General features: G+C 39.3%; 12 protein-coding genes and 1 long non-coding RNA gene across 20 annotated transcripts; 10 read left to right on the plus strand and 3 right to left on the minus strand.

The window, feature by feature from the left end:
- Nucleotides 1-30789: 30789 nt before the first annotated feature.
- On the minus strand, nucleotides 30790-32657 carry LOC128265330 (protein amalgam). Of its 3 annotated transcripts, none has more exons than XM_053001263.1 (2): nucleotides 32497-32657; nucleotides 30790-32066 (listed from the first exon to the last, which is right to left on the minus strand). In XM_053001263.1, the coding sequence occupies exon 2, from the start codon at nucleotides 32057-32059 to the stop codon at nucleotides 31058-31060; it is 1002 nt and encodes a 333-aa protein (XP_052857223.1). In that variant the 5' UTR covers nucleotides 32060-32066; nucleotides 32497-32657; the 3' UTR covers nucleotides 30790-31057. The 3 variants fall into 3 exon arrangements, with proteins under 3 accessions (XP_052857223.1, XP_052857238.1, XP_052857232.1); XM_053001278.1 differs by having other exon boundaries at nucleotides 30790-32061; nucleotides 32497-32646; XM_053001272.1 differs by having other exon boundaries at nucleotides 32469-32618.
- Nucleotides 32658-37835: 5178 nt separating this feature from the next.
- Nucleotides 37836-41777, plus strand: LOC128265309 (homeotic protein bicoid). Of its 4 annotated transcripts, XM_053001246.1 has the most exons (5): nucleotides 37836-38185; nucleotides 38730-38805; nucleotides 38846-39411; nucleotides 39511-39837; nucleotides 40684-41777. In XM_053001246.1, the coding sequence occupies exons 1-5, from the start codon at nucleotides 38033-38035 to the stop codon at nucleotides 40969-40971; spliced, it is 1410 nt and encodes a 469-aa protein (XP_052857206.1). In that variant the 5' UTR covers nucleotides 37836-38032; the 3' UTR covers nucleotides 40972-41777. The 4 variants fall into 4 exon arrangements, with proteins under 4 accessions (XP_052857206.1, XP_052857191.1, XP_052857199.1 ...); XM_053001231.1 differs by having other exon boundaries at nucleotides 38846-39837; XM_053001239.1 differs by having other exon boundaries at nucleotides 38861-39837.
- A 1817-nt stretch (nucleotides 41778-43594) lies between these two features.
- LOC128258452 (protein zerknuellt 1) lies at nucleotides 43595-44931 on the plus strand. The gene is made up of 2 exons (XM_052990079.1): nucleotides 43595-43681; nucleotides 43742-44931. Exons 1-2 carry the CDS (start codon nucleotides 43595-43597, stop codon nucleotides 44732-44734), a joined length of 1080 nt encoding a protein of 359 aa, XP_052846039.1. The 3' UTR covers nucleotides 44735-44931.
- Nucleotides 44932-50360: 5429 nt separating this feature from the next.
- On the plus strand, nucleotides 50361-51310 carry LOC128265728 (tetratricopeptide repeat protein 12). 2 transcript variants are annotated; one of them, XM_053001931.1, is made up of 4 exons: nucleotides 50361-50535; nucleotides 50585-50857; nucleotides 50913-51035; nucleotides 51103-51310. In XM_053001931.1, exons 1-4 carry the CDS (start codon nucleotides 50432-50434, stop codon nucleotides 51308-51310), a joined length of 708 nt encoding a protein of 235 aa, XP_052857891.1. In that variant the 5' UTR covers nucleotides 50361-50431. The 2 variants fall into 2 exon arrangements, with proteins under 2 accessions (XP_052857891.1, XP_052857897.1); XM_053001937.1 differs by lacking the exon at nucleotides 51103-51310 and having other exon boundaries at nucleotides 50918-51008.
- A 3514-nt stretch (nucleotides 51311-54824) lies between these two features.
- On the plus strand, nucleotides 54825-55770 carry LOC128259722 (protein zerknuellt 2). The gene is made up of 2 exons (XM_052992272.1): nucleotides 54825-54937; nucleotides 55012-55770. Exons 1-2 carry the CDS (start codon nucleotides 54878-54880, stop codon nucleotides 55723-55725), a joined length of 774 nt encoding a protein of 257 aa, XP_052848232.1. The 5' UTR covers nucleotides 54825-54877; the 3' UTR covers nucleotides 55726-55770.
- A 1534-nt stretch (nucleotides 55771-57304) lies between these two features.
- LOC128266610 (homeotic protein proboscipedia) lies at nucleotides 57305-96713 on the plus strand. Of its 2 annotated transcripts, XM_053003257.1 has the most exons (10): nucleotides 57305-57404; nucleotides 57925-58213; nucleotides 60153-60771; nucleotides 74048-74062; nucleotides 91341-91498; nucleotides 91673-91787; nucleotides 92773-92904; nucleotides 92971-93143; nucleotides 93990-94744; nucleotides 95577-96713. In XM_053003257.1, exons 3-10 carry the CDS (start codon nucleotides 60231-60233, stop codon nucleotides 96028-96030), a joined length of 2343 nt encoding a protein of 780 aa, XP_052859217.1. In that variant the 5' UTR covers nucleotides 57305-57404; nucleotides 57925-58213; nucleotides 60153-60230; the 3' UTR covers nucleotides 96031-96713. The 2 variants fall into 2 exon arrangements, with proteins under 2 accessions (XP_052859217.1, XP_052859224.1); XM_053003264.1 differs by having other exon boundaries at nucleotides 57305-58213; nucleotides 91356-91498.
- Nucleotides 96714-100845: 4132 nt separating this feature from the next.
- On the plus strand, nucleotides 100846-101835 carry LOC128266627 (larval cuticle protein A3A). Its single transcript, XM_053003276.1, has 2 exons — nucleotides 100846-100934; nucleotides 101007-101835. Exons 1-2 carry the CDS (start codon nucleotides 100923-100925, stop codon nucleotides 101715-101717), a joined length of 723 nt encoding a protein of 240 aa, XP_052859236.1. The 5' UTR covers nucleotides 100846-100922; the 3' UTR covers nucleotides 101718-101835.
- A 951-nt stretch (nucleotides 101836-102786) lies between these two features.
- On the plus strand, nucleotides 102787-103645 carry LOC128266650 (uncharacterized). The gene is made up of 2 exons (XR_008269071.1): nucleotides 102787-103047; nucleotides 103273-103645. It is a non-coding gene; the product is annotated as an uncharacterized LOC128266650 (long non-coding RNA).
- Nucleotides 103646-107653: 4008 nt separating this feature from the next.
- On the plus strand, nucleotides 107654-108554 carry LOC128266636 (cuticle protein 18.6). The gene is made up of 2 exons (XM_053003289.1): nucleotides 107654-107665; nucleotides 107732-108554. Exons 1-2 carry the CDS (start codon nucleotides 107654-107656, stop codon nucleotides 108401-108403), a joined length of 684 nt encoding a protein of 227 aa, XP_052859249.1. The 3' UTR covers nucleotides 108404-108554.
- Nucleotides 108555-112397: 3843 nt separating this feature from the next.
- LOC128266643 (larval cuticle protein A2B) lies at nucleotides 112398-113264 on the plus strand. The gene is made up of 2 exons (XM_053003301.1): nucleotides 112398-112462; nucleotides 112588-113264. Exons 1-2 carry the CDS (start codon nucleotides 112451-112453, stop codon nucleotides 113185-113187), a joined length of 612 nt encoding a protein of 203 aa, XP_052859261.1. The 5' UTR covers nucleotides 112398-112450; the 3' UTR covers nucleotides 113188-113264.
- A 1457-nt stretch (nucleotides 113265-114721) lies between these two features.
- LOC128266336 (larval cuticle protein A2B) lies at nucleotides 114722-115391 on the plus strand. The gene is made up of 2 exons (XM_053002793.1): nucleotides 114722-114793; nucleotides 114858-115391. The coding sequence occupies exons 1-2, from the start codon at nucleotides 114782-114784 to the stop codon at nucleotides 115311-115313; spliced, it is 468 nt and encodes a 155-aa protein (XP_052858753.1). The 5' UTR covers nucleotides 114722-114781; the 3' UTR covers nucleotides 115314-115391.
- A 2292-nt stretch (nucleotides 115392-117683) lies between these two features.
- Nucleotides 117684-118599, minus strand: LOC128266337 (larval cuticle protein A2B). The gene is made up of 2 exons (XM_053002794.1): nucleotides 118491-118599; nucleotides 117684-118340 (listed from the first exon to the last, which is right to left on the minus strand). Exons 1-2 carry the CDS (start codon nucleotides 118500-118502, stop codon nucleotides 117774-117776), a joined length of 579 nt encoding a protein of 192 aa, XP_052858754.1. The 5' UTR covers nucleotides 118503-118599; the 3' UTR covers nucleotides 117684-117773.
- Nucleotides 118600-119716: 1117 nt separating this feature from the next.
- On the minus strand, nucleotides 119717-120544 carry LOC128251948 (pupal cuticle protein Edg-84A). The gene is made up of 2 exons (XM_052979234.1): nucleotides 120398-120544; nucleotides 119717-120333 (listed from the first exon to the last, which is right to left on the minus strand). The coding sequence occupies exons 1-2, from the start codon at nucleotides 120407-120409 to the stop codon at nucleotides 119779-119781; spliced, it is 567 nt and encodes a 188-aa protein (XP_052835194.1). The 5' UTR covers nucleotides 120410-120544; the 3' UTR covers nucleotides 119717-119778.
- Nucleotides 120545-121896: the final 1352 nt, after the last annotated feature.

Genomic DNA, 121896 nt, shown 5'->3' on the forward strand with positions numbered 1-121896 from the left:
TTCTTGCATCCAATTTCCTATTACATTTTCGGAAAAACTTGGTTGGAAGAGAAAAAATTGTATTTTTATTGTCTTTTGCAAATCAAAAATTCGGAGACCTTACACATAAGAAATCAAATATTAATTCACATATTATTTTATAAATATTATAAAAGATCTGTATAATGTGAAAACTGTACTGTTTTTTTCTTAGTTTTTTACTAAGTATGTTAAATTTTTTCTTAAAGCATTTGCATTGTATCCTTAGCATGCTATTTTCCTCCTTGGTCGGTGCCCAAGAAACTTTTGAATTCAGTCGCATTAGTGGCTGCTACATTGAATTTGCTCAGCCCTGACACAGCCACAGCTCCTGAAATGGGTGAAATCTCGAGGTGGGTGGCGAGGGAAAGTTCCCAGATTCTGAGGGACGAGGGCTCGCTGAGAGCTTTGCGTCAGCAGGGAGGGAAGGATGGGATGCGGCACCGAAAGGATGGCGTAGATGGGGGAAGTGTGTGTTTGTTGCCGTAGCTTGCTCTTTGTCCGGGGCATTTGAGTCCGAAATCCCAATTCAGATCCAGCAATCAGTTGCGACTGTCAGGCGGCGGCAGAAGGAAGTTCACTTGCTGCACGAGGCAACACACTGAAACGTGATTAATGATGTCGCATCCACATCCACCGAGGCACATTACGACCACCAATGCGAATATATATAAGGAACCACCATGCCTTGAGCATGGGATTTCTTTGTTTTCAGCTCGCTTCTTTAAGCCAGCCATCAAAAGTTTGTAATATTAAATTAAGAAGACCCAGAGTGTGTGATCGAATAAAATTATTCAGAATGGGCGGAATCCACAGCAACTGATTAGTTGACTAATATTAGCAATTAGGAATATGCTAATCATGGGAAAGGGCATACATAAAAAATATATTTTCATGATATTCAAAATTATTTTATTAGGCTAGAATCCAATACGCTATAAAAAGGCTTTACAAAACCAATGTTTATGTAACCATACGCTGCGTTTACAATTTAAAAATCTATAGACTTGCTGTATGCAAAATGGTTAAAAAATCGACTTAAATCTAGAATATGTTAAAGTTGGTCCACGTTTTTTTGAGCTTTGTAAGAAATCTGAGTTACAATAATAAATTTGGTAATAAAATTGCTTATAATATTTTGTAAATTATATTTTAACTTAAAAACAAAAGAAAAAGAGTTATAGGCATTTTTAAACTTGTTGACAATTATAATTTTACCTTTCATGCTCTTATTTTAAAATCATACTTTTGGAATACAATATTTTTTCAAGAGCCGGGTATCTTTAACGGAATATAGTGCGTTCACTTTTATATATTATTTTTAAATAAAGATGGAACTATCGTTTTATATTAACAATGAAATTTATTTCCAAACTACTTTTCGAATACCGATGCGAAAATCAAAACAAAGTTTCTGACGTAGTGAATCTTCAAGTTCGATTTCTTTTACTCAAATGTCCTTAGTAAGATTAACTTGAAATCATGAAGCTTAAGTTTTAACTATATTTAAATGATAAGTAAACAAACCTTTAAGCTTTATTTTATTTTCAAACAGAGTAGAATCTGGAATCTGCCATTTTGCACTCCTCCCCGACCCACCAATTTCCATCTCATAGACAGCCTTCAGTTAGAGGCTGGAATTCCAATCAATCTGGTATGGAAATTGTGTTAACGACATGTTGACAAGTCGACGTAGATTCAGCCTAACCAGGGGAACTCTGGGAGTAAGGAATGGGACTGGGGGAGTCAGGGATGTTGATTAGCTTGAGACCCCAGCGAAAAGCTGGAGGTTCTTCCAGCGAAAACAACAGGACAATGAAGGCTGCCAGGAATCGTTTGCCAAATGATTGATTGAGTGATTAATGATTGACTGACTAGCCCACCGAACGCCTCTCGAGTGTGTCGCTCTCAGAATTAAAGCCAGTTTTGACTTTTATAGTCATTAAAGTCATATTTACAATACCAATTGAAAGTTTTGCATTTACCTTCTCTCTTCCCCAGAGACCTGAAACAATTAAATGTGGTTCAAAATATTTGTGGCCATTTATCACCGGTCTCAACTGTTTACCTGTCATATTATGCCCAAATCGGGCCTAGATGAACATGAACCAAAGTCCCGAGCGGAGATGAATGTTTAACGAAATTTACACTGCGGCTGTTTAAAATAATTACACGAATCACTTAAATGAGTCGAAGCCGATCGCTTTGGGGCTATACAAAAACAGCGAAGACGGAGACTGGAGCTGGACAGGCACCCATTACCATGACAGATTATCTCTGATTGATTTAATTTTGCTGCACAACTCGCCATAATGAAGCCTCCGTTGGGACTCGGAATATCGCGGCAATATCTGCTGCATGTGGATCCAGACTAAAGCTTCGGGCCAAAAGCAAACCATCGATCGCCTTTTGCCGCCAATTGGTTGGAAAAGACGAAACCCTAATTGCCTCGCATTAGCTCCAAAAACTTAAGAAATCTCCTCCAAATTATGCTTAATGATGCGAGCTGTTTACGTTTTCTTTGCTCGGTAAAACCATGTCTCTGAGTTCTTGCAAGAAAGTGAGAAGATCTCTGGGCTTTGAAAAGATGCCTTATCGAGCCCATCATTTAAGGTGTCATTAAAATATTCACATATCACTGGAAATTTGTCATTTCCAATGTCGTAATTAAGTCATCAAATTAGCAACAATAAAAGGATAATTGTTTTCAAGAACCTCATCTTTCATAAGCACACGGCAATTATCCATAATTTTGTAAATGACTGTAGTATAATTTCATCAGAACAAAAATGAAACTCATCTAATGATGAAATTGATTGACGAAATTTAATAAAAATTGACACAAACATTGTTTATTAATAGTTGTTAAATGATGTAAAGCCAAGTGGAGTGATTAAACAAGTAAACATAATATTTAAAAAGTCTGAAAATTTGCAAGTATTCTATACAACTACATTGCATAAATAGTTGACTACATAAACATTCGAATTTTTAATATACCTACAAGCAAATATAACAGCAAACCTTGTGGACTTAATAAACATTTTATGTCTACATATAATGTATATTATATATATATATATATATATATTTATATAAATACCTATATTTTTCCAAATAATTTGTCTAATGATTGAGCGAGCATAGATTTACCATTTAAAGGCCCAAATTATTTGTAATGTTTAAAAACGTTTCCTTCTCCTTGTTACAAAACTCTTATTTAAGATTAAGATTTTAGTAGTGTAAAAAACCCCTTAAGCTCTCCAATTTATCTAAATCCGAAAAGTTCAAGTTAATACCATGAATTTTCATTGATTGACCCAAATAGCATCGTCCAGGAAGTTAGAAAACTTTCTTTAAATATTTTTCACACCAACTTCGAGATATCCCCCAAAACTTGCGCTTATCCATCAAAGAAAGTTTTTCTTTTCGGCTAGTTTGAGCCAAAAACCTTTAATTTAGTGAAACTTTTTGAAGACTGCCGAAGTCGAAGCCGAAATGCCAGAAGTGGTTGAGATGGAAGCGGTAGGGCCGAAAAGCTTTGCTCAAATTTCCAATTACGACTGTGTCAATCATAATTAGTAACAACGGCGATTTTTCATTAAAGGGCCAGGGAAATATCGAACAGCAGCTCCGGAGAAGAGACCGGAGACCGGAGAATTCAGTTTCTCACACGTATCGGGAGCATCTAGTAAAATCTGAGGGAAAAAGGGGAGGAGCGTAAACATGGCTAAAAGCGAGGCTCGGTTTGTTGTAACATGTAATTTGGTACGGCTCGCTGGCTGGCGGTCTGTTATGAATGTGACTAATTAAATTTAAAGATATCCCAGGGATTATCAATCTTTGAAGCGCATCGAAGATGGTCAGCGAAGGGGAGGAGCTGGAGCGGGGGATGGGATTGGATTGTGGATGCGGGGCTGGCAGAACAGCAACAAAGTTTCACAAGATACAACACAACGGGAACAACAACAAGCATCAGCACCAAGCGAGCACATTTGTTTCATGATTGAAATAATGATTAATGAACGCACCGCCAAAATTCAATTCGAATTTACTATGTATTTGGCCCGGGAGGGATTGGAACCTGGGACTCGCCGAAAAACCGAGCCCACACTCGAAGAATAAGATCTAAGTCCTAGTTTATACGGTTGTATAAAGAGTACCTTATGTCTTTGGGGTGAAGAGATCCTGTATAAGTAGTAATTTATATTTTAGATTTAATTTTAGATAATAATTTCTTATATCCAGATCATATAAATAAAGTACAAGCTAGCCATTTTTCTAAGTGCACGGCGAACCAGACGGGACGCCGACCGAGTTCCATGCGTGAAATCCAGGCAGGAGTGGGACAGAGATACGCCCAGAAAGAGAGAGGGCGACTGCAAATGCATGTGGGCTCCATGCTGGTCGAAAACAACAACTGCACTCGCCGTCCTGGCCAAGACCATCAATTACCGCTTTTTTTCCGGGCGCAGAGACACTCTCGGTCGCAGTTGCTGGCCCCCGATGCCCGATGCCCAATGCCCCGATTACCGATCCCCCGAACAGCTCACGAACACCTTTTGAGAACGTTTTCATTTTCTGAAATGGCCAAATGGCTTTGTTAACAGCTTTTGTGCAGTGGCTCGGTTAATAAATGTTTATTTAATTGACTGCATATGTTCACGACGCGACTATCGCGGCGCTCCTCTCTAAAAATCCGATCAAGTTCGGGCCCGGCTCAAACGCTCGTAATTATCATTGCGCCTCGCAATTGAGCAATTCATTTGACTCGTCATAGCGATAAGTACTTGTCTGTAATGTGCAGATTAGAAGCTCGCAACTTGCAATTCAGAGCTGGCTGCCTTAATTAATGAACAAAGCCTAATTGTCTGATGCTCAGGTTGCACTTTTTCGATTCGCTTTTTCAAGTCACGCAGTTCGAATGTTTTTCACGGTTTCGAACCTTTCGAATAGAGATACTCACTGGAGAACTAAGGTGCTAGGAAATAATTTGGCAGAATTGTGAAATTGTAAACATCTTTATATAATCATTTAAGGCAAAAACAATTATCAATAAATAGTCCTTTTTTTTTATTAAAATAAACTTAACTATAATTTTTATTTTGTACTCCTGATAATTCCAGAAAGCGTCGGTAAAAGTTTTTTGATAATTTTAAAATTTTAAAACTTATGTTGTTGAAATAAATTTTGATTTTGGTTATTTATTTTGCTGTCAGAAAAGAACTAGATGTTTGTTTTTCAACGATTTTGTAAGTGCTTTCCTTGTAAGAAATGCCATTAACACATCTCAATTTACGAAAACTCTCTGAAGTGTCCTAATAAAGTCCTAGCACCAAATCCAATTGATCTCCCTCGGCCAAATGCACTCTATTTTTCCCATCTCGGGAGGAGTAACTTTTGTAAGTGCTTGTCCAAAGGTCCAGGCATGTGTCGCCAGGAAAACAAATGATCTCGACTCGCAAGAGGAACCCAAGCGGGTTAAATTCTTTTATTTTTGCTGGGAAGAAATCCACAGGAAGAACGGCCGAAGAACTTTTCAATACCAAAAAATGTCAGATAAATCGGCTCAGCGGCAAACACAGGCCCAGGGGCATAATTAATGATGTGCTCCATATTCACGCATTGGTGTAGGTCTCATGTCTCCCTGACTGCAACTTGGACCGCCTGCATGTCCGTCGTCTGTTTGATTTTAGATTTCACCATCTTTCTTTTTCTGTTCCTGGCAAACTGTCACTTTTCTCCATCCGTATCTTTTCTCCGCCGACAAACGTGGCGTGCGTACGTCGGAGACACGTGAGAGAAAGACTTTTCCCCGCACCCTGAAGATCAAGGTTCCGATTCCGTTTCCATTTCCATTTCCCAGATGCATCTGCTGGCGACTGCATCTGGGCAGATGCCCGGCATAGCTGGCGTATCTTTTATCTGTCTGGAAACTGGAAACTGGAGAAGCCCGCTCCCCAAACCATTACTCATCCGCCCAAAACTCTTCCATTCCTCCATCTGAAATGTAAGACACCAAGTTGACAGACAGGTGAAGCTTAACTTGGAGGTTTCCGTTTCGCTTTTTTACACTATTCAAGGGTTACCTTGAGATTGTGATAGATAAAATTCTTTACTAAGCTTACAAATACAAGTTACGCCTATTGAATGTAACCCAAAATAAATCCACAAACAATTATTTGTTAATCATACTTTTATTAAAAATTGAACGGATGCATAAAATTTAAGTTTAAATTTATTTTGAGCTACTAAGTATTTTTTAAAAATCGGCTGATAAGATTGATTAAGTATCAAATTATGTTATTAGAAATTAATAATGTTCCAATGTACCAAAAGGGAATAAAAGTTTCGTGAAAAGCTGCAGAGTGCTTTTAACCGAAATTCTAGTCCCTGCACAGTTGAATCAGTATAAGCATTCTATTCGATTTAAGGAAAAACGATATATTCAAGCCTACATATGAGACCGAACTATTGACAAAAACCTTTTTTTTAAATTTGTGTTATAAATATTGATTCGAACTTGGGAAATTTAGACGTTATAAAAAGAAAATCAAAATTATTAACTTAAAATTGAAATATTAAAGTCATTGTTTATTTAAAAATAAAAACTTAATAAAACAATAGGACAAAATAAGAAAAACAAAAATTTCAAATACAAATTTTCTGGATTCGTTTTAAACAAATAAAAAACTTATGCGCAATTATCTTATTCTCCCTACATTTATTTACTCCCTTTTTTTAAGGCGGTGTTTTTTATTTTACTAAATGTGTTATATTCTAGAGTAATTTTTCCCTTCGGTATAATTATTATTAAAACAGTTTTCAATTTTAAGATTTTACTTTTATCCGTACTTATCTGAAAGGGTAATATAAATTCGTGTAGTCGAAATCAAACCATCGTCCTTTGTCATTTTAATTTCATTCCTTATCTCTGCAGTGTGGCTGGGCCTAAAAGCATTGTGGCCGGTGGGCGGCATTTCATGGGGGACTTAGCCACCCGCACTCAGCTAATCAACGCGGCCTCAAAATGTAAATAAGCCCAAAGCCATCACCGAGGGCTCGGTTCTGGGCAAACATTGTCGCCATTTTCTTGATACTTTCTTTTTTCTGGTTGCCCTCCTACCCAACCCTGATCCTGTATATCCTGTTCATCCACTTGGACGTTGCTGCCTGCGTAGCTGTCAGTCAAACCCATGCAAAAAGATACTTTTCTTTTCTTTTCTTTTCTTTTTTTGTCTTTCTCTCTCTGGCTCGCTCTAATTTCGCTTTCTCTGCCGGTTTTCTTTCCCCCAGTTTTTTTTTGTAATTTTATTTCTTTCTCTCACTCGTGTTTTTTTTTTCTTTTTTTTGACACATAAAAGGACACGCACCGCGTCACATCATGAAAGGATTGATTAATGATTCGTTGATTTTCGCCCTTATTCTCTTTAGTTACACTTGGGCACATAATCCGCCTCGTCTTCATCGCATCCATTCTATTTTTGCGGCAGGCAGCAGGAGTTTTCGTTAGTCGGGGGTAAAGATGCGCTTCTAGTCCAATTTTGCGTAAAGTGAGTTTTCAAGAAGAAACATTGCTTCTTGGATGTAGTAGTGGAACCCACTACAAAGCCAAGTTGGAAAGTAGTGACATCTTTTTAAAACATAAACTATAAATACTTTTGAATGAGTTGACTAGATAAATGTTACAAAACATTTAAGCAAAAAAATAAAACATTGAATCTTTTTTAATATACATTTTATATTATTCAATAGTTAAAATTATACGTTCCTGTTGACATGTGAATATCAAATTGTTACAATTTTTCTCTTTGTGGGCCTCAGATCCCATTTTTTCTGTTTTGCCTGAAATTAAATATATTTTGAATGTTTTCGATAATTTTGAGGCCATAAGCACATTTCTTTAAATTACTCAAAACACAAGCAATAGCGATTAAAAGAAACCACTTTCCTTAAGTTTATTCTTTATTTTTATTTCTTATTTCCCGCGCACATTAGCAAGCCAAATTAAGGTCATTCAGCTGCTTAGCTTTGAGGTTTCCCGAAGGAAACCCCATTAAATGAAAGCAAATGCTTGTGGACTGAGTGCTGCTCATGAATAAAACAAGAGAAGAAAAGTAATTATCATCGGCCAATTCACACGTGTGATCCACCCTACCCACATCGAATCCTGTCGCTCAGTGTAGTGACAATTAAAAAAGGGAAGATAGAAATGGTCTGCTGGGAGGGTGTTGGCTAATGGTCGCCTCATACGAAATACCACCCACACACACACCACACACCACACGCACCTTAATGAATAAGACAGTTTGACAAAGTGTTGATATTCCAAGTAATTAAAAGGGACTTGAAAAGGACACCCGCTCTGACCAATTTCTGGCCACTGTCCATTCGTTATTAGCAGCTTAGGCAGCTGTTGAGAGCTTTTCAGAGGGGGATTTGAGATGTGGAAAGTTTAGGGATGGTTTCCGACGTGACACATGTCCTCCATGCCAGGGAGTTTAACTCAAGTAAATCTGTTCGGCATTCCACAAAACTTTTGCAGACAGTGGCCATTGCTCTGAAATTGACACAAACAGCCATTTTCACACTGAAAATAAATCTAAATCTAAGTGACACTTTCAGCCATTCTTAAACTGAAAACAAATCTTTCGAGCTTGCTATTGTTAAAATTACATAGGTTTAATATCTTCGTATTTACTTAGTGAATCTAAAAATAAAATGTTAATTTCAATTGCTTTTAATATACTTTTGAAAACTTTAATCTAAACACATTTTAAAAATTTTACCTAAGTTGTTCATTTTCAAAAACTAGAGTACGTTGTTTTAACTTAAATATAATGAATATCTTGCTTTAAAGGCATCAGTTTTTTTGTCAAGTATCTTTTACTTAATTTCAAATACAGACTGATTTTATTATTGTATATATAAAATAATTTTTTATCTTTAAACAAGCTGCCATTCAATTGTATTCCAGATCTGCATCAATGGAGTAAACACAGGCCAATAGTGCTAAATTAAAGATTTAGTTAAAAGATAAAATATAGGACAATTCTTCAGACTTTTAAAAGATATATATTAACAATAAAAAATTCAAATAATTGTAAAAAACTAAATAATTTGAGTTTCCTTTAAGATCCTTTTTTTGCATAACCATTTTCCATGTATTTAGGGGCGGAACTTGGTGTTTAAAGTGTCGAGTTTAGCGTCTTAAAACTAGAAAAATGACCAGACCCATTTCCCTACCTACCGGTAATTTTAAAATTCCTTTTTTTTCGGGTCCATGAAGCGCAGTAGGAAGGCCCAAAAGAGCGGACAGCGTGGGCAGCAATGGCAGCCAGCATAACGAAATAAGTCCAGAAGGGGAAGAACAGAAACATTTAAAAGGCGAGCTGCGTAGAAACCTTCATCAAATTTGACTGACAGGTTTTCAAGATGTTCGCACTACCCAACCAAATGGTTCCGATGCCAACTCCATTTAAGGATGAATAAGGGGGCGACTGTAGTTGACTTAAAATGGCCTTAAAAGAAAGCTGTCTTCATCATAGGCCAGAAGTATTTCAACTGTTAGAACCAACAACGAACTCTTTTAAGTATACAAACATCAAAGTTTAATGACTTTTAAATCATTGGCAAAAATACCTTTCCAAAGCTAAAAGTATATTGAATCCTTATACTTATTTTAACTATTAACATTGGGTGGATAAGAAGTTTTCATAAATTTAAACCCTTTTTTAAACGCCGACATTGGCGCTGTTCTGCCGGACCGATTACTTGAACTCTTAAACTGCGAGGAACCAAGCGTTTTTTGTATTGTTTCGACAAACATGGTACACGCTTTTAAACTTTAAGAAAAGCGAGGCTCATTCACTGATAGTGGTGCAATAAACGTGTCTGCCAAATTTTAGGATTCAATACAATTATTTTTGAGTTATCTTGGACGCAATTTCGAAAAACAACGATTATTGAACAATCTTGAAAATCTTTCTGGCCTTTTAAATTAATAAAAATGAGGTTTAAAAACGGGGCGCACCCAACTAATTTAAACTTAGTTTTTACTTTAATCTTTCATTTTAATTAAAAAATTGTTTCTTTATATAGTGCATCTGCGTTTAGCTAGTGTCCTTTACTTTACCTTATTTTACCTTACCTTACCTTACTTTACCTTACCTTACTTTACCTTACTTTATCTTACCTTACCATACATTACTTTACCTTACATGATTTAGATAATTTTTTGTGTTCGTATTATGTAGAATGAACGTTCTTGTCAAATGTAAATCGACTGCTTGCTTTGAAGCAGTAGAGTAGCGTCAACAAAGCACTGGTGCGAGTCTATGCTAGCATTTTTATTAACGATGTCTTTATTTGCAACAGTGTATTCTGTCAGGAAAAAGCGAAATCAAGTTCAATAAGGTTTGGGCAGGACAATAAAATTTAAAAAAAAATATTGTTTTTTTACAGCTAAATACTTGTGATCGTCATCAGAAATCACTTATTAAAAGAAATACCCTTTCAGAATAAAATGTCATTAATACTTCATTTAGATCAAGGATCAAAAAATAATATTTAATATTAAAAAATGAAGACTATAACTTATTTGACGAGTAAATTCCACGGTAAAAGCGTGTATTGAGATAATTTTATCCAAATAACGCCAAATAATAATTTTTGGTGAGTTAAAATGTCTCAAAAACCAAATAAGTATAAAAAAATTTTGTTTTTTAAGGATTCACGTAGCATTCCTTTAAAACTTAGACAGAAAATAAACGTTTGGAAGAAACATTTAACTTGAAATTTTTTTTTTATAATTATTCTCACCAAACTGGCGATGCATCTTTTCAGGAAGTAAATTCTTGACATGGCAGCGTTGACTGCTCTTTTCTAAAACGTTATTTCAGAAACAATATTTACAAAAAATTTATATTATATTATATATTTACGAATATTAGGCAGCGCTACTGCAGAGGGAAAGCATGGTAGAGATGGAAAAACATCGATGTTGCCCCGCCAAATACCGATAAAACCGATGACATTGATGTTTCTCTGTCTGTACTCTTCGCCGTCGAGTGAGCGTTTAGCAGCGGGACCCTCGGATCGCGATGTGGATGCGGATATCCCCGAACGTGGTGTTGTCTCCATGGCGCGGCCAATTAAGAATATGAAAATATTTCCTTGAACACGGTAATGCACGCCAATATACTTTTTGCCAGGAAGTGTTTAAACATTGGTTATTATCGAGTTACTCTACCATTCTTTCAACCATTTAAATAAAACGAGCGCAGCTCTTGCCCACTTCATCTTCTCGTGCTTATCCACATCCGGAACATACACATACACAAATTTTGAATTTTATTTCTAGGTCCCCGTTCGAAAAATGGAGATAGGTTCACCACATCGGAGAAGGTTTTTTTTAACTTTGTTTTTTTCCCATTTTTTTTATTTATGAAATCACAATTTTACATAAATAATACCAACTCAAACAAATTCTTTTTGCGCATTCGTAGAAAGCAAGTGCATTTTAATTTAATCGAGGCGATTGCTAACTTGGACGACAAGGTAGGCAGCTGATGGTGTTGATTGATAGGTTTGCAAAGGAGACCCATACAATTTATAAAACAAATTTGTAGACTTTTTTTCTGCCAGAGATCCAGCCTAAATGCATTGTGGTACTGCGCTCGCTTTTTTTTCAGTCAATTTACGTTAAATATATTTTATATTCAAAAGAAAGCCATTCTAAAAACAAGTTTTTATAGTGGAGTCGCTAACGAAATATCGTTAGATATCAGACTATCCGGTATTTTTCCTAAAAACCTATGGGGCGAAAGATTTTTAACCGAATTTATTTTCAATGCGGGTTTTAGCCTTTTGGGAAGCCCTGTGTAAATAAATGCGCATTAGGCCAAATGAGTTTAAATACGCCAATGGAATCACGCTATAAAACTTTTTGGGTTTTGGTTACTTGCCAAACTTTTTGGTTTTATACAGCTTCAACATTACATGGCCTTATTATAATTTTTACTTACCTGCGTAAAAAGTAAGCATTTATATTTATGAAATAAACCATTTTTTTTTCAAATCTGACCAACTTACGCGACAATGTTGAATAGAATTCAAGTTTTCTTTGCGGCCACAAAACGAATATTTTACAAATTTCAGTGAAAAGCAAAGCCAGTTTTTAAAACCCATTTTCCGACTTTCTGTGTAAATATTTCAAAATAAATATTAAAAAATATTAGTCAATCTACTTATCATTTTTTTATCGTGCTGGACCTTTCCCTGTTAAATCCCATATGTACATATATACATTTTTGCGGCCACAAAACGAATATTTTACAAATTTCAGTGAAAAGCAAAGCCAGTTTTTAAAACCCATTTTCCGACTTTCTGTGTAAATATTTCAAAATAAATATTAAAAAACATTAGTCAATCTACTTATCATTTTTTTATCGTGCTGGACCATTCCCTGTTAAATCCCATATGTACATATATACATTTTTGAATAATGTAAAGCTATGAATTATCCTAGGGCTTTCTAAACAAATGTGGTATTGAAATGGATCGGAAACATATTTTCGTCAAAATTGTACTGTTGCAGCGTTTTTTTTAGATATTTAAGAGTTTTCGTCTGTTAAAGATCCGAGAAATACTCTGCTCCGCCAACTCCAACTTAAAATATTACATTATTTATTCTGCTTTCTATGGCCTGACGAACATTCATCAACAGTTAATTTAAGACTTGTCAAGGCTTTGAAATTTTCAGGTATTTTTTTCTTCGATCTGAGTACCGGGGTGTAAAAAGACCCTGACGAAAAATGTTATATAGTTATTTCCTATCTGTCATAGCTGACGAACGGATTTCGTCTTTCTAAGTACTAGGCTTAAAGTTACAGTGCAATTTTCCGATTCATGTGATGCCGTATAGCAGCGATTTGTACTTTCAATCGCTTTATTAATGTCGAGGCAATCGACAAAGAGTATGCCATAATAATCTCACAAGACCGAGGAAATGGCCAGTCTTTTATTTAAAATCCAGGTTTAACCAACACCTACCAATAGACGGCAAAAGTATGTCCGATACCACATCAGCTCAAACTAAAATGGAGGACACATTAAAGCTTTTTCGAAGACATTTAAAGTAATTAATTAATAATTGACCGTTTGATTTATTTATTTTATTTCAAATTTTTGATATGTTAATTTCACATTTGTGCAGATTAATAATAACCATATGATTCCAAGTTCATTAGCTTGGGCTAAAATAATAAACACGGCCAATTGCCGCTTAACTGGAAACTGAAGTCACAGTCATAAATCCAGCCATTCAGTTTATGTTAATCCAATAAATATTTCCCAGCCCTGCTCATGATGTTGCGGGTAATCAATTTTATTTGCAAAACAATTTGTATTTATTTGACTGGCTATCGTCCTGGATGGTGGTCGTGGTCCTTCTCAGTCTCAGATCTCTCTCTCCCTTTTTTTGTTGCTGTAGCTGGTCCATCCCGGGACAAATTTAAAAGCTCAATTTGTCCATTTATGTCAACTTGTCACGCGAAGCAAAATAAAACGAATTAATAAAATAGACAGCACTGAAGCAGAGGAAGAAATAAAAGACGGACCGCCTCGAAGTGGAAGAGGATGCTGAATACACCGGAAAACAAACAATATAAGTTAAAAAGTCTTAAATCTGTAACAAAAAAATGTTATTATTAGTTTCGTGTGTAATTTTAAATTTACTTTATTTTCGAGGAAAAACATTTTGAAAAAAAGAATAAAACAAACATAAAGCACAGTTTTCATCTTAAATAAAGTTGCAGCAAAAAAATGTTTAAAAGTTATTTAAAATCAAACATTTTAAATTATTTCTAGTGCTTGAATAAAGAGAAACTATTAGGTGACCTTTTTAAAGTAGTCTTTGGAATAAACACAAATGTTTTTTTTTAATAAATAAAAAGTATTTTTTTGGTTGGTAACTTATTTGTTAATGTTCAGGTAACCATTGTAGGTTATCAATTATTAACGAGAAAAGTTCTTAGCAAAGAATTTAAATATAAAATTGAAATCATTGTTTTTTTCTGTGTTGAAAGCCGGGAGGAAACTAAACGCGTAAAATATATTCAGCAATTGTGTTTCGCGCTCCGCGCCAGATACAAAGATACTTCAGCGCCAAGATACGAATACACCATCATTCATCGCTTATGTTCGCTGCTCCGCCCCATTCCGTCCCCTTATTTTCCCAACTGAGTTTTCCCGACTGCCTCGGCAGTTGTCCTTCCCCTCCTGGCATGGCAAACAAATGGCAAAAACTGTCGCTCATTCGCATAAATCCTGACGAATGATTTCAACGCGCTGGTAAAATAGCTGTGGGTGGTGTGGTTCAGGGGCGCAGTAAGGGGGGTTCATGGCAACGTGAGGAGTGTCACAACAAAAGCAATTATATGTGCGAATCACTTTACGAGCCTCTCCCTTTCTCCACACACTTTTCCCCTTTTTCACCAAACGACAATGTGCTGAGAGCGGCAACAAAAAACTCAACACTCGACAAAGGCGAAAAAACAAAGGACATGGCAAAGCGGGTAAAACAACGAAAGACAACAAGCGTACAACAACAGTTCAAATGACAAAGAAATAGCCAACTCAATAAAAGCAACAAGAGCTGGAAAAAAACAGAAAACATCCGCGTTCTCCAACTCACCCACACCCCAGATCGTAAAAAGGAAAAACGCAGCGAAAATCAAACGATTGTCAATGCGAAAATAAATCGCATTCTTTCATTTTCGTTATTTTGCCAGCACTCGAGCACTGGCATCCCTATATCTCTCCCCAAGGACAACAGCTGCCATAAAACCAACATTCGTCCCTAGCATCCTTGATGAAACGTGAGGCAGTTTTATATCGCTTTGTCTCTGGCGTTTGGCCAACTTGATTCGACTTAGGTTCGAGGTTTAAAGCAACCCGAATGGAAACCATCAATAGATTTATGAAGCCACTGTGCAAATAAATACATAAAATTTAGCACTTTATTATGTCTTATCTGCCATCTGAAAAATCTAATGCCGTGAAAATTGCATTTAAATAAATCTATTGGGTTACACGCAGTTGACACAGGCAGTATAGTTGCCTGGAAAGCGATTTGTATGGATTATAATAAATCTATAAATATTTGATTTTAGTAATGTCAAGAAATGTCAATCGAAAGACCGACTTTCAATACCACCATCCGAATTAACCAGATTTAATTTTCAAACTGTCTTTCAATCGGAAGTCATGTCTTCTAAATCACAATCATACTAGCAGCTTGACTACAAGTCAAGAATTCTGGCAGCTATATTTGTTATGTTTTAGTAATTAGTCTTGTTGAAGATAGTAAGGTAATAGCCATTTAAAATCTGATACTCATAATTAACTGATTTTTTGTTATTAAGATATTTTTGTTTAACACGGAAAATTTTTAATAAATTGATTCTAGAACATTTAATTTAAACATTTATACTTTACTGCACGTGGTTCGCCATTAAGATTGTCATCTGATTATTTATTTATCGGCTTCTTTCTTTAGCTTTAAACATTTAAAAAAGCGGTTACAATTAAACATTTTTCTTGATGTCTTAGGTAGTAAAGAATTTGCAAAGACTAACTTAAGTTTATGTTCTGGATCTAAAATGCCATTATACGGATGTTCAATTTCTCAACCGTTCAAAGTGCAGACATAAGCAGCAAAAGGAAAAACTCATCGGATAGCTTTGAAATGTTTTTGTCCAACAAAGCGATGACAAATGATATTAAGCTGGCTGCCAAAAGTGGAAATATGGAGGACACGGAGGGCGGTAACAAAAACCAGATGAGTGGCAGGAATGCGGGGGGAAAGCAATAAGCTTTCAGCCAACTTGTCGCAGGTGACTTACCAACTACTTAGCACATAAAACATCAACTCAACTATGGCACAGAAAACGGGGCAGTAGGAAAACGCCTGCAAGTACCTGTGGCAATCGGAGAGGAAAATGCTGCTGGTGTCTGAGGACTGGCTCGGGTATTGGCGTTGCCTTTTAACGTTTATTAATAATTCAGGCCCACGTAAAAGTTGCGCTTCACTTAGCCAAACTTCCCCCTTGAAGTGCGAAGAAGTGCTGGAAAATCGTGGAAAATCAGAGGTGAAAATCACAACATGACACGCAGAGGAAAAGGAACAGGAAAATACACACCCACAGGCCATTGTCTGCAGATGTTGGCAGGAAAAGGGGAAAAATCCAAGTGAGCTGGTCCAGCTCGCCACGTTTTCCTACATAAATAATGATTTCGATGGGCCTGACGTTGTTATTTTTTTCCCATTTCCTTGGCCCCGTTGCTTGCTGGGTTATGATGACGTTTATAGGTGGGTCCTGGTTGTGGTTCTGCTTCTGATATTAAGTATACGCCGCATGGTGTTTGCTTGTTTATGTCTGGTATTTGCTTTGGGGTTTGATGAGTTTTCCTCTGCTTTTCTTTTCTTTTCCTTCTCTTCGGATCTTTATTCCTGCGGCATAAAAGGGAAGGCAGAAATGCTGAAAGCTAATTTTGAGCGTCTGCAAAAATTGGGAACAAGCTTTCTCCGGGAAAATAAAAACACATAAGTGTTAATGTGTGGTTTTATAGAAAACAAATGAATAATAAAAGTATATATATCTGTTTAGATTTGAGATTGGCACAACATAAAAATTTGCAGCCACTTTAAAAAAAAGCATATATATGTCGAACTTAAACAGCTTTTTTTTGAAACATTGGAGAATTTTAAGAAATTATTTTATTTAAAACTTTATTTGTAGTATTGGACATATAATTCGCTTTAAGAGTTTCATCATAAAATTTGTTAACATTTAATTTAAGTAAATCAAGGTTTATAGTCTCCAAAATACAACCACTAACCATACAACATACAACAAGCATGTTGTATGGTTAGTGATATAACGCTACTTTTCATCTTGTAGTGGCATAAGTGGGAGCTGCCTTTTAATTTGTTGAACATCTTCAAATTTGTTTGAGCATGAGCATTTATTATATAATAAGCAACAAATCTTTATAACATTTACAGTTAAAGAACGTTCCGTTTCAACACAAAAATAAGCTTTGTTAATTAATTTAATTTACAAACTTGTTTTTTATATGGCCGTAGCCATATTGCATTCATAAAAAAATATTTTGGTTTTTCCAACCAAAGTTTGATCAAGGACTTTCCAATTATACATTTACTTTTTTAGTTGTAGAAATTGTTTTTTTCAAAGAAATGATGAAATCCCTATACTCTTTAGGTTACTATATTCAGGTTCCTTGCTTTACTTATTTATCACAGATCTCAGACATTTTAACACTTCCTATATTAGATCACTTTGAGCGCTGTTTCTTTCTACCCTGTGAGATACCTGTAGAGACGAGCTTCTGATAATCGAGCCAGCAGTCCGACAATGCGTCGAACGCCAATAAAACAAAAGCCCGGAACTACAGGGTAGGTCACGGGAGCGTTACAATTGAAGATCCCATTCGGCGACTCGATAGCCGGAAGCAGCCGTTCCCCAGTAAACAGGGTGCAGGAAGAACTATAACTGCCATAAATATGGAGGAGAAAACTTTTGGCAGCATATCTGACTTCGGGGCGTTGAGAAATTTTGCAGAAAAAGTAAAATAACAATTTGGAAAAACACGACAAACTTCGCGCGCAGAATGGGCGGCCAACAAAGTGGTAGAGAGCCAAGTGTACTTGGGCGAAAGTTAGTCGTTGGCCGTTTTAGTTACTTCTGTACAGTTCTGGACGTGGACAGTCGAGCAGATGTCCTGTCGCCCTGAAAGGACACAAAACAAACCAACTTCCGCGCTCCGAGCACCGAGCATCTTCCACCCCAAATACTTACCTTTTGTCCACTGGTCGCTCGGCATTTAATATTTAAATTTGTTTGCATTCCTAAGCCAAGATAGGAAACGATGTAGCTGGAGGTTGGGGAAGTTGGGGCTCCTGAAACGAGTTAAGGTTTACATAAACTTTATACGCAGAAATCATAATTTCGTATTCGTATCTACGTCGCTCCAGCAATTTACAATTTCGTGTGCGCAAATGTGCAATTAAATGAAAATGAACTTGTTATTTATGTCTTCAGATCCAGAGCGGTCCAAAAGTTCCGCTTGTCTTTGGGGCGACCTGCCACGCCCATCCCCATGTTAGCTACCATTTTAATCTGTAATTTACAGCAAAATTGCGTTTATTTATGACGACGGATGAAATGTGCATAATGCGCTTTGGCCGCACACACCATAACAATAACAGAAGTATATATATTCCACTATCTGATGCATATGCCCCATAAAAACATATGTATTTGTGTTAATTATGTTCCTTTAGCCGCTGCATTAAAATCAGGCAGCAAAAACGCGGTTTGCTCACATGTTTCCGTCGCAACGCCATAAATTAATGGCTGAACAATGGTATGTCCTGGCAAAATTGTTTTCAGATTCGTAATTACAACATACACGATAGTTAGTTTCATTAATTGCAACCTCGGAGCATAAATCACAACCAGCTGAAAGGCACAAACTTTATGATATCTCTTGTGAGAATTTCATTTTGGGGCTTGTGTGCATTGCGTAATTCACCCAAACATTTTAATCAAAGTTCTTTTCGGGAGAAAAACTGTTTTCAGCTCAGAAATAGTTTTTTCATCCCAATGAGAAAAATGGAATAAATTATTTTTTTTTAATTTCAGTTTCTATTTGGACTGAAATAAAATATTTTAATCAACATATTTTTTACAAAACAAAACTTTTGTTCAAAATAAATATATTTCAATGTCTTTGCTTCCCGTTGGTTTTATGTATAAAGACATTTTCTTTTTTTACCTGAAGCTTTCTTATTTTATTAGTCCTGCTAAAATAAAATATTTTAATCAACATATTTTTTACAAAACAAAACTTGTGTTCAAAATAAATATATTTAAATGTCTTTGCTTCCCGTTGGTTTTATGTATAAAGACATTTTCTTTTTTTACCTGAAGCTTTCTTATTTTATTAGTCCTGCTCGAAGGAGGTACCTACATGAAATGTGTATTTTCCTTAATTGAATCTTTTTATCGGGCAATGTATCTGCCACTGCAGTGGTAGATGCTTCTGCAGCCAGGAAGTCAGGGACTTGCCCCGGAGCTGCAGTAAACTTTAATTAAATTAGTTCCCCGATTTATCATGGCTTGGCAATCGCTTAAAATGCCCAACGAGCTCGAAATCCTTAAGAGTCGCAGGACTCAGCCACTTTTTCGCCGGCCTCATATTTCTTTCCTTCGTTTCTCTGGTTTTTCGGTGGTGTTGCAGCCTTGTACAGGAATTAAAAGGTCTGCCAGTGCCCATCCTTTATACACATTCCTTTTCGGACCATCTCCCTCCTCATTTGTCCCCCTTCCCGGTCCTTTTTTCGACTGCACCAGAAGGTCATTCGCAGTGAGTTATGGGCCAAGCGGTTCGGGCCACGTACCTCTCTAATGGGCGCCTTTCGACTCGACCAAAAAACGGCATAATATGAACAAAGTCTACACTGGAACAGCGAAGAAATTATGCTTTTGGTGGCTACATTATTTCTAAAGCATTTATGCATTAATGTAGCCTGTTTAAATATAAATGAGTTAAACAAAAATTATTTTGAAATAAAGTGTTTCAAAGTTGGCTTAAATTAGGGTTAGTTTTATAGTTTTTGCTATCGATGGTGGCCACTATAAATATTATCGATGGTATCCAAAATTGTTCAACCTCAGAAAAAATAGAACAAAACATTAATAAAAACTAATCCATAGCTTAAATTTATTCTTTTTGAAGCTAAATAACAAGGTAAACTATAAGGAATTCGTATTTATGTAAACTTCAAAAATGGAAAGGATTCGCTTTATAAGCTCTAGATATCAAAACTTTTTTTAAAGTTTTGATTAATTTGTTTTATAATTTTAAACTAGTCTTAACAAGTTGAGCGAAAATGTTCTCAGCCCTGCTGTTTAAGTTACAATATAAGCCAGAGCGTGGAAACGTGCCAGAAAAAGTACTTAATGAAAACTCAGCCAAGAAAAGCCGTTTAAATTCGTACGAGTAATGTGGAGCGGCATAAAAAGCGCACGAAAACGAGGGAAAATAATTCTGTGCAGGCCTGCGCCATTTGTTTTCAATTTGTGCGCTGCACTGAACACTCGCATTTGATGGTTGCCCGCTTCCCAATTCCACTCTTCAACTCCAGCATCCCGCTGAGCTTCCGTTTGCTCACATTTTTACTTAGCCAGACGCCTCCGCCCGTCGTCCTTTTGCTCGGAAAATAAAGGGGGGCCAAGAGGAAAATGGCTTCATCGGAAGCCGACTGTAAAAATTCGCCATGAAACTCACGCTTTTGAGGTTTGCAAACGGACCTTGCGGGGCATTTCGCACCGAAATGCACCGGATGCAAAAGTAATTTCAGCAGCAGCGTGAGCTCAAGAGTTTTCTGAGTGGTGCTCCCCCCGAAAATCCCTCACAACCCCTCTAAAAGCTCACTTTCTTACTTTTATGCGAGTGAAATGTTTAAGGTCGCGCTGCATGTTGCAGGGCCAAAAGTTTCCGTGGCTGGTGCAAACTTGTAACGAGAGCTCTCGCATAAATTTGGTTAAAATTAAACAAGCATAATTGCATGCCCGATTTGATGGTGCCACTTGCAGTTGCACATTGTAAGTGGACATTTGGACATTTCGCGTGGCACTCGCACAGATAAAGATACATGGCGCAGATAGGCAGATACAGATACATGGCGCAGAGCCCCCATTTGCCAGCTGCGCCGTCTACATACTCAAATATGAATTAGCATAAATTCAAAAGGTAATTAAAATCTCCAACTCGCCAGCCACGCGACGCTTAACCCCAGCGTGCCCCTTCGGCCAGCAGCGACCCCATTAGCCATTATCCTGTGCGTATGTGTGCTGATATTATGCAAACGGCCATTTTGGAAAACGCACTGCAAAAACTCGAAACGAATGCATCGGATGGTGTGGAACATGAGCCGGAGTGCATTAAACAATTAATTAGTTGGGGGAATCGGGGAGTTTTAATTGGTGCACATAAAAGATACTGCAATTAAAAGGTTTACGGGTTGATAAGATTTCTCTTGTTAAGAACTAAAAGCGCCGTCTAAATAACATGGAAATTTATTGAAACTATTAAAGACGTATTCCACAAAAGTATTTTATAGTTATAACAAAAATCCTAAACGGCTTTTAAGTATTTTCAAGTTTTCAATGCAGTAACTTAGCGTTTTCCCATCTTGCTGTTTATTCTCTAGCTTAAATTATTTGTTCTTTTCCAAGGAAATTGTTTATTGAGCAAAATGTACACAGGTTCCCACCGTTACCATCTATCAGAAATATTTACAATGTTCCAGAAGACACACCTCCTCTGCGTTCCGCATGGATTTCAAAAACAAGCTGAGCACATAAAATAGAAATGCGCCAACAGCAAATAAAATAAAAACAACAAAAAGGATACAAAAAATTACTCAAATTATATGCAAATTTTATGCGACTAGCCTCGGGGTTAGACCAAAGTCAGACTAAGGCGGGGGATGGAAGAAAGCAGCAGAAGGGGGAGAAAGTGGCGCAGGAAAGCATCAAAAGTGGAAAGTCCAGACACACCTCTCGCCCTCAGCATCGGATCTTAGTACATAAATACGCAAATACAAAGACAGGGAAAAAATGGGCAATAAGTAGTAAAAAAGGCAGGGGAACCGATTTAATTTCAACAATAGAATAAAGACAAAGAAACAGTAGCAAGTATTTTGGACCTGTATTCCCATTTTCACTTTCTTTTATGTTTTAAATTTTGAATGTCGAAACCATTTGACCAAACTTAGTCAAATAATTTTTGAGCTGGATTCAACGAATCCCTAAAAGATTTAAATATTTATATAAAAGAATATTGCTTTTTAATTTATAAAATTCGAAGTGCAACTAGAATAAATTATCAGCCAAGAAAAGCAAATACAAATTAGTTTGTTTTAAATAAAAAATCATATTGTATGTAAAAATAAAATCTAGTTTCAGCTATACAAACCAATTAATATTTACAGTGTCATAAATATTGACCAATAGATTGGATACACAAGATATCTATTGAAAAGCTATTTTCTGAAAATGAATATTTAGTGCAAAAAAAGAAAGCAAAATATTTAACTGCAAATAGTTTCGAGTCTCGACTAATTTCCGGTGCACAGAGATACAGAGAAAAACCTGAACCAGATGCCAATTTGTGTTCGAAAACAGGCTGAGAGGAGCTACGGAGCCAGGTCCTGGCCGGGAATCCTGCAGACTAAAAGTTATGGGCGGCATCCACTGCAGAGCTAGAAGGAGCGGCTGGCTGGGCACAATTCAGGCGGTAGCCAGTAGACAGTCGACAGTAAATTCCGACCGCTCCGCCCCTGCTCACAAATACGCAATTGCAGATGCGACGATGATGCTGGCGATTGCGGCAGTTTATTTATACCCCCGGCAAAAGTCAGGGGAACAGAACAAGGACCATCAGCAGGAGATGCTGCCTGGATGGCAACATTTTAATGTAGCCCATGATGTTCGCCTTTGCCAACCCAAGCCATGAATCCCATCTCCGGGTGGGCGTGGCCGCTGGTGTAAGGGGCGTTGGGCGTTGGGCGGTGTGTGTGTGTGTGGGTGTGGGAGTGTCCTTGCCGCAGTGTGTGTTTTTTTGCCGATAGATATAGATACACGGGCTCCAGCAGCTCGATGTTGCCATGCGATAGCGATAAAGCCGAGCGCGGCGTGCGATGCTTGTTATAATGAAAACCCCTTAAACCAAATAATGTGCGCCACCCACAACTCGACTGGCGAAATCCCAAGGAGGGCTGAGGATGAGGATGAGTCGGGGGTGCAACCTATTTGAGACATTCATTACACAGCAGATTCTCCCAGATTCCGCGCAGATAAATTGCTCATCATTTCACATCGGATTTTGGCTTTCTGGCAAACAAACAGCCAGATTCCACCATCAAAAATGCGACAAAATCTCTCTTCAAGCTCTTGTGGCAAAATTTTTAAGAAACAAGTTGGCGGAAAATTCCAATGAATATGAATGGCATTCCATTCAAGGCAAACATGAATATATAATAATCATTACTGTAAAATTATGTGCAGTATTGCTTTTATTAAAACGATTGGAACATATAAATGGGAAATATTACAGGGCAATTGGGATGAAATATAAATTAAGCAAATACATTTTTAAGGAAACACGTTGGTTTTTCAGTTTTTGTAAATAATGAATTCGCTTAGTATTTTTGAGAAACTTTGTAAAACTACTTTCTAACTTTAAATGTACAAAAATTGCAAAGAAATAATGATAATACTTTGAATGAATTTGCATTGTATTTTAAAATTTAAACTAACAAAATAAAAGCCTTAGTAAACGAAATAATTTTGTACTGCGATGTAAAATTCATAAATTGGAACTAAAATTGTTAAATAGTGTTTTTTTGCGCTTTCGCATGTTAACACGAGGAATCACTGCCCAAACAAAGAGACCTCCAATATCTCATTTTGTCATCGAGCACTTAAGTGAGCTGCAGCGAAGACATAAATTGAATGTCAAAAACATAAATATTTTCGTAGCCACACAAACACACACACACACTGAGACCAAAAACCGCCTGCACCGTTTCCCCTTCCCGTTCCTGGCCAAAGGGCCCATCCTGTTGGCCCGCTTGGAATTTGTGCCCGAAATGACGGTGGCCCAGAACTTCCGCCAGCAACTGCCAAAAGAAAAGGAACCACCAAACCACGGAACACATCAGCAGTATCACTGGGTGGCCAAATAAAATGCCAGCAGTGCGAAAACTTTTAACATGCAAATGCGTTGCTGCCTTCATTGTTTTTCCTTTATTTTTCGCCGCCTGTCTCTTTTTATTTTAATTTTATTTCGGTTTTAATTTTCAACAAAAGAGGGGCGGCCAGAAGCGAACGTGATATCGAAGTTGGCTGAGATAAGTGCAGACAGTTATCTGCCGCACGACCACGCCCCCCGCCCTCCGCCCACGGCCGTTCCGGTCGTCAAGGAAAAGTTTTAATTTCAGTTTGGGCACAGAAATTTTTAACGGCCAGACGCGAACCGCCTGCATCTGTGCATCCGAGAGTTTCGCCCGTATCTGTGTCTGTATCTGCATTTTGCATTTTGCATTTTAATTGCAAATGGAAACAGTTATCTAAATTGGTCGATATATTAAAACGACGCATCGAGCGGCTTGCGTTTTTTTTTGCGAGTTTGGCTCCAAAAACGGATCTACCAGATGCGACCTCAACGTGGGACACAAAAAACATTCCGGCGAATGCGAAATGCGTTACACATTTTTGGCGCAAGGCCAGCATGCATATCCGTAAAAAAGGGGATCCATTTAAGCCCTTCTGCAGTGGAACGCCATGCTGGTCCCCGAAATCCTCACCTCATACCACTATATGTGCCCCAAACTTTTTGGGTGCTACACACAATTTGGTTAAGAGAAAGGTAAAACAGAGAATTATTGTTTAAAGGACAAATTTAAAATTTGCTTTTATGTATTTAGGAGCTTTTGTGTTCATTAAACCAATGTTGAACCAAGTTTAATAATTTAATTCTAGGATGGAAAAAAGGTCAAATTATTTAAATCAATAGTGGCAAAAGATAGCATCTAATCCCAACCCCTTTAGTCGATCAAAAAATGTATATTATAGACAAACAGTCTTTAAGCCAGATTTAAATTATTTTATTACATAAACTCAACTAAACAAAATAATATTCTCAATAATGACAAATGAAAAAATCTGAGCGAAACTCTTTTAGTCGATTAGAGGCAAAATTCTTGTTCCAATGAATCATTAAAAGTACACTCCATAATCCCCCTGGTTAAGCCGTTCGATAAACTCGACCAATCCATTTCCAACGCCCTGCTGCCTTTGACACTGACCACGCCTCCTCTTCGGAAGTTTCCGATCCAAGTTTTCCCAGCAGTTTTGCCAGAGATTAAAGGCTGCCAAAGTCGGAAAAGCGATGCAGACTCTTTGGCAATGCAAATAGTAATTTTGGTTCTCTCCTTTTGTGCGCTTGGCTTGCTTCGTTTGTCCAATCGCTCGGGCAATTAGTTAAATTTATTATTTGAGCACGCACCGCAACCGCAGCAGCAGGACCCCAGGGGGCGGGGCCAGGGGCAAGGGGCGGGGCGGGGAACATAGCAGTTTGCATTTGTCTCCACATGAAAGGATTAATGACAGGCAACAAACAAGCAAACCGAAATCCCACCAAGCCCCCTTCACAGCGACCGATGCATGCATGCAATCTTGTCACTCACATTCACTGCACAGAGAAAAATATCGCTCTAATTGGGTCATAAATTGGGTTTTCTATTTGGCGATGAGTTCAAACTGTTTTACGACACCCAATATTAAGTCTAAATTGGAAAACAGTTTTTATAGTATAGTCTCAAAAGGATCTAGTGATCAAAAATACCAAAGTGCACGGAACTTATCGATAAATAGATATGCATTTTTCCAATACCTATTTCTAAAAACAATAACAACTATAAATTAGCGAGAATTATTCGTCATATTATTAATATCCAGCCATTTCGGGCCACTAAGTTAACGAAGCATTATTGTTGGATGTTCATTAAATACCAATTAGTCAGTTTAATATAAAATTGTAATGTTGTTTAATGTTGATATTAAATATCTGAAATAACTTAAATTTCTGATCACAAGATATTACATATAATATTTTTATAGCTGAAAATGCAATCTCAAAAGAACACACATGTTTTATTCTCTGCGCACGCACACCCGCTGTCTGTCGCCATGGTAAATATTTGGCTTTAAGGCACCGCGAGGCTAATTCGTTTTTATGCCCGTCCCATGAAATATTTAAATTATTATTTATGGCTGAGTTTTCCCCATTTGCATTTGCCATTTTCCATTTTTCCACTCGTGCGTCTCTTTCGCTCGCCGCATGTTAACGGATATTGGGGAAAATGGTTATGCATTCGTCCATAAATTGCGCAGGACTCATAAATCAAGCGCGCGAGACTTCAATTAATGCCCCACTATTGCCAGCGATAATTCATTTACTAATTTATCTTTTGCAAACAGAGAGCGGCGTGCCAGCATTAATTACAATGCAATTACTTATGGCGAACATGCTCATAATTATCTGATTGGAGGCGTGGCACCCATTCATTTGCATCTACGCCAATAGAACTCCTTCAGAGAACCTGGGTAATTTTGACGACGTCTTAAGGCGACAAAAAGTTTAAGAATTTTTAAACAAGGCGGGCAGTTGCAACCAAGCAGTTTTCCTTGCAAGCAGTGTGTGGTGAATAAGTTTTGTAGCAACTGCTTGTCAAGGGATCTTTTGATCGGTTGGAGGGGAAATTTTAAGGGAATTGAAAGTGCAGAAATATATATAATATTTTTTTTACAGTGTTTTTCATGTGTACACAAAGGTACACATGTTAATTTTTATCAACAGGAAACATATAAAACCAATGGTAAAACACAACTACACAAAATCAATTGGAAAATTTCATATAATACTCAATTAGGTTTTTAAATATATATATTAGAAGCTTTTATAACAGCCAGGATGGAAAAAGTATATAAAAATTTAAGAGTACAATAAGAAATATTTAGAATATAAAATAATTTCAGGTCTTTAATGTTTTTTGTTTTACTCTTTCTTCTCATTATTTTTTTATTTATATATACATTTTATACATAGAACTTATACACATTTTTTCTACGTTTGGGTACACCTGTTAATTTTATTAAATTCTCTGCTGTGAATGTGTTTCAAAGCCTGTTTATTTAGTGGTATTTACTTTAAAATTAGTTAAGTGTATATATCGTTGAAGACCATAAAATTTTTATAATCCTTATAAAGATTCTATCTGTCAATAATTTTTTGCCTATTTAAAAATACACCTTCTGACCCCAATAATCACAAAAGTCTGATAAAACTCGTTTGCGAAATATGTTTTCACTGCATTGATTTATCTAGAAATCACATATTTCAACTATTTAAAGGTAATGATATTTAAAGGTAAGAATGATATTTGACTTATTTTATTTTAATTTAATTTTTATAACTCCTCTAACTATTCTAATTTTCCGCTAATTTTAATCAGAAAGGGTGTTTATGGAAGTGGTTCCTTCAAAACACCGTTATTTTTTTTTTAAATTAATTTAATTTAAATGCAAAAAGTTTATACCTTTATTCTTTCTTGGCAAAATATCAGATACATTTTGTGTTTACACTATTGGCCACAAGCCAAAAGACTAGTTGCCAAAAAGCAAAAACCTGAGCCCAACATAAAGTCAATATTGACTCAGAGAAAACTTTTTACAATTTAATTTTTTAAGAGTTTAAATAGTTTAAAAATATTTTTAAATAGCCCTCGCTGGGGTAAAAAATAAACTCTTCACAAATATAATTGACTTCTTACGTTACTTAATTGAATTAATGTAAATATTCACTCAGAGAAAGCTTTTTTATAATTAAGTTAATTGAGAGGTACCCTCCATAACATCTTTAGTTTTTAGATTGAATAGTTTAAATATATCTCAAAATAGTCCATGTTGAGGTCACCAATAAATTATTCACAAAAATTCTTTCTTTAACTTTAACTAACATTTCTATAATTACCAACAATTTTTTTAATTTTAAAATCACACCGAGTCACACTCACTCCACAAGCAAATTTAGAAGCCACCGAAATCTTATTTCACTTCAGAACACATTTTGGGGCTTTTGTCAAATCTTCAACGAAATACTCACCCAATCGAATTTCACGTGCCGCTGCCCGCGTTTTATTGTGATGACAGCTCCTTGGCAGCGCATATAGAGTCGCAGGTCTGGGCATCATCATCAGCCATCATCAACTCGTAAAACCAACACCACAGTCTTTGTTTACAACCGCGCTCGTCGTTAGGGATGTGGAAAATAGTGGGAAAATGGATGCTGGATCCGCGTATCTGGGCCACTGCATACTGGCCAAACGATCCCAGTCGAATGAGCGTCCGCCTGTGGAGGCGTTTTGTTTTGGAAGCCAGTGATTGTCGGCGTACTCGGTTTCCAGGTTCCAGCAACAGCATCCAACAAAAGTGCAAGTCGGAAGCAGTGCTGCGACTGATTTAGAGGAAAAATTGGTTAGCTAAAAATGTTTCAAGAGGCAGAAAAAAGGGAAACTTGACCAAAAAAACATTATTTGTAGAATTGTGCTCCAATTAATCTCTAATTAAAATAAGTCGATATCTAACACCTAAAATTAAATCTAAAAATAATACCTAAATTATTTTGAATAAGCTATATACAATTAAAAACAAATTAAAAGCAAATTGAATTAAAAATTTTATATATAATATTTAATTTAAATATTAAATCGTAATATTCAATACAATGCATATTGAATTGCATAAAGTATTTCAATTATTAAGGAAAATATTAGGTTTAAAATAGTTCCCATTTGATTTAAATGCATATTTTTATCCTTAAATCAATTCCGACAATAGTCAATTTCAAAAATGTAAGAATTTTAATATTTAAAATAACTTAAAACCGCAATGGATGTCAATCAAATGGAAAAATTGTTAAATTAAGTATCAGTGTTTTACCAGTGAAGTAAACGCAATGCTTTCCTTTCACCATTTATCACTTAAATAGAGGCAATTATGTTTAAGAATCGATTTAAATTAGGAATCGTGGTAGGTTTTAACCAAATAGATTTGCGGTTAAGGGTCAATCCTTAAGCAAAAGGTGTCCATTTCAAAAGCCTTTGAAGAAAGTTTCCTAAATGGCTTTACAAAAAACAGTATTCAAGCCCAAAGACACGTTTAAAATCACAATACTCGTTTGTAAAAGTCTGGCTTTTGAATTTTTCTGTTCTTAAAGTGTCTAGAACGTCATCACTGGTCATCTACCTCAGTAAACATTAAATAGAAATGCGCAGGCGTCAACTCTTGTCAGCCCCCATCCTTCTGGAAACGGCAAGCGGAGGAGGAACTGAAAGTGAGCTCTGCCTCAAGCCTTCTGGCGGGCTCCTTAGCCAGGCCTTACTGTTGCCATTTTCTGCGGCAGGGTGACCTGAGCAGCACGATTTCCAACCCCTAAGCCTCACGGAGCCGCTCAATCTCACAGCTTGCCTTCCAATCGACTTTTGCCGTCGCTCTCTCAGGGGAGGTTTCGGCCGGAAAATCAATAAAAGTCACGTCGACGTCCATGTTGGCCCGTCCTGCTGCTCCTGCCGCTAATGCTGCTGCGAACTCAACCTCCTGCGACGGCAGACAATGAAATGATGTTCCAGCAAAAGGACGACAGGATGGGGAGTTTCAGACGAGGACGCACGTGTTGTCCCTGGACTTCTGGCTCGAATGCGTGCGAGCGGCAGCAACAATACCAATTACAATAAAGACAGACATTTAGCCAGGATTCATTTGGAGCGGGTGGCCAACAGGACATGTGCACAACAAAAAATAAAGGAAACCAAGGATGAAACCGAGGATGAAAAATTTGGCAAATGTATTCCAGCAACGAGTTTCTAATGGAAACAATTAAGTCATTAGCAAGTGTTGATTTTAGTGAGCGATGAGCCGGGTTGGGGATTTAGCTAAACTAATGTGCTCGGGCCATAATGGAGTCCTTCGGGACTCCACACACACACTCACACACACACACATACACACTTGAATAGTTGCGTTGCCAATGCGGCAGACCCAACTCGTTGGGCCGCCTTACAAATGCCTCGCATTTTTCTCAATTACAATGAACAACTTACTTTCGGGTTCAGTTTTCGGCACAGACCTCCTTCTGCGCCTCCCCCCACTCGTTTTTGCCACACAACCATGTGGCCATGAGTGTGTACGTCAAGAGGTGAACTGACTGCCATTTTTTAACCATGATTGAAGAGTTAAATGTTGTGGCACTTTGAGCGGGCTCAGTTAACTTTTTGGCAAATGACTTTCGGCTGTATTAACTGTTGGGATACGGCGCTTGAATAGAGTTTACATGCTGTCACTTGGTGTCAAGGTGGGACTTTGGCGATTTAGAGCTTATCTTGGGAGATCTTTTACTCGGGCTTTAGTAGTTCATGTACTTTTTTAGATTGTTTTCTTAATGTAATTCATCAACTCAATATCAGTAAATATTCAGCCCTTTTCTCTTTGATATTAGGTTTTTTTTCATCATTTATAATCTATTTGTCGTACTTAATTGAAATCCAACAAAATGCAGTTAATTTGTATAAAAAATGTACCTTAGCATTTAAAAAAAAAAAAACATAGTTATTCTTAAATTTATCAGAACTTAAAATTATCATAATCAAAAATGGAATAGTAAAAATAAATATATTTTGAGAAAAACATTATACTCCTATTTGTTTTAAATGCATAGTTATAAAGTTTAATATGGTTAAAATTTTAATAACGTTTTTAGATATTTACTATATTCCGAAAATACCAAAATTAAATATTAGAAATTTAATATTTTAAATAAACAGATGCAGCAATGGATGAAATTCAAATCGAAATATATTGAGGTTGAAATTTTGTATTTACCAGTGTAGATAATTTTTTAAAGTTGCTAAGCTTGTAGTCTCAGATTTTGGGCTTCAAATATTATATATTTTATATATTTTTCCTCTTCTCAATGACTTAATCATTTAAATTGTACCCAAAGACCCCTGGCAAGGGTTATCTCACCCAACCCGACCATATAGGAAAAGACCGATTAAACTTTATCAGTGAAAGTCATTTACTTAAGCATAAAATGTGTTTTACATAAGCCGGCGACAGATGCAGAGCAGAATTCATAAGGCACAAACAGTCGCTCGATCTTGAGTGTGTCCGAAAATAATGTAGTCTGAATGGGAGCTAATTGAATGAATCATTAATAACACAAGCACAGGCCGCATCCGGACTGGCGAATTGCCGAAAATGCGCGACGAGAGGCTGAAGTTCCAGTCGAGTTCCAGTCTGGATGCGTGGGAAAGGAAATTCAGATGTTACGAGAGCGACGGCACCGGGATGACGGTCTGGAAGAGATGGAGTCGGGCGTCGGCGTGGCCCAGCTTGTTGGTGGCGTTGCAGTAGTAGTCCCCGAAGTCCTCCTCCGACACGCTCTCGATCCGCAGCACCGAGGTGGTGGTCTCCGACGAGGAGGCGGTGTTGGCCACCTCGTGCTGGCGACCCGACTGCAGTTGCACTCCGTTCCGGTGCCAGACCACAGTGGGTGCGGGATAGCCCTGGACGGTGCACTCCAGCTCAGCGCCGTGCGACACCATCTGGGCCACCTTGGGCCGCTGGACGGCAATCTGCGGGCGGAACTCCACCTCCACGCGCACCAGTCGCCGGTCGGGCTGACCCTCTCCGTTCTCGGCAATGCAGTAGTAGCCCCCGCGGTCCATCCGGTGCACCGAGCGAATCCGCAGAGTGGGTTCCGAGAGCAGGTGGCCGCCGGCCGGCATCACGGCATTGTGCTCGCGGGCCCACGAGATCGTGGGCTTGGGGAAGCCGTTGGCGTGGCAGGTCAGCTCCAGGTTCTGGCCCTCCGTCACCAGGGTGCTCTTCGGAGTGCTCTCCGCGATCACCGGCGGCATCTTGATCTGCAGGCTCAGCTTCCTGGTCACCTTCTCGGTGGCGGAGACCAGCACCTGGCACTCGTACGGACCCATGTCGCTGACCTCGATGTTCTGGATGCGGAACGTGTAGGTGGCAGTTCCGGACGCGGCTCCCTCGCTGACCGTCACACTGTACCGCTGGTCGGGCAGGCTGAGGATGTTGCGAATGGAGAGCACCACCGAGTTGGTGTCCGTGTCGCTGGGCCGCTTGGCCCAACTCACCGAGAGCTGGCCCACCTGCTCCACGGTGCAGTTGAACTCAACGTTGTCGCCCACTCTGGCCACCACGTCCTTGCTGATCTGGGTGATCACGGGGCCTCCATGGACGACCTCCAACGAGATCGCCAGGCCCAGGAAAAGACCGATGAAAAGCCGCGGATGAGCCATGGCTGTTCTGCAAGAAAACGTATTCAAAATTGTAATTCATTCTGTAACACTTTGACAAACATCAATTAAGATCAATGCCATTACTATATGGTGTAATTTAGTTTTAAAGATCTTGCTATTATTCAAAACCAAATTGTCAGCCATGTTAGTCAGATTCTTCTAAGATCCTAAGATCCAAACTCAAAAGTCAATTATAGATCACATGGAACACAAGCATGAATTTGCCATATCTTTCAAATGTAAAACTTCTATGTTTAAAATTATCATCACATATATTTTCTGAATGCCACATCAAGGATGTAGGAGCTTTGCAATTTTTAAAATATCTTTAACTTTCGTGATCACATAAATTAGATGTTCTTGTACAAGCACACTTGCAATTTAAAAATGTATTTAAATATTTAGTTACAGGGTCTTGTAAATTGTTGTTTAATTACAGGATGTTGCTGCTGAGTTTGTGTCTTCGATTATCTCGCTTCTTGTGGGTTCAATGCGCTTCACTTCGCGTTCGGGGCTCGACTGAAGCGGCGGCGGTGACTGAGCTCGGCTCAAAAGCCAGTATCTCGGCCGACGCTCTGCATCTCTGTATCCCTCTATCTCAGAATTTTGTATTGTTCCTGAGCGCTCGTTATCTCCTCAAAACCCAAGAAGAGCACCGAAAATTGTGCACCGCGAGAATGAGGCAGATAGACATCGTTATGATCGATTGCCGGGTCTAGAGTCTAGACTTGTGTTGCCTCCTAATGAGCACACTTACAAAAATTGGTATTGCATCTGATTTCGTAAATTTAATATATTTATGTGTACATGTTTTTCGTTCCCAAAACGTTTTTGCTATAAGTATAGCGATTTTCGTTTATTTTCATTAATTTTGTGTTGGTGATATTATATTATAATATATTTTTTATGTTGTATTTTCCTATTTAATGAGACCATGAGATTAATTAAAGTTTCAAATAAAGTTTTCTCATCTCTATAGTTAACGGACAGTAAATTTTGAGAAAAAAAATAAAATTGAGATATTCTTAGTTAAAAAAACAATTTATTTAGCTTTTTACGAGGACAAGGTGAGTTTAAAGTACATTTTTGTACTAATAATATGATAATTAAGTTTTTGAGAAACTGCAAGAAACTAATAAAAGGTAATTTTTAAAATAGTGTTTAAGTAATGTCATGAATAATGCTTTAATATTGTAAGCATAAGCAAATGGTTTTAATATAATGACTTTAATATTCTTTTACAAAACCATATCAATTTCTTTTTTTATTTAAAAATGTTGTATAAATAAGTCGCCAACTATTTTACTATGTCAGTAATAGTCTACACATAATTTCTCTCAATGCATTTGCCGAAGACGAAGTCATCGACGTTTTGGATCTTATCGCCCTTCGTTTTATTTACTTTGTCGCCTTGGCTGTATCTGTATCTGTGTTTGTTTCTTCTCCTGTATTTGTGTTTTGTATCTGTGTCTGCATTTCAGCGCTTATTCAAATTGTTTACTTGTGCGTGAGTTTGACTCCGTGCTCACTTATCAATGCACTCTCCTTCCCGTCTTGTCTTTAATTGATTTGTTTTGCTGGCGGTGGCAGTTGCTGTTGTTGTTGTTGTTTTTGTTGCCCACGCCCCTTCAGTCCCGCCCACTGGGCAGCCCCCGCCCCCCAAGATAAGCGGTCCGTTGCAAAAACAAAGCTGGGGCGAAAGTGTCCGCGGGCGAATTGAAAGGCGGCCTGCGAAATTCGAATTCACATTCAAATTTGTGCCGCCATTCGGCCGTAAACGTTTAGGGGTTCGTGGAAGAAAAGGTGGAATGCGAGCCATTTGTGATTTATGGCATGGCGCGCTACTTTCCGCCGCCGGCGAACAAAAGCAACAACCATGGCGAGCGGATTCTGGAATATCCTTGCCGCTCTGGAAATGCCGGCGATCCCAGCGCCGAGCAGAGCTGTCCCTTTCTGCGCAGGATCAGGGGCGCAGGCGCGAAAAGGCAAACAAAAGGGGGTGGAACGCGAGGCGGGTGGGATTTAACTCGAGTCCTGGCCCAGCCATGCTGGGAAATTCGGCAGGAAATTTAAAGAGCAGCATGCGGGAAATTTAAGCAACTTTAACTGTGCTGAGGGTACAACTTCTAAGATAGAGTTTAAATTCTTTTTAACTGGGAATTTTCAAATTGTGGTCATACTTCTTTAGATCGAACTAACCAATAGAGAATTAAAGCTCTTTTTTCTGTCGAAGTCTGCGTAACTCGAATTTTTGTTGGTAATAGATGGTGGTTAACGTATTGGATGTACCTGATTATAATTCAGCAATGTTTGGTAACACAGGAATAATAATTTAATAATTATAGTGGACCATTTTAAAATAAATAAATTGTTTGCTTTATTTAACTTGTATTCCTTCCTCAAAAATACAGAATACAAGCAAAGAAAATACTGTTTCAAAGTTTTTCAATCTACAACAGTTATAACATTTGTGTTTGTATGCAAACTTGATTTATTTCTCCAAATACTTAAGAAGCTATCAATAAAGTACATTTGAACTTAAATAAAAGCATTTCACTGGTTGTATAAACACGCAATGGTTTACTACCAAGCCGTGAAAACTTTCTGACCAATCGCATTTAATTTCCATATTTCTCAGCCCGACTTCGGATCAGGCGCTGTCCAAGTTTCCCCCCAAGAACCCGTCGAGGTTAACCCGGCTTAACTATGGGAAATGATTGATGACGACGCTGTCTGTCGGGCGAAGAAATCCCCCTTGAAGAGCGAGGAAAACTATAGCCACAGTTTTTGGGAAATTAAATCACATCTTAAATCGTTTCGGTGACTTCTGCTGAAATGAGGCTGGGGCAGAGGCCGTTCCCATGGGAGGGCAGCTGCATCTGTCGCCCGACTCGCCTCAACGCGACCCCCCATCTCCCGGCATTCCCGTCTCTGAGTGCACATTCGAATCAGATAATTGTAAATTGTGTAAAATAATAAATTTCCAGTTAACTATATGTGGACCGCATAGGGCGCTTCTATTCGAACCTCTTCGCCTTCCGTCTCCTCTGTGGGCTTATCCTTGGCCTGCGCTGAATCCCGGCAGCGTCATTATGACCACTGCGTCGATGCCTTTTTGGATGCAGGTCCAGGTCCTGGCAGGTCCTGGCAGGTCCTGGCTGCTTTATGCACTCGGACACAACGAAACGGTCGACTTGGCTCGACCCAACTGGACACACACCGAACGAAAGAGACGACCAGAGGCCGTGCGAAAGAGAGGGCTGCCGATGCCGCTGCCGCTCGCTCATTCGGGCGCAAGCGGATCCAAAACAGAAAATGTCAAATTTTGTAATTTATTACCCGAATCCTGTTTCTGTCAGTGACTCTTTGGGTGTTTCGCTTCGGCAGCGGCACACGGAGGGTATTCAGCAGCAGCAGCAGCAGCAGCAGGGCGGTCGAGCGGGGCGGGAAAAAGTCCTTTGTCACACACTGCGTGTGAATTTGTGGCCCAATTCCGCACAGTGGTACCTCGCACATCCTTTTCTTACAAACTCAAACGATTTACTCTCTATTGCTACCTATATCTATGGTAAAATCCCCTTCATTTCCTTTTTAAATTATAACATTTGGTAAACATTTACTATTGATTATGGTAAACTAAACAAGCGATTATAAATATCAATTTTTTTTAATTTAAATTTAAATTTTATATTTAAATATTTAAATATAATTATAATTATTGCACTGGTTTTTATTTGCTAAACTTAATTCATATTACTGCATACAACACCTTAGGCTTATTGACATTTTAACTACGAAATGCTGTTACGAAATTAATTTGAAAGCATGACATATCTTAATTTATCTTCACGCTAAAATACAAATTAAATTAATTTTCCATTCTTTAAATATATTTATATAATTTGAACGAACTTGAAAATAATATATAAATATAAGCTAATTTATCTCAGAATTCCGTAAAAGACGGTTTTGTTTTGTGAAGTGGCGAATATTCTGTTTTTCCGGGTTACTCTTATTTAAGATTAAAGATTTTCTACTCCCGGGTTACTCTTATTTAAGACTAAAGATTTTCTTAAACTTCAACTGTTTTAAGTTTTATCCAAGAGCCACCACTGTACTTCTGTGTGTATCCTTTGGCTTTGACTATGCGCGCTTATTTTGTTTGCTTTTCGGCTGCAGTCCGACTTCGCCGACGACAATTATTCGGTAAATGTCATCAAACAATATTCACTTAAGACCTATGACACTTGCTTAAAGGTCAACTGACTAACGGGATTTATTTGAAAAATGGTAGTCCTATTACCTTTGGAAAATCTTTGGCCTTAAATTTGGCTTCAAAGGTCAATAGTGTGCCTTAGATAATCTAACAACCCACTAAGTGGAAGCCAAATTTTTATAATATATTAATATGTATTTCGTCTTGATAATGGGCTATTACAGCAATAATCCTTAATTGAACTAAATTATATTTTCTCCAGTTATATCAAAGAGTAGAATTATTAACCGCCCTGGGTAGGGACTACAACTTTTTAAATGCCAAAACATTAAAGTTAAGAAAATACGTAAAACAATTTATAAATAACGTAATGACCTTCAGCCTTTGTCAGTGAGCTATTAGCTTATCTACATAGAGCTGGCGCCCTCTGCCAAGAACTCCATGTACTCACACTTTCTGCATCGTTGCCTGACTGTCATATTTATTTAAACGCAACGGCAGTTTCCAGCACTAACTAGAGCTGCCACCCCATTCGTTAGCTTGTGCACCCACCAGAATCAGCGTTGCCATAGTTTGATTTTGCTGAGCCGCCGAATTTTACTAGTGAGAAATTTAACCGAAATTTAAACATAACAAATAAAAATTTACCGAATGTCGGACTTTTAGCCTAGACGAAATCCGTACTGCAGCTATGAGAAAAAGCGAGAGGCAATAACCGGCGTACACCTTTTGTCAATGCTTTTTTCACACCAGGCCCCGTCTTAAAGAATAAAAAATTTAATTTTTTTAGGTTGGAATTAGCAGAGTATTTCGAAGCTTATTTGAGTATTTGGGAAAATGGAAATCGATCATTGGTATTGTCTCACCCACAATTCAGCACCTCTATCCGTCTCGCTCTTATATGAAGAAGCTCGTTATTTTTTAAAGTTTCCAAAGAACAATGTACTCGTTCAAGAATCTCAAAACTATACAGCCGGGCGGAATTCAGATCTCCTGCGTCTACTTTGAGGGCGACCTGGGAACAGTTTCCATTCCAAAAGCGCCGTCGACCCCAAAAAATTTGCGGTACCAGCTCGACACAAACACAAAGGTTCCTAAAGTCCCGGCGCCTCAGATTAACAACACTCAGGAGGCTGATTTTAGTATCAAGTGCGAGGGGGTTCATAACTGAAGTTCTGTAAATGCTGCTAACAGCTCTTTCGTTCTGTCTCCACATCCGCGATCACCGGCATAACAGCCGACGAGCAGCGGTAGAGCGGCCGCAGAGGACTGGATAACACAAACTCAAAGTTAAATAGCTAAGGTCTGGGCGTGGCTTTGTTTTTAAATGTATGAATTACTAAAATCTGCTGTCAAATCCCAAATCATCAGCTTTTCTAGTTGCCGTGATCTCGACGTCCATAATCTACGAGTAAAGGGTATGAGAACATTAAAAAGCCTTAATTTAAATACAAAAAAGCTAAACATAAAGCTTGCTAACATAAAAAGTCCAGATTTGACGGGACAATTTTAAACTGGAAACCCTAAGACATCGACTACCAGGGCTGCCGCTTATGTTTATTTCATCTTTTTCTCTTTTCGCTCATCCCTAAGTAACGGCACTTTACAGATGCAAAGCAACTCGATCGCAAAATCGCAAAATGTTGGTGAAATAAGCTCGCGAGCGTCTCGAACGTAACCGGTTACCCGAAACACACTATATTTTCCACCTTCTATTTGCATTTCGCTAAAATAACGCGGCGGAGTGTTTGGGGAAAATGGCGCAACCGCCGACAGATCAAAACTTTTACCATCACCCGCTGCCCCACTCGCACACACATCCGCACGCCCATCCGCATCCGCACTCGCACCCACATCATCAGCATCCGCAGCTTCAGTTGCCGCCACAATTCCGAAATCCCTTTGATCTGGTGAGTGGAATGGCCTTAACCCTCCGAAAATATTACGTTTGTGTCCTGCTGTTTAGACCGGTATAATTCAATTACAGTGAAGACTTCCTACAGTGATCCATTAAAATTCATGTGTGCTTGCCTCACAAATTTCTTTGAAAAGCAAATGCTGAAAAGTTACAATTCTGTCTAAGCTTTACCAATCTTTTAACTAATTAAAAAAAAAAATTATTTTAACTTTCCTTTCTGTTTTAAGAGATGAGCCTAATAAGTCTTCAGTATCACTTTTACATATATCCTTGAAAAGTAATTCAACACATCAATTTACAAAGATTTCTTATAATTCTTTTTTAATGTGCAGTTATTTAAGTTATTTTTTAAATTAAAAGTTTAGAAATTTACGGAGTAAAAATTACAGCTCTCATAGGATGTATAGAGTAAAAGAGTAAAGTGGTGAAGTATAAAAGTTCGACTGTAAATAAATAGATCCACAGCTTCGGTCCCCGAAGCGAACCATCTTTTCATGTTGTTATATGAAGACAGTGTATCTTTTGATTCCATAAAGCTTTTCGATGAGAGAACAGGTGCGATCAACTACAACTACATACGTCCGTATCTGCCCAACCAGATGCCCAAGCCAGGTGAGTTTGAGCCGCACATTGTCCACTACCGCCTTATCAGATATGTATCCCCCAGAGGAGCTGCCCGACTCCCTGGTGATGCGGCGACCACGTCGCACCCGCACCACCTTCACCAGCTCCCAGATCGCCGAGCTGGAGCAGCACTTTCTGCAAGGACGCTACCTCACGGCCCCCAGATTGGCGGATCTTTCGGCCAAGCTAGCCCTGGGCACCGCCCAGGTGAAGATCTGGTTCAAGAATCGTCGGCGCCGTCACAAGATTCAATCGGACCAGCACAAAGACCAGTCGTACGAGGGAATGCCCCTCTCGCCGGGTCTAAAACAGAACGATGGCGATCCTCCCAGCCTGCAGACCCTGAGTTTGGGCGGAGGAGCCACGCCCAATGCCTTGACCCCATCGCCCACGCCCTCGACGCCCACCGCGCACATGGTGGAGCACTACGGGGAGTCGTTCAACTCCTACTACAATTACAATGGAGGCCACAGCCATGCCCATGCCCCGGCCAATCGTCATGTGCATGTGCAGTACTCCGCGGGAGGAGGACCAGGATCTGGACCTGCTGCCAATGGCGGCCAGTTCTTCCAGCAGCAGCAGCAGCAGCAGCAGGTCCACCACCACCAACAGCAGCTGAACCACCAGACCAACCACGCGCCGCACCAGATGCAGCAGCAGCATCAGCAAATGCAGGCCCAGCAGCAGCAGCAGTACCACCACTTTGACTTCCAGCAAAAGCCAGCCAACGCCTGTCGCGTCCTGGTCAAGGACGAACCGGAGGCCGACTACAACTTCAGCAGCTCCTACTACATGCGCTCGGCGCTGTCTGGTGCCACCTCCGCCTCTGCCGTGGCCCGCGGCGCTGCCTCGCCCGGCTCCGAGGTCTACGAGCCATTAACACCCAAGAATGACGAGAGTCCCAGTCTGTGCGGCAACGGCAACGGCATCGGCCTCGGCGGACCCTGCGCCACCGCCGTTGGCGAGACGGAGGCTGCCGACGACATGGACGACGGAACGAGCAAGAAGACGACGCTTCAGGTCAGTCAACAGATCCCCTTGAAACTATGCATTTCCATTAAATTTAATACATACCGAATCTACAAATTTTGACAAATCCTTCCTACGAAAGCAATGTTCTTGGATTATGGTAAAAATTAATTGGTATTCAACAAACATAGCTGCTCTTATGAACACTTAGCATGATCGTTCCTACATTGGTAACCTCGAAATACTTAATTAATTAATCAAAAACTCAAGTTAATAACCTGAAGAAAATTTTGGCATCCATTTATTTTTGTTGACAAAACAGAATTAATTTTTTATGAAAAAAAAGTACTTCATAAAATGTTTTTATTTTTTAATGTTCAAAAGTTTTTTTTAATTTTGGAAATTGTTTCTTAATTGAACATAGTTTTAAAACGTTTTATTTTGTGAGTTAAAATCTAAAATGTTTCATTGCAGTAAAGCTCTTTAAAAATTATAATTAAAATTAATTTTAATTGTGAAAACTTTAATTACACATTTAAAATAATTTCCAATTTATAGGAGTCATGGGAGCTGTTGATTTACTGCCAAGAATTTAACGGCTAGTTCCTAACTTTAGAAATATTATCTGACAAATAAAAATACTTAAAATGATCAGATGGTTTTTGGTTTTGAATAGCTATAACATTTGTTAGTTGATTGAGCAAGTTTTGCATAGTATTGAAGCCTTTTGAAACAATAATCTTATTTGACAGAAATAATTAGAGATTACATAACATATTCCACAATAATATATTTTATTTCAAATACATTTACCTAATTTAATTTACTCCGCTTACTGAATTTCATTGCTTGTCAACTTCTATAACTTTTAATCCTTTGCTGTCCGTTTATCCATAGATCTTGGAGCCTTTGAAGGGTCTGGACAAGAGCTGCGACGAAGGCAGCAGCGACGACATGAGCACCGGACTGAGGGCTCTGTCGGGATCCGGAATTCGGGGCGGGGCGTTTGCCAAGTTTGGCAAGCTTTCGCCCCCGCAAGGTCCACAGCCGCCCCTCGGAATGGGAGTGGGCGTGGTCATGGAAGCATCGAACCAATATCAATGCACGATGGATACGATAATGCAAGCGTATAATCCCCATCGTAACGCCGCAGGCAACTCGCAGTTCGGCTACTGCTTCAATTAGCCTGGACAAGCGGCGTCCCAGAGAGTTTAAAAAGCTTTAGGTTAACCACTGTTGTTCCTGATTGTACAAATACCAAGTGATTGTAGATATCTACGCGTAGTAAGCTAGGATTAGTCTTAAGATGATTGTAAATTTGTTTTTAGAGATGTTTAATGTTCTAGCCTAGTCATCGGGCGACATTGTTTCAATGCCTCTTTTAGTGATACTCTATTTATGTCCAAAACTTTCCCCGCAATACGCTCGTTGCCTCGACTGCTTCTGGCAGGATGTTCCACAAAAGCCCAGGAATGTCCAGTTGGATCCATTTGGGGCCTTTTGGGCTTGAACGTATTCCGGGGAAAGTTACCCACCCGAACCCAAATTCCGCGCCAGCAAGAAAATCAGTTCTGAAACAATTTGGCATAGCTAAAAACTGTACTAATCGAAATGCAAAATGTTTCTCTTGGCGGTAATCAAAACCAACGATTACCTCTTAAAGATTGAACATTTAAAAAACAATATTCGATATGATATTTTCAATTTCTATGCTATGCCAAAGCGTCTGACATAATCAAACATTTGTACATTCTCTTTCAGAGAGAAACGTCAGCAAATTGTCTTATCATCAAATGCAGACCACTTGTTTTAGTTTCACTGATTTATTTGTTGCCTACGGAATTGGTATAAATTTAATATTTTTAAATCACTTCAAGTTACATTGAAATATGTTAAGCCTTAAATTTACGGTGCACCTTTGACGTTGTCTTTTTAAGTTTTATGTCGAAATATACTAGAACTACTCTAATCGAGTAAGCTGTGACTAACTATGTATATGTTAACAAATGGCGAAGGGCATGTAGTTTCTATTTCCGTCTCTTTTCAGGATGAACGAAAACAGTATCTGGTTTTCCCAAAAATCTTATGAATTTAAAAATGCATTTTATGGCTCTCGCTCACACATGCCTGTCATAAAATATGATTCGCGATTTTTCCGCGAACACCCGCGAGTCGTAAAACTTTTGCACCAGCTGCCTGTGTGTTTATTTGGCTACCTGATCCGCGACCTTCCCGACCCAGGATCTTCATCGTCCGGTCGCACTATTTAGGTAGGCACTGTACAGGCGCCGTCAGGCAACTTGTTGCCTCTATTTTCTTTGATATAAATTGTGGAAAATCCAGAAAACCAAAACGCGCTCTACATGAACGAACGTTGATCGGGTTTCTCCCAGTTTTGTAATTTTTATTGATCTTGCTCCTTGGCGAGTTCAAATGGGCGCGTTTTAAAAGGTGGATTATGGATGTGCTGGGAAAACCAAGACAAGAATCCATTCTTACACCACGTCATGTTTGCTTAGGCTTGTTTTTTCGTACTTGATTTAAACTGTTAAAAACAACAGATTAATTAGAACTAATATTTATCTTAAATAAGTACATATTACTTTTACACAAATACAATGTCCTTAATTGTCTTAAATCTAAGTGTTCTTAGTTAATAAATACTTGAGATCCCGTGAATATTTAATTTCCCTAAAGATGGCATAAGTTTTTATTTTCTAATTTACAAAATATAAATGTAAATGCTATCGAATATTTTCTTAAAATTTTTTTTAAATTCAAATTTAAATTATGTTAAACAGTTTAATAGATCGAAACGATACAAGCTATAGCCAACGGGTTTATTTTTTAGATTCCAATGCTGTCAATTAATTTTCGGTTACATTATTTTTTTCTACAAATAAAGCTAGTCTTACGATGTTTTTAAAAAATACTTACCCCACAACATTTGTAATATTAAATTAAGATTCAAATTCATATTCATCCCCTCAACTGTACCACAGACGATCCCACATATCCTCATGGCTGTCCTGTCATGACTTTTCCTTTGTTCCAGCGTATTTTAAGCGAATTCCCAGAAGGAGCAAATCCGATAGCGCCAGTAATAAAATTTGCGAACAGTTCCCGAGCTCGAGGACTGCGGATGGAAAGTCTGAGGTACCGGAGGATCGCGACGGATTCGCATTCGCCGCGACGGAGACTTCGGTTTCTTCGGCATATCCTGGCAACAAACGCGGTCATAAACTGTCCAAATCGAGCATAAAACCCCGAGGAGTATCCTTTCTCACAGCGTTGCTTTCATTGCATTATGAGGATAATTGCGGACGGCGATCGACCAAAAGCCGCGACAACAGCCTCGGTTTCACTTTCAGTGCCGCCACCGGAGGCTCTTTCAACAGGTGCTACAAGTTGGACAACAATCGCCTCGGATCTCTGATGATGATCGGCCTGTCTACCTGGCTAGACTCTATCCCTCGAGCCCCGGACCCCGGGAGCTGTCTCACGCAACGCCAAATCCCGGCCGGATTTCGATCAAAACAAGCCTCTAGATTGCCCATTGCCAGTGGCCGGGTGTCGGGAGTCGGGAGTCCGAAGTCGTCGGACCTGGCTAGTCTCCGTGGAGCCAGTCGGCCTGCGACGAAGGGATTTACGACTCGCGGGCTTAGGCAAATTTTTCGCAACGATGCGTCGGCGGAATTGACCTGGCCATGTTGTCTACCTGAGCAGATTCCAATATAAGGTTGGTGTTTGCTTAGGACGGCAGATCATTCCAATTTTGACAGCTCAGTCGACAGTACAAGAGCAAGAGATGTCATCCGTCATGCATTACTATCCAGTGCACCAGGCCAAGGTGGGTCCTTATCCAGTAGCCCCTTCCGAGGTGAAATACAGTGATGTGAGTACCAATATCTGAAGCCACGAAGCAATAAACTGATCTGTGTTTCCTCCATTCTAGTTAATCTACGGTCACCATCATGCTGTGAACCCCATCGGCCTGCCACCCAACTACAACCAGCTAAACTCCAACCCCACCACCCTCAACGATCACTGCTCCGCGCAGCAGCAGCACCATCAGCAGGTGTCCTCGGATGAAAATCTGCCATCCCACTCCAGCCAGGATGCGCAGAGGGTGAAGCTGAAGCGATCCCGCACTGCCTTCACCAGCGTTCAGCTGGTGGAGCTGGAGAACGAGTTCAAGAGCAACATGTATCTGTACCGGACGCGCAGGATCGAGATTGCCCAGCGGCTGTCCTTGTGCGAACGGCAGGTGAAGATCTGGTTCCAGAATCGACGCATGAAGTTTAAGAAGGACATCCAGGGACACCGCGAGCCCAAGGCCAGCGCCAAGCTGGCTCAGCCCCAGGCGGAGCAGAGTGCTCATCGCGGGATAGTGCAGCGCCTGATGTCCTACTCCCAGGATCCCAGGGAGACCGCTGCGGCAGCAGAAAAGCGTCCTGTGGTGGCAGTTGCTCCCGTCAACCCCCAGCCAGACTATGGCCAGACCAAGGTGAAGTCTGAAGTGCCAGCCAGCAATGCTATAAGCCACAGCAACAACAGCATGTGCTCCAGTTCCGATCTCAGCGAGATCTTGGAGCACCTGGCTCAAACCACGGCTGCTCCAGCAACCAGCGTCTCCCATCCAGGAGCCTCATTCAACGCCAACCCAGTGACAAGCTCCTCTTCGGGACACTACTCCTACAATGTGGACTTGGTGCTGCAGAGCATCAAGCAGGATTTGGAGGCAGCGGCCCAGGCCTGGTCCAAGTCAAAGTCGGCACCCCTTCTGGCCACTCAATCCTGGCATCCGAGCTCCCAAGCCCAGATATCCACGAGCGTGCATGATGCTCCCTCCATGAACCTGTCGTGGGGCGAGCCTGCTGCCAAGTCCAGAAAGCTGAGCATAACCCACATAAATCCCTGTGTCACCAGCTTCAACTATCCCAATTAACTATTTGCAGTCCTTCTTTCCAAAGCACATTTAAGTTTAGTTTTTGTTAGAGCTAAGCAATCGTCTCTGGCACTTGGACGCAAAATTCTAACCCAACTCAGTGACAAAAGCCATTTACATTATTAATTAAGCTTTAGGTTAAATCATTTTTTTATTTAATACATATAATCAAACAAATGTGTAATGATAAATACATATTAAAAAATAACTACTTGCTTTTATAACTCTCCAATAAATAATTTTAACATAAAAATTGGGAAAACTATTTGGGCTTAAAACCAAACTGGAATATGAATACGTTTTTGACATATAATTTTTGGATTTAGTTGCACTTCAAAATCATTCAGATACATTAGCTGGCAGTCAGATACTTTCCGAAATCCTTGCTTTAGTTACAACTTGTCCCTCATCCAATCCTTAAGTTTGCTTTAACCCTCACCACTCAAAAGTGGATACGAGAAACCAAAGAAAAAGCGAAAGAGTGAGAAGGAGAAGGAGGGTTAATTTTTAGCATTTAGCCAGTTGTCCCAGTTGTCTTCGGTTTCACTTTTGCATTTAATGTCCCATTGCGGGCGACTTGAGGTCAAGTCGAGGAATTTCCATTGCATTGCCCATCTATTAGGGCCCAGAAAAGTGTCAACCGCATTAACTCGGACAGGTCCAGCCCCATTCCGTAACCAGGTTCGGTTTCAGTTACAGTCACAGTCCGCCGGAGCGGGTTCCGTTGGTCATCTTGAGCGGTGGACGTGGAGTGTTGGGATTTGATTTATGGACATTTAACCGCACACATTACTTGCTACTTGCTACTTGCTGTTTGCCACTGGCTGCGGTGGCTGGCCAGCGTCTTGCAGCGCGGAAATGCGGCACTCAGCCTCAGCTCCAAGGAATTTCCACCAGTCCTTCCATCCATCCATCCCTTTGGTCCTTGGGCCCTTAGGTGTGGTGTGGTGTGATATGGAGTGCTGTGTGTGTGGCAAATTGCTTCCCCTGGGAGGAAATTGTCGCTCGCACTTGCCACGGCCAAAGGACTCGCAGGACCTGCACTCTAAAAAACCCTTATCGATTTAGTAATATTTATACGTACTAAAAATAATTTTTCGTAAAATTCTGAATCGTTGATCATAGCTTATTAAATTTAAATAGTTAAAAATGTATTTTTTTTGTTATTGTGCAAGTAATTGCCGTGCGTAATTCCTTAATTTTAGCAATGTTTAAATAGCAATATATTGAACTACACATCTCTCTACAACAAAACCATTATCGATTTAGCAATTTTTATACGTACTGGAAATAATTTATCGTAAAATTCTGAATCGTTAATCAGAATTAAAAAATCAATTTTAATAGTTAAGCATATTTCATATTTTTTGTTAAAAAGGAAAATTGACATATTGTCGTTACTTGGTGCATATATATTTATTTACGGTTTCAGCAAAGTTTTTCAAGGTTTGAGGTCATATTTTTTTAAGAGTGAGCCCATGTGGAAGTCAAGGGTCAAAGGGAGGACCTTCCGCAGGGGTGGATCCTTGGAATTTTCATGCGCATTGTTGACATTTCCTGACATGTGGTCCGGTTCGCCTCGCTTCTGGTTTGGTTCGGTTTGCTTTCGCTTGGAGCATGTCCTGCACATGTTCCGGGCTGCCATAATGAATATAGATGCCGGATTCGAGGAGCGTGGGCGTGGCTAATCGCCCGGCAATCAGAGGCAGCTAATCAAACTCGCATAAAAAGCCAACAGCAGGAACAAGTAAACAACTCTCCGCGGGCCAGCTTCAATTACGCGAAATGCCAATGTAATAAACATGTCCAACAGCAACAGCGCACAGATTGTTCCCATTGTTCCAGTTAGCCAATTCCTATGCTCAATCATTTGCTCGGTGGCAACATTGCGGTTTTATTAGCCGGAATAGGAAGTTGGGAGTTGGGAGCTGGGGGCTGAGGCCCCAAGGCGGGAATCCGAAGCCCTGATGACAATGACAACGCCGCAATCTTGGCCTGGTCATAACAATAAATTCCGCAGCCGCATCGGAGGCTGGGCGAAAAACATTTCAAATTGTTTCTTGTTAATTAAATTAAATATTCACTTGGGAGTCGCACGCCCCAGTCCACATTGCCCAACCGCAGCGTTTTGTAATTAGATTGAATCTATAATTTTTATGGCTAATCGCCTTTTGGAAGCTTTTGGCTTCCAACCGTCTTTCATTCCCCACTCTTTCAGCAATGAATTTTGAATTCGCGGCCAGGACTCGAAAGCCAAGTGCTTGGAATCCTTGCGACAGCCGAACAAAATGTACTTTGTGTGCAAATGAAACGACTTCTAGAGGAATCCGCTCGGTTTTGTTGGGGAATCTGTGCAAGTCAATTAACGGGGTTATTTGTTTATCAGTGGAATAGAAAGTTGGTATCTCGAGCTCAAATAGTAGGAATCTAGAATTTGATACATTAAAATTATTAAAATCAAAGAGTAAATATAAATGATCAGATTGCCTTCAACTACACTGGCTTTTCTGAACTTTTGAACACTTAACTTAAAACTAACTAACATTACCTATTTTACCGAACTCCCTTAAAAAAGATAATCAATTTAAAAATAGATACAATATCTTTGATGCAAATTTAAGCTGGTGAAACCTATTTGTAGCATTCATTTTAAAATAAAACACGAATCTCTACAAAAATCTTTTCTAAATGTATTTCACCCATCCTATTCGGAAGCACAATCCGCCCTACTGTTTTGGGCTCAATTTGGATATTTTTGGCACGTTTAAACGTTATGACATTTCACAGACGTGTTAGTCCCTCAACGCCACCGATATGGCCAACACCTGTCGTATAAACAAAGCGTGCTGGGCCAGAAAAACTTTCCGACCATTCCACATATGCCGGGGCTGTAAGGTTTTGGCCCACCAAAAATATGCATATATAGTGAACAGCAGGCACAGGAGACTCTTCTTATTTTGTATTCCACAGAAGATTGTGAATGCGTGAAAAAAATCACTTCAAAATTTGAATGCCAATTGGCCAAGGGATGGGGCGAGGGTAGTGGAGCATCCAGGGACCCAAAATGGAATTCGTGGACTTATAATAGATTTTTTGTTGTGCCAACCCGAATGAGAGTCACTTGGGTCGTGGGCCGTGATGTTGTTGCAAGCATCTGTTGCTGAATTTATTTTTCCTATAATTTTGCATGCCATTTGATTCCCTGTCGAGGAACCTTGCCAACTATTTTTATAACAACGCACGATGTCTTTTTTTATTGACTTGTTAATAATTATAATATTATAATAATTAAAAATACTATAAAAATAAAACACATTTCTATACTGTCTAAATATAAGACATCAACTATATGTATTAATTAAAACTAAATAAATAATTAAAATAAAGTTAAAAATTAATTAATAAATAATTGATAGTTTTTAAAATATTCAAAAATTTAACCCAATTTTATAACAATAAGACATCGAATTTATATTTAAAATAGTATTCTGAAGAATCGATTAGAAACATTGAATCAAAATTAAACAATAATTTATTTATTAAAGTTCGCTTCCCATTTCATGCTTAAAAGCTATTATGTCTTTAATCCGATGTCAAGTAAAAAAATATCCTTCTTTAGAACGGCTAGGCATACTGGCTAAAGTTTTTTTTTTAAATAACTAACTATTATTAATGTTGTTAAATAAATATGGTGGCAGTGTTGCGCCATCAAAAATTGTAAGGGGACATTTTAAAAAATGAAATAGCAAACAAATTACGAATTATACTCGTAAATAAGGTCTCTTTAATAGACCTTACTTAAGTGTCACATATCGGTTTTTAACCAAACCGACGGTTTCGATGGCAATTCCCTTTCCTTTAATTCGTTGCTTCTGTTGATTTCACAATCTCATTCCCATTTCACAGATAATTCGAGCATGCTCAACCCTCTTAACAGCTGATACCGATAGGCAGCATATGCAAGTGACCTCCCATATATAGGGTTGGGCCATGTTTATGGCCCGATGGCTGGTATATTTTTCATCGGTCTAAAACCCATAATTAAATTACGTGAAATTCATTTATAACAATTACGTCGAAATGGCAATCTATGCTGATGATGCCGCCAGGCGGCGAGAGTTGCCGCAAGGAGCGTTACCAGCTTTTGCTAACCAACAACGAAATTCGTGCCGAATAAAAAATGCGGTGCGTCATGTGAGCAATTTGGTGTCGTTGTCGTTTGTCCATTTGCTGCCAGCAGCGAAATGGTGCTACAACCAGTTCAGGCTCCTTTGCCGCACTGCAATTATTTATTCCCGTGCATTTTGTTTCCGCCCCTTTCCCTGCTAACTTGGCCAAGAGAACCCGGCGCTTAAGCATGTCCATGTCCGGTTGCAGACTGTGTGTGTGTGTGCGCATGTGTGTGAGCCAGCTCCTAAATGCTTGGCCCACACGACACAGACACATATCCGCCACCCAGCTCTCACTCACAGGTATCCTTTTCTCCAAGCCCCCTCCCCCAATTCACTATTGCAGGTAATGTGCCAGCGACATGCACTTCCAGGAGAGAGAGGGCAAGGATGCACTTGAAAAACAAATATATCAAATGTTAATATCACCTACCATAATGTTTAATGTATAAATTTAATAAATTACTAATTTTTGATTGGATGGCATTATTTTGATTTATTTTAATTTTTTTATTACAAACGAACAGTTTCTGACATTAGTAAAATTACCTAAAAGTGCAACAAGGGCTATAGTAATTACGTTTTTTTTAGCTCAGCTTAAAGATCCTGTCTCGTTTCATTATTAACACGATTTGATTTATGTTGAATAGCTCAATGTTTGAACTGATTGAACGGAAATCGAATTCGAGTAAAAAGTTTGAAAATATTCCAAAGATCGGCAAAAATTCCGACCTGATATACAATATTTTTTTTATACACATATTTAGTTAAGCAAAAAATATTCAAACTTAAAAATAAAAACATTGTTTTAAGAAATAACTGCATAAAATAATTATTATTATGTCCGTTTTGCTGAGTGTAAGGCTCTTGGAACTGATGAGGGGGGTTTGAGGGGGCTAGGTTCAGTTGTGTTGAGATTACGGCTCTACTATTATTAGATGCCATTATGTTTTATAGTCTATAATTGATCCTTTGAGCCAAGCTGAGCTGAACATGCATTTGTGCATTTCTTTATCTTACAAATTGTATGAGATTAAATGAAAAGTAATGTGAACGTGAGTATGAATATGACTATCAGCAAGAGTGCCAGTAACAGGGTATGCAGGTGTGGTTTGCATACTCCCATAATCATGTAAACGATTCAACGCAAATGACTGGCGAGATCATAAAAATCAAACACGTTTTGTGATTATTTTTTAAAATAATTTTTGATCATCCCTTAAAACTGGTAATTCCAAAGTAATTAGACCCTAATTTGGTTTTTTTTATATAAGCTATGATTTTTATAATTCATTTTTTTATCAGCTAATATTACTTTTGAACCGTTACTATCGATAGCTTATGAATGCTTTTTGACATTATTGCTAGGCAACCAGTTGGTTATGGGCAATAAATAATACAACCCTAAGTTGCCACGCGATTTGTTTGCCCAGCTGGTAAACGTTCGGAATAAACAATACTCCACAACGGCCAATTCAAAAACAAATATTTATTTAAACCCGCTGGTCATTACTTAATATTCCGGACCATGTATTCCTTGCAACACCCGCAAAACGATGAACGCTTTTTAGACTCGGAATCAAAAGTTGAAGAAGTGGTCAAGTTGCTTGAAAGCCTACGAGTGCCAAAAGAGTAAGTGGAAAATCATATTGTATTAAAATAATTTCTTATTTCCATCTAGGGAGGAAGAAGAGGGACATGAAACAGTTGAAAAGGACCCAAAACCGACCATTGTTACAGAAGAAGATTTTATAATAACTGAGCGGAAGAATTCAATCATTGAAATTACTGAACCTAAGGATAATGTTCCCAGAGAAAAATTGAAGCCCAGAACTTTCAACCGTCTGGATCGGAGTAGAGATCGATTTCCCTTCATGCGTCAGGTGGAAATGGATCTCGATCAACGCTCGAAAGCTCGATTGGAAAGAGAACGAGTGGCCCAAAACTTTCGAAAGTAAGTTTATCAAGGTATTTAGAGCTCCTAAGTCTTCAAAAAATCCCCCACTCAGATTAGGAAACGCCGAGTATCGAAAGGGTAACTATGAGACTGCCATGCATATGTACACCGAGGCCATTGAGAATATTCGGGACAGTCACATTCTCTACATAAATCGCGCTCTCTGCTTCATCAAGTAAGCGATTGAATTTCAAATTCCTTTAGCTATATTTCAACTAATGAATCCCCTTGCGTCCCCGCAGATCGGGTAAATTTAAACGAGGCATTGTCGATTGTGATTTTGTTCTGAACAAGTTGGATGAGAAGAATTTGAGGGCGTGGATGTATCGGGCCATGGCGTATAAAGGCCTCAAGGATGAGCCAAATTTTGAAAACTGTGTGAAATATGCCCGCAAATTTAATTCGAAACAAATGGAGTTTATTGATGATTTCCTGGAAAAGTTAAAATAAATTTTAGGCGTTGATGATGAATACCAGCGTTTTTATAATACAATTAATTAAAGCCAGTTTAACTTAAATTTAAAATGGGTGCTCATGTAAGGAAGTTCGGAACACACAAATGTTTCCTAAATTATGAACTAAGATATATGTATATTTTTAGAATAAATTCCTTATAACCCGCGCTTCTGACAAAATAAAACCTCAAGCTTATTATACAGATTATTTTCAGCTTTAAACAAGAACGCCTTCCTCCGCGTTTTAATCCCCACCAAAACTTCAAGTGTTGTTTACATATGACAGCAGGAGTATCGTGTTTGGTAGCTCAACTCTTTCGATTCCATTCCGATGCCATTCAATCGAAGTCGGGCATACAGGCACATCCTCTGCCCGCCACCTCCAACTCCCCGTCCTCCGACGAAACCACCCTGGATAAGGGCAAACAATTCGATGGCGGTAATCAATCTTCCTTCACTCTCTGCCAGCTGACAGCTCCGTGGTGTAGAGTCAAATTGCGATCTTTGTTTGTGCCGGGTCCGGGTTTCGGGCCAGGACAGCGGACCATAGACCGGAGACCGTACTGCGAAGAGCTGACACTCAGCATTGGCATGTCTAAACACTGGACAAAATATTCTATGAAAGACTTTTTCTTGAAATTTATTTTATTAATTCATTTTTAAAAATTGAATTTAATTAATTAAGTTATTTAAAACCTCTTTAGTAAAAAGATTTTACATTTTCGAATTTTATAAAAGTTTTGAAGAACTAAGTACTGCAAATAATATTTTTTAGTGGGATAATTTAAGTCTAAATTAAAGATTTTGGATGAATATCAGGAAATAACATATGTACAATATTTTCGGTAGGCCGAAGTGTATATTGTTTTTCAATTTTTAAGTAAGTGTAACCGTCTATCATAATTTGTATGCTTTTTGGATAAAGGATTTAATTTCCATTTTGAATTGAAATGGACAAGTTACTTTAACTTAAATAGGATTTTTTGGACCAACACATTTGTTGAATGTAGCTTATGTGATTTAATTAAAAGATGTTTGTAAAATTAAAATAACATTCCTAAAATCGTACAAAATTGTTATATGATATCTAGAGTTTTTTTAATGTACGTTTTAAATAATTTTCTGATCATTCCCACAGCAGCAATGTGGTCTACTCGTCCTGCAATATGATAAAAGGTTTTTTTAAAGACTATGCGAATGATTCTAATCAAGAATTATACATACAAACGGTCAGGAAAATAATTGGTTATTGTTTTTATTTTAGTGTAGACTCGGAAGCGGGGGGACTCAGAGGGTGGAGCATGATCCGGGGGTTGGCTGTTCCATTTATGCGTGTCAAAGGTTGCGTGGCACAGGCGGAGGGCGACAGATTGAAGCCGAGGCAGGCGACACAAATGTTGTACTTGTCACGGTTGTTGCGGTAGTTGCATCTTGTTCTTGGGTGGGTGGTTCCATGGGCAGAGGGTGGTGGTGCCACAGGGAAGCTCCAAATGAGAACTGAGAAGGCATAAATTCTTATCCACTCATTAATCCTTTCCATTTAACGCAATTATCTGACAGTAAGGTATCCGTTTTATTACATCTGAACAACAGAAAATAGCTAAATATATATAAAAGCATATAGCGCATCAATCAATTGTTTTCCAGCAACTCATGGAATGTTTTTACAACTCTGTATCGTGGTTTTGTCAACCAATTAAGTGGAAGTAATATTAATTAGAAAGACATTAAGCGAGAGTTGATCAGGATAAGATCGAAATAATTATCTATTATGTTCATGGCATCGCATACGAAATCAAGTACGTTTAGTTGTACATTTAATATCACAAGCCGGTTTTATTTATTCATTTCACATTTACAACTTTATTCATTTGTTGCCCCATTTGTTTATGCAGCTCTCAAACATACTCCCATAACAGTGAAACTTTATCGATAATGAAATTCTACAAGTTTCTATTATTGGCATAATAAAATAACTAATAAAAAGACACGACTCTGTGACAGCTGACGATGAAATATTGTTCACAAAACATGGCAAATCTAATATGATCCCGAGTGTCCTCATCTCCTTTCCATGTGACACAACAACGCTGGCCGAGATGGAAAAGCTGAGGAAAATTTCAATATGCTGGAAATCACTTTATGATGTGATGACACCAATTTATCTGAGCTCACTAAGGGAGAAAGAGGAGCCTGCCGTTGTGACCACAAAATTGTTCGACCAAATGACTTTCATGTTGACTTTATATCTTAACCAGCTAAAAAGAGTTTGAGCTAACAAAATATTCCTGAAGATGGTTTAAACTTTAAAAATAGTACCCTCTTTAATTGCATTAATAGCTTTTCGTGCTTTAAGGTAGTTTGTCATTAAGTAATGTTTGTATTCATTTTTGACTTTACTTACTAATCGATGATAGCAATTTACACCAAAACTCTTATTCAAAACTTGTTTTGCACTTAAAGCAAAGCACATTTATACGAATGAACAATTAACTATTTAAAATTTTAAAATGCATTTTATTTTATTTAGATAAAAGAATATTTTAAAGATTAAACCTTCTTTAAGATCATCCGATATTCTTGGACCAAGATCACCTGAGCTCTCCCGAGATTTTGTTTCTGTCCTGAAAATATAGTTTTAGTTTACATAGGCCTGCGCGATTGAAAATCTATGCCATACATCACGTAGCACAGGGTTTGGCGGATTTTATAGCGGGTTATTGGATTAGCTTGAAGTGCTAGTGACACTACTTATATGACCCAGGATCAGGATCAGGAACGGATCAGATCGCGCTCCCTTGCTAAGCAGGTAGCTCAACCCTTAGATATTCATAACTAACATGGAAAACCCCGGGGAAAACCAAATTCTTTCCCGTTCATGGCCGATAACTACCTGATCGGGGGCTTGGGGTCTAATATATTGGCCTGCGACAAAACTGGGCAAAATCGTAGGTATGAAAATAAGGTATCTTAGTGGATATATAAGATGGTTCTAGCCCGGGACTACTTTGTGTTACTTTTTGTGATCTACTTTTCAACTTGGTGAATATGTTTTTGTTGGCATATCATTTCTATATATTTGTTGTGTAATATACTCAAATTATTAAAAAAATATTTTTAAAATGTTAAAATTAAAACGTTCATATCAAAACTAAGCATTTAAGTTTCAACTATTTTTCAATACATTCAAATGATAAATAGAAAAAGGGACATTCCCATATCACCTTTGAGTCAATACCTCTAGTCTAACTAATATTTTCGACTATCGCTAAAAAGAACGCAATCAGGACTCACGCCGCTTTTATACCTTTTATGTCGTGTGTTCTGGAGCCTGGACTTCACCTTGAATCAGAGCCAGGCCCGAAAAGACGCGACATCTACCAGTCCAGACCAGCCGGCTGCGAAATCAGAAGTGTCGCAGGCGGGACAGGTAGGAACCAATCCGATTCGTTACCTAAGGTTTCTAAGGTATATAAGCAAATGAGATGTCTTCAGGGGCATATAGTTAAAAAACCCATCTCAAAGCGAGCAGAAGTAAACGAAAATACACTCTTCAAGAAAAATGTTCACCATTGAAAACGAAAACTGTTTTGTGGATAACTGTTCAGCCAGTGATTTTGTGGTAAGTTTCAAATTCTCTGGTGACTTTTGATTAAATCTTATTCACCCCCTTTATTGCTCATTATTTTTTTATAGATGTATCCTTGTGTCAACATAAACTTGGAAGGGGCTCCATTAGCTCCAACAAAGTCCATGGAAAAATCAAAGAGGTGCCGCACGGCATTTACCAGTCATCAGCTAATCGAACTTGAAAGAGAGTTCCATCTCAACAAATATTTGGCCCGGACGCGGCGGATTGAGATTTCCCAGCGCTTGGGTCTCACGGAAAGGCAGGTTAAGATCTGGTTTCAGAATCGTCGCATGAAGTTCAAGAAGTCGACCAATAAGAAAATGGTAAAGGGAGCTTTGACCACGGCTAGTTCAACCACTTCCCAATTAAACGAGGATCGCTTGGAGGACGAACTGATCGTTGAACGACTCCTGCAGTATGTAAATACCAATGTGGAAACAGTTTCCCCGCAGCAAAATGCTCCCAGTATCCAAGAAGAGGGTCATATCACGCCACCTTATCAGGCCTACGACTATCTCGATGAGTTTTGCACTGCTCCAATGGAGCAGTTTCCCCTCAGTGAATTCAATACGGATTGGGGCAGTAATGTGCTGGGACTCGAAGCACCCGTTCCTACCATAGAAAATGTCACAACTCCCTTTACAAATGGTTACGCCCAGGATCAACCAATGGCGCAGAATTTCTGCTGGAACTCGAATAGTTCTGCTGCAGGTTCCACTTCATCGGAGGAAATTCTGGATGTTGACTACGACTTCATTCAGAGTTTATTAGACTTTTGAAAATTTCTTTAAATGTTTGTTATTAAAACTGTACATATACCGATAAAAGCTATATTAAATTGTATTATACTATATGAATATCTTCTATATTTGATTTAAAAAAAATAAAATATATTAAAAAAAAAATGACTACAGAATACTCCAATAAGAAGAATACGATAAAATTGTCATTCTGTGCGGTTTCTTTGACATAAAATTACTTTAAAATAAGTAGTTGTTTTGAGTTACACCAGAGACTCTATAATAAAAACAGTTTTATAGAATCTTTGGTTATACTTTAGAAAAATAACTTCTGAGCCTTAACTGAGATTAGAAAATTTTAATAAATTATACAAATATCAATATTGTTTCCTATTGGTTTTAAAATAAATAAACCCTTAAAATAACTTCTAATTACTAAATGTTATTTTTATGGTTCTTTTCTTTTAATAATTAAAATAATACTAAATCTTTTCGTTCTATTTAAATAATTTTTATTGATTTATCCAACTTTTATATACTTTTTAAGATTGATTTTTCGTTTGCATTAAAAAAGACATCAGTCTTAATATACATAGTTCTAATCATTTTGGTAACAACTGCCTAATTAATTACTTCTGAAACTTAGTCTGTAACTTTAAATACAAACATATAATTATGCTCGATACAAATATTTTCGTTCCTATAAATGTTTTTAAATAGTTTTCGAAATATACTAGTAAATTTCAATTGATTGTATCATTACCAATTCATTTAAGTATTAATTAATTTAGATGAGATCTTTTAGAAACAATGCGATTTGTAATAAAAATATTAAATATTTTAGAATTTTAAGATCCATTTTACACTAGTCTGCCGAGGCGTCCACAACCACCCTGCTTATTGACAAATGTAGCAATAATTTTACACCTGTAGTGCGACATTTGTGTGCATTTAAATCCGAACATAATTACGAACTTTAGCCGCCGACTGCATGGTTTGGAGAATGTAAAAAGGGAGCGAAAAAGTGGCCAAAAGGCAAAAAAGCAATGCCACCAAGATTGACAACGTGATGGTTAGACAAGAGAAGAGGAGCTCAAAACAAAAACAGCGATGAGCAAAGCGAAATGTCAAAAATACCCGAAAGCCAAAAAACGCGAAGAGCGAGAAGAAACTCACTTATACGGCTTTTTCTTTTCATTTTCTGCTGCGCTGCTGTGGAATGTGTAAATAACAAAAAAGCAAATAAATTCCGTCACAAGCAACACGTTCGCGTTGGAAGTGGAAAAAAGCGAGTGAGGCAAGAGCAGCAGCAGAAGAAAACGCTGCGGAAGTGACGGCCAAAGATGCATGGGTTCCAGAGCTACACGACCGCAAAGCTACAAACCCAGCAGAAAATCCAGCCAATCAGCGGGCCGGAGACTTGTGCGCCGGTGTGCGTGGACGTGAACGCGAACTCCACCCCCTGGGCACCACGTAGTAATGGCTATGGTAACCAGTTTCCAGATGGCACCGCGCATGTGCCGACCAGGAAAAAGTGTGATGGATGCGGTGGCTGTCGCTTTGGCCACTCCTTGCCAGTGGGTCCCAAAATGCCAGTTCAGTGCGTTCGGTGCTATTGGATGGAGTGGTTGTTGCTTGCTGGTTGCTCTGTAGCTCTCGGGATCCGCACGAAGCTCCCCAAAAGTCCTCTGTCTCGCTCTTGCCCTCGCTCTGAATCGGTTCGGTAGCGAAGCAATAGTATCAGTGTTGAAAATAAAGAATTCTTAAACAATATAGCAAATTAAAAATATGAATATTCAACAAGAACAAACTGCAATTTAACAATCAATTGGTGCATTCGGATAAAAACACTTTAGGTACCCCTGAAAACCGGTTCTGCGCACCTGAAAGCCAGAAAGGGACAGCTAGTGCCTGCATGTGTGTGAGTGCGAAGTGGAGAAAACTATCTCAGACGAATTGCAACAATTGTGTGCGCGAGTATTCGTGCGTGTGAGGCCATTGCAGCGATCGCAGCGACTCTACAAACTCTACACATCACGCATACGCACCGTAGAGCGGCGCGTACTTACAACTGGCATTATCGTTGTTATCGCCGTAGTTTCGTCGGTTGTGTTGGCCTTTTCGCGTCGCCATGGCTGCCAAAAGGTGTGTGTCGAACTGAAAAACGAAAAACAAGCCCCAAACAGCACTTGACGGTTGAGTAAACACAACGGTGGCCATATTTATATTCGTATTTAGGTTCCCTCGTTGTCGTCGCGGTTGTCGCCTTTTTTACGGCCAAAGATAAGCTGTGACATACTAAAGTTCTACGCAAAGCCCGCATTGCGAAAGTTGTGCCGGTTAAGCAAAATAAAATAATATAAAACAAAGGGTTAAGCCCCAACAGTTACTGTGAGCAAGTGCGAACAATAGTGAAAACCGTGACCTAAGAGAAATTCGCTAAATTTTGGCAAAGAACTCATATGTCAACGCAATAGTAGAAGAGAAATATGGAATACAGTGATCTGTAAATGATCAATTCGAAATGGTACGATAGTAATGTTGCTAGAATATAAGGTCGCAAAAATTAACTAAAAGTATATTTAAAATATGGGTTTGCGGAGTTTGACCAACGAGTTAAACTATGTGTATTTTGTATGTCTTCGATATAAAAAGAGATTTCTAATTGTGTTGTTAAAAAACAAAGTTTGTAGGAGTTTTAAGACATTTAGATATTTGAGATGCGGTGAAGAACACTTTTTCGAAATATAATTATATGAATTATAAATCGGTGTTCCCTGGCTGGAAATGTAATTCTGTCGGGTTTGTCCAGTTCACTAAACTTTAAAAATAAAGATATGTTTGTTATGTGATGTTGTTAATTTTTTTTTTTCTTCTTTTAAGAGGGCGGAGTTATGATTAGTTAATTTACACTGTTGTTTTAAGAAAAGCTACGCAGAAACCATATAATTATAAAACAGATTTTGAAACACATCAGTGACTACCACTGTTAATTTATTTGTTTTAACTAATTGTTAACATAATTCCTGTTTATTTCTTTGTTTAACTGTTTGTTAAATTTTTTAACCCTTGCAGTGGCATTTGTAAATTTGGTTAGAAGTTTGTAGCTCAGGAGAGGAGACGTTTCCGATTTTATAAAGTATATATATTCTTGATATCTCTTATAGCTTCCTCACGAAGTCAGGTCAAAATTGTTTAATTTCGTATATTTTTTAGAAATTGTGGCACAATTTGCTGATATTTTTTTAAGATATTTAGATTTATATATATATATATATATAAAATAGAGAAACAGACTGTAGTTTTATTTTACATTGTAAACAGTTTACATTAAATTATAAAATTTTTTATATTTTACTTAATTTGTTCGTTAAAATCAAATTGTAAAAATACTGAATTAACCACATACGACGTAAAACACATTTCAAACAATATTACATGCACTATAAACATATTTTTAATTTTTTTAAACTAAGTTTTTAAGCAAAAAAAAACAAAAAAACTTTTAATTAATATAGGTTTTGGCAGAGTTTAATATTTATTGAAAGATTGTTTTCTATTTCAGCTATTCGATTTAGACATCTGATTTTTATCCAAAAATAAAAAAGTTGTATTGTGCGTTGTGTGTTTATGTGTTCAAAAACAACGAAATTATGACGATTTTCTTATTATTTTCGGATCGCATTTACTATAGACTACTTAGTACTTAGACTTATAGACTACGTCCAAATAAAAAAAAACTTGTGATAAAAGGGTTATCCAAAGAACTAAAAACAAGTTTGCTTAGAAACGGAAGACTGTCAGATATGGCGATATTGATTCTGCAGAAGTAACATCTTTATAGGGACGGAAATGATTCCTTCTACGCATATTATTTACAATCTAGCACACACATTTAATTTAAATTGGTGTTTATAGACTATTGTTAAATTACTTAATTTAAAGAAAAGTTATATAAATAAATACATCTATTATATAGTAAAATAAATTTAAAAAATCACTATTCTCGAATAAAAAATTATTTTGAAAGACAGACTTAAACAAAGTTGATAAATTTAAAACAAAAACTAAGTCTTGTAACCGTCCAAAGCAACAATGTTTAGTTCCAATTTAATATCCTGTCTCGTTTTACGTTCAATGTCCTTGTTTAAGAACAGTAATAAAATGAATTGCAATGTTATCAAAATTTGTTCATTAAGATGTATCTTTCCGAGATATCTGCAACTTTATCACTGGCAGGACAAATAGACAAAAAAACATTTAATTGAAATTTCATTTAAATTAAAAGGTTAATCGACAGCTTTGTAATAATTTGAACATTTTGGCTTATAGACGCTGGCTTCGAGAGCACCCACTGCAGTACAATAAAGATGAACTAGAAATCGGAAAGACATAAGCCATTTTAAATCGTTAAAAACAGTTAATGGAAATGTGGTATAATAGCAAAAAATGTGTTTTTCTTGCAGGTCACCAAACTGAGAAATATTTAAAACACTTGCGAATTGAAATCGAAAGTTATTAAATACGGAAAGAAAGCACAAGCCATGCAGGAGGTTTGTAGCACACTGGACACGACCCCGATGGGCACGCAAATCAAATCGGAATCGCCGCTGAACCCGCTGCAGGTGCAAACTGGGCAGACGTCCCTGCCAGTGGGTGGTTGCGGTGGCGCGGGCGTGGTGGGTGGTGTGGGAGTGGGTGTCGTTCAGCCCGGGATCGGCCAGCAGGGGGCGCCACCGGTGCCGACGGTGATGCTGGTCAACAAGATGGCACCGAATTGTGATAAACGGACCGCCGACACGGCCTATTGGATGGCCGCCTCCGAGGGCGGTTTCATCAACTCGCAGCCATCGATGGCCGAGTTCCTCAACCACCTGAGTCCGGAGAGTCCCAAACTTGGAACACCTGTTGGTGCCGGCGCCATCGGAGGCGTGGGCGTCAACGTTAATGTCAATGTCGGGGTCGGAGTCGGATATCCGGTTGGCGTTGTCCCTCAAACGCCAGATGGAATGGACTCTGTGCCGGAGTATCCCTGGATGAAGGAGAAGAAGACATCCCGCAAGAGCAACAACAACAACAATCAGGGTGAGTCCAAATACACATTACACTTTGGAAGAATACTAGGAATTTGTTTTAAAGATAAGAGCAAATAGAAACAAAAATCAATGCTATTATTAAAAGGTTTCATTCCTAGCGCTTTCAAAACTCTTGAACAAACAATTTTTGCGAGCAAGCACGCAAAAAATTTCAGAAATTTTTAACAATTAACAATTTTAATACAATGAAACAAAGTTTCGGTGATTGAAACGCTTAATGAGAATGGCGGATTCAGGGTTTGCTTGCATTCTGGTTCTGAAATTTTAGTTTGTTTTTATTTCATAAGTTCATTTTGGAATGGTACGAATACTTAATCGTGGCCAAAAAAATTAGTTTAGTGATATTTTTATCAAAACGTACCTAAGAGGGAAAACAATACAATGTTTAAGATATATAATGTTAACCTAAATTGACAACATCAAGAATATACTTTTTCACACCGTGAGTATAAATTTTGTACTCTTTCTTAATTGTGTTTAAATCGCTCAAATTTTCAAGCTCATTATTTTTTGCCGTGCAGCCAGTGAAATGCGAAACTGTCATTAATCAAGAAATCAATGCAATTTACCTTGCATCAAATGAGGCGCAGCATGGCGGCGCCTTCGCCACTTCCCGTCCAGAAAGCCAAAGCCAGAACTGTATGTCCGCACTGCCGCTCGATCCCGATCCCGATCCCTTTGCCTTTTCCATTCGATCACGCACCGAGAGGGTTCGGCTCCTTTGATGGACAGCTCGCTCTGGTGCCGGCAAAGATCTGTTATTTGCGATCATTTGTAACAATTTTCGAGAGTAGAGCGGACCGCGCTGGAAATGTTTCATTTATTTCCCTTCGCTTCGACTGGAGTCGAATGTGTCGATTTCATTTGCGCAAGAAATACGAAAAAGCGACGAGGAGAGTACAAAATGAGAAAAGAAAACTACAGCTGGGCCAGGGATCGAGCCAGCCGCATTTAAAATAAATGAGGTATCAAGGTTGTCCGACCATACGTTTTGCTGTCCAACTTGCCGGGCCAGTGCCCGGTGCCCAAGACCCGAGCCCCTTTCCTCAAAGCGATTGCAACCTGTTATTTGGGTTCATTTGTCAAAATATTTTTTCCTGTCCCCCTTTTTTTTGCCTTTGATCAAGAGGCAGTGGATGCAGAGGGAACGCCGCGTTGCACGTTGCAATTGCAAGCCTTTGGGCCTCCGGGCCATGTTGCAGCACAGAAAATACATACTTCGTGTCTGCTGCTGCACCATTTTAAACCAGTGCCTCCCATTCGCCATTTCGCCATTCACATGCCCAGGGACACATAGAACTGAGTGGATCACAGGGAAGAAAATACTGCAAAACGAGGAACAAGCATTTCAATTTATCATTTATATCGGACACAATTCGAGCAACGGCTTAGCCGTTGAAAAATTCTATGGGGTTAACTTTAAGGTTCAGCACACAATGTTACTATTGTGGTTCATTGAAAATTATTAACATAAAATTGAATAAACTATAATGGGATAATGTTGTGGAGCAGTTACTATAAAAGACATATTGTAGTTATATTCCTTTTTTCAATAAAATACCCAAAATAACAAGGATAGAAAGGACTTAAAATAAGAAATAAATAAATGAGTTAAGGACTGATTAGCCAAACCTTTGGTCTCACACCAATCTTTCAGCTTTTGTGACTCGAAAACGTTTTTTTAAATACCCTAGGAACTAACTCCATATAATTTAACTCCATTTAATTTGAAAAACGTCTATAAGTTTTTAAATTACTTCAACAATATTCATCAGCCATGATGAAGAGTAGGACTCAGTTAGCTCTTGTATAGTGTGCACTGACTTAAACTAATACATTGCCAATTAATATTGACCACACACACCAACAAAACACATCCTGTTGACAAATGAGCAGCACTAATCCCCTCGAAAGTGGGTGTAAGTGTGTGTTTAACCGCCAAATCCCAACACGTGGCCAGTGCGGAGTGGCAAATGGAAGCGTCGAGGAATTCCCCAGAGGGGAGAAATCTTTCTCCGGGTCCGTGTCCGAGTCCGGGTCTCTGGTTGCCGGTTTCCCGGAGTGAAAGTGAGCCAATAAATGGCGTGAAGCATTCCGAAGCGCCGTTGAAGGGTCAATACATCTTTCACCCACTCCGAACACACTTTATATGTATGTATGCAGTGCATGGGACGAGAAACAAAGGGACGACATGCTGAGCGATATGGATTACAAATGATGTTGTAAATGTCCGTCCCGGCGACCGTTTGTTTATCTCAGTGTGCGAACAGGGCTAGTGTGTTTGTGTTGGTTTAACAGTTTAATTTGTTAACGTTGTCAAATTAATTCCTTGTCAAGTGGTAACCGATCTAAATGATCTGTGAATGGAAAGTGAGTAATGGGTTATCTTAAGATCGCATTCGGGATTAATGATCACTAAGGTTAAAAACTGGGCTATACCTCAAATTTCTGAACTAGGAACTTTAAAATCTCTCTTATAGTCTTCATCTAAACATATATATGTTTTTGTTGAAAAAGAACAAAAAGAGAAGTGTCCCTTAAGACAAAGTATTTTATTTAATTTGCTAGCAAATAGTTTACACTATTTTTGGTATTTTTTTGGCTTTAAGTATAACAAAAAACTTAAAAAGTATAAATTTAAATAAAGAATTCCAAGCAGAGTTTACCTTGTGATCTAGAATTCAGTTTTATTTAACATATATGAGCCTTAATTAACATACAACTTAAATATTTGCTTAAATACATTTTCAAAATCCGCAAATCACAAAATAAAATATTTTAATGTAATTGTTTTATATGAATTCATTTTAATATAAACTTCAGCTAAATAAGGTCTCTTAAGCCTGGCCATTTAAGTCCACATTTTTAAATTTCACTTCCTGTCTGAAATAACAATTTGTATTCACCAGCCCCTTTCCTTGCACTCATTGTTTGCCGCAAATTGTTTGCAACGCATCCTGAATTTTAATGTGTGGCGCGTATTTCGGCTGGAATCCCTTCGAGTATGGGTTGCACGAGTTGAAGGATGGGGATTTCTCCACAGAAATTGTTTCGTTAGCCTGTTTACATGCACACAAAGAGGAAGCAATAAAATTTCCGCTCAGCATCAAGTGTTAATTAGGCGTAATGAACTGCAAGAAAAGTTTGTAATTGTCGAGCAACATGTTCAAGTTCTCTACAAGTATCTGTGAGATACGCAAACGGATCTTACCAGGTTAGTGAGATATTTCAATGAAAAGAGCGACTTCGGGCTCGGGGGTAAACCAATAAAAAACAATTTGACTTCGTTGGCCCCGGCTATTGAGAGGCGGCAATCCATTCGAAGCGCCATCTGTATCATCCACGCCACTCCACTGCCACCAAATCCGTCGATCCACCCACCCCGCGACCATATGTTGCTCCATTGAGAACTGAAGCAGTTCATCCTGCTCCTGGTTGATTCAGTGGGTTGAGGGGCGAAAGAGCATAAAAAATGCGTGCGGCACGACTCGAAACTTACCCCCCGAGGATTACGATTATAACAAACCATTTATCATAATATTTATGTTGATGCGTTGTACTTTTTCTCAATGAAGGTCTCAAAGTCTGCCAGGGTCAGAAAAAAGCGGAGGACAGGGCCAGGTTCGCGGTGCCTTTTATTAATTTTATTTATGATGAGTCATTTGCACATTTATAATTTTAACCTTTACAGTTGAATTCATTCAAAACGAATTCGGCACGAGTGCGAAAAAAAAATCAGGGGAGAGTAAAATGTTACTCTGCAGCCGCGTTCATGCTATGCAGATTTCTATAGGAAAACTTAAGATATTCTTACGTAAATCCAATATTTTCGATTGAGGGGGAGGTTTGTCCGAAAATGTATTCTGTTATTGATATCCCTTTATTATGTGGTTGACATTAATAGAGTTGTGGTGTCACTGTGGGAATGAAGATATGAAATCATATCTTGATTTGGCTAACTAAATATTTAAACAAATTTTGTAAGACTTGCTGTTAAAAAAAGTTTGGCTAACTAAATATTTAAAAATATTTTGTGAGACTTGCTGTTAAAAAGTTTAATAAATAACGAACAATTAAAGAGACTCCAATGCTAATTTTAAACTAAATGTGTGTTTTAAAAAAAAACAAGAAGGAAAGCAAACTTCGGCAAGCCGAAGTTCATATACCCTTGCAGCTATTGCATTAATTAAATACTTTTGAAAACATTTAAATTATGATTTACTTGAGTATGTGCTAAAAAAAAACATTGAAACTATGATTATTTGCAGCTCAATTATTAGATAGTTATTTTATATATTTTTATTATTTCTATGGGAGCTATATGCTATAGACGTCCGATTTTGATAAAATTTATACCATAATTCTGAAATAATTAAACATTGCTATATGTCGAAGAACTAAACAAAAAATTAAAAAACAGAAAAGTTATAATTTTTTTCATTTATTTTTCCGATTGTTCCTATGGGAGCTATATGCTATAGTCGTCCGATTTTGATGAAATTGAAACCGTAATTCTGAAATATTAAACCATTACTATATCTCGAAGAACTAAACAAAAAATTAAAAAACAGCAAAGTTATAATTTTTTTTCATTTATTTTTCCGATTGTTCCTATGGGAGCTATATGCTATAGTCGTCCGATTTTGATGAAATTTAAACCGTAAATCGGAAATATTTTACCATTACTATATGTCGAAGAACTAAACAAAAAATTAAAAAACAGCAAAGTTATAATTTTTTTTCATTTATTTTTCCGATTGTTCCTATGGGAGCTATATGCTATAGTCGTCCGATCCGGCTCGTTCCGACTTATATACTACCTGCAATAGAAAGACAACTTTTGGGAAAGTTTCATGCAGATAGCTTTAAAACTGAGAGACTAGTTTGCATATAAACGGACGGACAGACGGACAGACGGACAGACGGACAGACGGACAGACGGACATGGCTAGATCGACTCTCCTAGTGATGCTGATCAAGAATATATATACTTTATAGGGTCGGAAACGTCTCCTTCACTGCGTTGCAAACTTCTGACTGAAATTATAATACCCTCTGCAAGGGTATAAAAATAAAATTTATTTATTTATTAGCAATAATTAAAAAAAATGTGTTAAAATGGATGAATTTTATTGCCCACATCCCGCATAATCCTGAATTTAGGTTGATGTAACCAGAAAACTCCCCGTGGATAAATGCCTCCAAAAGAGTAAACTGGAAGTCATGTCGCCGAGCATTAAATTAATTGGGGCTCGTCAAATAATTTTTGAGCACTAATTACGCGTCAAACGATGAAAATTTTCCAAGCCCACAGAAAAGGCTCCGTTCCAGGATTTGAATCTGTTGGTTAAGGTGGGCCGTTTTCGGGTCGCTCAATTAATTGTTACGACTTTATTATGTAGATAAGTGCGCAGCGTCTTGGCCAGGACAAACAAAGGGTTCTAATTGGCCGACCGCAGCCAGGATAATGCCAGGCAGACGTTTACGCCCCAAAGGGTTTTTTCATATTTTTCTTTCACTTTTTCTGGCCTTTCCCTCTCCGACGTGACTGTGAAAAAATCTGTTACAATTAGTTAAGCTTGAGCCGGCGGCTGGCCGAAGTAAATTTTAAGATTATTATTTTCTACCACATTTTTGGGTGGCTTTTCGGCGGTTTTATCTGCAAACTGATTTGTCATTATTGTTAAAGGGAAAAGGGCCCGAAAATTTATCAGACTATTTTAAACCCAAATGTTCAAGGCTTTCTTATGGCGTGTGTTGGAGCAAGGTAAAAGCCAAATTAGTGAGGCAATTTTTCTTTAAGTTTATCTTTATAAAAATACGGACTTTGTAGGCCAGAAAACCAGCATTAGGTAAAACAACGCGAACCTCCGAGAATTAAACCTCTAAAATTAAGTCTATAAAATCTAAGAAAATGTGTTTTATTTCCAAGTTTTGTAATATAATACAGGATTAGAGACCAAACAATCATTTAAGCAAATCAATTTCCTGCATTAGGACATTTCCCAACTCGCTTTGGGTGTCCTTTAACTTTCCCCCCAAATTGGTCATTTGAGGTTTCCCCTAAAAACTTTGACGTTAACCAATATCGATTTAATTTTATTTCCACTCATTTAGCTAAAAGCGTTTCAGTAAAAATGAAAATATTTGCCCGCGGTTAAATTAAAAAAAGCTGGAAAAAGAAAAAAAATAAGTGGGAAATGGGGAAGAGTGGAAGAGAGAAAAGCATTTTATGAAATGAATGCACTGACACTCTGGCCTCGCCTTGGAAAAATTTGAATACATTACAGAGGGTTTTGGGCGGAGGTATCCCGGCAAATAAACCGCCGAAGCCGTAGCCGGAGCCGCCCCCTCCTCAACCCCGCCCCTTTTTGCCAGGACGACGGCATGACAATGACACAAAAGCCGCGCACTTAATCGCCGCGGATCACATTCCGTAAAAACCGCGACGATAAAAACTTTTTTACGCTCCATTCTTATGTACTTAGTGGAATGGAAGGGACACCACTCCACCACTCTAGAACCAACCAACCACTCCACCACCCGTGGTGGTTGACCCGCCTGTCCGCATTTTTACTGGAGACATCTCTGTCCAGTTTCCCGCTTAGCAGGAGAAAATCAGATCTGAAATTATTTTCAATTTGTACGCGATTTATTTTTATGTCTTTTTTTAGAGAGCCCTCCTGCTCATCATCCGAGATCCCAGTTTAAACGATTTGTAAACATTTGAATTGGATTTTCGGCCATAAAAATTGCTTGTTTGCGACTTTATCTCAAAGACTGGTCTAAGTTGTGGGCATTAGTGCTATCATAAGTAGGGGAAGTACACCTATTTATTTCCGTGCCCCAGCCCCAGTAAATAACTCAACTCTGAGTTAATCGCACTGCATTCCACTTCAACGAAACCTCGGGGGGGTCTTTTGTTTACGGTTACGGCTACAGAGGTGGGGGTCGCACCCTAACAACTATAATAAATTAATAAATTACCAAGTTTTTGCATGAAACACAGTTTTACTTATCAATGAGCCAGGCGAACTGCAGTAATTACTAGCCAGGTTCAGTCGAGGGTGTTGCCAAAGACAAATGACTGTAAAAATGTAAAAACTAAGTCCAGACAGTAAAATGTCATAAATTATCATCACGCACGGGCCGATTGTCGACTACTGAATCTGACTTCTAAGTTGCGCTCCGGTGAATTGCATAAGCCAAGCAAGCTTATAATTTTTTTCAGATTTTATATGTTCTAAAAACTGAAATTATATGTATTGAGTACACTATTAGATCTTTTCGCGATACACCAAGCTCTTAAATATGCCAACGATCATTCATATTTACACTATCGCTTGTTATTATTACATTTGATATAATACATTATATTTTCAAAATACGTGTTTTTGAAAATATTTTATATATTCTTTTATTAAATTAATTTAAAATTAATTTTAAATTTGTTTTATTAAATTAAAGTAAACTTTAAGATCACTTACTGGATTTTGTTTGTCTATATAGGTTTCTAACTTTAAGCTGGATAAACAGAAATCTTTTCTCTTAAAAAAAACATTTCTTGTTGTATCCATTCACCTAAGCTGCTCATAGTAAAATCATTGCTGTCAACACTCAAAAATTATTATGAAACAGCATAATACATTTAAAAGTGTACCTTCGTTTAAAATTTGTGATTAATGTTGCCGAAGCTCGACAATATTTGCACATTAAACGGCATTTAAAGGAGCGTGAAAAGTCAACAGGGACGAGTAGGAAGAAATCACATCCACACACTCACATGATAGCCCAACTCCTGGTTAACCCCTGTAACCTCCTGTAACCCTCGATGTGAGTGTGATTTAAATAAAACTAATGTTTGTGTGAAAATGGATTTTCTGTTTGTCATCGGCTGTTGACTTCCCCTGTGTTTTATATTCAAACGGCGAACCGCAGGCCCAAAGGATTTCTTCCGTTCGTGGCTATATTCAAATTCGGTGGCGGCAGCAGCAAACAGATTTAAATTCGCATACGCTTAGCACGTGAATCCTTAAGGACGACTGGCAGGAACAGCGACAACGACACCGCTTTCCGTCGAGTCATGCATCATATCTACAGCTGCGGAAACTCCTGAGTTGGGAGGGGTTCGTCCTCGGGATCGGATTGGATTGGGTTGGGTTCTGCCTGGTTTTCAACGAGGTGAGAGCGGGGGTTGGATGAAACTGGAACTGAAACTGAAACCGAGAACGCGCGTGGTTGACACGTGATTCCGGTGCTCGTAAATTTTCAAGAACTTCCCATCTTTTTTAGTGCTCCTTGTAGTTTTTAATTTGTGGCTTGTTGGGCAATGTTAACAGATATTATTTATGCGATGAGCGGAGAGATAGCAAAAGTTATGGGATATTTTAAAAGCGGATATTAAGTTGGCTACCTGTGATAAGGACTGGAAGTATTGAAGAACTTCGAAGCATTTGCAACCCCAAAACGCCAGGCAGCAATTTTTGAATAGGGCGAAAAGAGCGAAAGATGTCACTTGGGGATGCTTCTCCATATATATGTTGGTATGAGACTCTGCGAGTGTGAGCGAGTGTCACAGCATCATCCATCATTCTGGACTTGACCTTTTTTGGGCTAAGCTTCCGTTTAATGCAGACTAAAGGCGAATCTTTAATTTTGTATTTGCTATCTATCACTGTGTGAGATACAGGCGAGGTGCACATGTTACATCCGAAGGACACAAGGATTGTCCGAGAGGGCGGCAACAGTCAAATGTCAGACAGACCACATAAGCGACTCTCAGGGAATTCTGCCCTGCAATGTCCCATTGTGAGCTTTTCGATGAGCACATACACACACGACCATATGAAAACATATTTTCCCAGTTGGTTTTCACTTTTGTGTCGTGTTAAAAATGAATTTGTCATCTGTAAACGGCCTGACATGTTTGCCAAAAAATAAGTCTCATTCACTCTCCACCTTTTTGATCGTTTCATCTCATGGCAGGACAAGTCCATTGGGCAATACATCAATTGTTGTTCGGTGGTTGACTTTAACTGCTGAACGCAGCTAAGCCCAAGTCCAAAAGTCCCTGATTGATTTGCATTGAAAATTGTGATTTTAATTGACATGCGATGAGCGAAGCAATACAGCAGACCAATAATTATGTCAATCTGATCAACTCGTTGATCGATGGATTCTGTTCCCATTTGGGATGGGGATGGTTTTTTAAAGCGAGATTTGAAGAGAAAGGATATTCTGGGCAATGTTTAAAAACTGCCACTTAATTTAATAAATTTAGTACTTATTCTGACCGGAAATCCATTATCTCCCCATAGTTTTCCATTTCGAAAGCATAACTACATTAAAACCGATTCAAAAATTGTCTTGATTAAATGCTCTAGCCACTTTATTTCAACATAAAATTAAACCTGATTCTATGTAAAAATGTAGAATTTAAAATGCATAGTTTGCAAGCCAGGTGTGTCCCTCATTGCGGCTGATTCGCTACGCATAATAAACTAAATTTATTGAACACCCACAAAAAAATGTATGTAACACATGCACATTGACAAAGATGCACACATTTATTTTCGGTGATTACAACTCTTTTGGAGTTATTATTAATTGAAATTCGTACACAGCTCACATAAATGGAACAGAACGGAGCCGAACGTGCTAGATGTAATATGCCATAAAAATAGCAATAAGTGGGACAATTATGAACCAATAGGGCGAACCCATAGAGGTGAAGAGAGATGGAAATCAGGGGGAGTGGGAGTCGAACAACATGGTTCTCTGGGCTTTATAATAGCCCGAATCGTTTGGCTTTAATTCGAAATGGGTGGTTGAAGGTGGCCGAAGAGGCGACAAGAGGGGAGGCAGGTGCGCGGCGGGTGGTGATTATTATAAACGCATCGTTCACATCATTGGCCAAATGGCTTTTCGAACAATTTGTTGCTTCGCTGCTGATTGAATGGCGGCCACGGGGAATATTGTGTTATGGGGTCTAAAGAGCGTGAAATTGATATGCAATTAAAATAATATTTTTCCAGCCAAGTGAAAAGACTCATGATTATTACCAAGCACACATATAAAATAATTATTGATATCTCTATATCACGTATAGATTTTTATAGCCAACAGCTGTCAACAAAATGTGCGCAAAATAATAATAATCCTTGGCTCAAACAAATTTGGAAAAATACCTTGTATATCTGGCATTAAAGCTGAGTTCAAGGATTTTTTCGCCATCTCTATATTCTTTGCGTTTTATTTTTTAAATTCTTAGAAAGTGCAAAGGGGATAGCAGGCTGAGTGACTGCTGCGGTTAATGGCTTTTGAATGCAAATTCAATTTTATCGCACTCTGTTCACTTTTTAATAAGATTTCCACCCAGTCCCACCTCTCCAACTCGACTGCCGGCGAAAGGTGCACTCTGTTGGAAATGAAAATTAGTTGCAAGAGCCGAAAAACAAAAAAGAAAGACAGAGGGAGAAATGAAATGAAAGCCCAGAGACACGCGACTTGCGACCTGCGAGAAATGTTTTTGGCGCCACAAGCAAACCTGTCTCTCTTTTATTTTTTCTTATTTAAAGTGGTGGTTCTTTTACACACCGAAAAATTTCAGAGAGCTCAGAATTTAATTTAGAGACTAGGCACAGCTTCTGTCGTTTGTGTTTGGTAGATTTTACTATATTTTTCCACTGAAAAATAGCAAACAAGTTTAAAATTTTTTTTATCTATTAATATAAATTACATGTTTTTTTTTTATTTACAGTTCGGTGTTTAATGCTTTTAACTTAACAAAAAATTTAATGTATAATGTAGTGCGTTTTTGAGGAATGACTTTGGACTTTATTTAAGTATTAATTTAAAATATACCTTTATTTTTTATTTGTTTTGTTAATCTCTAAATAAATTTCGTTTTTTTTAAAAAAGTTTAAGGTTACAAACAAAATAAATATATATATTTTTTTTTAATAAAATATGGTTTTACACATTTAATATAAACAACTTTTGCTCCAGTAGTAATCTTTAAATTTTTTTGAAGTTACATTCTTTTCTGAGTGTCTTGCTGCTCGAGGGGCACTGCCCACAATACAACAAATTGCGTTTCGTGTGCAAGAGTGGGTGGGAAAACTGTCAGAATGAATGAGTAGCCCGGTCACACCTACTCCCTGTCAGTCAGGCCGAATTCGCCCCTGAGCAGCCCCAAATGGAAATGGCAATGGCCATGGCAGTGCCGAGCGGAATCGCACCGAAAACTGTCCAAGCCGTTGCCTTGAATCGAACCTGGGCTAGGGAATCAAGCGAAACAGAAACTTTAGACTGCAAAATATTCACGGACAGACACAATACTCGCAGATGGATAGATAGCTCACTACATTCTTTTCAATTAGGTAAATGGTCTTTGAGTATGATTAGAAAGTGTCTACTGGGGTCACTTGGTAATTTAAGGTGGGATTTAAGGGAAAGTGTGCTGTGGGAAAAATGTAGTCTAAAAGTTTTTAGGGAAAATTGTTTGCCACTTAAAAAAAAAAACAAGAAAACGTTTTAGTTATTTTATTTCTAAAAGTAACTCAAGGTATTGAGACTTTTAAAAATATAATATCGTGGAAAATACCCTTTGAACACCGATGTAGAATGAATACTTTCCCCATAAAGGTAGTTACTTGAGTTGTCCATAAATCAAAAAGAAAAGCCCAAAGAGCCGGATGTAACTGCAGCTCCACCCATTAAAGCCTGTTCCATCTTGAACAGAAATATCCGAAATGGCCACACAAAGTGCCCAGTCATATTCATGAGCTTCGCATCAGCTGCATATAGAAATGGGAATGTTCGCTGATTATCAAACAAAAATATTTGCTAATCACGCAGCTGCTGCCGCTGCACGAAAAATATCAAATATTGCTTATGAAACTGCATAAACTTGGCAGCAGTTCGATAGGAAAGGGTGGGAAATGGGAGGGGTACAGACTAGAACCCAGCCCAGTAGGAATTAAGTTCCAGGCTAGACGCTATTATTTCCGACAGCATGGTTTTATTTGCCTTTGCCCATCATCATCATCGTCGTGATCCGCTTACAACCCCTTACTTTGAACCTCGTCCCTGTTTCGAATAATAGACTTGTACTTGTGAGAGAAGTTCTGCGCTTCCTTGGGACCTTCCTGGCAGGGATTTCCTCCTTATTTTTTTGCCATCGAAACTTCTCTGTTACGAAGCTGGGTTCCAGGACAGGATCGGGTAAAAGTGGGGACGGGAAGTACCGCCACTTGACCGCTCGTTACGTGCTGCATGTGTTGACCATGTCAAACCGGCTGGGAAACTTCCGCTTACCGAACTTTGAGGTTAATTATTTTCCACTCTTGATACGAACCAACTTCCAGAAAGAAAGTTTTTAGCCAATATTATATAGCTATACTTAAGTTGTTGGCAACTTTGTCACCAAAAAAGATAAACAAAAATCATGTCTTAATACTTTAAGCTGAGGTCCTTTACTTTGGGGCAGCCAAGCATGCACATTTGCAGGTGAATGGAGTCTTAAAATATTTACACACCTCAATAAGCACATAATGATTTTTTCGTGCATCTGGATGTATAGTATGTCATTTACGCTTAAGCATCCATTAAACTCCAGAGTTTTTACAAAATACTTAAAGAGCTGTAATGGCTTCCAGAATATTTTATCAAATAAGTATTTATTTTACTACTATAAGGCTCTATCTTGTCTCGAATGACACTGTGTGTCAAAACGTAACAATTAGTTTTTTTACATTAATGAAAGTATAATTCCGAATCTGATAAAATATTAAACACAATATTAGGATTTTTAAGCGGATTTTTTTAGAAAAAAATTCCGAATATTAAAAATGTTTAAAACTAATTTTTTTATATATGCCAAAAAGTTGCACTTGGCTAAACAATTGATATTTTCAAGAAGAAATATTCGTTTACTTGTTTTGAAGTTTTAAAAATTATCAAAATCGTAACTTTTTAACTTTGGGTACCATTTTCTTTAATCGATGACTCGAAAAATATATATTACAGATGTACATTTTTGGTGTATACATTTATTCTTAATGAATTTTATCTTTCTGATTAATAAGGAGCTTTGATTGTATCAGTATAAGCTTCAGATATCTTGATCCAATTTAAATATGTAAATGGGTTTTATGCGTTTACAGAAAACCACTCTGTTAATAACTTTCGAATTCACAAAAATTGTATATTTCTTTTTATTTATACGCCTTTTTTAATTTTAATATTTTCTCTTCTCATTCCAGGTGATAACTCCATAAGTAAGTGCTTGCCCCGCCAAATAAACAATTTTTCACGCAATATTTGCAACCACAGACCATCAAATTCTCGGATTGGCTGAAAGTATAAAATGATTAAAAACATTTTGCATTCGTTGTGAGAGATTCTTCAAGGTGAACACATAATTTGGGGGCCCAAACCGCAGCAGCCTGATTAAATCTTATTATACCAATTTCTGTTCGGCCTACAGAAATTTGTGCAAAAGCCGCAAAACGAAAAATGGGAATTTTTATAATTATTGTTCAGCAGTTTCCCTTGAAAATTTGCTTATCCGAATTACTATATCGTTTCTGTGGAAAAAATCTGCCAAAGTTGTGACGACCATCTTGTGTATCGAAATCATCTAGAGTAAGTCCAAAATGAACCATAAAAACTGAGAAAAAACTGAGCCAATCAAGCGGCGACCATTTTGGAGACGGTTCAACGGAAACGTCGCTTTTTCATGTTCGTGACCAAAGTTTGGGTTTATTTTATATTTTTTTTTGGTTTCGGGGGAAGGCAAGACAACGCAAACACCGCTGAAAATAAAGAAACACAGAGTGGGAAAAATACATATTTTACCTGAATCAAATTGAGTAACAAAACACGAAAGTTTTTATATATTCGTGTGTGTGAGTGTATATAATTTAAGAAATATATGTAGACCAATCTTGTTCGTGTTTTTTGTTGTTTGCTGAAAAGGGAGAGAGAGAGCCGCAAACACGCTACCAGTTTAAGTTGGCCCACACACACACACACCAGCAAAGCCCGCCATTTCTCTCTCACTCTCTTTTCTGGGCTTTGTTGCGGAGGAAATAATTACATGATTGAGGTACTCCACACACACACGCGCACAACACTTGCCCGAATACCCACAATGACATACCCTTCCCCCGACCCCCCGTTTCACCCACCTCGTCGCATTACTTTTTTGCCCCTTGGTGGTGGACGTTGTCTGATCGAAAAGAACATGTCAGGTTTTCCGACCTGGCCATTCCATGGCATGGCTTTGAGCTCGAGTATGAATGAAAGACCGGGCCATGGCGGTTTTTTATAGACAGTGGTAGTGGTTCTTGTCGGTCTGCCTTTTTTCTTAGCTCACGTTTTTGTTTTTTTGATTATGCACTTAGAAAAATGTGTAATAAACCATTTGTTTAACATTGGGGGTTTTGTAGCCCTGAGATCATTATGTATAACCAAATATAGTTTATTTTTAAGAACTGTTCGATTTGCATACTTTGATATTTATGTATGTAAATATTTCAAACATTTATGTTTGCTGGTGCCAACCGTATTCTGATACGGTTAGAGGTAAAACGAGTTAACAAGATCCTAAAAGTTCTGACTTGTGTTGGTAAAACGCTTGTCTAAACGTTTTTATTACTTCTTTTAAATAAACAAAACCTTTGCAAAGGTCTTAACACTTTATATTTTGTATTAACGAATTGAATCTAATCGAATCAAACATTATTACAATTATTTTGGATCGTGATCATTTCTTCTAAAAAAAGTGTTTAGTGTCTGTTGAACCAAAGTTCAATTGTGTTCAGGATGACAACAGCGAATTAATTGAGCTGTATTATAATTAATAATAATACAGGTCAAAAGAGATAGATATAAAATTCAAAAAGATTTTCGGTAGATATATAATCTCATATAAATGGAAAGAGTCATCTGAGAAATCAGACTGTGTAAAGAGGATTAGTTTAAGTTTAATGGAAAAGCTACTGAGTAATTGCCAGACCTAATAATCGTAATTAAATCAGATCACTTTTATGGAGATTGTCCATTTGTAGCATTTCTTTTAGTGTACTTAATTCAAGCTAAGCCGCAACAATGTCGACTGACGACTGGCGGCGGTCGGAGGCGCTGGCCCAGGGCAATTATTGTATCGCCGGCTCTACCCACCCTCTGCTCCTGCCACCAAGTTACCCCTTATAACCTAGCAACTCCTGCTGAGCCACAAAACGGTAACCACTCTGCCTTAAGGTTGTACGTGTGTGTGTGTATGTGTGGGCAGGAGCAGCGTTGAGGTCAGCGCATTGTCGTGTTGTAATTGGCTGGCTGTGGGTTGGTTATTTCACAGGACATAACCAACACCCACACTGGAAGGACACGATGTGTCACATAGGCCTCATACATGTTAGCCAAAGCGGTTACTAACTGCACGTGTGGAGTCACAGTGTTTATTATTTATTTTCAACATTTAGTTATTTCCCTTAACTTGAACCCGTTTTAACAATCAAATATCTTGTGGGCATGCTATTCTTTTTTTATGTCATTGGGCACTATGTTTATAAGTTCTGAAAAGCGTTACTTTTTGTCCACCTTTTGTTGATAATGTTAGACCAAATATATAAATATATATAAATTATAAATGTTATTATTCTTCACATCAACGGATTTAATGGTTGGCAGACCTATTTTAGTACGAAACACGAAAGGAAAACTTAAGGGTGCAGTCAACTACAAATCTCCTATAAGCACTTTCCTAAAAAAAATTCATGTTATCCTTCTTGCAATATAATTTAAGACTTCCTCGATTGCTCTTCTTACACCAGCGCCTCTTTCGATAGATCATCTATGATATGTGTATATGCTATTACTCCGGCTTGTCAGTCATGAGGATTTCCCATTAATTTATCCTGACCTCTAAAGTTCCGCCCCCAAAAGAAGTAGACAAAAAAGAGCTCTACCCACGCTCAGACCTTCGGACTGGGATCTTCCCACACCCTCCCCCTTGGAAGTATTTCCATCTGTGGCGCAGTGGCAGGATTAATTTCTAATTTCGCCTAATGTCCGAGTGTTGCCCAGTTCGATGTTTACATTTTGGGTGTCTCGTCTTCTAATTTACCTTGATGAAACGTTACCATTTCCAATCCCAGTCTCATTCCCATGCCCTGCCCTGTCCTCGGGCTGTTTTTGTCTCTGCCCCCTGAACGCAGTCGAGCCGTAGTGGTAGAGGTAGCCGGACTCACAGCCGGACTGGGATTCGAAGTCGCAGTCGCAGTCGGAGACGGGCCCACATGTTTGCATCATTAATCATGACGTTTCAGCTCTGACACATTTGGCCGATCGGCGGCAGCGGCTGCAGCAGAAGCAACGGCAAGCGGATTGTAATGAACACGTTTTGTAAGGCAGACGGCAAGAAAAACGCGGAGACACAGATACATTTACCCATACAGAAACAGTCGTAGAGTCAGATATAAACGCAGACACAGACCTAAAGATATGACCAGAAAGCGGATGGAAGACGACGAGCTTGAGACAGACGCATGTCAGCGATGGACGTCGACCACTGCGATGCGTGTGCACTCAGAAAAACTGTTTTTCAATTTTTACATTTTCCTAAGTCATTTTAGCATAAACTAGGGCTTAAAACTGAATGAATGCAACCCTTTTTGAACAAAAAAAACAAGATTCTTGCAAGAAGTTGGACATATTTGCATACCTACAAAAATATTCTTCTTAATAATTAATTAAATTTTTTTATTTTATTAAAACTCGAAAAACCATGCTAAAATGATCAAATTTAAGACCCTTTATGTTTCCTAGATTTTGAGTTCTGTACTGGAATTTACGAAAACATTTTTGAGTGTATTCACTGAGTGGCTGGCGAAGGGAGGGCGGCCAGAGACAATGGGCCATTCGAAGACAAATATTTTCACAATGGGCACAAAAGACAAAAGGAACAAAACCAACAAGCAGCACAGGCAGAAGGCAACTCATGTAAATATTGGCCAAAACTATTTACGGAACTATTAGCTGCTGTTATGGGCAAGACTAATTGTGACTCTACGGGGAGGGTGCGTTTATAAGGCGGGATAAGCCAGAGATAAAGGGATGTTAATAGGAGAAGAGTTTCGTAAGGATTGCGTAAGGACATCGCACAATAATGAGGTTTAAACGATGACAACTCTCAGACATGGTTTTCCATTTGCTAAGTCGTGAAGAATGATGTCTACCCAGTTTACATTTGGGAATATTATCAATAGCTAATATGAGTACCAAAAAAGGTGTATCAAATCATTACTCAGAGGGTTTTTCTAACTGTTACCAGGTTCTTAAATTAGTAGTTTATTTGCAGAATAAATACACATAATTATTTTGAGCTTCACCCAAGTTTCAACATATTTTACTCCAGTACCTTTACTTTTAACCAACCACTTTGCTTTAAAGTTAAATAATGCAATCCTTAAAGCACTTTTACCCTGGCTGTCAGCAAGTTCCTGACTGAAAGGCCATTTGTCCTTGGTATCAGCAGAGCTGCTACTAAACCAAATCTAGGTTGACTTATATACTTCCGTTTCCGGCAGCGAACATACGCTCCAACTCAGGTCGGATCCCCAGCCGAACCGCCGCTTGTGTTCAGGGGATTTTTATGGTCGACTCTTGGGGAGGGGAGAATGTGAAGCGGAGTGTGTACTTGGCGCAGAAACAGAATTTTATGCAAATATCCTAATCAAATTCACATTTTGAAGTTCAACTGTTTTATCCAAAAGTTTTACCTACCAAAAAAGCAGAGAGCCAAAGCCGGCAGCGTCGTTGTCGTCGTGTGGCAGACGCGTTCGAGACTCGCTGCCTCGACGATGCCACCCATTTTTAATTTATTTCCACTTTTCCACTTAAAAAAAGGAGCCACCCTCCACCCCCTGAAGTCCGGGCCCGCCCACACCTTCATCCGCATCCCGTATCCGGTGCGTGCGTCCGGCGGAGTTTGCCGGGGCTTGGGGTTGGTGTTATCGGTCGCCCGTTTACTGTCTTTTGTGCACAAAAAAAATTATAATATTGGTATTTAATAAAAACTAATATATAATTTTATAAATATATATATATTGAATTATTTATTCACTCCAGACTAATGATATAAAATATTTACAAGACCGCCAGAGACAATAGTTTTTTAATTATGAATTAAGTTTGAATCTGTTTAAACAGTTTCTTTAATACAAAATAATTGAAGAAAATGGTCTCACACAAAATAAAAAATAGTAGCAAGTGACAAGATTGATTATCCAATTTTTTTTTACCGACTTGTTCTATTTGTTCTACTTTAAATAGACTTAGTTGGCCACTCACTTTAAGACTTGGTTACTAAAACTAAAATTTATAATGTAAAAATTCATTTGCAAAAACTCGCTAGACTTGCATTTTTTTTTAGTTGTTATAAAATTTTTACTGTTGCAGATAATTTTTATTCGATGCAAACATATTTATAAACAACTCACCTTTAGCTGATAAAATAATAAATTTTGATTTTTGGCTTTATTGCTGAGAAATAAATTTACTTACCTACTAAAATAAATAATGTAAGTGTACCGGATTTTCATTCGCCCAGCATCGTAGCGGTGGTTGTCGCCCATATTTTCACTTATCAAAACGCCACCCCATTTCCCACCCACCGCAAACTTAAATCTGCATATCGAAAGCGATTAAACAGTTACCGCAACTTCTACTCCAGTGGCTCCTTCATTCGCGGCAAATTAAAACAAGAAATCAGCTCGTGGCGGACAAAAAAGGATAAAAATTAGTCACTGCGGTGACAGTAATTCAGGCGAAGGCCCCACATCCACCCTCTCCCCACCAAGGCTTATCCCCCGCCCCACCCCCGGGGGGATTCGCTGCGCCACTCGGCAACAACTGTGCAACATTCGTGCCATCCTCGCCGCCGGGTGATTAATTGCAATTTAAACGGTTTCAATTAAGGCAGTGCGCATCCTTCGCATCCACTGCACCGAGTTGGGCTAACATTTTCGGATCCGTTTTTTTCCACCTTTTGTTTTAAATCCCTCCCTTGCGGATGGAATCGATGGCATTGACAGACACATGTTCCATTTGAGTGGATTTTCCCTTCGTTTGAATGATTTGGAAATTTTATTTGAAACGATTTGATGCTGCAAACTGGTATCAGATGAGCATATTCTGTGTTTGGATGGAGCATTCTAAGCCGTAGGGTAAACTTCTTGATTTTAAATGTATATAATATACATATTTATCAGATTTACAAAAAAAAACAAAATAAAATATAAAATACAAAATAATAATAATAACATTACATGTTTAGGAAAAGGTTACTGACTCGTTTTCTGGTCTGCTCATTTAAGTAAAAAATTATACATACATATTATCAAAAAATATCGTAATGAGAATCTATGGATATTAATCCCCCATTGTCCTCCCTGTGGACAACCAAATAATCGTTTCCAATCATGCCCTAATCGTTTCATCAGTTCAAAACAACTGCATGAAATATGCCCCAGCTCAATTGACTTACACCCTCCCGAATGATATATGATTGTATGTCCAGGCTATGCATAAATAAGCAAAATAAATGTGTCCGTATATCGTGCATACGTAGGTACATACGTTTATGTACGGCCCGAGGAACTATGTGACATTTAGCATATGTCGCCACCTGTGTGTAATGCCCCAGCTACACATGCATCTGACACGACCCACGTAAGAGCTAATATCGGGGAGCGGAAAACCCCCCAAAAATGGAGGGGGCGGAAAACTTTGACTGGCGGCAAGACAAAATGCAAAACTTTGGCAAAAACTGAGTTGCTTAGGCAAATTCGTATGAGAAACATTTGGCAGCAGGCGATTTATTTAATGTCCTTGCCATAGAACAAGGACCTCGAGAGGATGAAGAAGGCGAATGGCAGGCAGTTGCATGTTTTAGTGATTTAAATGATTTATGTCTCAAGACTTTGACTCGAGGGTTAATATCGAGCAGGAAAGCAGCGAAGAACAGGCCCACCGAACAGCAGCAGAAACGTTATCCACAAGAACAACCTGAACAACGCCAGGAACATCCACACGAACATCATATTTTAGGGGACAAATTCACTCACTGCACTAAGAGAAAACCATCTTTGTAAAGAAAATTGGTAGAGCAGTTGTTAAAACAATGATGAATTTGTTGCTTTAATACAAAGCAATATTATTTTATTATTATAACTTATTTTTGTTTCACATCACAGTACTACAATATAATACTATTATTTATTGTGCTAGTCACAGTGTGTTAAGAAACAGCGAATACAATATTTCTTAACTTAATTAATTAATTAAAAAGACATACGAATTTTACATAATATTTTCATGTTACAGAAGAAACTTGTTTGTTTAAGATAATTTTTATGTTTGTAAAATGTTTAAAAAAATGGGATGGCTGTTAGAATTGAGTTGGAAATTTAAGTAATTAAAAAAATTAAAAACTGTCGAGTTTCTCTTCAGTATTTATTCTTAGTGTCCTAGCGGGAAAAAATGCGTATTTTTACTGCCCCAGCGATTCAACTTGCCCTCTGTCCATAACTCATTTCAAAAAGGCGGCGCTTGTGGCAAATTTAAGGCTACACCACCAGCAGCTCCACCAGAAACTCTACCAGAAACTCCAGCTCCAATCCCACAGCTGCAACTAGACGAGTTGAAGTTGAACGCATGCGGACACCGTTGAAATTCAATTATCAGGCAGAGGCATCACGCATACGCCATGTTGTCGGAGAACGACATGGTGCGGACCGGCAATTAAAGCCACTGCTGTCGGAGCCGTTAATTAATTTGCATTTGCGACAGGTCTGAAAGCCTGTGCGTTCAGCTTGCAGCAAGCTAAACTTAACTTGTTGATTAGCCAACACGACAAGCTAAAACTAAAAAGTTCAAACATGTCTGGATAGTTATGTGGTTGAATAACGGAAAATATGTTTGCTTTTTCAACATTTTTTTTATGTTATATTTAAATATACAATTTTTCAAGACAAAAAACTATAAAATTTTTGCAAATAACATCTTAAAATATAACATCTACTTTTAAGAGATGTATAAATATTATTTTAATTCAGTTACTAAAGATAAGTCTTTAATAAAACATATATAACTTTGTAGTTTATATTTAAAAAAGTAAAAAATGCTTATACCCAATAGAGTATTAATTATTCGACCACTGTCAATTAAACAATTTGTGTTAGCCGGCAACAAAGTTGCTAGGCCATTTGATCGACCGAAGATTTATAGCATTTTTAAATAGTTTTCTGTGGTTGGTCATATACATTAAGTGGTTTGCGTTGAAAGCTTTGAAAGTTGCAAAATGTAAATACATAAAGTTAATTGGTAATAAGCCATTTAAAATAGAATGGGAGTAAGGAATTATAAACGAGGAAGTATTTAGTTAATCTGGCATACGAAAATTATTTGTATTATAGATGCATTATTATCAAGATCGTTCAGACATTTTTATGAGAAACAATAGAATAAAAATGCCGTAATGAAATTAAATTATATTTATTTATTATCTTGACCAGTAAAACTTATAAGTGAACTTCACATACTTCGTTGTTATTTCATTTATTGTAAGAATCAGGTATACTAAATTTAATTAAATAAAAATGTTTACTCGTGCGTTATAAATTGCTTTAATGTAAGAAAGTATCATTTTTGTCGTTTTACATTTCATCCGATTGTTTATTTAATTTCTGAAGCAGGTTTCTAAAATGTTTAAGTTCTCCGTTTTTTTTATATTCTTAATCTAATTGGATGAAGGAAAGTCTTCAAGTTGTGGCCACTAGCTATTACCCCCAACTCCTCTATAAGGTTGTCCATCTTATTCTCGGTCTCCCATCCTCATTCTTAGTACACTCGCAGACTTTTCGCGTTTTCCTTTTGGCATGCCGGAAGTGACTTTTGCTTTTTCTCTTTTTCCAATTTTTTTCACAATGAATATATTTTTTTGCCGCCGGTTGTTGTTGTGGTTATTCTTGGGACTGTTGTTGCTGTTCGTGTTTAAAATAAGCAAAACTTGCGAAGCGATAAAAATGCCGCTTCAAGAAGTAGAAAAAGAAAACGGCGATGATGAAGGAGAGAACCAAGAACAGGAAAAATTGCCAGAGAAAAAGCAAGTTGAGCTTGGCGTGTAAACGGTTTTTATTTTATTTTTTCAGCAATGTTTTTTCCTGCATCTCCCCAGTACAATGTACCTTGTGATGTGGCCAGCCGACTGGGTGGCCAGTTGCCCAGAGATCTCGGAACTACCGGTCCCCGGTCCCCCAGTAGAAATCCCCCTTCCCATCAAGTGACTCGGCCACTCTGAAGTTGGCTAAGGGCGATTCACTTGCGAGACAAATGGAAATTAAGCGTTTATTCAGCTTTATTGCGGCGATAAGGAAAAATGAGGCATTATTTCGTTGTTTCAAGCGGGGTTTCATCTCGAGCTTTTACGCTTTTTCCAGTCACTCGCACACGCACTCGCACTCCCCTTAATCCGTATTTATATTATTTATTTGTATTCGCGAGATTTCCATTTGCGCCTTGAGGCGGTGAGACAGCCTGACCACAGGTCGGGTTTTCCTGCCAAGAAACGCGGCAATTTCCTTGAACGTCTCCGGTTCGGGATTTCTGGTGGTTGACCAGCCGTGAGTTGGCGGTTTCCTTATCCGCCCGTTTGGGAATCAGATTCCGGAGGGGGTGGCTCGCAGGAGCCGGAATTACTTGCATTTAAAAGTGACTCAAATCGAGCGGAAAATAAATCTAGGAATACTTATTTTGGTTGGGGAAAATTGATATGACTTAAATAATCCAAATATTTGTTAAACCTAATGTTTTTTTGAGACCAGAGTAAGACCAGTAATCTTAAGCTTTTTTTTTACTTGGTTAGTTAATAAAACAAAAGTTAAATTTTAAACAAGAAACGAAGTTAATTAGAAACCATTTTTCTTTGTTATGTATTTAAAAAATATATAAAATATAAACGACTTTTTTTTTTTAATTAAAAATATTTTTCACAAACCGAAATAAAACGTTCTTATAAATTTTTTTTAAAAGACTGCTTCAACAGTCAAGTATGCTAACAAAAATGACTATACATACTCATGCATAAAAAGTATAAAAATCTTTAAACCTCTAAATGAACCTAAAATCTCTAATAAGACAATACAAATTTTATGTATCGATTATGTATGGACGGAGTTTCATTTAATCTATTTTATGTTTTATTTTAGATTCAGCCAAAGATATCCTTTGCCCCTTGCATTTCTCACTGATTTTCATATTATCCCCAGCTTTCGAAGCTCATAACCTCCAAACAAAGCCAATTATTATCCGACTACTGTGATTTTTGTTTTGGTTTCGATTTTCAATAACTCATCAGCAATAAACCGTGAAAATGAACAGTAGCCAGATCAATCAAAGGCCAGAACTACGCTCGGTTCAGCTGAGATCGCGACCGATCACACAAACACACTGTATTCCTGAATAATCCGGTGGGCAGAGTGGCGTGAAACCAATGCGATCAAACAATGAAACTCCATTGCCAGCGCCAAATTCAAAAGCGCCCAAAACCGCGCATCATTAATTATGCTCAGGCATTGCTCAACAACAAATATAGCAACAAAAGTGGAAGAAGATCGTACACAAAAGCTGTCAGCACACGTTGATCTGTCAAATGCGGCAGCCGAAAAGAAATCCCAGCGACATCGTCAGTCAGTCTTTCAGTCTTTCAGTCATTCAGTATTTGAGGCATTCAGCCGTGCCAGCCCCCGTCTTAGCCTTAGCCGCTGGTACTGCCACTTGGCTCTTGGCAACGCGACGCTTTTGTTGCAACTCAAACAAAAATATTGATTAATCATAAGGCAACCAGAGAAATATTTCGTTAAGAAGTCGGCCATTGCTGAAGGTGCTGCTGCTACTTCTTGCTTTGCAATTGTCGTTAGAGGTGGTAACGTGTCGGATATAGTTATAACTCCCAAAATTCATCATCTAATTTAAAATATAAAAAACCCAATTTTTGAGAAAATCTTGTTAAAATCATGAACATTTAAAACAAATTATATTATTTACATATGGATAACAAAATTAAATAAAATACATGTTTATTTAATTTAAAAATGTTAACTTCATTTTGTCAAAGATAGGAACATTTTTTTAATACATAAGCTTCAAACAGTATTAATGTGGCCTTAATTTCAAAGGTTTAGTTAAGTTATTAAACAAATAATATTAGAGCGACCTCTAAAAACCTTCAATCAGGTAAATTAAATTAATAAAAACATTGGGGCAAGATCAGGATAAAAAAATTAATTATATGTACTAAACTGTTTTTCTAAACGTTTATTATTCTTTAAATTATTAAGATTGTAGTAGGAAAGTTATCTTTAGACACTAGTTGTTGACTAGTTGTCTTTACACTTGTTTATTTGACATTCGCGCATTTCCTAAAATATATCTATTTACTAAATCTTCATTCAAACAAGAATGGTAGCAAACTTCGGCATTCCAAAATTTATATATAATATATATATAAATCGACTCTCCTAGTGATGCTGATCAAGAATATGTATACTTTATAGGGTCACAAATGTCTCCTTCGCTGCGTTGCAAACTTCTTACTGAAAATATTTTAATCCTCTGCCAGTGTATAAAAAGACAAGAACATTTATTAGTTAAAAAAGCCATTTTCTTTGTGCTTTTAATAATATGTTTACAAACAGATAGCTAATAAAATATTATTAAAAACAAAAAAAAATAAATTTTCTGAGAATTTCGAGCGCCATTCCTAATTCGTTAGCCCCTGAAAACCCGTGGTAAATGTATAATCACTCACCCATCTCTAACAGGCATCTTTCATTCATGGTGAAGTGAATCTGGGTTGGTAGTTGGCTCCAGGAGGTGTCAGACTTCAAACGATCGTAAGCTGATTTTTGGCCTTCAGCTCCGGTATTTGTCTTTGTCTGGTGTGCATGGGTGGAGGGTGTGTGGAGGGGTCTTACAATTTACTCGTTAAATAATTTTTCATGCAACTGAGACTGAGGGGACTAATCATTCTCGTTTCTACTGCTCGGAGGCGGCACGCTTTCTTGTCCATTGTTTGCGAATACCGGGAGAGCTTTTCATGGGCCATTGTGGTCCGGGAATCTCACTGCGGATCGGCTGAAACTAAGTATTGTCAGCACCTGAAGAGGCGGTTTTCAAAGTAATCGCATTCGAGCCGAGTCTTGGTTTAGTTTTGCTATTTACGAAAATCAATTTCCGACGGGGAAAGAGAGTTTAAATCGACATTAATTTTCCATTGACTGCGATGAGGCTTTAAGCAGTTTTTTTTTCGCTCCCATTTTTAATTCGCTTTCAATCTGGCAGACATGCAAAAACACAATCCACCCCATCTCCACCCCACGGAAATGTAAATTCACCCATGAGCGAGAGAGATGGAGAGCTGGAAAAAGTTTCCCTCGCTGATTTTGATTGACAGCTCTTAGCATCCCTGATGGATTTCATATTTTGAGCCGGGATGAAGATGCGACAGAAGGAGCTGGAACAGAGCAACGCACCAGGCCAAAATGACAGCCAGCGGGAGTGGTAACCTGGCTTAAGCGTTGGACAAAGTTTTTACCAAACGGCTTTCATTTTTCCATGGCAACCGAGAAATATCTTTTCATTTTTTTAGCTCACCCCGTCTCCCTTTCCTCCCCAGCTTACACATGGGTTTTTGTATTCAAAGTCCACAATATATAATACAAATATCGTAAATATTTACAAACTGCTGGCCATGTTGAAAGTTTTTCAATTTGAACCGCTTTAAAGTATTTAGCCTAACTTCCCTTTCCCAGGGCGACATCTTTCATCTATGTCATTCGATTTTTAAAAAGTATAAGTTGAGAGAAACTCTGGAAAAATCATTGAGGGAAAATAGCAAAACAATCATGATACATTTTAAAAAAGACTGGAAAATTTCTTCATTGTTTTCAATTTTTATTTTCTTTTACTTGCTTTTGTAGCTTAATGACATTTTGATAGAAACTACCAAAAATAAGATGAAAAATGTGTCATAACAAACAAACGCGCCAGCAATTTTCAATATACGTTTGCATTGTTGGTTTAAATTGCTCTAGCCTAAATATTAATTGTATTACTCTTAAAACTGATTAGACTAATTTTCTATTACCTTTGCTGCCCAAAAGAATACAACTTTTATATGTCTATGACTCCATTTAAAATATATAACTAAACCCAATTTTTTCCAACTTTTTAGGACCAATCGTACTATTATTTATTAAGGCGACCGAATTGTATAAAAATGTTGCATCAACAAGTGAATTTGATCTGGGGAATTTAAAATTGTTTGATCTTTGACATTTCTTGCCTCATTTAAGGTATACATATTTTCCTAAAACATTGAAACATTAATCAAAAATTTTCACACCTCCAGCGGAGCAAAACACTGTCCTCTCCCCATTCAACTCCTATCCAGATCAACAATCCTGAAGGTTTAGTTTCGTTGAATTTGTTTTTCCTGTTTGTGTAAGTGTTTCGTATTGTTGACATTTGCTGGTCATGAAAAGTCATTAAATATATTTCTCTAATTTATCTTTCGACTGTGGCAACCTCGGTCGGTGGTGGTAATGGCATTAAAGTAAGTTGGGCAAACTGAAAAGAAAGCGGAAATGTTTGTCTGGCCAGCAATGCTTGGTTTGGGACCTCTGTGGTCTGCTCTCCGACCACCTACCAACCCTTCAACCCTTTTCCTGCCCGCTAATTAAAACTAATCCTGAGGAAAGAGCCAAGCCATTGAGAGTGTTGTTATACTTTTCGCATAACTGTCAATCAGTCCCACAATTAAATGATTGAAGACACTTCGTCTCTGTATATCCCTTGTATAGTATGAATGAATCTTGGGCAATAAAATATATATTTATATGTGTAGTTCGCTTTTTAGTTGGCCTGAGCTGGCTTAGTTTGAATGCATATCAAGTGGATGCAGATACAAAATGTTTTCATGAGAAATTGACTTTTTCCATTGCACGACGTCGTCGTCAGATGTCTGTTGGCTGTTGTCTTCCTTTGGCCGGAATGATTAATGGTTCTGCTCTTTGCGCATTCGTCGGCCCACACCAGGGGCAACAAAAAGACATCCAGCAGCTACACAATTGTATGTGCTGTGGCTGTTGCTGTTGCTACGAGTGTATCTGTATCTTTTTGTGCCGCTGAATGAGAATTTCTACTGCATCGCGCATCAGCATTTGGCGTTTTCAGCTACTGAGCCGCCTTGCCATTGTCTCTCTATTTTTATTGTGGACCCATCTCCCCCCATTTTTGATTGAATTCGCCTCGGTACTTGCAGATACTTGAGCTTATCGCCTGGCCTTTAAAGTTTCAGCCAACCGCAGAGAGCTCACATAATTTAAGGCCAAGTCAAGGCAAAAGTTCCCCATCCTCGGCTAGAGCGACGACCAAAAGCTGAAAGATAAATTGAGGTCATTTTTTGCCAGTGGCCAGTCCGGTGTCCAGTGTCCGGGTTCGAGTTCGGGTTCGGGTTCGGGCTCGTATCCACCTTGTTGACCGGCCACAAATGTCCTTAATGTGCATCCTTATGGACTGCGGTCATGTGCAAGTGGTCGAGATGGTCGAGCCCAAAAAATTGCCCTTGCCCAACCACTTACGTAAGTATGCACGAGTAGTTAGCGTTAGGCAAACAGCCACGAGTGTACAATTCATTCTGAAAATTCCCTTCCATGTGAGTGTGGAGTAGATGATTTAGATGCGAAGAACACTAAAAGAAAAGAACCATCAGAAGTCAGACTTTAACACCAATTATAAGCATACTGCTCTAACTGGAACTCTTATACTCAATTAAAAGAAATCAACAGAAACGAGTGTCGTTAGCTTAAATTTAATTTCTATTTTTAAGTTTCTAAAAATAAAATATAGTTGTAACAGCATGACTTAATTATGTGTTTAAGATGTAGTCATTTTAGCTACATGAGCAGATCAAAGTCGTTTTTCTCTCTGTGTACTGATTATATTATGCGCTTAAGCAAAAAACAAGAACATCCGGCTACCTTTGACCATTTGTGCAATTGTTGCAAAATTTACGCTCATTTTAATTTGAGCCCAAAAGAGCGGCAAATGCGTTAAATGTTCCGCTTTTGACCGAACTCTTCACTGCCCTGGCTCCTTGTGTTTTTTGGTGGGTAAGTTCTACCCGAAATAGAAACATAAATCCTGCCCTTCAGCAGGAGAGGTGGCGAAGGAAAGGTCCTGTTAGTGGACAACGAGTGCGTTTAAGTGTTAACATGTAAATGATGCTGTTGAAGCAGTTAATAAGTGTATGCCAAGGGCTGTAAATCATCAGTGGCGTTTCCTTTCCATAGAAATTAATTTTATTTGCAGACCACCAAGAAGATTTACGAGCAAATAATAACCAAGTGATGATTCCGATTATTAAACTTGAGGAGCTCTTCTCCTCCCACCAACTACACTGCCTCGTAACCTAATCCAAAGGCAGCTGCAAAGTATCCTTCGCTCGTAGTTTGCTGATAAGTTTCCATTTCGACTTTTCCGGCATTTCATCCATGCTGATGACATTTCCAATGTCTCCCCAACCCTCTGGCCATGACAAAACAAAATTCATTTTGTAATTTCCAAGCCACCTAGAAAAGGCCAAAACCAGCCAGCTGTCATTTGGTTGGGGCGGGATTCCATTTTGACCAGGCTGCAGAAATTGCACTCTACTTGGCTGCCTTGCATCTTTCCCACTCCGGCCTTCCGCCCTCCGCCCACAGCCCACCGCCCCTCTGGCACAGCCACGCCCTCTGCTCGATTCGGGTTTAGAAAATTATCTTTTTGCTCGTCGTCGCCAAAAAGGAAATCATATTTTCTGCTTTTGTGCACTTTACTTTTCAGTTTTCGTTGGCTGCCGTTGGCTGCCTCCATTTCGCTCGTAAACAGTTTTCGGGTGCAACTTTTGTGCGAAATTTATGCTTTCATTCCGTATCTGTATCTGGGCACTTTTCGCACAAGTACATGCGACTTGGGGCTGGGAAATGGGCGACGACGGGAGATGGGAGGTTTGAGGAGGGAGATGGCCCCACCAGGTGGTGTTTATGGCATCCGCTCTGCGAGTATTGATGAAGGAACTCGTGCTCGCATCTGTAATTCAATCAGTGTCTATGTCTGGCTCCTCGTCCTGCTACTGCTACTGCTTCTGCCCGCATCCTTTTCCTTCCGCCATTTGCCGCTATTGAGACTCTGTTTACGCAGCTCGTTCAGCTGGAAATTTCACGCTTGTTGCCAAAAGGCGAACAGACGAAAAAATACAAAAATATTTTGCAATCGCATCAATGCAAATAAGGTGGCAGAAGTTCGACGGCAAGAAAAGGTAGCAAAATGTTCTGTTTCCTAAAATGATATGCGCATTTCTTTACTACTCAATGCGAGTTTTATTTGAGGAAATTTATTTTCGGTGAGTTTATGTGCTGGGCCATTGAAGCATAAACAACTTTGCTGATCTCTATCATTAGAACTTGTTTAAGTTGGCAAAAGTAGATTGTTTGAATTTAAAAATTATTCTTAACTAGAGTTTGAAAAAATTAGAACAACATTTAATTGTATCCAACACTTGGTTAATTTAAATAAGCATAAAAAAATTACATTCGATAAAATAAATCAATATATTGTTATTTGGTTCATCTACATATTTTAAAATCTTTTGGGTGGCTTCATCTTAATCTTTATCTTAAAAGCTAATTTTATTTGTTTATTACCCATTGATCTTTTCAAGATCAAGTGAGATGTTTTTATGCACAAAATATATATAATTTTTTATACTTTTCTTAACACTTGTTTTAATTTCGATTTGTATAAATGCTGATGTACCACAATATAGACCTATGTAGTACAAATTCAAGTTAAGTGATGTAAAGATGAGAAGCAAATCATTTGTTCCATTTAATTACAGTTTTTTTATTGTCAAAAAATTAAATTAATTTTCTGTTTGTTATTCAAATTAAGATTTTCCCTCAATCTCCCTGGCAGCTATTTTCCAAGGGGCTTCTGTTCGGTAGCCGAACTACTTGAGAGCCCTGCTGTGGGCACGTCGCTCTCTCACTGATTGATTGATTAGATTTTTGTTAATTACTTAACGCTCAAGTTGCTAGTGTCGCGTCTCAGCGGCGAAGGAAAAACGCTGTAATCGCGGCATCAGCTGCACTTTTCGGCAGATATGTTTTCTGCAGAATCCTGAAAGTTTTCTTATCTAGTTGGGTGAATTTCGCTGAATTTGTTATGCCCTCTGACGAGCAGATAGATTGATTACGAGCGGAGATAGAGAGGTGGAATCCTTGAAGCCGGAGTCTCACTGCGAATGCAATATTTTGACGTATGTTCCAGGGCCACGCCCACACGGGGACATGTTGAAGGGGAAAACCCTCGACGAACAAATAAAAAAAATCGAAAAAATTCACATTCACTCTGCAAGTCTCAAACGAACAAAATGCAATTTCTCAATTGCAGCTGAATTCGTTCCAGAAAACGGCCTGCCCCGACGACTCCGCACCGCGTACACCAACACCCAGCTGCTGGAGCTGGAGAAGGAATTCCATTTCAATAAATATTTATGCCGCCCAAGGAGGATCGAAATAGCAGCCAGCCTGGACCTCACCGAGCGACAGGTGAGTGCTTGCAATGCAATTTATTCCGCTTCATTCGTTCATGGCCGGAGAATTCCATTATTCCGCTGACAAATTGCTTGTGGGCAAGAGCCGTGTGTTCCTCTGCCCTCGATTTTCCCACTTTTAATTGCACACACCTTGACGGAAGTCGAACTGATCCCATCTTGGTTGCAGGTAAAAGTTTGGTTCCAAAACCGCCGCATGAAGCACAAGAGGCAAACGCTCTCGAAGACCGACGACGAGGACAACAAGGACAGCCTTAAAGGTGACGATGATCAGTCCGATAGTAGTAAGTAAAAACATATTTACACCAATATATTATATTATTTAAATTGCATATTAGTTCTAAGTGAGGAACTGGATTTAGTTTACTGAAAATTGCTGTCAATGCGGGTTGGTTTGAACCGAAATATTAACTTAGAAAGCCGAGACTGGGATTGCACTTTAGTGACATTTTTACAAATCATTTAAAATTTTGCATAACACCAAACTACACATGAAGAAAATATTATAATTTTCGTTAAACGATTTGCTGATAAAGGCATTATAAAAACTTTACTGACCAATTTACGAAAACATTCATTTGAATTCTCTTATTATAATAAAAATCCAAATGTCAAAAATTATGTTTCCTAAATTACTCTAACCAAGATTAGAAGTTTGATATCATATGACACAATGAATAACACAACAAAGTCTTGAGAATTTCAAATTACTTGCATTTATAAAATGACTTTTTAATTAATTAAAAAACTTGAAGATTCAATTCATACTATCTTTTTTCTCGATGATAACTTCATTTTTTCTTTTTATATAAATAAGAAATAAAAATAATAATGTATAATGCCTTACTTATCTATTTTGACAAACTTATAAAAGTTTTAAGTTTGGCAGGTTTTTTTTCATTTTCGAGTTACCAAAAGGATTGAGATACCAAAGAAAACTGTACCAAAAATGGAACTCGCTCTCGGAGTTTACCAACAAGTTGTTCCACTTTTACTTTTTCGGTTATGCATGGTTTCGTTTTTGAGGCTTTTACGCCGAAGTACGAGATGGTGTAGCTTATCAATCATTGTCAGAGGATGGGATGGGACGGAACGACTTTTGGCAGGGCCCTCGACGTGCTAACCCCTTTCGCGTGAGAGTTCCGACTTTGGTTCTCGACGCTCCCTTCTCGTCAGTCAGCCAGTCCTCCACTTACGAAAACAAATCATCAATATTCTTGGCCATATACCAACTGATTTACTTTTATCTTACCTTCCCGTGAAACGCAGACTCCAATTCGAAGAAATCGTGTCAAGGCTGCGAACTGCCCTCCGACGATATACCCGATTCCACGTCCAATTCCCGGGGCCACAACAACAACACCCCGAGCGCCACCAACAACAATCCGAGTGCTGGAAGTCGTAAGTTAGCATATAAACAGAAATAAAACTCAGTAAGATTTAAAATAACATTTTCAAAATCACCAGTAACACCCAACTCATCCTTGGAAACGGGCATCTCATCAAATCTTATGGGCAGCACCACCGTTTCCGCATCGAATGTGATCAGCGCCGACTCCAGCGTGGCATCTAGTGTTAGTTTGGATGAGGACATCGAGGAGAGCAGCCCCATCAAAGTGAAGAAGAAAGACGAAGGACAGGTAAGTCAGCCATGGGTACTAAATAGTCATTTTTTGGCAGAAGAAAGTATATATTTCTTTGGTGAATAAGAGGTACTGAAAATGCAACGAAATACAACAAGTACTAAGTACATCAACTACATTTAATAGTTTCCATTAGATACTCCAATCAAAAATGTAATGATTTTCATATGTCTTCTTGAAATTGAAAAGGCGTTTTGATATTATTTTTTTTAGTTTATTTTGCTACCTCATGTTAAAATGTAGTTAAGGAAAATACAAATTTCAAAACCACGCCTATATATTTAGTTTATTTCAAGTTTGATTAGTTTTTAAACCAACGTTTTTTGACATGACCAAAGATGCTAAGAAATATCAATCTCTTAGTAAACGGTGTATTCTAAATTTAGTCGAAAGACGATTAACATAATTGCTTCAATTTGTGGTTAAATTATCAAATAAAAGATTAACCTGATGACATATGTGTTAAAATGTTTAAATGTATATTAATCCGTGTCTTGTCAAATATTCCATTACATTTTAATATAGCAGTGATCGATTGACAAGGACTCAAATTATGTATTGATTTTTGTGAAAGACTTTTGTTTGTAAAACATTTCATTTCATCAAAAGAGAAACATGTCTAATGATACTTATTAAGAATAAACAGTCAAATCCATAACTTGAACCTTAACAGCACGGACTCTCCGTTAGTTAAACAACTTGTATAAGCAGCAGGGGGTTTAAATTAAATTAAAAGCCTAGAAACCCTTTAGACCGTAAAATAGTCGTTTATGTATGGTGGAATACGATTTCTTTACTGCTTTGCAAGTTCAATTTTTTTAACCTACTGTGACTTTGCTACAGGTCATCAAAAAGGAGGCGGTGTCCACCTCGTCCAAGGCCTCGCCCTTTGGCTATGAAAACTCCACACCCAGTCTGGTCAGTTTTCGACGGGACTCGGATGTCGCCGCCGTCGGGAATGCACCCGCCAGTAAGGGCGGCAAAAAACGCTTTCAGAGTGCGGCCAACGCCATTGCCACGCCCACGCCACTGACGGACAGCAGTAGTGGGAATGGAAACGGGAATGGGGGAGGTGGTGGCCCAGCTGGCGGCTACTTTCCAGGCTACTATCCCAGTCCCAAGCAGCAGCAGCAAATGCAGCAGCAGCAACAACTGCACCCGCAACAGCAGCAGCAGCCGCAGGACTATTACGGAAAATACGACATTGAATTCGCCGCCTCGCCGCACCACAATCCGCACAACAAGCAGCAGTCGCTGCACGGCGAGTATCTGAGTCCCAAGCCAAATGCTGCCAACTTCCATCAAAGCAGTCAGCAACAGCAGCAGCAGGAGCAGTTTTACTACAACTACAACGACACCAACGGCAGTGCGTACTTAAGCCACCAGCAGCATCATCAGCAGCATCACCAGCAGCATCACCAGCAACAGCAGCATCACCATGTAGCCGACTTTGAGGCGCCCGTCAACGGGCCGAGCAACTTCAACAATGGCGCCTACTACGACAACATGAGTTTTCAACAACAGGCCCAGGCTCACCAACACCAATCGGTAGTGTTTCAGCAGCAGCAGCCACACCAGCAAGCGGCGGTTAATCACCAGTGAGTAAATTAAGTTTTATTAAATGTTTTGGCAAACACAAATTCAAGGCTTAAACTTATATCTTTTATCCATGCCGGATTAAATGGAAATCGTAGATATTATTTAAGTTCTACCCACATGACTTACATGACTTAGTTCCTCAATGGTGAACCCGATCACTTTACGATCAAACTTTAGTATACTTAAGGAATAAGATAATAGACACGTTAAAATCAAATAATAGAGTAAAGGGGAAAATCTTAAACTTTCCTGGATCTCATTAAAAACTAAATTAAGAGTGGGGAATATTAAATTTAATCACATCGCTGATTTTGAGAGACAGAACGAAGTACATGTTACTGAAGTAAACTCTTAGCTTCTAACGCAGTTCGACAGATGCCGCCACAAAGACCCGGATTGTATATGCATTTTCAACTTATCAGGGTTGTTGTCTTTGCTACCCACAAAGTATGAAAATTTTCGACAGTATAAAAGTAACAAGTACAAATACTAGTTCTCTACATTAATAAGATATATCTAATACACAAACCATTTGTTGAAGTACTCGTACTGGCCGAGTAGGTGGCGCCAAACTTTTAGCTCAGGCTAAGATTTTTTCAAACGCCTTTGTTAAGAGCCTTAGCCTTAGTTAGTTTTTTTATTTTGACGAGCCTGAGCTTAGCAATAGGCTTGTCCTATAATAATTTTTACCATTACCTAAAAAAATAAACTATTTGTTAGGCTTCCAACTTAGGTACAAACTAACTAACAACTTATCTAAATCCCCACTATAGTTTTCGGCAAAAACCACATCAAATGACTAAAACATTGGCTCTATTTATCTTCCCACAGGCACATGCATCACCTGGGCGCTGGTGAGACCTATAGCGCTCTAGGCCTGCAGATGGAGAACTGCGAGGGCTACAACAACTTCGGGGGCGCCGCCAGCAGTGGGGGGTACTACGAGGCGGGTCAGCAACCCCCCGGTCCGACCACCCACGGCCATGGCCACCACCCCCACCACCACGTGCAGGTGCCGGCGCAGGCGCACGCCCACGTGCATGCCCACCACAATTCAGCGGCGATTCCCGCAGGAGTGGGCGTGGGACCGCCGCCATCGCACATCCACGGATTCGCACTCAACGGGGGAGCACCTGGTCAGGGCCAGGGATTCGGAAACAATGGGGGGACTGCGGCTGGGACCGGGACTGCGATCGGTGGCCTGGAGAACTCGAATAGCTCGGACTTCAACTTCTTGAGCAACCTGGCCAACGACTTTGCGCCGGAGTACTACCAACTCAGTTAGTTCATGTAGGAAGTGAGCTAGAATGCAGTGTAAATATATCTTAGCCTAATTCGCCGAGCGGGCGTGAGTCTTGTAATTCTATTCAGTGTCGTAGTCTGTTAAGCACTTTGTCCGTAGCACATATCTGTATATACTAAGCTAAAGACTCAAATCTAGGCAGGAGTTCTATCCTACGGCTACGATCCGATTCTAGGATACATAAAACGAAAATGTCTTGTTTTCGCTTGGCTTCAAGTCAAGCGGAATGGCTATCTTAAAAATTCCATTTAGAATAAAAGAAGAACCGAAATTGTATATAGTTAGTAAAATTAAAATACTTTTACGCAAGTCCTAATCAATGAATATGGAATACTGAATTACCTTTTATTAAATGTGTTTTGTATATATCTGAAGTAGCCTAAATCAAAACGTAAAAACAAACCGTCATTAAATCTAAACAAAAACTAGGAATAAATATTTGGATCGCCCACGCAATCAAGTGCAATTTCTCTATAAAAGAACTTGATTTAGAATCCAAAGCCACTCTCAATTATTTCAATGTTTGTCATGTTTGTGTGTTGCTTCACATTTCCCATAATATTAAACAAATATATATTATAATATAAATATGATTATAAATATTGTCTTAGATAACTTTGTAAGGAGAAAGAATAAAAACTAACTAAGTATGAACCATTTTCCTAGTACCTACGCTCAGAGTACACAGATCTAACAATATTTGAGTGTGATTGCTCTGTTTTTCACCTCTTTTTATGCATTTTATTTTATGTTTTTTTTTTTCAAATTCAGCGCTTGTCTTACTACCAAGATACACTGGCTCGGGTCCTTACAGTATTGGGTATTATAATTTCAGGAATTTTGGTTTGCAAAGCAGTGATGTCGGTTCTATCGCTGTTCTGATTTCTCTATAATCGGAAATGTATATTTCACTGCGATGCTCACTTCTGATAGAAATTATAAGGTATAACGTTATTTAAACGCAAGGCGGCAAGGTAACAGGTATGCACATTTAATACACTGATTCCATTGGCACATTCTAACGCATTTAGCCTAATGTGACATTTATTTACACAGGAACTCCCATAAGATAAAGGGCCGCATTTAAGGCAAATGCAATAGGAGTTGGAGTTTTTTTAGGTTGCACCGGCTTACATCGGCTAATTATCGCATAAATAAATGAACTAGCTGGCACATTTTCGGAACGGCAAAACCTTATGGACAATCTTTTCAACGGATGGTGGATGGATCTCTGTGGGAATGGAATCAGACACATTAAAAAAGTCCACTAATGCGTCAAAGGAATCAGGCTATATGTTGTTTACATTTATTCATTTATTCATTGTTTTTAATTTTCAGTTGATAGTTCGAGAACCGTCAGTGGCAAACTGAGAAAACCCCTTCGAACTGCTCCAATTCGTCATCATTCAACTCCTCTGAGTTTACTGCCAATAAAATCTGCCGCAACCTAAGGTTTTGATTTGGGCTATGGTCTCACTTTCTTCCGGCAAACGCATCCCCCTTCGCTTTTTGACCAATGGCAAATTCTATTGTCCGTGGTAGCACACTTGTCCGTCAACGTTAACGTGAAGAAAAGGCCGAGAATTAGGAAACCGAATTGCAAAGAAATCATAGTTGTTTCTGGATTAACTAGTTCTTCTGCGATCTTTAAAAGCTGTAAATTTGCGACGTGCTTGATATCATTTTTATACCTTTTGTGGAGTGCAGCGAATCAAACATTGTATTGAAGATTTATTTTAATTCGTTTTGTTAATAAGAAATTTCGTGCCCTTTTTACGCTTTTAGAGTTTATATTAATGTGGCGAAAAGCTTGTTGAACACTAGCACATTGAAAATATAAGTGCAATAAATATTGATAATAAAGAAAATGGTTGTTTTTAATTTGTATATAAAATAACAAATAAATAAACGACATATTTAAGCAAGCAATTAAACTCCAGAAAGTCAACTTCTTAAAAAGTAACTGTGGTCTTTTATGTAATAAAAATTATAAAAGAGCTAATATAAGTAATTTATTCATATAAAAATACCTAAATTAACGAAAACCCAATTCTTTCCAGTCAAGCATTGACCAAATTTTTAAACCAATAAATAATTCAACAAACTTAAAAATTTGTTTTTAACCACAAATCTAAAATTGCCTTAGGTATATCCGTGACATACTTATATAAGCATACTTACTTCACATCGATCCGAATTCGATTTATTATTCGCTGATAGTATTGGTCAATAACCAGAGCTGAATCGAATCGTAGCGGGTGTAGCAAATGGAGCACTAAATGGAATGGAACGATTGAAAGAAAAAATTCAATTAGAGTTTAAAACTCAAAGTTTGGAATTTCAATGTCGCAGCCGAACTCAGTTAATTGGCCACATACCAACTTGAATTGAGCCCTCATGAAGCAAAAATAATTAAATTGTATCTGAATCTTGAAAGGAAATTTGCCCCAGGCAAAATTTATCCTTAGAGCCGGATACGAGTGAAATACACTATTTAAATGACGAATATTTATTTATTTTTAGGGGTCGTTCGTAAAACTATAACAATAAGGGGCTGTGGTAATGGGGCATGACAGTTCTTAGTGGTGGTAGGCGACAGCAGGGGCGGCGTAGGAAGTGTAGGTAGCGGGGGCGGCGTAGTGGGCCACTGGAGCCACAGTCTTCACCACAGCGGGGGCGGCATAGTGAGCCACTGGCGCCACGGTCTTGACCACAGCAGGGGCGGCGTAGGAGGTGTAGGCAGCGGGGGCGGCATAGTGAGCCACTGGAGCCACGGTCTTCACAACGGCAGGGGCGGCGTAGTGGGCCACAGAGGGGGCGGCATAGTGGGCAACGGGAGCGGCGATGGTCTTCACCACAGCAGGGGCAACGGCGACGGCCTTGACCAGGGGCTCACGGTTCACCACGGCGTTGAATCCGTTGATGGGGTCGGCGGTGTACTGGACGGTCCTCTTGTAGCCATCGGCGTCGATCAGGGAGTACTCTCCGCGGACCACATCTCCGTCGCGCTCCTCCACCTGTCCCTTGTTGTCGCCGGTCAGCTTGTCGTCCACTCCGTACGAGAAGCGGTACTGGGGATGGGGGTCGTACTCCTCGGCGGCCTTGACCACGACCTTCTGGGCCACGGCCACGGGGGCGTGGGCGTAGGTGGCCACTGCTGGGGCGGCGTGGTACACCTGGGGGGCGGCGATGGGGGCGTAACCGGCGCTGGCCACGGCGACGAAGGCGAGGGCGAAGACGAACTGGAAGAGGGATTGGTTAGTCTGGCTGGGATACAGGATGTGATGTAGGCTCACCTTGAATGCCATTTTAGGAGTTTATTTTTTTGGATTGTGGGTTAGTTCTTTGCAGAAACGGTGCTGGGGGCTGAATGATGTGGCTTCTGGCCTGGCCCGCGGTTTTATAGCCCGCGCTTGCACTTTCGGCTCAGGTGAGGTAAGGTGCTTACGCTTGGCCTTCTGAATATCATGCTCCGAATTAGCGCGAAGTCACCGCACTGCGAAGTCAACTCGACTTCGACGCTGGCCGAGAAGCCGGCAGAGGGCCAAGGGAGGAGACGCGGTTGTCGAATGCAGAGTGCAGTCCAATTATTTAGAAAGGATTCGGCGGGATTTCCCTGCTGCCAGGTGCCCACGTACAAAATGGTAGTTGTGAAATGATTGCATCTGCTAATAGTCGCTTCGAATAATCGCAGATCTTCAAAGGATGGGATTGGGGATGTGTGATAATGCTGGGTGGCCTTCATTTTCGCGGATTGCGTAAGTGCCGAAATGTGTCTGATATAATTGGAATGAAGGAGTGATTCTGTAAATTCGACATGTAAAAGATTGAATCACCAGTAAATCAAATTTATAAAATAATTGAGGAGACCTAATTCTGAAAGTACATTTACATATTTGTAATCGAAAGGAACGAACAGAGTCTTAGGTAAAATTAAATTAAAATAAAATAGTTCATACTATTTTGAGCCTGATAAAATTTCAATTTAATATTTTGAATTAAAATTTGTAATTAAAAAGTGTGAAGTTAAATTAAAAGTATAGGTAACAAAATTATTATTAACATTATATAAACAATAACAAGAACTAAAGGATTTTTTAAAAGACATTTTAGGTTGATAATATAAATATTTTAGTATTAAAAACAACTAATGGAATATATATTGACTCCGGCTAAAAGAGCATACAACTTCGTAATTTCACCTAATCATAAAGTACTGAAAAATATTTTTTTTAGCAGTCCATAAATCAAAAGTTCGTTCAACCTTCTTCGAAAACAAACTGAAAATTTTTAAAGTTACATAACGTATAAAAAATTAAAAAACCGTTTGAATTATTATCATTTCATCTACAGCGTATTACGTAAATCCTAAGAAGATTATAAAAGAGCTTACGTTTAAAACATGAATCGAAGATAAAGAAAAAAATTTTTGATTGAATATTTGTTTGTTCTTCCAAAGGAATAAAAGTAACAAATTATTAAACCAGTACAATCGGGCGATCTAGTCAAATAACTAGACAATCATTCAGCCGGACCAAGCCCTTTTCTTTTGAATCACACCTTTCGCCGGATATCTTTCACTCCTCTTGCGCAGACGGGTTAGAATCTGCGGTCAAGAGCATTTGCACACCCACAGAGCTTAGCGCCACGAACAGGAAGTACAAGTTATTGCCCGACAACAATCGCAGTCGAGAAACATTCAATATATTTCGCTGTCACCGCGAAAATAACGCTCGCTGCCAGCGGATTGGGCCAAAGCCGAGCAGAGCTGGCAGCTTGATTTACTATAAAAGTTGTCGATCAGGCCCAGAAAAGTATCATTCGCAGATCCAGTTCACTTCTGTAAAGAACTACCAATCAGCACTCCCAGCAAAATGGCCTTCAAGGTGAGTCACCTCAGCGGGAATCCGGGATCACCTGGAATGTTTGGATGCCGACCTAACGCTCATACCTTTCAGTTCGTCTTCGCCCTCGCCTTCGTCGCCGTGGCCAGCGCCGGTTACGCCCCCATCGCCGCCCCCCAGGTGTACCACGCCGCCCCAGCAGTGGCCACCTACGCCCACGCCCCCGTGGCAGTGGCCCAGAAGGTCGTGGTCAAGGCCGCCGAGGAGTACGACCCCCATCCCCAGTACCGCTTCTCGTACGGAGTGGACGACAAGCTGACCGGCGACAACAAGGGACAGGTGGAGGAGCGCGACGGAGATGTGGTCCGCGGAGAGTACTCCCTGATCGACGCCGATGGCTACAAGAGGACCGTCCAGTACACCGCCGACCCCATCAACGGATTCAACGCCGTGGTGAACCGTGAGCCCCTGGTCAAGGCCGTCGCCGTTGCCCCTGCTGTGGTGAAGACCATCGCCGCTCCCGTTGCCCACTATGCCGCCCCCTCTGTGGCCCACTACGCCGCCCCTGCCGTTGTGAAGACCGTGGCTCCAGTGGCTCACTATGCCGCCCCCGCTGCCTACACCTCCTACGCCGCCCCTGCTGTGGTCAAGACCGTGGCGCCAGTGGCTCACTATGCCGCCCCCGCTGTGGTGAAGACTGTGGCGCCAGTGGCCCACTACGCCGCCCCCGCTGCCTACGCCTCCTATGCCGCCCCTGTCCACTATGCCGCCCCAGCCGCCACCTACACCTCGTACTCGGCTCCCGCCGTGGCCTACCACCACTAAGTCCTGGCTGAAATCGACGTTGTACATAGAATTGTTGGCTTTATTATTACTGTACATTTATTTATTGACAGCAGCAATAAAAAATGCATACACGTATGTAGACATATCATGAAAACAAGACTGTTTTGAGATGTTTATTCAGAAGGAGATTTCTCGCAAAGGACTCTCAGAGGTCGTTCACATTGTCCTGTTCTGGTTTGCATTATTTATGTGCTTGTTTTGCGAACGAGTTCTGTGCCTGTTTTGCTTGCGAAAAAGTTCACAGACATCATAGGAGCAATCCTTGCCAACGGAGTCTTAGAGTCTTGCAGTCTTAGAGCAATGCAATGCGAGTGGTGCAGTCTGGACTTTTGTTTCGCGATTCTTTAAGGATGCTGCCAGGGCAACGAACTGTGTTGGCCTGCTTGATGATTCCGATACCCATTCGGATCCTGATCACAATCCCTCTGTCTGTCTGTCTGTCTGTCTGTTTGTCTGCCTGGGCTTTGTGTCGGTCATTTCCATTTGAATGGAAGGACTCGTCTACCGCAAGGCACAGGAGTCCCTTTGTTGTTGATTTTTGTAATATAAAACGGAAATTATGGGGTCATGACTCTGCTTGCCGGGTGATAAATGGTCTTACAACTCATCGGGGGAGCTGAATACTTAAAATCAGTTTGTTTCTAGTTCGGTGCTGCATTTTCCCACAGCACTGCTCTAGTAGTGCAGGATCTGGGGCTAGACAGCGCACACCTGTTGTTTTTTCTAAAGAACACTTCTGGACTCTGAACTCAAAGTTCTGGAGGGGCCCTTCAAGGTCAGACTCTGTCCGTAATCTCAGCTAGCCAACTGCTTCCCTCGACATCACCCTTTTCCAAAGCCAAAGTCCGACTAATCAAGTGGAAGATTTCTGATTTTGGGTGCTTCTCGTCGTCGATACGCAGCCGAAACCCTTCTCAACTTCACCATCGTCATTATCATCCAGAGAGCAGCCAACAACAATGCGAACTGACAATGCAACCGGACAAAAACAGAAAGCACAAGCCCAAGAAAAACAAAGGGAGCTGGGGAAAAAGCCAGAAACCAACCCGATGAAGTGAGTTGAAGGATCGTCGAACCTCGACAGGGGTAAACAGGCTTTCGATCCCCGGCATTCATATAAATAGAGGCCAGGGGCTCCTAGTTGGCTCATTCAGTGTTTTGTGTTGAGTCCGAGAGGTTCAGGATCAGGAGCAGCTTGTGATCGCGCCTTGGGGTCACTCAGACCAATAAAACTATCAGAAACTCGTCTTTGGATACCTTTCTTCAGGATTCAGCCTGCATGCAGACCCCTTATGGCAGATATGTTGAGGTAAATATTTGTGAGTAAGATCAAAGAATTGCACAGTTCAAGAAAAGAATACCAACAATGTTGGTGGCTATTAATATGTTTGCAATATAGTTCATAACCCAATAAAGAAAATTGCGGAGTGGTATTTGCCATACTGTGAACAAAGATCTTGTATACGTATTTGCATAAATTGTGCGCACTATTGTTTTTTCTTAGCTGCTTAATAATAATCTCAGTTTTTTGCAGGTTTTATCTTCTCTGTATCAGCCTGGCAGCTGCTTACCAAAATTAATAGCACAAAAATGACAATGAAGTAGTTTCCACATCCCAAATCAACATCCAGTTGTCAATAATGACAGCCCGGACCCGTCTAAGAACCAAAAGCTACGGCTCTATCAGGGCTTGCACCTGGCCAGAACACCTATTGGCACTCATCACGGAACATTGAATCGTTGGAAGGCCGCACAACACCGCACTTCAGCCATCCACCACCCATCCATCCATCACCCACCAAACGTCGTCTCGGCCCTTTGGACAAAATTTACATTTGAGTTTAAGTTTAGGTGTAAACAATAAACAAAAAACAACAATAGGCTACCAAAAAAAGCGAAAAATCCAATCAAGAGTTTGTTTTTCCTGGGCGTATAAAGTATTTGATCCGGTTGTAAGGATGATGAAAAGGAAACTTTTCTAGAATGAAAAATTTATTTATTTAAATGAAAATTTATCTGATTAAAAATGTACTGCTATGAAATAGTTTCCCCACGTATAAGCTGTCTTAATAAACTTCGATTGGTAAACAAACATTGTTCTGTATGAAAGAGTTTGCATAGGCTTATGGAGTATTAAAACTTGTTCCGAGAATTTTGTAATTTTTGGTATAAAGCATCTAATATAACGATCCTTGACACACCCTTAGCTAATGCTTCGTTAATCACCTCCCTTGACTTTTACTTTGCAGTGTGATCTTAAAAATAGTTCAACAAATGGACACAAATATTTCGTTATTATCTTACAAGAAAGGCCGCAGTGCGAACAATAATTTATGTGTATCAAGGTCAGGCCCGGCAGCAAAGCCTATAAACTATTACTGTGGCACCGTATGTGAGCCGATTGCCCCCAGATACCATATACCAGATATCCAGCAAACAGTCAGCAGATTTCAAAGGTGGTCGTCAGGTGCTGCTGCTGATGGTGTAGTGGCTACTGCCAAAAAATGAGACCTGAAGAAAACGGTAAGTGAACTGGTTTCTGTGCAAGTTTAATTGGCATTATTCGAGTCGCCGGCTGGACAGCGTTTACTTCGCATTGTAATTCACATAAACTATTTCCAGCTTAACCCTTGGTAAATTGCGCTCGTCGATGATTAAGCCAAACAAATGCCGGTGCTCAAGTGCTGAAGTGCTCGAGTGTTACTGTTTCCCTCAGAAATTAAGCAAACTAAATTGTAATTAACAGAGGTTTTTTCAACAGTTGTCCAATAGTGGCAATGTCTACGAGTTAGCCGCCGTTGACGGTCAGCAGGCTACTGAAGTGATTACTTTTATTATTTTCAATACAAATTCGTTCCGTTGGAATTTTTTAATTTAACGCAGCAGCATTGACCTCCCAGCTGGAAATGGGCCTGGTCAGGGGTGTCCGCTCGGTGGAGTGGTCTGCTAATTAAATTAAACCAACCTGACGGCTATTCCCTCTTCCTTCGGTCTGGCCTATCCTTCGGGGGATACGCATTCTGCTGCGGGCAGACATTCTCTGCGGCAGACATTATTTAGGTTTTAGCCGGCACTCGACATCGACACCCGGACACCCAAACAGCTAAACCAATTTCCAGCAAACACTCGGCCCGGTGATCAATCTTAAATTTTCACCGCTTCTGTCAGAAATGTGCGTAGTTGACGACACAGGACGACATTGGACGGCATTGGCATCATGTGGCTTGGTTGTCCTGGTCCAGCACCTCTCTCACAAATACCTTAAAACGTTGACAGGCAAAACCCAAAATGCTGGTTGACGAATGAGGCCGAGGCGGGTGAGTTTTCTCTGGGGAAAGCTGCGAAAATGCCGTCTGCCGACTGCGCCCGAAAAACGCTGCAAATGAAGCATGAATGTCGGCACTTTCTCTAATAAAATAAAATATATGTTCTTGCATACCTTTTGTACGTTCAAGGATCTTCCGCTTGCCGAAGGTCCGACGGTTGGTGAACTTTTTTCAGGGAGCTGCCTAGACAGGGTTGAGCCCCTTTCATTCATTATTTATGGTATCGCTATAGCTAAAAAGTTCTTACGGTTCTCTTAGTGTAAATAATAATAATAATATTTAGAGAAAGGCTCCTGCTAAAAAAAGCTGGTCAAAGAAAAAATTAATATAATTTCTGAGGCGTTTATTTAAAAAGTAACCATAAAATTTCATATTTTTTATATAACGATTTGCTTACGTATGCGGACTTCAAAAAACATTGCAATAAAGCGTGCTGTATATTGTACCAAAACCATTTTTTGATGAAAAAGCCTAAGGTAAAGTTTATTACAACGATGTTAGGAGTTGTTAGGTTGCTTTGAGGACTGCAATCCTTTTCCCTTATTAACTAATCTTTTATCTTATTTAAACATAAGTGTCGATGTATCGGATAAAATTACATTTTCTTAAAATACATAATTATTATAATGACCTGAGGAACTTACCAATTTATTTCTAGGAGTCCTTAAGAATGTCTAGAATTGTAAAGACATAAATATTTCAAAAATTTCTGGTTATACAAATCTAAGTGTTAATTTTTGAATTAACAAGCTAAAGAATTTTTATATTTTTGTATGTGTGACGTGAAATTTATTGCAAGATAGATATTTAAACACAAATATTTTCAAGAAAATTGATATCTATATGATATATCATGATATAAACATTCGATGTTGATCAGTTTAAATAACTATTTCATTGGAGTACGTAATAATTACATTCCAATCTTATGTAGCTAGAAGTTTGTTGGTAAATAAACAAAAACAATTTTATTTATAAAAGTTTGTGACTTAGAACGTAGGCGACTGGCTTCCGGTTGCTGCTTTTTCAGTTTGTTTCTAACGGATCTAAGTGGCCGGCTTTTTCCCTTTCAATTATAGCACCTATTTTCATTCCAACGATGACTTGGTGGAATAGGAGTGAACAGGAACTGGTTTGACTTGCGGCCAGACGCACGTCAGACAAGATTTGAATCGTTCTTTTAATTTCTAGTCTCATTGCTCGATTGTCGGGTAATGAGCTCGGACCTTTTGCACAACAATGGCAAGAAACAAATTTGCTAATTAAAACTTTTGATTGAAAGTGAAATAAAAATAAACTAAAATTAATTGCTTTGAATTGAAATCGAAAATGAATGGCACATTAAATTGGCCTCAAGCGGTCTTTGAATCTTAGATTTATTCTTAGTACTGTATTGTAATTAGAAAACAATTAAAATGGATTAGTGTGTTTTCGGGCAAAGCCTTTTCATTATCTATTAATTTGTTATGCCATAGTAACAGTCGTGCAAAATGTTTAGATATTTAAGTATATCTCGACCTCTTTTATACCAATGTTTTTTTTTCCAGAAATTATTTCTTTAAATTATACAACTTATACTTGATTTATTGTTATTCAAATGCATTATGCAATTCAATAAACTTAAATTTAACTCTGAATTTACTTTGAGCGTTCATTGATTCCTTTATGAATTCTTAAAATATATTCGTTCATTACTAACTCAATAAAATAAAAATTTTGAGCACTCTCTGTTGGTAGTATTTATTTAGATCATTTATCCACTTTCATTACGTTGGGGACGACCTTCAGACGAAGTTCTTTCGATGCTAGCCCCCGCGCAATATTTTATTACATCATTTGGCAGCTGGTTGAGTCACTTTCCTGTCCGTTTTGATCATGATTGAGCACTTACCAATGCCACAATTATAGCTGTAAAGCTGAGAGCAAAAAGCTTCAACCTGAAAGCTCAAACGTTACTTGTCCATTTATCCATGTGGGGTGATCGGGCATCTTTTTTGGGTCATTTACCATGGGGAGGATGGAGGAGGAGGTGTGTCTCTCGCTGTATTTCTCTATTTTTTTCCGAATGTGTGCGTTTGTGTCAAGTGCAATGCTGTTCATCGATCAAGCGGCGATTTATTGGGTTACTTACATGTCTTGAGTGCGCCCCGAAACCACGAATCCCCAATCCCCCGATCTTGAAACCGCTGATCCGCTGCGAGTTGCTCGCTTAAGTCTTTTGTTTGTAACGACTTTGGTTGCTTTGTCCGCTTATTCGTACGTCCGTCTCCCATTCATAACAATAGCGAAATGGGTGTGACTCGTGGGTGCAAATCTTTTTGGGTAAATCTACCGATTGACGGAGCGGGAGGCATGCAAATGAATTACGATCGAAGTGATTTTTGTAAGCCACCACCACGAGTGAAAAAGTGAAAGAAAGGCCGGCGGAGAGACAATGGGCCAGAGATGTAAGGCCAACGAAATTTTCGTCTATAAATACAAATGCAGCGGCAGTTCAATTATTATTCAAACCACGAACTCCACAGAAGGAGGACAAAGTCTCGCTTCTTTCGCTCTGCAATTCGCCCACTAACCTCAAACACTCGCAAAATGGCTTTCAAGGTAAGCCAAAGCTGATGTAATTCCCACCTTGGCAACAGGGCCTAATATACATTTTGTTTTGTCCAGCTCATTGCTCTGGTTTCCTGCTGCCTGGCCGCCGTCTCCGCGGGAATTATCCCTGTGGAGCACCACGAACAGCAGCCGCAGCTGTACCAGGCCCACCAGCCGCAGCATGTGATCTACCAGAAGCAGCACGAGATCCATCCCCACGGCCACGAGGTGTATCCCGACGACCCCCACCCCAAGTACAACTTCGCCTACGATGTGCAGGACGCCCTGTCCGGAGACTCCAAGAGCCAGGTGGAGTCCAGGGATGGCGATGTGGTCCAGGGCGAGTACTCACTGGATGATGCCGATGGCTTCCGCCGCACGGTGAAGTACACCGCTGACTCTGTGAACGGATTCAATGCCGTCGTCCACCGCGAACCCCTGGCCCATGTGCACCACAAGGTGGTGGCTGCTGCTCCGGCGGTGCCTGTTCAATACCACCACGCCCCTGCCGCCCCCGCTGCCGTGATCAAGACCTACTCCGCCCCCGCCCCCACTCATGCCTATGTGGCCCCCACCTATGCCGCCCCCGCCTACACCTCCCACGCCTACACAGCCCCTGCCTACACCACCCACCAGGCCGAGCAGCCCCAGGAACAGGATCACCAGCAGCACCACTACGCCAGCTACGAGTCCCCCGCCCACTCGCAGGCCGCCCACGAAGGTCACGAGTACTACCACCACCAGTAAGGGGCTCCCACCGCAGATCACCTGACAAGCGAAAGTATTATCCCGCATACATCCCACAACGAGAACTCATTTAGCCCATTAACCTAGTTATGTTGATTAGTTTTAACCCCAATGTACATATTTTCAATAAAACTTTCAAATACCTATATAAGCAAAAGCTTTTGTTTCTGCAAAGCATTGCAGAGGATACCTGGAAAATGTCTTAATTTCAGCAACTATTTGGTTACAAAAGAGCTTGTAATGTTTTATAAAAAGTATTCAGGAACAGGAGCAAACACAGCGATCCATTTAGAGAACGATGTTTAAGCAACATTCTTTTATTTATTATATTGTATATTCAAAGTAAAGCTGCTATAATTAGTGTATACTATACTTGTAATATTGAAATACAATTAAAGCTTATATTAGTATTCGAGTAAACAATAAAATAAAATAATATTTTGTTGACTACAACTTCATTATTTGTATAACATTTTCTATAAAATTATCTTTTGAAAACACAAAGTTTATTGATATGCACTACGTTTTGCTTTAATGTTTAAATACAATTTTACCAAAAGCCTTCGCAGCTCAGCCAGTGGAATGTCAAGGCCAAGGCAATGCCAAATTATTAAAAGACACAAATGCTCCAATTAATGATTCGCATTACTCCACGTCCAAAGCCCCTAAGCTAACCTGATTAGGAGTGTATTCATATCGGCTCACGTTCTCTTGGGATTACATTCTCCAATATCCATCTTAAGCAAGCTTACCGATCAAAGTTGTTTGGCAAAACCCTGGACAATTTAAAGTGCGTGCAAAGAGAACAATTGGCATTAATTTTACGAACTGTGAGATCTACGTTTTAGGCACTTGGCTAGTATTTCCCGATTGGTCATGATTAGCGTGAGCAATTCAACGCGAATATTTGCCCGTGCTCGATTTTCGCACTTCAGTGGAGAGGGGTAAATCGAGACCGGTTTTTGGGCAGGCCAAAATATCCGGTAGCAACAATCGCACTTTTTGCAATTTTAATGTCGCACACAAATTGAATCCCAAATAACTTGCTACATATCTGCTGGCATCAAGTCCGGCAAATTTATACAGGCTCTGACGCTGACGCGGGCCCCAAATCTGTGTGTCCAATTGCCGGGCAAGACATAATTTGCTCCACATTTCCCACACAAAGGTCTAACGCAACCACATTAGCCAGACCTATAGCCTTTCGCTCCTCTTTGTTGGCCAGCTGGGTTGTTCGGTTGGGGCTTGGCTTTGGCAACGGCAACGGCAACGGCTGAGGTTGAGTGCTGGCACTGGGGGGATAATGATCGACAGCCTCGGCAGTGGCCGATGCCCACCGTGGACTACATTAAAATTATCGAAATAAGTTACCAAAATTTGATAGCAACGGAAAATTACCCAGTATGGTATAAGATTAAAAAAAATATTAAAATTTAAAATAAAATACACAACCATTCTGTTTTTGCCAAAATAAAAAAAAAATGTACTTTTATAGAGCCATATTTAAAATCTTAATTTTAAACACGTAGTTCTCCTCTTATCCTAAACTACTACGACTTAGTATCAAACCAATCACAAAACAACTACATTTAGTTACATACATTTTGTACAAAGTGCCTATTGCTCTTTAAATTTAAGATATAATTAAGTAAAACATTTCTATAGAGTACCAGAAATAATTTATTAGTATTTAATAATTTGCAAAAACAAAATACTAAATAATAATTAAAAAATGCTAATTTATAGCAAACTGATTCAACGCACTTTTAAATTATGTAATAAATGATAAATAAGTATTATTAAGGAAAAGCTTTTTTTATAAAATTATCCGTGACACACAAATATGAAGTTAAATACATTTATTGATGGATTGGTTTGATGGATTGGCTTAGTTTCGAAATTTTCTTTTGATTCATCCTTACAAATTTTAAGTTCTTGTTCAATGTCTCAGTTATCTTTAAATTAAATTGATAATTGCTTTAATCGCTTTTGCACTTATTTATTATTTCATTACCTATTTTGTTTATTATATAAATACCGTTTCGTTGGAGCCACTGGATCGGATAAATCAAAGACAAAAGATTTGTATATGAATAATATGTGTGTATTTGCAGGGACAATCGTAAAACTATAACAATAAGGGCTGGGGCAATATGGAATGGCGGTTCTTAGTGATGGTAGGCAACAGCAGGGGCGGCGTAGGAGGTGTAGGTAGCGGGGGCGGCATAGTGGGCCACTGGAGCCACGGTCTTGACCACAGCGGGGGCAGCATAGTGGGCAACGGGGGCCACGGTCTTGACAACAGCTGGGGCGGCATAGTGAGCCACTGGGGCGGCGGCGTAGTGGGCCAGGGGAGCGGCGACGGTCTTCACAACTGGGGCCACGGCGACGGCCTTGACCAGGGGCTCACGGTTCACCACGGCGTTGAATCCGTTGATGGGGTCGGCGGTGTACTGGACGGTCCTCTTGTAGCCATCGGCGTCGATCAAGGAGTACTCTCCGCGAACCACATCGCCGTCGCGCTCCTCCACCTGGCTCTTGGAGTCCCCGGAGAGGGAGTCCTGCACATCGTAGGCGTACTTGTACTGGGGATGGGGGTCGTACTCCTCGGCGGCCTTGGCCAGGACGGGCTGGGCGTGGGCCACGGCGACGGGGGCGTGGGCGTAGGTGGCCACTGCGGGGGCGGCGTGGTACACCTGCTGGACGGGCAGAACTCCGGCGCTGGCGGCGGCGATCAGGGCGAAGAGGGCGATGAACTGCAAGAGGGATGGAGATTAGGATCTGAGAGATCTGGACATTTGGGCGGGGCTAAATCCTGGGGGCCAACCTTGAATGCCATGTTGATTGTTTGGGTTTGGTTTGGTTTGGTGGCTGCTGCTGCTGCTGTTGGTTGCTGGGAGGCGAAGTGAACTGTGAGGGCTACTGGGCCAACACTTCGCTTATATACTCAGATGGAGTAATTTCTTTAGCTGCCGTTGCCGTTGAATTGCCGGTTGAATTGAGTTGCTATTGCCGGTTGGCCACGCTCTTGGCGTAATTAGTGCAATTCATTTATGCTAAACGTGTGTGGAGAGGGGAAAAGTGTAGCATTGAAGCCGTGCTCAATCTTTGTATCGTTGTGTTTTGTCATTAAAATAAATTCAATTTACCCAAGAGATACGAAAAACATGCGCATTGGCCGAAACCAGTTGGTTCGCGAAACAGTTAATGAACTAATAAATGACTGGCTTAAAAACAAATTAACTTATCTTTTTTTTATTACGCCATGCAAAAAATTATAAGTTAAATTATTCATTTTGCAATATTGTAATATTTAGAAATAGTTTTTAATGTAAAATTTTATACTTTTTATTGAAATATTTATTAGCAATAACAAGTCCTAGCTTAAAAAGTTTGGTAATTTGGCAGTTATTATTATGCTAATCACTAATTATCCAAATTAAAGGTCTTTTATCATACCCTTGTTTTTTCCAATTAAACTTGAAATAAGAAATATTAAACATAAATATATATAAATAAAATATATTTATTGTAAAATAAATATAATATAATCATAAATACGGAAATATTTTTGCTAAAATGTTGCTTTGCTGATTGTAATCTTGTATTTTATTTTTACAAAAAAGCTGAATATTTAAATTAAACACTTTTTTCAAACTAGTTCAAGAAAATGCAATTGAGCTTAAGATTTGGTAATACATTGTACGTTGAATGGTATTTGATCGTGTTTGTGAAAAAACTAATTGAATAAATAATAAAATAGCAGACACTTCTAAGAAAATGGTAATTAAAATTGGCTTGGCGTAATCAAGTGCAGCTGGGTATTTCAATCGAACACTTTCAATTGGGCAGAACTGAAGAAGGTGCGTGACTATTTTTACAAGCCACCAGCGGCGTTCGAGGTGATGCGCCAAAAATGAATTCCAATTAGGTGTCATCAATGTCACCAAGTAGCGTATAAAATCCAATGGCCCACACTGGGTCAGACATTCAGTGTTTGGCTTTAGCCCAAGACAGCAGCAGTTAATCAAAATCATCCAATCAACAATGGCAGTAAAGGTTTGTGTGACCAGTTGGAGGATAAGCCTTCCCGGGGATTACCAGTGCATACAGAACCGAAATCCTGCTTAAAATTCAAAATCTTGAAATAGATCCTAATGGATGTTTTGATTTTTATCCTTCAGATCGTTATCGCTTTGGCTCTGTTCGCCGTGGCCCATGGCGCCGTGCTGAGAACCGCTGCTCCGGTGGCAGTGGCTCCTGCTCCTGTACCCGTTCTGGCCAAGACCGTCGAGCTCGAGGAGGTGGACCCGCATCCCCAGTACTCGTACAGCTACGACGTGCAGGACACTCTTTCCGGCGACAACAAGGGACACGTGGAGGAGCGCGATGGGGACATCGTTCGCGGAGAGTACTCCCTTATCGACGCCGATGGCTTCAGGCGTACCGTGACCTATACCGCCGATCCCGTCAACGGATTCAACGCTGTCGTCCGCCGTGAACCCCTGGCCGCCGTTGTAGCCGCCGAGCCGGTGGTCAAGGTTGCCGCTCCGCTGGTCAAGGCCGCCGCCCCCGTCGCCCTGGCCGCACCAGCTCCCATTGTCCGCTCCGCTCCCCTGGCCGTCGCTGCTCCCCTGATCAAGTCCGCTCCCCTGGCAGTTGCCACGCCCTTCGTCCGCTCTGCCCCCTTGGCGGTGGCTGCTCCCGCCCCTGTTCTGCGTACCGCTGCCTATGCCACGCCCCTGCGGTACACCGCCCCCGCATACACCATTGCCAACTTGTAAATACTGAGGATGCGACCGCAATTAATGCAAACTGTTGTTTTGTTTCTATGATAATAAAATGTGATTTGTTATGTTAATTATTATTAATTTTTATTCAAAATTTTTTGGTTTTTTACGCGCCTTACAAAAGGCGGCAAAAATACTATGAAATGCCTTACTTGTAAAGGAAATTAGTGGAAATGAATAACTAATGTTGTGAAAAAGAATGAAATTCCTGCAACATTTAAAATACAAATTTAAAACGGACTTGTTTAATGACCTTGTTTAGCGGTTAAAGTTTATTCATTTTTAATGGGGATTGAGAAGAAGACTATAAGTATGGTATTAAGATTAAGATACCGCTAAAATGAAACTCAAAACATAACTTGAAGGGTAATATACACTCTTATAGTATTCCCTAGCAGAGGGTATTATGAAGTTTGTAACGCCGTAAAGGAGACATATATTCTTGATCAGCATGACAAGTTGATATAGCCATGTCCGTCTGTTTCTATACCGTTTACAAACTTTAAAGTCCCGCGGTTAATCTTACTTTGTTTAAATATATCATGTTTAACAAGAAAGAAAGCAAACTTCGGCAAGCCGGCGTTCATATACCCTTGCAGCTATTGCAAGAATTAAATACTTTTGAAAACATGAAAATTATAATTTACTTGCGTATATATTGAAAAAAATTGAAGATATGATGATTTGCAGCTCAATTATTATAATAAATAATACCCTCTGCAAGGGTATAAAAACAGCGGAGGTCGGACGACTTTTCTCTGAGATTTGAACGAAGTCGGTTGACTATATCCTATAGCTGCCGTATATACATAATTTTTTATACTGTCCATACGGCTATATGCCGTCTACACTGATCATCCTATGTATATCCTATAGCTGCCATAGGAACGATTAGGCAAAATTTTATTATTTGAATTGTTTTCTATGATTATATCTCGTTTTCTAAAGGGTTTTATATAGTTTCGGATCCATCCCTAAAACTAGCTTCCGTTATAACTTTCAATATAAATCTCGTAGGTTCTTAAAAAGTGACTTCTAATTCAACAAGTCATCAGTGTAGGTCAGTTCCACGCACTCTCTAATCAAATTAAGCTGTCTGACTTTAACAGTTTGTGTTGGTAACATAATATACCACTCAAGGCAGAATAGTGAAAGCGGCTGATCCGCGAAAAGTCCGCGGAGGGACAGACAGACAAACCAACACCAAAATCCAAGGGTCTCTCCTATGACACTAAGCCGCACAACACATTTGCATATTTCCATGGATTGCATAAATGTATGTATACGTATCTCTTACCCCGCGGCGTGGGCAGCTGTAATTGTCCCTTTTCCAGTCGATAAATTAATAAGGTAAATAGCATAGCAATAATACAATAATAAATGTAAAAAATATTATACGAAAAGTGACAAAAATAATTTTGCCCAGCAGCGAATTAATCAATTTCAATTCGTTATTCGCATTTTGCTTTTTGCCCTCTTTGAGTGGGTATAAAAAGCACTGCTCGTGGACCAGTAAATCATTCCACATCTTCTCTGTCTTCGCAGCAGTTAACGGATAACCGACAAGCCCACTTCCAAACCCAGAGCCATGGCCTTCAAGGTGAGCGGTCCTGAGAGGACCTCCTGATCCCCGATCAGTACTTACTGATCCTTTTTCCCCGCAGTTCTTCGCTGTCCTCGCCTTCGTTTCGGCCGTGAGTGCCGGTGTTCTGCCCGTCCAGCAGGTGTACCACGCCGCCCCCGCCGTGGCCACCTACGCCCACGCCCCCGCCCCCGTCGCCGTGGCCCACGCCCAGCCCGTCCTGGCCAAGGCCGCCGAGGAGTACGACCCCCATCCCCAGTACAAGTTCGCCTACGATGTGCAGGACTCCCTCTCCGGGGACTCCAAGAGCCAGGTGGAGGAGCGCGACGGCGATGTGGTTCGCGGAGAGTACTCCCTGATCGATTCCGATGGCTTCAAGCGCATCGTGCAGTACACCTCCGACCCGGTCAACGGATTCAATGCCGTCGTCAACCGCGTGCCCCTGGAACATGTGAAGACCGTGGTGAAGACCGTGGCTCCCGTGGCTCTGCCCGTTGCTGCTGCCCCACTGCCAGTGGCCTACCACCAGCACCACTAAGCAGCCCAAGCCCCATTTCAGATTTGTGGAATCCGTTGTAGATCAATAAATTGTTGAATATTTGTAAGCTCAAAAAAACAGTATGCGTTTTTGTTTAGATTTTGGGCGGAATGTTGTTAACAACATTTTTAATAATTTGGTTATAAGTACAAAATGAATACCGTTTAACACATTTTTAGGGCCAAATAAAAAGAAGTGCTCATTTTGTGCATATGAGGAAAATATATACAGCTTAACTTTATTATGAAACAATGTGCTTAAAAAAATCTAGTTCTTTTTGTAGCCTTCGCCATACAAGTTAATACGGCAGTTACCCTAATCCCACCCAATAAACGTCAATGGAAGTGATTATTACGCGTTACCTTGGCTCTTCTTGAAGCACTCGCAAGCATATGCATTTTGTAATCAATTTTCAGGCAGTAATAAGTCATTAAGACCCAAAGTGATCGGGCGTTCGCGTCCGACCCATTTTACACCAATCAACGAAAATTGGGGTAGACATCCGATCGGAAAGAAAACGCTTCGATCGGAACATTTCAATAAAACCATCTGCGTCGAAGGCTTATTGAATTTAATGCATGTAATGCGGTCCGGTCTTGGAAACCAGTTAAGGTCAGTTAAGTTGCAGCTTTGTTGCGGCCAGAAACCTTTCGCCAGGTATCTCTGCATTTTTTCGGAGCCTACTTGAGAATGATTTACGCGACATTATTGGGTCCGCCGAATCGTTTCCCTTATCTGACCGACCGCCTTTCCAACGCGGACAAGTGCAAATATGCCAAGGTACTTCGAAGAGGACAGCGGACAATGGACGGCGAGGGTTAAGGTCAAAGTCAGTTGGCATTGTTAATTACCGTTGGAGCGAACGGACTTCGCTACCCATTTCCATTTCCATTCCCATGTTTAGCATGGAAGTACATCAGATTTTAATGCCAATGCGCATGCGTAACTCGCGGCGAGGCCCATAAAGTTAACCAGGCGAATTACAACCAAGCTCGTGTCGCATTGAAAACCAGACCAGACGGACGGCCACCTCGCTTAAGCCCTGTTTACACGGGCTCCATGAATGAGTAAACAGCTTTTGGGGCTTCCCTCTTTAAATTTATATTCGCTGGAACTATTTTACGGACCTTACATTGGCCCGGTGTAAACGCTTCTGGCATTGCCCCTGCCCCTGCCCCTGCCCCTGCCCTTTTGTCGCGCATTTCGTGCGTTCTTGGACGTGTTGGACCGCGGCTTCTCTGTCCAATTATGCGACATTGTTTCATTGTTGCCTTTTTGTAACGTAAGTGCTATTTTGTCAGTAGCTGTCACTTTTTTGTGCATTCTTTCTTCAGTGACGGCCTTGAAAACGGTCGTGGGAGAGTGAAAGTTAACAACACTTTCTGTTTTAACAAGCCAGAAGGGAATTAACATTGAAAACTTCCTGGTGTGGCTTAGTGAATGATAATTGTGAGACATTTTAATACAAGAGCTGGTTGTCTTCTTACGTCGAAGAGCAATTCAATCGCAGTGAAAGCAACGAAAACGAAAGATAAACCAATTTAGAATTTCATACCAAATACGAAAGCCTAACCTATTTTAGACATTAGGGTCAGAATTATTTACAAAGTTTTTGTGATTCTGAACAAATATCTAATGTTGTAAAAGATTTAATAATTTAAATATTAAATATAAAAGAATATGTCAATTTCAAAAAACAAAAGTAAAAACATTTCTTATTTATTTTGTAAAAACAAGTTTTATTTTTTCCTGGTTTCAGCTTTAGATTAAAACAATTTTAATTCAAAACATTTTTTTTGTAATATCGAGACACACTGAACAAGATTCAAAAGATTTATCGAATAACATTTAGTAACCAGTGAAGAGATATAAATATAAACAAACAACAAATTAAGAAAAGTATATCCATATTTCGTTGGAAAGATAAAAAATCCATAACCTACATCCATAACAATACAAAATATAGATATTTTCATTCACTTAATAATCATTAAATAATAGTTTTCGAGTTTTGGACTCTTATTCCTGCGAGAGTGCGATCGGACGATTGTAAATCTTGAAGATTTGTAATTTATTTTAAGGTATCTTCTTCTTAAATTTGAGCACACGGGCACAATTATGAAGATAAGTCTTTTCTAATAATACAAAATAAACTTAAATTGTATGTAACTAAACCACACATATCCTTTTACTACTAATGGAAATTGATTCAGTTTGGTCACCTATTTCTTTCGCACATTGAAGGTGGAAAAATAGCTGATGATAACTAGCACTTTAAATGTTGTACAGTTATACGAAACCACTGCATTACTCTAAGATAGGTTCAATAATTGAAGATCAAACCCTCCCAATGATATAAAGCCAACTGGATTTCCATTCAATTAGATCTCATCCTTTTATTCAATAACAACTAACGGCAATTATCGGGTCGTGGTGGCCTATTCCTTGGGTTTGGGTTCCCTAATAGGCGTACGAGATAAGAGGCGAAGCGAACTGGGTCTTGACGATGGCGGGTCCAGCGGCGACCAGGGGAGCGGCCTTGACAATGGGCGCTGGGGCGGCGGCGTAGGCGACGGGTGCGGGAGCGGCGGCGTAGGCCAAGGGTGCGGGAGCGGCGGCATAGGCGGCGGTCAGGGGGGCGGCACGGACCACTGGTGCGGCGACGGCGGCACGGACAACTGGAGCGGGAGCGGCCACGACGGCAGCGGGAGCGGCGGCAACGGCGGCCACCAGGGGCTCACGGCGCACCACTGCGTTGAATCCGTTGATGGGATCGGCGGTGTAGTCCACGATGCGGCGGTAGCCATCGGCGTCATTCAGCGAGTACTGGCCCTGCACAATGTCGCCGTCGCGGCTCTCCACCTGGGTCTTGGAGTCCCCGGAGATGGCGTCCTTCACGTCGTACCCGTAGGTGTACTGGGGATGGGGGTCGTACTCCTCAACCTGGGCCACGGCGGCCAGAGGAGCTGCGGCGGGAATGAGGCCAGCGCTGGCCACGGCGATGCAGGCGGCGAAAAGAATGGTGAACTGCAAGGGTTCAGAAGAGTGGAATTCATTAATTTACAAATTGTAAACCCGATGTCTTTAACTTTATTAAATTGAACTTAGATTGCACAGAGAAATTTATCTTGTTGATTTCACTTTCACTTCGTTTGCACTTTAGAACTTTGTCCTTACTTTGAATGCCATTTTTGGTTGCTTGGGTTGGGTTGGTTGCTCTAGATACCGAAATTGGTGGTGAACTGATTTGAACAGCGTCCAACTGGGGCTTTTATACCGCCTCGATGGCACTCTGCCCGGGTTCGATGTCAGTGGTGTGCACTTGCGTCACAAAACAACGCCGACCATATCAAAATGCGCTACGCTCAAGACTAGAAGCGGTTGTTGCTGAAGCGGTACGGGGAGGAAAGGGGTGTGGGGTAAGGGAGGAGGACAGGGGTTTGTGGGCGGCACGCTGCCAAGGCTGAGCGGTGACAAAGCCGCGGCGAGCATAATGCCTTCTTGATTGAACCGCACTTGAGCGGGCAGCCGAATTAATATTGGCCTCAGAAGTCGCATACCCGAACGTGCACTATGGATCCAGTCCAGCTCTGCCCCAGAAACCCCCATCCCCACAACCCGAATCAATCACGATGGTAATGATGATCACTGTTTGCGCATTTGTTTGCGCTTTCGAAAAGTGCTCGCTCACTAATAGCAGCCATATCGTATGCAGCGCATGCGCAAATGCATAACAACGGTTTTTCAAATTGACTGTGCACTTGCAGGCTGCTCACCCATACCGATTTCCGATTTCATTAGCTTGGACACCCCCATCAAGCGACCTTAAACGTTTATTTCGGTGGCTGTCGCTCCAGTTGAACGCTAATTGGATTTCGAGCTTATGTCTAGTGCTGTACTTCCGAATGCCCGCCCAACAAAGAGCACTTATTGCGGATGTTTTTGCGGCATTCTTGCTGAAAATTTATGATAGATTGAGTGTGTGACACGATTTCTTATGTTCTGCGATAAGACCTGATCAACATGTTGCTCGTTAACATGTTCATTGTTTTAAACTGAACATTTTTGACTGAAGGCCGGTTAACCCTTAACTTAAAATATTTTAAGATGAATTGATCAAATAAAGCCATCAAGTTAGGTTATGATCAGTATTCATACTTTCTATAGCCAAAAAACTTTTTTTGAATTATTGAGACTTTGATATAGGAATTTCCTAGTTAAAGTAACTAAATATGTTTTAAAAGTGTCTCCCATAATAAAGCACTTTAAAAATTTTTATTTTATATTTTCTAATGACCAAAATCGAAATAATTGTCCTTTAAAATTATCTCAGCAATGCTTGGAAATCGTATTAAGGCAATTATGTATGTCTATGTCTACGCAATGGAAGCAAGTGTTTTGAATAAGGCATTCAAATTAAAGTATTTTATTTAGATACTGTACAATCGCAATTGAAGAGCCGATTTTAAAAGACATACGAAATGGCATGGGGGTGATGGGTGTGGTGCACGGAGGTCTTCAGCAGTGGCACATGGTGGGAGACGAAGGAGTGCGCTGGAGCAGAGTGGTGCACCACATGGGTCACTGGGGCATGGTGGATCACTGGTGCGTAGGATCGATGCACAACCGCCGATGCCTGAGAGAGGGGCTTCAGAGCTGGCAACTTCTTCAGCGGCTGGTACTGAACTTTGGGGGCCACAACGGGGACCTTTGGCTTCACCACCAACGCGGCACTGGAAAGTGGTTCCCGGCGCACAACCGCATTGAAGCCACGCACATCGTCGGCAGTGTAGTCCACAGTTCGCCTGTAACCGTCGGCATCATTGACGGAGTACTGACCATGAACCACGTCTCCATCCCGAGACTCCGATTGCGACTTCACATCTCCGGTCTCTGGATCCTGAACATCATAGTTAAAGGAGTAGTGCGGATGGTTATCGAAGGTGTCCTCACTTCCGGAAGGTTTTGCGGGCAGCAAACCAGCTTGAGTCAGACCAAAAAGTGCCAAAAACAATGCAACCTGTAATCGGTCAGATGACTTAAGAAAAAATCTTGAGATGTATTTAGAGCAAATCGAAGCTTACTTTACTTAACATGATTTTTGTGTAGTAGGTTTTCTCCTGTCGATAGCTGATTTTACACAAGTTCACTTCGGTCTGGCCATCGGCTTATATAGGCAACTGGCTGCTGATTGACCCAATGCCACAGTGGCCTGCATCTGGATCTTGGCAAGGTCATCACAGGGACCTCCAGACCAGTCTCTTTCTAGACCGCCTAATTGGCGTTCAGGTGCCCCAACAAGTTTATCAGACAATCGACAGGTTTTCAGACCGTTTTTCTCCTACATTCGAGGTATTGGCTCCTTCCATATTTATATTGAAGTCATATCCCAATTTTATCACGCTTTTAGCTGAACTCTCGTTGAGTTTGATAAGAGAACCACATAACATTGTCAAATTTAAAGTCCTATGGCTGTATTCCTTTTTACAGCCTTTCCAATAATAATTTTTGGAATCAGGACAGTTTTTAAAAATCTAAAGGCAATGTGACTAGAAAGACCAATTTAAGTTGCAGACAAACCATAAGTCGGATACTTGTTTACTTATAAAACAAAAGCGCCTCTTAAAAAGGTGAAAATAGATCGTGACGATTGCACCTAGAGACTTTGCTGTATCTTTTTTAGTTGCAGTTTTAGCTCCTGAACAAATTTTTTCCAACAATCAGGGCGTTTTAGCTTTAAGCATTGCCCTTCGGTTTTGATAAAAGCTATAATCTTTCTCGTCAAATACGCCAGCTCTTACATGAGCTAAGGTCTTCTCACAATCTTGATCTGATTTTGCCTCACGTTTTCAGTAATATCACAACAATAAAACAACTTTGACCATACATTTGTATAGTGATGCTCAGAAAATTGATTTTGAAATCTGTCCTTTGACATGTCCCTAAAAAAGGGATGTTTCGTTATAGGGTTTATTTGCAACAAGTCACCAAAAAATACAATTTTTATTCTTTCAAACCCGCCATCTGGGTGTTCGAAAATGTAAAATATTCCACTTAATCGTAAATAAATATATTGTAATGTAAAATTCGACACCCTTGAAATTTAGCACATTAATTAAAACAAGAAGGAAAGCAAACTTCGGCAAGCCGAAGTTCATATACCCTTGCAGCTATTGCATTAATTAAATACTTTTGAAAACATTTAAATTATGATTTACTTGAGTATGTGCTAAAAAAAAACATTGAAACTATGATTATTTGCAGCTCAATTATTAGATAGTTATTTTATATATTTTTATTATTTCTATGGGAGCTATATGCTATAGACGTCCGATTTTGATAAAATTTATACCATAATTCTGAAATAATTAAACATTGCTATATGTCGAAGAACTAAACAAAAAATTAAAAAACAGAAAAGTTATAATTTTTTTCATTTATTTTTCCGATTGTTCCTATGGGAGCTATATGCTATAGTCGTCCGATTTTGATGAAATTGAAACCGTAATTCTGAAATATTAAACCATTACTATATCTCGAAGAACTAAACAAAAAATTAAAAAACAGCAAAGTTATAATTTTT

The sequence above is a fragment of the Drosophila gunungcola genome, chromosome 3R, assembly GCF_025200985.1.
Source record: "Drosophila gunungcola strain Sukarami chromosome 3R, Dgunungcola_SK_2, whole genome shotgun sequence".
NCBI lineage: Eukaryota > Metazoa > Arthropoda > Insecta > Diptera > Drosophilidae > Drosophila > Drosophila gunungcola.

Bases quoted from the DNA above. Each gene is read 5' to 3' on its own strand.
- LOC128265728 (XM_053001931.1), top strand. From the start codon at position 50,432: ATGTATTCCTTGCAACACCCGCAAAACGATGAACGCTTTTTAGACTCG. The intron at 50,536-50,584 runs GTAAGTGGAAAA...ATTTCCATCTAG, and splicing joins AGCCTACGAGTGCCAAAAGA to GGAGGAAGAAGAGGGACATG. The intron at 50,858-50,912 runs GTAAGTTTATCA...TCCCCCACTCAG, and splicing joins GTGGCCCAAAACTTTCGAAA to ATTAGGAAACGCCGAGTATC.
- LOC128259722 (XM_052992272.1), top strand. From the start codon at position 54,878: ATGTTCACCATTGAAAACGAAAACTGTTTTGTGGATAACTGTTCAGCC. The intron at 54,938-55,011 runs GTAAGTTTCAAA...ATTTTTTTATAG, and splicing joins GTTCAGCCAGTGATTTTGTG to ATGTATCCTTGTGTCAACAT.
- LOC128266610 (XM_053003257.1), top strand. From the start codon at position 60,231: ATGCAGGAGGTTTGTAGCACACTGGACACGACCCCGATGGGCACGCAA. The intron at 91,499-91,672 runs GTGAGTGCTTGC...TCTTGGTTGCAG, and splicing joins TGGACCTCACCGAGCGACAG to GTAAAAGTTTGGTTCCAAAA. The intron at 91,788-92,772 runs GTAAGTAAAAAC...CGTGAAACGCAG, and splicing joins CGATGATCAGTCCGATAGTA to ACTCCAATTCGAAGAAATCG.
- LOC128265309 (XM_053001231.1), top strand. From the start codon at position 38,033: ATGGCGCAACCGCCGACAGATCAAAACTTTTACCATCACCCGCTGCCC. The intron at 38,186-38,729 runs GTGAGTGGAATG...GATTCCATAAAG, and splicing joins TCCGAAATCCCTTTGATCTG to CTTTTCGATGAGAGAACAGG. The intron at 38,806-38,845 runs GTGAGTTTGAGC...CCGCCTTATCAG, and splicing joins CAACCAGATGCCCAAGCCAG to ATATGTATCCCCCAGAGGAG.
- LOC128258452 (XM_052990079.1), top strand. From the start codon at position 43,595: ATGTCATCCGTCATGCATTACTATCCAGTGCACCAGGCCAAGGTGGGT. The intron at 43,682-43,741 runs GTGAGTACCAAT...CCTCCATTCTAG, and splicing joins CCGAGGTGAAATACAGTGAT to TTAATCTACGGTCACCATCA.
- LOC128265330 (XM_053001263.1), bottom strand. From the start codon at position 32,059: ATGGCTCATCCGCGGCTTTTCATCGGTCTTTTCCTGGGCCTGGCGATC.